We start from the raw sequence: 144,179 nt of genomic DNA on the forward strand, positions 1-144,179 counted from the left end.
CAACGGGGAAGCTGGGAGGTCGTAGTGGGGCACGCATACAGGAGTGTTCCAAATTTATTCGTTTTTAACTGCTGCACGATCACTGCTGGGAATCTTCTTCGTATTTTTCACTGCGGACAAAAAAAAATACGATCTCCTAACACCTTCCCTGTAAAAATCCGACATTTGGACCATTACAAATACTTAATGCTGATGATATGCGTAGGTAACCTTGCAAGTGTTCCAGCACCGCAAATTTGCTGCACGTCTCCCGAGTTCTCGTTCTTCAGAGGCTTTTTATGGTTCGAGAAAATCTTCACTAGCCCTGCTTCTTGCATAATCTTAGGACTATACCATTATCAAACAAGTTACTTGCGTTGGTAGTACTGATAAAACGAAGTTTGGAAGGGTTGCAACAGTCGTTCCAGAAGTTTATACTTTCCTAGAATTGCTACATACCTGACTACGAAGAACTCTATGTTAAAAAGATTGAGCGAGCGAGTGGTCACTGTGGAGGGCGAAATAATGAAGAAATAAAGCTTTATTAAATGATTTACCAGGCAGAATAGATGCCCCGGCTTGAAACAACTTTAAGAATTCCTTGCCAAATCTTACCATGTGGCGTTGGTAGTCAAAGGTTTTGGAGTGGAGTGCTATGCGCCCTTTCGGAACTGTGCTGCTTGTTTTGAAGATGTGCTCGTAGTTAAGGGCCCCTCGTCAAAAGTGCTTAATAGTTGTAGATGAGTGCATACGTATACGTTATAGAGATCGTGGCGGTGTTATAGGACAATTGTTTGCTGGGGCGAATGCTCTAATGGTTTATTGCCATTTGAGGGAGACCCGAGAACCATGCGATGGGTAAGCGGCTTGACACTTCTGTCACCATGCAGCCTGGCCTGAATACATCCTTAGTACAAAAATACCTCAAGGCAAGTAAGGTAGAAAGAAAGTTACTGCACATATTTATCGTGTGGACATTACGAAGTAGTCCCTAAACAGTACAGGAAGCTTGGAGCCATTGCCTCAATTCATTTTCTCTATAAAGCAATCACTGTTTTAACCAGCTTCCCGGGAGATCAAGCTACATTTTGTCGCCGTTCGCATCTTAGAATACTTTGCAAGGACCCAAGGCAGTATCTGCATACTCTTAGAAGCCGACTGAAGCGGAAGCACCTCAACCAGCAGCATTCTAGACAAATTCTTTCCCACACGCCCCACAGTAACACGGTTTCACCCCACACTATACAGTCCACGCAAAAACTCCGCGCGACAGATACGCCTCAACGCATGGTGTAAGATCACACGCTTACCCGCGAAGTCGCAGACGTTTTGCGCAATCACTACCATAGAATCGGTCCTTTGACTGGTAGGGCCCGGTAAAGCCAGTGTACCTTCGTTTTACTGGACAGAGAAGCAGCTGAAGGCCATGTTCTCTTGAACTAAGCAGGCGAAACCGGTGAATAACCAGCGCTAAAACATAAATCATCGCAACCTCATTGTCGCTTCTTTTAGAGCAATAAAGTTTCATTCTATTCTTTTTTTAAAGGACAAGGCAACGCTTCGTAGAACAACAGCCAAGTCTAATTCTTCTGTTTGAAATGCCATTGGGCGTTTGGTGTCCATGTAAAAATTGTCCACGTGTACATAACAGTAGCCACTTCGCACGTGCATTTATTCAACCTGTGCGGTAGCCTTCTCCACTAGTTTTTCTCCGTACTAAGTCTGTTTCCAATTTCGACGATGACCCAACTGCTTCTGAGAATTACATATTACTAAGCGTTCCAGTAAGTGCTGTACACACTGTCGTATGTCCTTAACTATGCTATTCCTCAACAGTAAGCAGATATCTACTTTACCAGTACGTATCTTCTGCAGGGTCACAGTGGTTTACTGCGAAAAGCAACTCCCAGTCATAACACGATTGAGTTTTAAAGCTTCGCTCATATTCGACGAGAGGTCTGGTACCTTCCAATAAAAGTAACCTTGTACTCTTCCGAAATGATAAAGTTGGCAGTGCTTAGTAATGTGGACGGAAAATCATACCTCCGATGTTCAAATTTTCAAATAACACAGGCGGCTATTACAATAAAATCATGGAGAATGATTTTTATGCCCAGAAAAGCATTAGTTTTTGTCCAAAAGCTCTCCGTCTCAGTGAAGAACAAGGTTCAGGGTGCATATATTTCAGAAAAAAGTCATTTATGAACAAAATCATGACCATGACACTGCACATGGAGGCTGGCATTTCATGCGGCAGAACAAATGCGCCAGCTGCTACAAGACCGGGCATGTTTTTCAGCCTAGTCTATGCATAGATAACAACCAAAGCTTACAGCTTGTGGAAGATTTGTGCAGTTTTAAGATGTAGCAGAGTTTGCAAACTTACACCTGTAATTTTGCAGAGGTTATGCTATGAAATTAATGCCCTCTGGCAAAGGAGATCCAAAAGCTGATCGTGAAGGAACGGGCTGCATGCACTGTCAGAAACGCACAATATTTATCGGACCTCTAAAGCCAAATTATTTGCTCCTTGGTTTTGCCATTTACCTTTACACACTTTGATGTTGTCCTAAAACCCGTTTTCAGCGCAGTAAATGAACAATTGCAGTCGTTGCTAGGGTTGACCAACGTCATCTGTGCTAAGTTTGACTTTTTTAAGTGCAGCACAAAGTGCCATTCTTGTTGCAAAGTATGTTGCCCCTTTCCCATTTAAACGCATGTACGTCATATATTCTCCCAATTACGGCACGAAGCACAGATCCTGCTAGGGACTACTTTTTCTCTGACTTCTGGCGATAAAAGCGTTCTTGTGTCAGCGTCCGTGGGTAGCGGCGGCTCCTTTGGTTATTTAGAGCCTCTTGCAGCTCTGGTACACGCTATCGTGTTCTTATGTATTTAACTTTTTTACTCTATTACCATGCTTCTCTTTTAAGCGTGCTTACACTTGGCCACCAGGGCGACGACACGGCGGCGACGCCATCTTCAGGGTTGGTAGACCGCGTTCCCTATGACGCTGACGGAGACACAAACACGTCGGCTGATCAAAATTCTACGCAGTGTGACTGGCTCGACAAGCAAAGACACCGGAAACCCCTGTTGGCCTGCCCGACAGCTGACGAGTCGTCGGGTATTGTTCTGGAAGGCAGAAGTGGACCCGGAAACGTTCGTGTCGTAATGAATGGGGCATTTTTTATTAATTTCTGCTGCATAAAAAACTTAGTAAGGTCCATTTACTATGCACACTAACCTCCTTACACCCTTCTTGGCCAAAAAGGGTGTAAGAATCTTTCCCATGGGGAACACCGTTAAGGGAATTTTGGCTAAAATTTGTTGTGAGGATGAAAAAAGCGTGTTCCTGTGAACACCGAAAAAAAGGGGTAAGGTTGCTAAACACCATAAAATAAGGAAGTAGGCAGCGTAGCTACGCGTGGTGTTGTACTTTGGCTGAATGCGCACCATGCCACACAGTCACATTTAGCACGCACAAGTCAACCACCTGAATGCATGGGGACAGCGACTACACACATCCTTGGAAATTCATCTGCTCTTCTTGGTGCTATTTACCACAGAGGAAATTCCTCCGATAGAGTCAGTAGGCTTGCCGCAAAAACGGGATATTTTAGCACTAATTTCTGAATTAAGCATTTTAAAGTAATCATAATCAAATGGCCACGTGAACTTGCCAAACGTTTGATTCGCGTGGTAGGTAATATGTTCAATAAGTCATACCATTTTATAAATACCAAATAGATATTCCCGCCATCTCAACACCCTTCAAGAATGGTGTTAAATATTTCAGCACAGTTTTGCCCAGAAGGGTGTAAATCTACAATTTAGGTTGCTCGAAACTAAAAAAAAGGTTGTAAAAAGGTCATAAAAGAGGTGTAAGAAAAGACTGCCAACCGGGAAAAGGGTGTAAGAGACCTTCAGCTTTAGTAGTCATTCAAACCCGTGTACATGGGTGAACACAACGTTTTCTAAAAGCGGTGCATGTTTTTTACCTAACGAAGTTTCAGACAATATAAATTTGCATAATTTAATAAAGGTGAAGCTGTTTGATGTTCAACTAGATTCTGCTGCATTACCAAAAAAGACCCAGAAAAGGAACTGCGCCCCCTTTAAAGGGTGAACCACCGCAGGTGGGATGTTACAACAGTGAAGGGGGTTTGCAGCCTGTTGGAGTGTCATCACAGAAGGCGCAAGCGTATGCGCACCTCTTACTATACCATTGCCGAGTTAATACTCTTTTTGGGACTCTGAAACGCACACAAAAACTTGCGCAGCTTGCAATGGTGGTGCAAGGCTGGATAAGCAACAATGCTGGGGTCGACATAGCTTTTTTTCCTTGAATCCGCTATGGGTGTGGGCACACACTGGAATTGACTTGTAAAATCCGGTTAAACTTGACTTCACCCCTCAGCGCTTACCCTAGCTTGGCAAGAACTTCGGAAAGCCTAGCAAACGTAGCAAAACTTAGCAACACTAGAAGAAACTAGGTCGGTCCCAGCTCCGCTGTTCTTTTTTGCAACTGAACACCTATTTCTCACCGTTTCAACACGCTACGGAAAGCCATCGCATTGCAGTCGGTCAACAGCCTCTTCTTACACACCTAGTCTTTTTAATTTTAAAAGTTCAAAGTGAAATTTCCCGGGCCAGAGCTAAACAAGCGGCACGAGGCGCACCGTAAACGGAAAGGAGCGATCATTGCTGAGGAACAATTTTTTTGCTTTTGAACATTTCTTCAGAGTAGCCTAGGGTATGAGTGGATGTATAGTTATTTACAGTGCCATTATCCATGCATGCAGTGCCTTAGTCAAGGAGGAGGTGAACACCATTTCCAGATACTTTCAACACTACAAGAAAAACCAATGGGGGTTGAAATTTTTTAAGAATATTTTTTTCACACAAAAAAGTGTAAAGCTAGGAAAAGCGTGTTGAGGATCAAATTAAAGGGTGTAAAGGGCTCCCAACACTCATTCCAACTTTTCTACACCCCGTTTGGCCAAAACAGCCTTAAAAAACTTCAGTGTGCATGCAACCCAACACTAGCGCTAATATCATCTTTTATTTGTCTTACGATGCTTCTGCCATGCACTATTGCGTCTTCGTTTTGACGAATCTGCAAACTGCATATGCGAGTGCGAATGACGAGCTTGTTGAAAATAACGGTGAGCTAAATCTAGAAGAACACTTACGGGAGGTTATTTATCTAGAATCGACTACACAGGTACTATTCGTGAATGGGGAGAGATATTGGCGGAATGCCTGACAAAGCCTCTGCCCCCCTACAGTCAGCGTAGACGGTAGTACAGAAAATCGTATGCGCAATCACACAACACCAGACACACGATTCATCGTGTCTAATATAGAACAATAAAACATTTAGCTTAACGTTGAATAGAACTTAAAAGGTACTTTTTCTATAAAACACAAATGATGCCATGCCATGCACAAATACAAAGAGTATATTCAAAGTATCTAACAAAAGGCACGTGGACATAGCATTTGAAATAAAATTAAACCACGCTGCATCATATGAAATTTTACATGTCACACAATGCGAAATTTGTGTAGATACATTAAGCCCATTGCAAGCAAAATAATTTCCACAGATTTATGCTGGAGAACACACAGCAGTTTTTTTTTCAATTATAAACTTTCTGCATGTACCTTTCAAACTTTCCAAAGACTGATTAAAATCAATGCATATGTCACCCTGATCAACATGCTAAGTTCCTGAAAGTGTGTCGTCTGGCTAAGGTTATTTCTTCGTGTTGCAGGCAGTCGGTGCTTAGGATATCTTATATTGTAGACCCAAGAGCCGTTGTCCGTTGGTTTGTTACAAATTCCAGCTTTTTGGGTCCACTGGAAAAAGTTTACAGTAATATATTCGGTCCGCTTTGAGCGTAATAAATTTATTGAAAAGAGCCCCTTTTCGGAGTTCGCGATTTGCCCTCGATACTTCTCGCACATGCGTAATACCTTTTCCTCAAAATGATTAGTCTGTAATAGTTTGAAGCTGCAGTAGTACCGCATACTAAAATTCCGTAACTCAGCGTGAAGTACAACTAAAAGCTTTGCTTTACCCGAGTCGGCAAAACACTATGTTTCATACATGCCGCCACTGGCTTTAGATAAACTGGTTTTCAGTTTAGTGACGTGTGTAATCTACGATAGGTGGTCGGTAAACTATACCCCTAAAAATGTTTGTTGTGTAACTTTTTCTAGTCCGTTACCATGTAATACAATTTTAGCATTAGTTGTATCTTGTTTACTTATTGGAAAAAAGAGTATATACTTAGTTTTATTTGTATTCAAGTGTAACCGATATTGATTCTACCATTGAGACAGTTTCAGCAGGATAGCATTCACAAATCCTTCCAGGTTTTTCTTTTTTTCCGCCGTAAAAAATATTGGTGTCGTCGGCGTACATAATTATTTTGGGGGGCCTCGTATTTCGGTTATGTCATTTATGTACGTAGGGAATAGTAATGGACACAAAATTGACCCCTGGGGTGCCCCGTGCTTAACAATGAACATTTTAGAAGTTAATGTTTTCCTAATTGAAACATGTTCATATCAGTTAGTGAGATACGTTTTAATTTTAATAGAGCTACTCTTGGTATATCGTATGATTCTAGCCTCTTTAGTAAGCTGCCATGCTGTACGGTATCAAACGCTTTTTTTTATTGTAGCAATATTCCAATGGTGTATAATTTGTTTTCAATGTTCTAAAAAATTTCTCCTTTTATATAAAAGTTATTTAAGGCCAGTTCTGCGGTTTTATTTTTTGGAAGCCCAATTGCTGCGATGGGATTACTTGATGTTTTCAAAAACTCTCAATTTTTTCGTTTACCACCCGCTGTACAATTTTCAAAATACTGGAAGAAAAGAACTAGGTCTATAAGTATTGATATCGCTTTCACCACCTCCTTTTTAAATTTGGGTAACACGAACTAGTTTTAATTTCTCAGAAAATTTTCGAGGTTATACTACCTTGTTTATCATATCAGAAAAAATGGGACTATCTGTGTCCGCTGGATGTTTAACAGGCAAAACCTTAATTTCATCGGAACAACCGCCTACATGGTCATAAAGTTTTTATTCTTTGTTCAATTTCATGCGGGGTTGTTGGAAAAAACATTATGAATTCGGATAGGTTTCCAACTCCTGTTAAACTGGAATATTGAAATTGATCCCTGCATATACATCAGCATTTTCAAAATGTTTGGTAACTTCACGTGGACGTTCTTCTCCCTAAATTTTTGTCATCTTTGTTAAGATTTTTTGTAGCATGTTCACTTTGCTCTCTTCCCATAAGAACGTTGTGTCCCGAACCTTCCGGGTGTCATCCTAAATATCTTGAAATTTATTTTTATAGTAAGTTATCTTAGCGTTTTTTGGTAGGAGTGTAATTTGTTTCTGTACTGTTTAAAATTATAAAGATATCGTCATCGTGACAACGTATAAAAGTGTGATAGAAGCGATTTTTTTATTTTATTTTGTACAGCTCGATGATTATCCATGGCTTTCTCAATTTTTTAAATTTTGGTTTTGCACTGCCCCGGAAGAATGGCTTCGTTGTAACAAAATACGAATTTGTCCAGGAATTTTTCATACGCCCTTACATGGCTGTATTCTTGAAATACTCACGCAAACTTTCATTGTCAATGAGGGAGCAAAAGTAACTAAATCTTTCATTGTCGATGTTGCGAAGAGCACCATTGTGTTCGCGGGTACTAACAATACCATTGGTAAGCGGCTTTAAACAGAATACTGGTAGATGGTCACTCAGATCTAAAAAAGTCTAGCCGAAACAAAGTTATCGTCTGGATTTGTTATACATACATCAAGAGATTTCTAAGTGGTACTGGTTATTCTAGTTTGTAGAAGTGGTACTGGTTGTTCTAGTTTGTAGTGATAATAAATTCTTACCGGCATATTGGTAAAGAAGTTCGCAGAACTCACACCTTTGAGGGCAGTCAGAGCCGGTGTCGATGTTAACGTCTCGAAGTATTATAACAGGAGAACTTGTGGATCAGCAATAGAGAGTACAGTAACCTAAATAACTGACGTGTTACCCGCAGGCGGCCTAAATAACACACCAAAAACGGTATTCAGTACTTTGTGGCAGCACGAGGCAGTGAAAGCGCCCAGCCACAGAAACACGTATATGTACACCACAACTCAGCAGCTGCCGGACAAGTTGCAGCTTTGCCTGTCCGAACGCTCGGAGTTCCTGGGAGCACTGACCACTCGCAACACGAGGGTCCCGCAGTGAGCATGGGAGTGGTGCTTTGTGGTCTTCGTTTTCGTCAATGCTGCTCCAGTAGTATAGCCGTGGATTAAGCAGAAGGATACTTTTGTAAGCTGTCTTGTGGGTTTTGTTGTTTTTTGCGACTGGGGCGGCTGGAGAGGGTTACCTACAATTGTACCGCGGATTTGTCTGGTTGTGCCGAAAGCGGCACCTCAGTTAAGGCTGGTTTGAGGCAATAAAATGAAATAGTGTCCAGTGTGTATCCAAATCCACGGTGAAATGCATGGTGAATGATACGGTAGGGTCCGTGGTAAGGCGCTGAAGCCTTTTCCGCACCACACCACGGCATACAAAAACATAGGGGGGCATCTCCAGATCGATGGGCACATGGCCATGTGCACGCTGCTGGAAGCACGGTGTGGGCTCACAAAACAATCGAAACAAACCTCGTAGTTTGATCACGTAGATGTTAGGATCAGGGTACGGTTTTGATTCGTAATCAGTAAAATTGTCTCCCGGGAGGCGTAGCAACGCACCAAAGACCATCTCAGCAAGCCTGTAGTGCAGATCTTACTTTAAAGTTGCCCAAAGACTCAGCAGAACCAACGCAAGGGACGGGGACCAATGGACAACGTCTGGCTGTGCCCTGAGTGCGGCCTTAATGGAGCGGTGAAAACCCTCAACAAAGCCGTTGGGAATGGGGTGGTACGCTGTTGTGAAGATGCGGGACGTGCCAAGAAGGGTCAATAGGTTGTTCAAGAGTGTCATCTCAAACTGGTGACCTCGACCGGTGGTGATATTTGATGGGACAACCATAGCGGGAAACTCACTCTGCAACGAATGCGTCGGCGATGGTTTCACGTCGGATGTCGGTAAAAGGAAACACCTCGGGCCAAGACGTGAAAGAATCGACGCAAGTTAGTAGGTCTGTGTTTCCTTTTGAAGGAGGACAGGGCTCCAAAATGTCTAAGTGTGCCTTGTCGAAGCGCTCTGTTGGTGCCGTAAACAAGCGAAAAGGGGCCTTGGTGTACAGTTAAAATTTGACTGCTGGCATACGAGACAGCAGCGCATTCATTCGCGTACGTCTTTGTTGATCCCCGCCCAAACAAAACGCTGTGTCAGCAAGTTTTGCGTGGCTTGTATTCCAGTGTGCAATACTATACGCAAGGCATCGAAAACAATCCGCTGGAAATTCGCCGGGACGAGTGGACAAGGGGTGATCTTGGAAACAACGCTAAGCACCGGGACAGCACCCGTTTGAATGGTTTCTTCACGAAGGTGCAGTGCTCCGGGTTTTCACGAAGCGCTCTAATGTCGGCGTCATATTTCTGCGGTTATGCGAGGGCGGTTAGGTCGACGTAAGCCGCGTTGTGAACAGTGGAGATTCAAGCGGCGACACGTGAGAGCAGATTAGCGGCAGCGTTGTCATGCCCTTGCCACTGCCGTATGTCGGTTGTGAATTCCGCGACGAAAGACAGATGCTGGGTATCAAAAGGTGAAACTTTAGTGGCGTTTGACCGGATGGCGAAGGTCAGATGTTTGTGGTCTCTCTGTATATAGAACTCTCAACCCTCTAAGAAGTGCCGGAAGTTACGTACAGTTATATACATCGCAAAGAGTTCTCTTCCGAAGGTACTATAGTGTGACTCCGCGGGTGACAACTTGCGAGAAAAGAAAGCAAGGGTTTACCAGGCTTTGTCCACAATCCGTTGCATGAAAGCTCCGACTGCAGCGGCAGATGGATTCGTCATTAGGCAAAGCGGAACTCTCGGCGTCAGATGGACGAGAAAGGTTGGCTTGGACCGCGTGGTCTCGACATTCTCGAACGCGGTTTGTGCTCCTGGAGACCAAGTCAGTGAACACGCTTTTGCTTTGTTTCTCTTGAGAGATGTCTGTTAGTGGCTGGAGGAGGGCGGCGTTGTTTCGAGTAAAACGGCGGTAAATATTTGTTGGCCAAGAAACTCGCCGAGCTTGCGTATTGGGGATGGCTGAGAAAAATCTTGGACGGCTTGTACTTTTGAAGGCAAGGAGCGAATGGCAGTCTTGTCTAAACGGTGGCCGATGATGTCCAGCTCGTGAGCACCGAACTCTCATTTGGCTGTATTGATGATAAGCCCGTATTCGGCAAGGCGACGGAAGAGTTGGTGAAGATGCTGAATGTGTGGTTCTGAGCCCCTACTGAACCCAAGCAAGTACCCCATGTAAGCGAAGGAAAAAGTCATTCCTCGGGTTACAGTGTTAATGAACAGTTGGAAAGTTTGTGCAGCCTTGCAAAGACCGAACGGCATGGTCGCGTACTCAAAAAGTCCGAATGTCTTCCTGATTGCCGTTGTCAGAATATCCGCAGGCTCCACAGGAACAAGATCGTAGGCCTTAACAAGGTCGATCGAAGAGAAAACCGTCGCCCCATGCAGTGGCGCTGAGAAGTCTGCGCTGTGCGGAAATGATTAACGATCGGGAACAGTGGCAAAAATGCAGCGGGGATCATGGCCGGCTCGCTAATTCTGTGGCAGCACGAGGCAATAAAAATGCCGAGCCACAGGAACACATATTTAGAACACAAGTCAGCAGCTGACGGGTCAGCGGCCGTTATGCCTGGCCGAACGCTCGGAGTTCCCGGAAGCACTGACTGCGCGCGCAGCGAGGCTGGTGCAGTGTGCCCCAGATTGGCGCTTCGCCGCAACTTCATTTAAACACTTTCAATATGTTCATCTATCCTATTCAATGGCTCAATAACCTGTTGGCAAACATTAGTGGTGATATAGACGGCTGTACCACCACCCCTTCTCTGCTGCCTTGTTTAGGCTTTGCACTTCTAACCTTCCAGATGATGTGCTACATCTTCTTTAGTTTACCGAGTTTAACTTATAGTTGTAATGCCAAATTTTATGAACAAAAATTGCAAAAAAGTTACAAAAGCACCTACTTTGCTTTTATTACTCCTAATTTGACATGCATTGTGGACAAAAGTGTTCAGTGTTGTACGCAAACAGTGCACACAGTCTTTCTACAGCAATTTATCAAAAAAGGAATCAATAGTTGCCACAATTTTCATCATAAAGCATAAAACAAAATTACGGTGAGCACTATTCTTGCAGTGAGAAATCGGCGTCGAAGAGTGTACAGATTTCCCATTGTTTTTGTGCTTTAAAAACAGCGCACTATGGTGATCAGCGATAGTGGTTGCGTGGGAGCATCGGTAACCTTACTGCGAAAGCGTCATTCAAGAAAGGCTCAGGTTACAAAGCAGGAATTCCTTAAACCAAAACGAAACACCTGATGCAAGATTCGAAGGGCCATAAGGCCCGTCGTGCGGAAGAGTGGACCTCTATCTAGTATACGGGATTATTGCCCCAATCACCGCCGTTCTGTTGTGGTGCAGTGGGCTAGAGCGCCCCCGATCCTCCATGAACATAGCGTTTTTATATCCCGCCATAGTGTCCTTTTTTTTTTCTGGGAGGTTTGTTAAGTGCCGTGGTTGGCGGGTCTTTTTTTGAATTCAAAACTTCTCTTTATTGAACTGTGAGACTACCATTTCCAATGTCAATACATCCTTTAGATGAAGGGCACAATTTGTTCAGTTTTGAACTGGTCCTTTGTATTTAGAAAAGTCGATTGTACTTCCGGTAGATGAGATACTGATGAATATATTTCGCATATTTGGTGGGTATGTATATCAGGTATTTCTCATAAAGGGTATCTGTACCCTAAACAGGAAACGAGATAGGCTTTGAGGGAAGAAGGGGAAATGAAGGGCCGCGATTGGTGCCAGATATTGCGATGGGTTGGAGTGAGCACCTGACAGAAACGAACCAGCGTTATAAATAAAAGAAGGCCTCTAAGCAATCAGGGAGGTAGCACGGGTGGAATAATTGCATGCCACAGAAGCACGGTCGAATTAAGGGCAGGTGCGGCAGCGTAATCCACGCTACTCTTCAGAGGTCGCTTGCTATACCGGTTGCGGTGCGCTTGTCTAATTGATCAACGTAGGGTGGCGTCGAAGAATTTGGGCAAGTGGAGGATGGGGCGACCGTATGCACGACGCACGTAAAAAAGGCTCTGCACCAAATCCTGCAATCCTTGGGCTGCTTTTTTGCTAAGGTTATAAGTGTTTAAAACAAATCACAATAACTGAATCGAAAACTACTATTCCGCATTGCGACAAACCCACCTTCTCTGTCGGCATGGAAGTGGTAAAGCTCTTACAAGACCATCGGCTCAGCTTAGTACAAGCCAACAAGGTGGGTTCGTTGTAGTACCATCGGCCTCATTTTTTGGAAACGCCCCTGAGGCGATGCGCAAACAATTCAGGCCTGTCAGTGTAAAAACAGAAAGCAAAAGCACGAGCCTTCGAATATTTGAGCTCGGGGTACCTATCAAACCTCGATAAGGAAGTTACGAAATGCCAGGAAAGTGTCATAGAAGTCATCTTGGCTGACAAGACTCAGAAACCAGATTGCCTCCTCCGGCCAAATATGACAGAAGAAGGGTGATCAAAAAAGCTGATAGAGAGCTTCCTTAAACGCGCACTTGGACTACCAGAATCTGTCGACCCATTTTCATTCAAGAGCTCTCTGAGAGTGGTTGAAGTCCAGTGGCGTTCGTGTCTGTGTTCTCCCCTTGTGTAGCGCCTTTACACTGGTTCGCACTTAAAAAACTACGAATAAATTGCCCCAGCTTTCTGCCTTAGTGGCTAATATTTCATCAGTACCGGATTACTAAATATACAACTCGTCCCTAGTTGTGTCCTACGACAGGTGTCCCTATTGGACAGACCTACCCCCTGTCGTTGGCACTGACGTGCCGCACCGTTGCGTGGCCGCGACTCGGTGGTGCCGTAGTCGACTCTCGTGGGGCTGCTGGCATCGCTGCGTGCGGATGTCTTGTGAACGGCATTTCCCCTGCGTGGTCAAAAAGTGATTCCTGGGTGGCTACCCCCGTGGCCGCTGGAGGTCCCGAGGATCCCCAACGTAGCCTTTCGGGGCCGTCACAGCAAACGTCAATGGAGCGTGGACCCTGACCATGAGCCGCTGACCGTTGCCGCTCGGGCCACGAATATGAAGGTTGGTGGTTCGCTAAGACGCCCTTGCTGATGCGAAGGCGTCCCGCTCTTCCGAGGCTTGGGGGGCATAGTGGATGGCCTGGCCGCGTCCCTCTGGTTTGTTCCTTGAAAGTCAAGTGCTCCTTTCGGCTCCTGGTTTCTTGCCTCTCATCTTCTGCTTGTGATTCACGCTACATCGTGGCCCATGCTGATTACCTCTGGTTACCGTTCCTTATTTGGTAACTATGCCGCTTGTCTTCTGTGTGGCTGCCTCGGATTGGCTCCCCGGCTCGCTACCATATTGGTCAAGATATCGTAGGGGCTCCGTCGCGGCATTCGCTGATTGGTTCATTCTTGGCGCGCACCTCAAGCCCCGTCTCTTTGCTCTCTTTTGGTGGGGGGTTTTGATGCAACCCCTCTCTGGAGGCTTTTGACACGACATCTATAATTCCAAAAACAAAGTTTTCATTAGCACCAGTATTTCCTGAACAGCAGAATATTTCAAAAAGCACTTAAATACTGCAGCGATCGAGTGATATGCCCCCGCAAAGCCACCTTGAGTATTTTGCTGATGATGGTATATGCGACACCACAACCCCGAACCCCCAAGACAAGCTGTAAACTACCATGGGGATGTGTTTAAAGGTGAAAAGTAAGAAACCACAAACGGTGGCCGTCGGAGTGCAGGTCAAGCTCAGGCGGATCGGCCCTGTCTGTTTACCAGGCTCCGTAACCTCTCTCGGTATCAGGGTAACCCGAGGGTAGAAAGTCCTCCATTCCCCGTATTCGTCAATGCTGTATGTGATATTTAAAGCCCCTCCAAACGTGAAACTTGCTTCACATTATGTATTTATGAACACAAAATACCCTTGCGGCATAGTCGGAAAACCTACAATGCAAAAACAACGCACAGTTGAAGTGCTTGTTGAGGTGAAGAACCAGCAACAGGCAACCACTCGTCATGGGCAGACGAAAATGATCAACCTAGAAAAGAGGGTCACACCCTACCGTCGCCTGAATAGCTCGCAGGGTGTGATTTCTCAGCCAGATCACCTTAGCTAAACAGATGAAAACCTTCTGGAAAGTGTAAAGGATCAGGACGCCACAGCCATGCGCCGCATTATGATGCGTAGAGATGATGAGATAAGCCTCGCGAAAAATATTATACTGCCCTTCAACCACTTCACGCTCCCAGAACATGTAAACGCAGGTTTCATTGAATGCTTCATTCGTCCTTACATTCCGAACCCGCGCCGATTCTATAATTGTCAGTGGTTCGGGCACAGTACAAGCTCTTGCCACGGCCAAACAACTGTGCCAAATGTGCCGCACAGGACCACCCCAATGACAATTGCAACTCTGCTACCTTCCCTTGTGCTAACTTCGGAGGCAGACTAGTGGCTTACTTCATCAATTTGGAGAAATTTCAACTAAAAAAAGAAGTTGTCAACGTAAAAATAAAAGAGAACATCTCCTTTCCAGTGGCGCCAACAAGGTTCGCCTCTTTCCCGCTGTGGAGGTACGGCGAAGCAGCTGACTGGCCGGAGGGGAGACGTCTGGTTTCCACGGAAAATCAGATGAGCGAGTCTGACTTGGCCCCGCCCCGCCCCCTCCCCCCCGTTGGGTTGCCTCATGCAGCCCAACCGGTTTCCACACCGCTTGCTGTGCCCACAACAGTTGTGGTGGCAACCGTTCCAAGCGGCACCGATGCCTCTCCTGCCCCTCCTTACCAAGCCTCCTGTAGACTGGAGGCCGCTGAAGACACGGACACGGGGGCCCCCGCATCGGCTCCCGCCTTCGCCGCACCACTTAGGCAAACCGGGGCGCTCCCGACGTCCGTGGTGGTGATGGCCCACACAAAGAGCACCCGTATAGGTGCCAAGTCTAGGGGGCCCAGTTTGTCGGAACCCCCAGGACATGTGACGACGAAATGACGCCGGGCCGTTCTTGCCTGCAACCCACCTTAAGGAGTGGCCTCCGACGTCTAAGCCAAGAGAAAGGCCCGAAAACCCCCTCCAAGAGTACAAACCCCGAAATACAAAGCATGAACACCCATTCGCACAGGCTGCAATAGCTCCTAAATATCCAAAATCGGAAGCGAATATATTATTCAATTGAACTGTAGGCGCATCATTAAATATCTTGGTAATGTTTATGAGATACTACATTCTAATCAGGCAAGTGTGACGTCCTTCAGGAAGCACATTGAAACTCCAGACACACACTTTTCTTGAAAAGCTAGATGGTATTTAAAAAGGAGAGGAATGGTGGTGGTAAGTCTTAAGTTGGTGTGACGATCAATGCCGGGAATTCCTTAGCCTGTCACACAATCCATCTGAACGCTCTCCTTGAGGCTATCGCAATTCGCACAAATAAATTTAAAAGGTTAATAACGGTATGATCCCTCTACATTCATCCTCATCATGGGATATCGAGCCCCGAGTTTGAGGCTCTGATAGACCAGTTACCAGAACCATTTACTTTATTATGAGAACTCAATGCTAACAACCACCTCTGCGGTTGTTCCCGCATGCATGTCCGAGAAAACCTTTTTTAAAATTTTCTAGCATCATCGGGAGCCTGCCTTTTTATTACAAAACAGCCTCCATACCATAATCTACGACACAACACCCCTTAATACCTTGACTTCGCACTCGGTTCTGCTGTTATTTTTATGTCACTCGAATGGGATATTGGCACACACCCATATGGTGGCGACCACTTCCCATTCACGTTAACATAATAGGTAAAAGCCAGAACAGTTCTTCTTCCTACAGCATGTTTAGCGAAACAGAAGCTAACTAGAGTAATTTCACAGATACATCTACACTACAGCAGACACCAATATCCTTCTTACGCGTAGACGAACCCGCCAAACTTCTCACGACGCACACCCTCTATGATGTCAGAGAGTCCCTTCCTTAGACTTCCACTGCCCCGCGCAACCCAAAGAGACCCTGGTGGAACGAGGACTGCTGTCGAATGCGAGAGGCCCAGAACAAGGCGTGGGGTGTTCTTCTCCGCTACCCCCCGTCCGAAAACCTATATCGTTGAAACGGGGAAAAGCACTTGGGAAACGCATGCTCCCTGAGAAAAAACGGGAGATTTGACGCGCCTTCCTAACATCCATAAACTCGTACATAGATACTCAAAAACAACGGACACATGCTAACACTTCAATGAGGACAACAACACAGCCGGCCCATAGATAATACACCAGAGGACACACTGGAAGACCAGGCTAACACCCTCACACAACACTTCCTACACGTGTCCAGTTCAGCACGCTACGCGAACACTTTACTGAAACATAAAGCCTCTTGAAAAAAGTCCCCACACGACAACAACAAACCACAGACTTCTTATAATTCCCTGTTTTCACTACATGAACGGAGGGCTGCTCTGAACAAGTGTCAACACTCAGCTCCAGGCCCATCCAACATTACATACACTATGATACAACACTTCCACGCAGACACACCTGAATGCTTCATCTATACTACAAAATATGGCTTTCGGTGCACCTTCCAACGTCCTGGAGGGGGGGGGGCATAGTGATGGCGTTTTTGAAAGAAGGGAAACATCCTATTCTCTCCGTCAGATATGGACCCATTGCCCTGACAAGCTGCCTGCGGGAGCTTCTCGGAAAGATGGTAAACCGTAGGCTCTTGTACTTTCTTCAGTACAATGGTCGTCTCGAGAGCTGCCAGGCAGGTTTCCGGGCAGAGCAATTCACAAATGATCAACTAGTTGCATTCAAATCATACAATAAAGATGCCTTCATACACTAACAGTACTGCGGGACCGTATGTTTTGATATCGAGAAGGCTTTAAATACGGCATGGCGTTATATCATCCTTGCGGGTCTAAAATCATTTGGTGTAACATGTGACATGCTCAACACTCTTTACCTGTCTGAGCGAATATTTCGTGTCAGAGTCCCTTCGGCACTTTCAAACGTTCACGAACAGGAGATTGGTGTCCCTCAAGGTGACGTTTTCAGCTGCACCTTGTTTGTAGTTAAAATGAACTCTCTCCGAAAGGAATTGCCGCCAACCATTTCCGGCTTGATGTATGTAAATGACGATCACATATCTTTCAAATCATACAGCACTTCTATATGTGAAAGTCACGTCCAGCTTACGGTTAACAAGCTTGTTCTTGGGGCAGACGAAAAAAGGGTTTAAAATTAATCCTTCTAAGATTACCTGCGTTGTATTTTTAAAAAGACGCTGAATGCATGCCCACCTTGAAATTAAGCTCCATGACGACTGAATTCCCGTAAAAAAGGAACAAAAGATTTTAGGTGCTGTCTTAAATAAAAAACTCGTTCAATGCACATATTAAACAACTAAATAGGCAACTCCTTTTGCGTGTTTTTACCAGTTCAGTGGGATCTCATTTGGACTGTGGGAGGTTTGTGTATGGGTCAGCCACGAAAACAGCACTTAAAATGCTCGACCCAGTGCTTGACGCGGACCTCAGCCTGTCTTGGGGCGCATTCCGCACTAGCCCTATTCGGAGTCTTTGCGCAGAGTGTGACGAATGGTGCTTATCACACCAGTGAACCTATGGTGACTTGTAATAAGCTTTTAAAAAAATCATCAATGAACAACCACCCTTTTAAACCTGTTTTTATTGATACATCCACATCCCAGATCTTTAGATATTGCCCTACCCTTTCTGGACCGTTCTCACTCAGAGTCAAAGAGCAGATGTCTCAATTGAGTGTCTCTTTTTAGATACCTACAAAACACCCTTTAGCACGCTTTTTCGCCATGACAAGTTCGCCCTGTGCTATGCGACTTGTCATTCGTAAAAAGTGAAAAAAAGTGAGTTCCAACCGCAATTTTGCACCACTCCTTGTTTTTACACGATAAAGTTCACTGTGCACAATTTTACAGCGATGTGTTAAATACATCCTCCACTGGGTCCTGTGTGACGTACGGTTCCAATTTTATTGCCAGTAGAACTATTAATGTAAACACCAGTATCTTTACGGTGGAGGCATATGTCATTTTTTTTGGTGCAAGTCATGTCATTGAACATAATTACCAGAGTCTGTAATTTTTTACTGACTCGTTGAGTACGACGCAAGCGTTGTCACCAACAAAGTCATCGAAATACTACGTCATCACTTTCGTCCTCAAAACCATTATCTCTGCATATGCCTCAAATCTTGAACAGACTGTTTGTTGGTTTTCTGGCCACTGTGGCATAGCCGGTAATGAGACCGGGGATCACATGGCTGCAGCTGATGTTCCTACAAGTACACTGCACAAACCAACTGTACCCTACACTGTCATCAAGAAATACATCAGAAAGCACTATATCAATACACGCCAAGGAGACTCGAATACCGAGAAAGATAACAGGTTCCACCTAATAAAACCACACTTGCCACGGTACACTACGGACACACAAAAAATTACGCCCGCCTCCCCTCACGGGAACCCTGGTGTAATGCGACGCTGAAGGGTGTTTCATTGTGCGTTTCCGTTGGGTGGATTACTCGAATTGCGTGAGCAATCGTCGAGTAATGCGAGAGAGAGAGAGAGAGAGAGCAAGCGTAGCGTGGACGACTGTCGACTGAGAAACCGGCCAGAGCGTGGCACTCCGGCAGCTGCACTCGGACGCTCAGCGGAATGCAGCGCGCCCGAAGGAGAGGAGACCGCGGAGAGAGAGGGCGCTGCACATGCGCTCAGCGCGCTTGCGCCGCGCGGGGCGTAGCGCGCAGTTGTTGGGAGAGAGTGTTCGCTATCGGTGCTATCGGAGAGAGCAGAGGAGGCGAGCGGAGGAGAGACGCAGCTGTGCGGACGCGGACGACTACGACGCAGCAAGGACAAGGCTGCCGGCAAGAGATGCTCCTCTCAATGTCGCATCTAAAAGTCGCCTTGGCCAGGTTACGCGTAGCCACACGCAAGCGACGCACTCACACCTTGTCACTAGGTCTGCAAGACCCGTGTGTAGCAGGTTGTGTGGAGGGCCTATTCGTAGTCCACATCCTAATCACTTTCAAGGCACTCAGCACAACACAGAAACATCCGAAAACTATACGAACAACATATTACGCTACACCATTCCTTGTTTTTTGGTTACGATGATATGGTTTATGGGAAACGCGTTTTCAAATATTTAATGTTACTTTTTTGAACCTCATTAGCTATTATGCATAAACAACTGGCCCTATACACGAGCCATCACCATAGCTTTTTATTTTACTGTTATTCTGGCTTGCACGTTTTAGTGACTACTTTTTTTGTTATCTACTTTTGTTGAGTGCTCTTTGCAAGCTGGCTTGCACCAATAAAGTCCAATCATCATCATTATCATCGCCGAATAAAGGGGGCGTTGGACTCCCAAGGCCTCCACAGCTATGCATTTGGAGATTTTTAATATTTCGAGTGCTGCAAATTTTGCGCCGCCTAAAACGAGCAATGTAAATTTACATACAACTGCACAAGTATGCATACACTTGCAGGTATTAAGTAGTTGGAAGAAAATCCTCTACTATGCAATGTAAAAAACTTTGGTTCATGAAAATGCTCAGACCTGCCATATATATGCGCGTTTTTTCTAGTCGAGTTATTCGAGTATGATACAATATTACAAGAAAAGCGGCGGCTGGAGCGAGAGTAAAATGTTCTGTTTTAGTCCTCTCAAATACATGCATATATTTTGAAAGTCAAGATGCCTATGATACTTTTGTGTCAATTACAGGATAAACCTGGACTCGACACCTGAAGGAAACGATCGGGAGACGGCAATTGATGGTTTGTATAAATATATCTGTCTCTGAAGGTTCTTGTCCAAACCTTAGTCGGCCGTTTTTGCTTATATTTGTTGTCCTGAAGCCCGAGCTATACCACACAAGTATGCGAATAATCTAAGGAAACGCAGGTCGGTTAACTACCCCGACATTCGAATGCCTCGATGTAAGGTGCATGAGCGTAAACATATATGGGTTGCATTGGTCCAATGTTAGTTTGTCACAGTTGCACGCTTGACTTTAACAGCTATAAAGTTCTAAAAAAGTCATCAGCACCGACGGGTGGCCTTCCCCGAGATTAGGATCGCCTTTTCGTAACAAGAATATTAGAATAAAATTTTGATTGGCCCAGAGTGGTTGCTCGGATAGAAATTTAAAGAGAAAAATAATATTGACTGCGGTAATATTTTTTGAATAACGAAACATTGTAATTGTTCATATTTACCAATGCGTTACACTGTTTGGGTCATTCACCGTCATAATACTCGTAGATATCTTTTTTACTCATGCAGGGACAGGAAGGGTTACAAATACAACAGTAGTGCATTTGAGAGATGTGGTTTAAACACAGATGCTCGCAAAGTGTTGTAGTGAGAGTGCTATACAAGGGCAGGGGAAATATTTTCCTCCTTGCTTTGACGTTGCTGTATTCGTGTTCTTTGTGTGAAGTCGTTTAGTGGAGAAGCAGCCTCCAGCATAAAAATGGCGGTGCATTTGAGCATTTACATGATCATGAGCTGTTACGTGCCAGCCCCTCCGTTGAACATTTTTTTCGCAATATTTGGTGTGCAGGAGTTCGGCCACCAAACGTTCTGCAATGTATTAACAGGAAATAAACCATTGTACCTCTCTGATACATTTAAGAAATATAATTTACGACGGCCATTGTGACCGTAGAGTTGCCGAAGTTAAGTTATGAATCAGCGGCACCTAATAACAGCCTTTTTTCTCCTGCCCTTTCCCGTCCCGCAGAAAAAGCCATAGAAGGGCTCTGCCAAATGATCGTGAAGAATCCTACAGTGTACCGCCGTTTCTGGGCCCTCTTCATTAAGCGACTTATCTGCGCGATGCGCAGTCGCAACTTTCTCTTCGTTGGCATTTTAATCCCACTGGCTCTGCAGCTGTACACAGCCACCAACACAAAAATGCCAACACTTAACCAATACAGCGGCGGTGACATTGTAAACAGCACTTTTCCCATCGAGGTACGACTGAACTCCCACTTCCCTCACTCAGTGGTCTTCATGCAAGACTCCAGTGGCAGAAACGCAAGCCAGGGCTTCCGCGTGCTCGTCGAGTCAGAAGGGTGCAGTGTCCACGTCGTGAAGGACCTTCAGAAGGCACTGGAAGAGACAGGCCTGGATGACTTCGGCTACTACATATGGACTTACCCAGTGGCCGCCTCCTTCGAAAAGAATTTGTAAGATTTCCGCTAGGAAGAGCGTGAGCCTCTCTCGAGCATCCATACAATACGCAACACCATTTTGAGCTCCTTTCGCAACATATTAATGACGTGCTTCATGTGACCGCGGCGCTTAATTTTGGGTTGCTTTTATAGCCACCCTTGTCAGCGTGCTTGTGTGATCTGTGGTGGATTATTGATTTTTGTCATTTCCTACGTGTCTACTTTAGGCATGCCCTGATTGGCTTAGGGAAACCATCACTGGAAATATTTGTATATGATTGATGATTGCTATTGGTTTCCCCTTTGTAGCGGGGTGAAGACGTGTCATTCTATCTAAAAAGACTAATATACCTGTGCTTTGTACCCTTGGTTTAATACTTGCGCTGCTTAGGGCAGGCACAAAAAGCTAATTACGCAAAAAATACTTTTCTTTCTTTTAGAGGTGGTAACTGCCGTAGGCAAAATTCTCCTCTTTGCTTTTCGTCTACCAGCATTCTAATGTTCTTTTCGTTGCCTCGATAGCCTTGAAGTTAACTTCCTCTCTCCTACGCTTAAATCCTAGGGCTTCTGGAAGCCGAATATTTCTCTTGAGTAAACTTGGCTAAATACCCTCCCATTCTAACTCATTGTGCTCCATTATTTCTGTTTCTTTTCCGCAGACAACACATACCCCATCATTTTGTGAATACTTCCCCATAAAACTGTTATTTCGAAAGCAACTTGCCCTATCCTCAAACAGCGAAGCACTTTCCTATACATTTTCAAAGAAATTTTTCTCTATGATGTTAAATTTCTGCACTCTTTACATCTCTAACGACGTTTTAGCTTCACTTTTTTCTCTCTGTTTATTGGTTGCAATCCGCCATGCGCCTTTTTTGCTTACATTGGCTGTTTCGGATTCTCCACAGTTCTTTTCGTGTTTCATCGTTAGCCTTCTACTCTTCCTTAACCACTGTGGGTACACGCTTTTCAAATGTAGGTACCCAAAAAAGCTTAGCTGCCTACCTTCTTTGATCCATTGCTCTCAGCCTCATCTCAAAAAATATTTTACTCTGTACTTCTAGAACTTCAAACGACGCCCAGCCCATTACTCCATGTACTACTTCGTTAGTTGTTTTTCCATGCACGCCTAAGGCCAAGAGCCTACCATTCTCTGGTTCACTACAAGGCCTGATTGAACGTCTGATTTTAAGCAGAATACAGCATTCAGAACTGTCATGGCCAGCAGCATTACCGCTTTCCACATTCCTCTAACTACGTCATGTTTGTTATACCCACAAAGAGCGCTATACTTTAATATAGCTTCGTTTCGCTTTCCCTTACACTGACGTTGCTCCTCGTCAAATCCGCTTCGTTTATCCACAATCCCAAATATTTATATTCCTTCACTCTGTGTAATTCGTCTTGCTGGATAGATACTGTGCAAGTGGTAGTGTCAATGAAAACCGTTATTTCTTATTTTCTGCGCTAAACGTTTAACCCGATGTCGGCGGCTTCCTGTCAGCTAGTATTTATTAGGCGTTCCGTATCGGTCTGGTTATCACCTAAAAGAACAAGGTCGCCCGCGCATAACACTCCCGGAATACGTTGTTGTACCACTTCGCCTTCCTGCATAAGGGTTAGGCTTAACCCTACTTTACTTTCTTCCAGTTTCTTTTCTAAACTTGTCCTGTAAAGCACAAACAGTGTTGGGCTCAAAGGGCATCCCTGTTTTAGTACCCGGTGGGTGTTGACTTGCTGGGCGCCTTTCTGTCCTTCCCATGTAAGTTTCACTCTATTGTCTTGATAGATTGCTATAAGGAACTTTATTAACTTGTAATCTAATCCCTGGAGCTTCAGCATTTTCCACAGACGTTCTCTGTTTCCGTCGTCATGTGCCCCCTTATTGTCCAAGAACTTAATCCAATTGTCTTTGTGCACTTTCGCAATTTTAATTTAATATTCCCTAAACGTCTCAGGAATCTCTTTTTGAATATGTGCCAACGCCTGTTCTGCTTCTAAATGTTCACCCTCCTCAGCGATCAAGAATTGCTGATGGATATCGTTTCTTCAGCTTGGTAATTTTACATCGTTCGAAAACCTATTGTGTGCACTTTTGTCATCCGTGCATCTGTCATCCATAGTTCACTTGTCTGTTTGATCTTTGCTTGCTCCTTTTTCTGCACTTCTAGTTCTTTTCGGTAGATATTGTCACGAAGTCAAAGACGACGCGAGTTGTCTTTAGGAAAAACAATTTTATTGGAGGCAACATGGCCTCCCCTAACAAATCAAAGAATACACAGGCGGCGAAGCAGCAGTCAACAAATTGACGTGTGCAGGCGAGCTCCGGCGATTCCAATGCAGCGGCGTCTGCTCTGCTGGCTTTTATCTTTCGGCACGAGTGTTTCTAGAACCATCGATTTACGTCCTGAACATTGTAGATCAAAGAAAAATTATCTAGGCTAGTGAAGTTATGGCGAAACGGTCTGCTTATCTTAATGAGATAGCCCGTGTGGCATAAAAATAAAGAATGAAAGATGCGCTTCGCTTGGGACACAGTGTGGCTGGGCAGTACACAAACAATAAATAAAGAACCCATACATGGTTCGCGGCATTAACCCCGGTAAGAGTGCATCGACCCGATGCCAAAATAATCCAGTCCGAACAAATAACAAAAAAAGTCCGCCATCTTGCATAGTAAGATTTCAAGTGAACCACATGGATGACTTCGGGTCGCATGCGTCGTCGTGATATTCTGGAATCACCATCTAGGATCACCTCGTAGGTAAGTTGACCGAAGAGTCGCAGAATGTGGTAGTGCCCGAAATACCGTCGAAGAAGCTCCGTAATGAGTCCGCGTCGTCGGATGTCAGTCCAAACCGAAACACGATCTCTTGGGTGATACTCGGCATCTTGGCGTCAAAGGTTGTAGCGCCCGGCATCCACCAGCTGCTGGTCCATCGAACCAACTCGAGCGAGCTGGCGGGGCTCCTCTGCACGCTGTAAGTTGCTTTGAACGTCGGGGTTGAGGGCGTCGTCTTCTACATGTGGAAGCATGGCGTCAACCCTCGTAGTCGGCCGTATTCCGCCGACAAGCTCGAACGGCATCATCTGTGTAGCTTCCTGGATAGCCGTATTGTACGAAAACGTAACATACGTGAGTACCTTGCCCCAAGTCTTATGTTAAACGTTGATGTACACTGACAGCATATCCGCGATCGTTTTGTTCAGACGCTTCGTTAGTCCATTCGTTTGGGGGTGGTACGCCGTCGTTCTTCGGTGATCCGTTTTGCTGTAGCGTAAAATTCCTTGCGTTAGCTCCGCAGTAAAGGCCGTTCCGCGGTCCGTGATTAGGACTACCTTGTCTCCGTGTCGCAGCACACCTTGGCTTATGAAGAACTTTGCGACGCCTTGTGCAGTCCCCCACAGAAGAGCGGCGGTCCCTGCTTAGCGCTTCATGAAGTCTGTCGCTACGACAATCCACTTGTTCTCGAATCGGAGTGTAGGGAACGGGGCCAGAAGGTCCATTCTAATCTGTTTGAAGGGCCTCGATGAAACGGCGATCGGGTGCAGAAGTATAGGGGGTCTCGTCGGTGGCCTTTTTTGTTGCTGGCAGTCATGGCAGCTGCGGACGTAGTGGGTGACGTCGGATGTAAGGCGGGGCGGTAGTACTTCGCCTTGATATTTTCAATTGTGCGGGCTGTGCTGAGATGTCCGGAAGATGGGTCGTCGTGGCACGCTTCCAAAATGTCGTCAGCATGGTCTGCGGGGATGAAAAGAAGATAATTCGCTCTCGTAACAGAGCAGAAATTCTTCTTCACTGAAACAGAGTTTTTTAGGCTGAATGCTGGTAGGTTGTGTTTAAAGGTCCTAGGAACGTGACGTTGCATCCGCCGAGGGAGTCGATTATGATGCGTAAGTCGGGGTCGGTACGCTGCTAGGCGGCTAGGTCGCTGTCCGTCACGACTCCGAAGAACGCGCTGTCTTCATTAGAGTCTTGTGGGGGTCGGTCGAGGGAACGCGGGACAGGCATTCGGCGTCGAAGTGTTTCCTACCGGATTTATAGACCATTGCAACATCGAACTCTTGAAGGCGCAAGCTCAGCAGCCCAGGACGGCCTGAGGGGTCCTTCAAATTGGCGAGCCAACAGAGTGCATGATGGTCTGTCAAAACCTCTAATGGTATAACATGCACGTAGGGGCGAAACTTTCAAACCGGCCATTAAAATATCGATGCACTCTTTTGCAGATGCTAAGTAGTTTTTCTCCTGCTTGGACAGACCACATCTGGCAAAGCCGATTACTTTTTCGCAACAGCTTTGTTTTTGGACGAGGACGGCACTAAAGCCTATATCGCTGGTATCCGTGTGCATTTCCGTTTCTGCGTCTTCGTTCGTCGAAGTCAGCAAGCACGGGCAGCTATGCAGCCGTTTTTGCAGCTCTCAGAATGCTTTTTCTTCGTCATTTTCCCAGCTTAAAGGGGTGCTATCTTTCATCAAGCGTGTGAGTGCCTCTACTGTGCTTGCGATGTTTGCGAAGAAGCGCTGGTAGTATGCGCACAGTCCGAGAATTTGACAATGGCTGAAGTTTTTTGCCGGGTCAGGTAGGACTGCCGTGGCATTGACAACGTGGCCTACAAACTTGAGCCCCTCGAACACGAAACGGCGCTTCTCAGGCTTGAGTGTTAACCTGGATGTTCGATTGGCCTCAAATACAGACTCCAACCTTGCTAGGTTTTGGCCAATATCCCGTCGAATACCACAATGTCGTCGAGTTATACGAAGCAGGTGTGCCAGTTCAGTCCAGCTAGCACAGTGTTCATGACTCTTTGAAACGTTGCTGGCTCCGTGCACAGCCCAAACGGCATCACCTTGAACTCGTATAGTTCGTCCGGCGTTATTAATGCGGTATTTTCTCGGTCTCTCTCGTTTACTTCAATTTGCCAGTAGCCGGTTTCGAAATCCGCCATGCGAAGTACTTCGCTAGGCAGAGGTAGTCGAGGGCTTCATCGATTCGTGGAATGGGGCACACGTCCGTTTTTCTTATTTTGCTCAGTCGCCGGTAGTGAACGCAAAATCTTAATGTGCTTTTTTTTCTTCACCGGTACGGCCAGAGCAGCACAGGGGCTTTTCGATAGCTGTAAAATATCGTCGCTGAGATTGTCGTCGACTTCAATCCAGATGGCTTCCCGCTCGTGGGAAGAGACGCGGTACGGTGACTGTCGGGTAGGTCTGGCTCCATATTCGGTTCTTATTCGGTGCTTCACTAGAGGGGTTCCGACTAGTTTTGTGTTCGTCGAAAAACACTCGCTGTAGCGACGCAGCAGAGCCAATAATTTTTTTCCGTTGTGCTTGCTGTACTGCCGGATTCACGTCGAAGAGCGGCGAAAGCTTGAAGAGGTCTTCAGGTGTGCGTTTAAACTCGGCGACCACGATCACGTCACAAGCTTTTTGCGTTTTTTTGAGGGACGCACTTGCCGCAACATCCTTTAAATGCTGCTACTCCTCGGTGAAATAATTGACCAAATCGTGCTTTTGGTGTTCTCTGAAGTGTGCAATGCCTCTTGCGACAGAGACACCGTTGTCGAGAAGCAACCTTTGATCACTCTCTATTATAGCGTCAACGTCAGGAGCAGCATCTTCACAATAGACCGCAATCATCAAGTTTCCACAGGGTGGCATGGTGACATTATCGCCGGCAGTCGTTACATCAGCACAACGTTCGGGGTTCGGTTACGGCATCATGGTGTTCTCGGCCGAAAAAGTTATTGATTTGGTCTACAGATCGATTGTTACACCGTTGTCCATCAAAAACTCAATTCCAGGAAATATTTCGCAGGAGCAGTTGGGCAAAATGATGAACGCAGCAGTGTACGTGGTGCCGTTTCTGGTAACGCGTGATGGGCACGTTGCACTGGGTGTTAGAAGATGGTCTCCTGTGGTGCGTATGTGCGGCCCGTCCATCTGGTGGTCACTTTCTTTAGCTTAGACGCGAATGATCTGTTCATGATTGAGTAGTCGGATCCAATTTCTATGAGGGGGAATTACATTAATGCCGATGATGGAAAACGGGACGTCGGACGCCTCCTTCCTCGAGTTCCGGTGGGTCGTGGCGTCGTAGCTCGGCTTGTTCGTCTTCACTGCTTACCACTATGCGTGTTCGTTATCGTTTTCTCAACGGCAGGCTTGGTCGTGTCGGGGACGCGTGTTCGGGAGTCACATCTGAGTTTTATCGGGTCGTCGGCTGAGGACAAGTCTTGAATCATGGTATTCGGCGAGCCGTTGCGTCGTTGGAGGGTTTTCATTTTTCCGCCGTTTTGCAGCTTCACTACAGAAGTTGGTGCTTTTAGTTTCCCCCGCGTGAGCTGGGGTACATTCCACGTGCGATCTCAGCATTGCTACGGCTGTTCAGCGAATCGTATTGGTATGGCGACGGCGAAATTTTGAAACGGGCTGGTTCGCGGCTGGTGTTGGACAGGTATTCTTCGATCTCCGATGGGCGCTGGCCGGGTCGGGGGCGTGGCGCGTCGACGGAGAACCCTCGCAAACCGAGCCTCTTGTAGGGGCAGTGACGGTAAATGTAGTCATGCTCTCCACAGTGGTAGCAGAGCGGATAATTGTCGGGCGTTCGCAACACGTCGGTCTTCCTTGGGGCGGGGGGTTGCACCGCTGGTGGTCTGGCCAGCGACAGGGTCCGGCGGTACGGATCCTCGTGACGACACGGCACAGGTGGGCGAGGGCGACGAAACGAAGTCGCGTAGGTCATGGCTTGCGGTTTGCGAGGTACTGCTGGCGTCGTCGAAGTCCCCAGAACTTGCTGCACTTCTCTATTGATGTCGGTAAGAGAAGCGACTTGTGGTTGCAGCGGCGTTGGGTGACGTTTCATCCCTCACCATTGCGCGGAGTCTGGCGTAGGCCTTCTGCCGGAATCCGCGTGCTGTCGACGTACTTCGCATTGGCGATGCCGACCAAGGTGCCGTCGTACTGCTTAGCACGCAATTCGAGAGACTTTTCAAATGTGCTTGCTTCGGTCACAAATTCGGCGACAAGTTTGGGCAATTGCGGACAAGTCCTGCAAACAGTTCTTCTTTCACATCGTGCGCTGGGGTGAGCGCACGGGTGAGCGCACGGTGTGAAAGGAAGCGTAACTCCTTTTCTTCCCCCATGCAAGGGTCAGCACGCCAGAAAAGTCTCATCTCTTCGACATACGCAACAATGCCTTCGTTATGGTGTAGTGTCCGCGTCTGCTGGAACACTTCGGGCCGCTCTTTTCACACAACCATGGTGAATATTGCTAAATATTGCGTTCTGAACTCGTTCCACGATTCTAGTGAGCTCTCATTGTTCTGGAACCTGATCCGTGCTGAATCTTCAATGTAGAAGAACACCTGCGTCAGTCTCTTCTCGTCGTCCCATCGGTTTAACAGCCTGACCCATTCGACTTGCTCCAGCCAGCCTTCGGGATCCTCCGAAGGTGACCCATGCAATAATGGGGGCTCCCTGGGTTTATTTATTTATTTATTTACTCTCAAGGCCCATGGGCATTACAGAGAGGAGTGGGGGGTCAAACACTCTACAGGCAATGCAGCAGGAGTTTGGTTACACATAAGAAACATATTTACATATTTGAAATATACACATCAACTAGTAATATAAACAATAACAGGAAAGGAAAAATCAGAAGGTTGATAAAACCTTCTCCACACTCGGGAACAATACAGCAGGATTTACACAAAACCGCGGAATTCACGGAAAAACAGTATGAGAAAGCAAGATAATTCAAATAATATGGCCACTAATAGCCACCTTGAAATTGACTGACTGGAACCAGTCAGAGCTGGTTTTAGGAATGAATGAGTTGAAATAATAGTTTGTCCGGCTGCTGGGTACGCCAACCTTGAACTGGTGGTCATTTCTTGTCGAATGATAAGTGGGAGGAAAAAGCATCGAATCTTTGAGCGTTAAATTGCCGTGATAAATTTTATGAAAAAGACAAAGTCGTGATATTTTCCTGCGAACAGACAAATCAACTAGGTTAAGGGTAGATTTCATGGAAGTGACGCTAGCCGTACGAAAATAGTTAGATAATATGAAGCGTGCGGAACGATTCTGGATAGCTTCGATATCATGAAGTAACGAGTTGATATGCGGGTCCCAGATCGACGACGCATACTCGAGCTTTGGCCGAACTAAAGCTTTATATAAAACGAGTTTTATATCTGTTGAAGCAAGAGCAAAATTTCGCCGTAAAAAACCGAGCATGCGGTTAGCGTCACTTGTGATATGTTCGATGTGTGTTTGCCAAGAAAGGTTATCCGAGATGTACACGCCAAGATATTTGTAACATGACACTTTGGTTAGGGGGTCGTGGTTGAGTATGTAAGTGCACGCTGTAGTATTACTTTTTTGACGGGTTACTCGCATTACTTTGCATTTATTTCTGTTCAGTTTCATTAACCATGTATCGCACCACGTAGAAATCTTATTTAGGTCAGATTGTAGCGCACTTTGGTCGGCGGAATCCAAAATTTCTCTGTAAATGACGCAGTCGTCCGCGAAAAGTCTAATAGTTGATGATAGTGTGTTGGCAAGTCATTAATATAAATTAAAAATAATAGGGGACCTAAGACAGAACCTTGCGGCACACCAGATGTAACAGAGCAGTGCGTGGAAAGACAGTCATAAGCAACTACGTATTGTGTGCGGTTAGTTAAAAAACACTCCAACCATTTAAGAATATTTATGTCTAGATTGATTGAGTTTAATTTAGAAAGTAGTAGTTTATGACAAACGGTATCGAATGCCTTTGCGAAGTCGATAAATACGCAGTCGATAACTGAAGAACGGTCAGCGGAAAAAAATAGGTCGTTAGCAAGCAAGGCTAAGCAACTGAGTTTCACAGGAGTAGTTTTTTCTGAAACCATGTTGGTACTTGCTGAAAAAGGAATTGTTTTCGAGAAAGTGGACTAAATGACTGTAGATAATGTGCTCAACAATTTTACATGGTACACTGATGAGCGATATGGGTCCGTAATTGATGGGATTGTGAGTGTTACCTGTTTTGGGCAAAGGAACCACCTTCCCAACCTTCCAATCCTGTGGTATTGCAGAAGTTTCCAGAGACTGTGAAAAAATCTTAGATAGATTTACAGCGGATAATATTTCGGCATTTTTTAGGAATTTGGGGTTAATACCATCATCTCCGGGGGAAAAAGGTTTCAGATTTCTTATCAATTTGGCAACACCCACCCAGTCTATGACTAATGGATCCATGTGTAAATAATTGTAGGCAGGGAAAGGGGGCGAACTGTATGGTACACAGGTTACAAACACCGACGAAAATACCGCACTTAAAGCTTCACAGCACATTTCACTTGGAATCACACAGTCGTCTTCAGACATCAGTTCAATTTTCTTTTCACTTTTTCCGTTGATGGTTAGCCAAAATCTGCGGGGATTAGTTCTAAGCATAGAGAGGAGGGTAACTTCAAAGAAAGAACGCTTAGCCACGGCAAGCGCGTGCGCATATTCACCGGCTGTCTCATTGTACGCAGCCCATCGGTCCGTTCACCTCCGAAAAAGGCGCTGCTTTTTATTGCGTAGTCGCTTTAGGGTCGGTGTGAACCAAGGGGATTGAACGGTATTCGTTATTCTACGCAGGGGCACATAGTGGTCTATTAACTCGGACACTTTGGTTTTGAACAGATGCCAATTTTCGTCGACAGAACGCTGATGAAAATTATGCAACAGTTCTTCGGTGAACAATTCCAGCTTCCTATTTATTGCAGCATAGTCTGCTCGTTTGTAATCTCTGAATGTTTTCGAGGTTTTCTGTCGTCTGGGATTCCTGTTGGGAATAGTGAAGTGGATTGCTGAATGGTCACTGAGACCAGGTATCACAGAAAGGGATGTAACAAGATCTGGGTGAGTTGTGAGGACCAAGTCTAGAATAGTTGAGCTTGTAGTAGTAACACGGGTCGGGTATTTAACCAGTTGTATTAGATTGAAATCTGAGCACACACTGACAAAAGATGCGCTTTCAGACGTACTGGTGCTCGCACTTGGTTGGGGCATACACCAAGAAATATCGGGCAGATTGAAGTCTCCCAAAACAAAGAAGATTGCAGCAGGAAATCTAATATGTATCTTATTTAAAACACCATGAAATATCTCGGAAAAGCCTGAAGAAGAACTGGAGGCCGATAGCAGGCACAAAGAATGAAGTCTTTGTGGTACATGCGAATGCACACACAAAGTAATTCTAGTTCAGAAGTGACATTAACTTTGAAAGAAACAAATTCATTTGATACCGCAATTAAGACACCTCCGCCTGATCGGCTACCGCGGTCGTACCGATAAGAACGTAGTTTTCTGCACCATGCAACATTTCCCTGCTATCAATTTTCGCGGACAACCAAGTTTCCGTTAGTATGATTATATCTGCCAGGCACGCATGAACAAGGGATAATAATTCGTCACGCTTGTTCATTGCGCTCCTTACATTGCAAAGGAGAAAGGAAATTTCCCGCTCAATAGCATCAGCTTGTGTGCGCACATCTAGCTACGTTGAAGACTGACCTTCGCTTTTGTTTGGGGAACACGATCCGGCTTCGCCCAGACTGTTATCATTACTTCGGCAGTTTTGAAAGCGTCCATCCTGAAGTTCAATTTCAACAACACGATCGGTAATACTGCAATACACATAGCTCTTTTTGTCGATTACAACTTTGTTGTACTTCAGAGAAAATGGCTGTCCGGTGGCCTTCGCGAATTCCAGCAATTTTTTACGTACGGTGCGCGTTGCCTTACAAAAGTCCTGAGTAACTGAAATGTTTGTGCCGCGTAGCTTAGACTTTTGTGAAAAAAATGGAGTCTTTTAAAAGAAGTTTTAAAAGAAGCAAATTGGACGATGATTGGCCTGCACTTATTTTCGACAAACGCTCCTAGTCTGTGTGCACGGCTAATCGCTTCCTCGGACAATTGCAGTTTAAACGAGCCAGAAAGAATTCCCCTAATTTTATTTTCTGCTTCAGCCCACGTCTCTTCCGCACAATCAGATATTCCACAGAATACCAAATTTTCTCGTCGTGCCCTGTCTTCAAAGTCATCCAGCCGTGATTGTAGTGTGGCACTTTCATTACGTACAGCTGACGTAATCATCGCGTCCAAATTCGCTTCATCATGTAGTGCGTCAAAGGAACTCACTTTTTCTTCCACAGCGGCAAGACGCATTGTTAAGTCAGATACGGTGGTGTCAAGAATTTGTCGGTTTTCTTTTACCTCATTGATAGATTCCAAGAGCTGGTCGTGCCGCTCCTCTAGGTGCTTAGTAAGACGGTTAATTGCAGACAAGACTTGACTAGTTTCGGCTGCAGGGTTTAATTTTGGGGGACCAGGGTTAAGTTCAACGTCACCTCCTAATACAAGAAGTTTAACAACATACACAATGTCATAAAACTCAGCCACCAAAACATGTGGGCACGGGAATAGCAGCAGGCAGATATTATCGGATCTTTTGGAATAAAGCGAGTCTACAGTACCAACCTGAACAAAAAAGCAGAAAGGATTTTTAGCGACCATCGTCGCTGCTGCCATTCCATGCCCACTGAATTGCGGCGAAGTCCGAAGGCGGCTTAAGTAGGCCATGCTGGCTGCGGTCGATGTCCCTCTGGCGGCTTGGGCAGCGTCCCCTTGCGGAAACACGTATGGTGGCAGGTCACATGGCGCAGAATAGGCCGTTGTTATCACCAGGACCGGGGGCTCTTCAGCAGCGCTTGGCTGCGCCGAAGCCTCGGCGCAGGCGTAGCGGCACGTGTGGAGAAGAACTGCAGACAACTGAACAAAAAAGCAGAAAGGATTTTTAGCGACCATCGTCGCTGCTGCCATTCCATGAAGAAGGAGGGCAGGATTGGTAGCGCTAGTCTTGGTGCCTACGGTAATCATGGTGGTGGTCACGACGTCTTCTTTCTTCAGTTTTTACGGAAGCAGTATAAACTTCGGCTGGAGACCTAGCTGTCGGCGGTTGACACGAGTGGGGCTGGATTGTAGGCTTGACGAGGGTTGAGGGTGCATGTACCCCACACCTTTACGAGATGTCACGAAGTCAGAGACGACGCTGTTGTCTTCAAGAAAAACAAGTTTCTTGGAGCGAACTTGTGCTTCCCTAACAACTCAAGGAATACACAGGTGGCGAAGCAGCAGTCAACACAGTAATGTGCGCAGGTGAGCTCCGGCGATTCGAATGCCGCGGCGTCTGCTCTGCAGGCTTTTATCTTCCGGCACGAGTTTTTCTTGGACAAATGTGTTACATCCACAACATTATAGATCAAAGAAGATTATTCTGGGCTAGGGACGTTATGGAGAAAGAGTCTGCTTTTCTAAACGAGATAGTGTGTGCAGCATAAAAACAAAGAATGGAATACGCACTTCGCTTGGGACACATCATGGCCCGGCAGTAAACAAACAAAAAATAAAAAACTCGTATATGGTTCGTGCCAAAATCCCATTTTTCCTTTACTACCTCCTATTCTGTACAAGTGCTTTTTGCCTCAATGTGTTCTCTCTAAGCCTTTTTCGCTGATCAATAGCCTCTTTTACTTACTTATTCCTCAAGCTTCTCAGCTGTCCCTTCCCTTTCCTACATTCCTACAGTTTGGTTGCTCGGATTAATTCATCTTATGCTTTATGAACGCAATCATTTCATCGTACTACCGTTCGTCTGGTTAATTATTGATTTCGTCTTCCATCTTATCAGCGATGATCTTTAACTGTTCAGTGTTCAAATTGCTTGCTCTGGTTATACTGGTTTCGGAATTTATCCGAGTTGCGCCCCAAAAGTGAAAGGTAACCCGCGTTTTGTCACTTCAAAATTTCTCTTCCGATTTCAACGATTCTTCTCTCGCGCATTCTTTCGTATACAGTTGTGGAGACTAGATTATAATGTGTGCTGGACTGCACGTTACCAGTTTTTCACGTCATTTTTCTGTAACACTTGTGTTCCATGTTTACTATAATGCAAGCCCGGTGTCCTGACATTGATATATCGCAAGAGAAACATTGTGATCTGTGTATTCATCCAAACCTTCTATGTGGGCATTGATATTTCCAACTAAGATTCTTTCACCCGAATCTTTGAACTTGTTTATACCTCTTCTCTAACAGTTTACAATTTCCTCATTTTCCACTTTATTACTACTTCCGGGCCAGAGAAACAAAACTTGTAACCGTGTATTTTCCCATCTATGGTGCCTCCAACCCATACCTGCGCTGTACAGCTTTCATGCACTCTCAGCCTGTCGGTCACTTGTTTAATGACCATACCAACACCTCCCCCTTTCTTTAATGCTGTGGTTCTGTTGCATCCTTCCCATACATAGTTGTCTATGACAGGTGGGGCTTCTAGGTTTTAGAGAAGAGTATCGGCTAAAGCGTACCCGTTTGTTTCTTCCCGTACAAGCTGGTTTAGAATTTCTACCCACTTTACAGGCTTTCTGCCTCCCGGAATAATTATGTAGCTGATGGAATATTTATTGCATTTGTTTATCCCTTTCCGCTTGCGGGGTCTACTTTTGCCTTTTACAAAATTGTTCTCTCTATTGTTTCCACTTAAATATCCTCTGTCTACGTTCGCAGCTACGTCTGTTTGGCTCTCCGGTTAAATCTTGGCATGGCTGCCTCCCATCTTTGAGCGTGCATGTGTCCCCCTCTTCCACGTTGTCTCCTTGTTTTCCTTCCTTAGCTGCGCGGTGCCCCCCAAAAAGCTACCACTCTGAAACATGGCGTGTAGTTTGTTTGTTGCACAACAAGGGCCTCGCAACTAGAACTACAAGTCTTCTTAGATGGTTTCGAAACAGACGTTCTGGAAATGGGCGCAGCTTAAACTTCTGCCATTATGCAGCTCAGATATCATCCTTAATGAGCAACACCGTTCCAGATACAAATAGCACTTTAGTAATGCACGCAAAATGTTACTTTGTTTTGGCAGCCTCCTAAACGCGTAGTTCTGGCATTTCTAATAAAAATCTAGCAGTTGAATCCTTGCGCTGCCACGTTTGACTGCTTTACTGCACACGGTCGTCCCTACAAGCTAGTCTAAAGGAATAGTAGCGCTAAACTGTAACCCAACGAGGCAGCGTGGCGCGTATGTGGAGATAGCTACTTATTACCTAATCGTTTTGTAGCTGTGCGGCGTAGCTTTCCTCAGCTAAAGTACTGCCAGTTTAGGTAGTTTTTGCAACTTCAAGGCGAACGGATACCCAATCATGCGTGCAAAACCCAGGAAGCGAAAATTGTTTTTGTCAATAAAACCTCTTCAAGAGGGATTAAAAGTAAAACTGAGTATTGTATAACTGATGGACTGAAAGGGTTCGCAGTGCTACCGACCGACTTTCCGAAATCATATGCACATACGTTATTCATAGGTGTAGTCTTAAGAGTCTTTAGGTTAGCGTGATTCCACAATGCAGATAAGGCAGCCTCTTGTGAAATACAAGAGAGGCTATCAGGAGACGTTGTAGGAGCGGCGCAGTAAAATTACTACAAGCGACAAAACAAAAAAAGGCCCCTCGCATCGCCAACAGAAGCCGCGGCGATGCTTTGGGTATTGAGGCCCGCAATGCTACCACCACTCATCCGCCACATAGACGAAAACTTGATTTAATAGTGCAACATTCGAAAGCACATTTCTTTTTCTTATTTGTTTTCAGAGATAAGAGTTTGCCCTTATTTTTGATAGTAGTTCCAATATTAGTTCCATACACGCCTATGATAGGTTGTGTTGCCTAATCCGGCGCCATGAATCCGTAGCGAAGTGAATGTTCGGGTAACTTAGGCTACTATCTCACTGCTCGTACAAGGGCCAGCAGTCGGAGAGACAGGGAGCGAAAACCCATAGCTCCCAAAAAAGCAACGAGGGCGAGCGCAAAGAGTTTAGTGACAGCAAGTCAGTTGAGGGATCCTTTGGGAATCTTTACAACGTTACGGTTTCACGACGGCAGAGATCCGCAATCAGGTAGCCGCATATAACTGTCAGTGGTGCCATATCAGCAGTGAGGCCGCACAGTAGAAGTACCCCTCAAGATGGTCAACACTTTCAATGCGTCCATTGCGGAGTGCTTCTGTTAAGTGTTCCAAAATCCCTATAACCGACAGCCATTCAGGCCGCTCATACGCCGCTGCTAAACCTGTAGTGGGAACACTGCGCCACGGCGCCATCTTTGGCGCTTTCGGCTAACTAAATCAACTCTTTGGAGACAGGCATGGGTGATGTGGAGGGGTGATTTCTGTGGGCACGTGTCCTACGAACACTTGCCTATTCGAAATACCCCTAAAGAGAAAAAACTACGATTGGTAAAGATAAAAGACGGAGGAGATAAAAAGTGCAGCCGAAAAGTGTACGTAGGGCCGGACACTAACGAAGACAAAGTAGGAATTGCGATGGCAGGATATGAGGCGAAAGAGCGGAGCCAGAATTTCAGATGTGGATGTGATTATAAAAGAAGAGGGAGGAGACGGACAGGGGTGGGATATAAAGAAAAACAATGGAGGGTAAAAGTTTTAGGGAGGTGCTGGAGTCGACAAAGATTAAGGTTTTGTAAATGTGAATGGGTGGTAACGAATGAAGGAAAATATTAGGCGGAAGCGGAAAGGCACTAGAGAAAAAAAATGTGCGGTTGTGAAGGTAACTGGAGGAGTTATCGGACAAATTGAGAGGGAGAGAGTTGGGAAATCATAATGGAAAGAAGCAGAGAGCATAGCGAATGGAAGGATAACAAGAACGAAAGTAAGTAGTAAAGTTTACAAGAAAATGGGAAGAGTAGTGGAGCAAAAACGAAGGGGCGAATAGTTAAGAAGAATCTTAGTGATTGAGTGGATAGCAGCGGCTTAGAGTGAAAAAGATAGGTATGAGGAGTACCAGAAAATGGGAGAACCACAAATGGGAACATATTTAGAACAGATATAGGTAGACGAGGGACGTGCTAGGTGGATAACAGTAATGGGGATTGGGAAGCTAGAATGAGGCTATCAGAAATGCGGTAATAAAGAGTGTGCGTGGCTAAGAACAAGTTGCGGCTTGAACAAGAAATACAAGGACAGAAGAAAAGTCAGTGGAAATAGCTGCCGAAGCAGACGCAGAGGGGTTGACGGGCAAAAAGGAGGAAGCGTTAAGTGCTCGTTAAGGAGGAAGTCTGCAACGTTATCAGGTTTAGGCGTTACTTGCAGCGGAAAGTAGGCATGCTTGCTGCCAATCACTGTCATTTTGTAGCTGAATCTTACCACCTAATTTAGTTGTGCTTGAACAAATGCCGTTTTTGGACGAGTGATTATCCGTAAATTTCTCCACACACAATTTGTAACCTCCTGGACATACAGCTTTAAAAAATATACAAGTACTAAGAAAAAAATATTTGAAATCAAAATCAAAATGAAATCAAAACCAAAATCGTATATAAACCTGTAATGGTAATTTTACATCACCTTACAACCAAATGCTGTTTTTAGCTAACTGATGGTCATTAATTGTGCTGGTGTGGTGCCTGAAAGCAAAGTCGTAGATTCCGTCAAAGCAGATGCCGTCAAACAAAGAATTGACGTAGTCTTGTAGTATCCACCGCGGAATAAAATTGATTTCTCCATTATTTTCCTCCACAACGTTTTTTCTGGAACTACGTGTCGCAGGACACGAGGACTCGCTAACCCTACGAGTGAAATGGCGGTCCCCATCACGTTCAACATGCTGCATACGGCTAAACTGCGGCAGCTGACGGGAAAACCGGAAGTGCGCATCTCTGCCACGCTTACGTACCTGAAGATCGAGAGCTATTACATTCAGGTGATTGAAGTATTGATTTCCCATATTGAAGTGGTACTTTACTGGGCCAGTCAGCCAGCTTTGAGTTACTCGCTGGCCTTTTCTGTCTACGCCACGTTCCCGGTCGCCGAGCGTCTCGGGCGTGCCCGTGATGTTCAGCTCATGACCGGCGTGTCGGGCTGGTTGTTCGTGTTGGCGAACCTTGTCTTCGACTACCTCTGCTACATGCTCATCATGGTGCCTTGGTGCCTAATTCACTACTGCTTCAGCGAGTACTCTCAAAACATGGCTGGTAAGTTTATGCATAGGACTCATTCTAACAAAAGTATACCTTGGTAAGTATTTTAGCATGCAGTGGGATATAGGTATTTACCTTTGGAGCTTACCGGCACTGGTGCCTTTCATCGATAGAAGCATTGTGATGATCTTCTAGTTCTGCGCTTCGAGGTCGTACGCGGCGAGAGATGGGCTGTAGGGAGCAAAAGTGTTGATTCGACGCGAGCAGCAGGCGAAGGGCAACACATCGTCACCAATGAAAGCCACCATTCTTAACTTTACAAATGTTTACCAGTATTTGTTGGCCGTACCTGCTCGTTTTCTCACCCAAGTAAACATGCGCGTAGTCATCAATCATGCAATAGTTCCGGGCGGGGCATAAGAAATTTTGCTCCGTGCTTTCCTCGTTTAGTATTTTCTATCGATTGTGCCGTCGCCCACGCGGCAACAATTATTGGAAGTTGGAAGAAGAAATTGGAAATAAAAATATTGGAAAAATACGAAGTAGAAATATTTGAAATATTCGACGGCGTTTGCCGTATTTATTTCACACGAGATTTAATAGGAATACTGTTAATATATAGCGTATTGAAAAAAATCAGAAGGATCGAATTTGTATGGTACAATACAGTATTGTAGGCTACGTGTGAGCACGTCTCGGCTTAGAAGGGCTCCCGGCACGTGATTGGAAACCGATGGGCCCCCGTACGAAATTCCAGCTGCACATGCCTTTCATAAGGATCTGGAACCAGCAAGAGATGTTGCTTTGAAAATACTTAGACCCCTACCTCAGGCAAACCACCCGAGTTGCGCTGATCAGTTTGTGATAGTGCTGGTTAGAGCCGGCCTTCTGGGGAAGTTGCATTGTAGGGATTTATTATTGCGCAATTTGCATGCTTCACCATTCTTCGGCAAAACCTAGAACCAAAAATCACGCCTAATGGAAAGGCAACCGCACGTCTCTTTGCCTTTGATAGGTCCTACATATTCTGCTGCATAGATGATCATCCCCATGTTTCAAAAGAGTTAAAGCTTGAGCTTGTTGGTACATAACCTCGGAATAAAGGGGCCGCACAACCGCAAGGACACAACGAGAAGACAAACAGTTGTAATTCTGCTTGTAATCTCGCTCCATTCGTCTGGGGCGCTTCCACGTCCTTCCGAAACCCCCATTATCTTTTCGACACAAACGAGCAGCCGTGGACTCTTCATTCTATCCATGAGCCGCTGCCATTCGTGATTTGATCCAAATCTTGCCGCCCGTGGGCAGAGGCAGCCAGTGTTTTGCTGCGCGTTGTTGTGCCGATGGTTGACCCGCGTCTTAGTTGCCTTAGGCGGGGGCGATACGTGGTCCTTTTGTTTTATCGTCTAAAAGATCATGGAGGAAGTGGGCAGAAAAATGAAGGAAAAATGAATGGAGGAAAGTAAAGAAGAGAGAAATAAATTGAAGTGGTTTCTTCTTTAATCAACGTTCAACTAAGAACTGGGTGCATAAAGGGTGGAGGTTCAGACCTGTTGGTGATGCCTAACCTGCAGTGAGCGCCTAAGAAAAAACAGGCAAGAAATTAAGATAAAACAGAAAGAGCGCCATTGTCAAAGAACACATAGTTCGTAAAGACCCTCCATTTTCACTTGTAAACGCTCCTAACTTCAGTACACCACGCATGCGTGCCCTCACAAATGCTCTGGAAACAATTCTTCTGTTATGGAAAGAAGTTGTGCTGGTAATAGGATTAGCTAGTCTAAGTGAGCTATTTTAATTTATCGCCAAAGTATTTTGTTTGAGACAAAATCGACGCACTTCTTAGCATTAGAGCGAATACTAGACACCTTAAGGTAAGTGCAAGTGAATATGTATTTGCGTCGGGAGGTACCCTTATTCGTGTTATGTCGAAAATTTTGAAAGCGTGAAGGCTATTTTTATCGTCATAGTCAATCCGTGGTGATTACACGTGCTATTTAATAGCTCACGATGACACTGGGGGTGGGAGATCATGAAATCTTGTCAGCCTTGTTCTTGGTATCATGAATGTTCAGTTACAGTATTGTACAATTGCCAGCATTCTATTAACTAATGTTGCATGCAGTGTCATTGCCAACAACTGCAGTTACGGCTACATGGACGATGTCCTAAATTAGAAACATTATTTTTGTTCATCTCTTGTTTATTGTTCCTTTAACTACCTCATGACGTCTGGGGGCTCCTTCAAATTTGGTCAATGTACTTAGGAGAGCACATGTCATTGTTCAATGGGCAGCTCGCATTGACGAAAAACTGCGGGCACTACCAATACCCAGAACGTATTTTTCCTTACCTGATTTTGTATGGGCACCACTACACTAGTTGCGGCAACAATGGGAAGCAGGACCGAATATCCCTGTATCAAAACATGGACGCCATATCTCATGAGTAACGGGGCTGCAGAAAAAAAAGGAACCAGGACTTCATTCATAATGGAGTTGCTGCCATAACCACGAAGGGGAAAATATAATTCAATAATTTAACGCCCGCAATTTCGCTCGGGGTGGTGTTTAGTAGGCGTCGCAGTTTATTGTATTGTAATGTTCAAATGTCTTTAGATAGATGAGCTCATTTAATTAGCAAACATTATGTGTATCTTAGGGCATTTTAATAGTGACGCATACTCTGCTCAGAGCACCCGAGGGAAAACGACCTGTCCCGTTTATCTTAAGGGCATATAATCACATGGATACAGAAGGCAGCGAAAAGCGCTTCGGTGTCCGTTTGAGTTTATGCGCTCAATATGAACGTTGTAGAATACGTACCAACTAGCCCAAACGCAAGACATTTCCTGCACTCGCTCGAATAAGAAATTTACCGCACCGCTACTAATATCACAACCAGGGTGTCGAACCGGAATTTTTTCGGGTTCGGTTCGGGTTCGGGTTCAAGCCTTTCGGGTTCGGTTCGGGTTCAGTTCCAGAGCACTATTCCGTTCCGGTTCGAACCGGTTCGAACCCGTTCGAACCGGTTCAAACGGGTTCAAACGGGTTCGAAGAAAAAAAAAAAGCAGGCGTGTCTTTTTCTGTTAATTTTTGTGCTCGTTTTTCGTTTCCTTATCAAATCGGCATAACAACAAATTCATAATGAAGGTTTCTTTGTCCAAATATTTTGTCTTCGCCAAACTAAAGCGACCCTGCAACACGTTTTTCAACTTTTGTCTAAATCTTGAGTGCTTGCAGAAAGTAGTCAACCAACGCATTATACTGTGGGGTCGCAATGTGCCTCAGCCAAAAATTACTGTTCTCTCCTCGTCAGATAACATAGAAACTTGCTCAAAATATTTTTTCTCTCTTTCCCGGTCTTCGCGTTATTCGACCGGTGAATGACGTCATTACAGTGGTGTAGCGGCTGTTTGCCGGCTTTCCTTAAGTTGCAGAATAGAACGCATTTGATAGCCATTTAAAAAAAACGCCACAAAAGCGAAGCAGAAATGGAAGGTGTATCCGCAGCGACGAGCGAATCACGCAATGTTGCTCTGTGCTGGCAATAGCGATAGTTTTCGCAGTGCTTCCAGATGCGAAGAAGATGGAAAGCGTTTTCGAAAGTGTTTATTTATTTATTTACTGCTTTTTGTTTGTTTATTTATTTACCTAGTTTTATTTATTTATTTATTTAGTTATTTACTGTTGGGTTTAACGCGCCGTCGCAACGCCGACGACAAGGCGCGCCATAGTGGAGGGCTCCGGATTAATTTTGACCACCTGGGGATCTTTACGTGCGACGAAATTTCGGACACACGGACGTTTTCGCTTTTCGCTTCCATCAGAAAAGCGAAATCTAAACCGCGTCTGTGTGCTCATCAGCGCTACGCCTTAGCCACTGAGCCACCGTGGCGAGTTATCTAAGGGTTTGAAGAGCTCCTTTAACTGTACCCGCAAAATGTTTTCTATGGTAATGTGACGAGTACGTGGCGCCGACTGCCAAGCGTGGCAGGTGGAATTTAGAAAAATTTCCTACTGCTCATCTTTTATCTGCTAACAGAGCTGTTAGAGAGAAAGAATGGCTCTAAAAACTCATTCGACGGCGGGTATAGGACGACATTGGATAGGGAACCACTGGAGATAGGAACTTGCTAATGGCCCTTCAGCGACTGGTGACAGCGATTGGGCTCTAGGAAAGATGATAGCCAAGTGAAGTCACAAGCAGCAGTAATGATCACTTGTAGAGAGAGCAGAGAGAAAATGAAGTTTATTAAGAGAGGTGTCCTCATTCGAGGGGGCCGAATAGACAGCCGTTTCCATCAAGAACAACTGATCTTCCAGGCCGCAGCTGGCCATGGCTGCCTCCCAATTCTCTTTAAAAACGTGAAGGTTGGATGGATCTACGGCACACTAGTCGCAGCCGCCTACTATGTGTATGAGGTTCCCAGGCTCTCCACAGAAGCAACGCAATGGAGAGAGTTGTGTCCCGTCAAAGAGGTGAAGTCTGGCGTTGTGTGGGAAGGTGTATGCCCACAGGGTGCGGAGTAATGTTTCCTGGTTAATCGGTAGCGATTTGTGCGGGGAGGAGTACGTTCTATGGAAGAGGCCAGAGTGCTGAGTAACTTCTTGGTATGTGACTGCAGGATGCATGCACTCGGGCCGGGCTTCATCAGCGCCGGCTAAGCGAGTCAAATCTCGAACCACGAGGTTGGTAATCTTGTTTGCCGTAGATGCCAGTATGAGCTGGCGCCCATACAATCGTGACTGGTCTCGTTGGTGGTCTCTGATTGATCATCGGAAGTGTTGTAACATGCAATCGACCGTTGGCAAAGTTGGGCCACGCCTGCTAAGGGTCTGTTATGAGAGTTTTGACGCCGCTTTGGCAAAGCGCACGTGCTATCGCCGCTTCCTCAGCTTAGAGGGGGCTGTGTTCGGCGGTTGAGATGCTACACCTGTGGGAGGCTGCAGAACGGTAACACAAAGAGAAGGTACTGAAGAATGCTATCGGGCGGCTCTTGCATCAAACCAGTTGATCGTCCCTCCCTTTTTTTCTTGCAGTTTAGTTTCTTTCCAACTGTCTCCCCTCATATATACACACGTTTTGAAAACTCTTTGATGAATATACAATATGCATTAGGCAATTAGTCATTAACTTTAGTCCGAGATGTCAATTTTAATATAGCAACAACATAATAGCGCAATACGGGCATAAAGAAAGACCTTTTATAGCATTTAGGCGGTCTTCACATAACTTTGCGGCTACTTTGTGCGTGACAAAATTTCCTGATTGGTCGAGAAGGAGAACGCTGCAAAATTTCCAAATGCCAAGGACCCCAAAGATATCATGTTTGGTCCGACCGTGGAATCCGCCTTCACTGACCCGCTAATTCTTTTAATCAAAATTAATCAACACACCAGTCCCAATAATTCACATTAGCTCATTCACTCACCTAACTAATTTCAACTTCAACTTCAACTTTATTGAGCATTTCGTACATAGAAATGCGAGGACAAACACAAAAAGCTAAAAAACTGCAGCTTGACGAGGTCTTTGTGCACGTTACGGTTGGCGTGGCAGAGCAGAAACAGGAGTTTAAAGCATACGCACAGGAAATAATCCTAAGAAAATAAATCCCGCCTTAACATGTCGATATTACATACAAGCATAAAAGAAAGCATTAAAACGCACTATAGCTCACAGTCTGTAAAAGATACTTATTAAATGATATACATACACGCATATAGGCACTCATAGGTACATAAGGTTACAAAACAAAACAGGGTACACAGGTACATAAAAAGAGAAGTATTGAATATGTACGGAACCTGTGTAGACACAAAAAAAGCAAAAGACAAAACTTGAAGAAAAAGTCATGTTATATACAGGTATGCATACACTCATCAAAATCTGCACTACAGAAGTATCCACATAAATAAATACACACAATATTGGCAAAAATCAGTGTACCATACTTTTTAGATGCTAAAGTTTTCAGGGAATGAAGAGAATGCCAATAAAACGCTTGAAAAATATTACAAGTAATTTTGGCTAAAGCAAGGTGCCACGAGAGACAACGCTTAATAGATTGTCAGTTAAAAATGTTCTATGTTCTATATAGACAATAATTCCATATATCCGTGTTCGATATATCCGTGTTCAACTGTATTGATCAGTATTGGCCCTGGAAGACTGCCTTGCGGAACTCCAGCTTTTACTTCTTGTGAAGAAGAGTTGTGTTCCTTTATTGCTACGACCTGTTGCCGGTTACTTAAATAAGATTGCAAAAGAGTAAAGCCCCCGGAATCCATAATGTTGTAATTTTTAAAGCAATGTTAAATGACTAATTCTATCAAATCCTTTGAAAAAGTCTATAAATATAACTAAAGTTACCTTCTTTTCTTCAAATCCCTGGATTATTAATTCTTTTTGCGTTAGTAAAGCTAATTCGTTGACATATGTTTACGAAAACCGAACTGTTTTGATGATATAATAGAGTGTTTGTCAAAGAAGGACACAAGGTGTATCGCGATTACTTTTTCTAGCCTTTTAAAATAACTGGAAGTACAGAAACTGGTCTATAATTGGAAAAATTGATTTTGTCCCCGGATTTAAACAGTAGCGTAACCCTAGCTTGCTGCATCTTTTTTGGAAAAACACCAGTAGTCTGTAATATGTCTGTAATATGTTAAAGTTAAAGTCCCCCCCAATAGTTATTTGTAAACCATAAGACGAAACAAAATTGAGAAGGGCTTCTAAAAATGCGAAACAATTTTCGATACAAGCGGCGATACAAGAAGGTCCAGTACAAACTTAATAGGCCGTATCTGAAGCCTATCGATGTCTATGGCCTTGCTATTTTTTAGTGACAAGAAAATCGACCATATTTCCTGAGGCGTTACCGGAGAAAAAAAGGCTCTGTGGGGGTTAGAATCCTTTAGGAAGCTCATAGCGCTTTCATTGTGGGAGCATTGCATACGATTCGTTAAATAGTGATTAAACTTCGTTGCCAGTTCTTGACCCTTGAGTGGTTTATTATCTACTGTCAATTCAAAGTCGTCGTTACGGGGGGTAAGTGGGTGCAAAAGTTTATTAAATTCCCGCCACATGACATCAAGCCGGGAGGAATCCTCAGAAAACACATGTTCGTAGTACATTTTTTTAGTATAGCGTAAGAATTTGTCACAAAGTTTCGGTACTTTTTAAAGGCTACAAAATCGTCCGTATTTTTTGCTTTTACGAACTTATGGTACAATAACTCTTTTTTACGGATCATCTTCAGACATTCGTCGGTAATCCATGGTTTCCTTATATTATTATTTTTCTTGACCATCTTAAGAGGAAAATACTTTTTATATGCATCTTTATATGATTCAAGAAAAGTATCGTAGGCATCATCTGCAGTGGTGCACAGAAGTAAAGGGTTCCACCAAATAGAGGGAATTTTCTGGCGAAAAGTAGTCAAAGTATTCTGATTAATATTGTGAAAAGCGAAAGATTCGGGGCATTACTTACATCTTAGTATTTCTGTGTGCATTGAGAACATATATATAGGTAAATGGTCACCTAAATGTACATCAATCACACCGGACATGGTACTGCAACTTGTATCACTGGTTATAAATACACCAATAAGACTTTGGGAAAGATGGCCCATACGAGTCGGTTCTTTGATCACGTTCATGCAGCCGAAATAACCGAAAAAGAGCTCTAGATCAGCGAATGTGCGCTTGTCTGTAATATGTTAAAGTTAAAGTCCCCACCAATAGTTATTTGTAAACCATAAGACGAAACAAAATTGAGAAGGGCTTCTAAAAATGCGAAACAATTTTCGAGTTTTCCATCAGGGGGGCGGTACACAACAACAAAAATAGCATTTTTACATTGCACCGTTAAAGCTTCATAATCTGTCTTAACTGTCGAAAATTCGTTCATTGTACCACAAGAAAGCTGTGTAGACACGAGCTGTAACACACCCCCACCTCGCGGTAGGACCTATTTAGAAAGAACGTGTTGAAGCCCGAAAGGCACAGAACTTCTGTGTCACTCGTATACCAGGTTTCCGTTATCATGACAACGTCGAACTTGAAACTTTCAAAGCTGCGTTTTCTTTTCTTGTAGTTTCACATTCTTCTTTCATTTCCTCGTAGCTTTTCTGCATTTCCCTTACTTCTTTTCGAAATTCACGCTTAAGATCAGCGATTTCGCGTCTTAGGTCAGCAATGTCATCTTTCATGACCAAAGCAATGCGGGATTATACACAAGGGCACACAATAGCAATGACACTGGGTGGTTGGCACCAGGGGCAACAGAAAAAGTCACTGAGTAAGCTAACAAAGATTACTGCAGAATATTCAAACCTGTGAAATAGGAAGGCGACTATCAGGCGACCGTTCTGTTCGCTGCCTCCGCTGCCAAGTGATGCTGAGGTGGAAGGAACGTTCTTTTAAAAGATCCACTTCGTGACGAAAGCCACACGTGGTCCAGGAAACAGGGGGTGCGGGGAGGCGATGTGGCGAGGGGGTGTGGCGAGTCTACCCGCTAACCCGCACTAATCGACTTCAATCCATTCACCTCTTACGTTTAAGGTTAAGCAGATTCGAGATAACATAAAAATGCTATCAAATATACTTTAAAAGTGGAAATTAGGATTCCCATTTTTTTAAATCTCATGTTCTCTTAGAGAAGTAACCAAAAGACACAACGGCACTGTATACAAGAAAAAGTTACGTTAATTTTGAGAACTGCGAGTGTTTGTGTCTCAGTGCTGTTTGTATATAACTGCCCATTCAAACTATAAGCGAAAGATATGGATGTATTGTTGATGGTGTCCCTGAAGGCCTTCACAAGCGGACAGGGATGCATGCGAATTAACAAGACATTAAAATCTTTACGCGATTTTAAACACCATGTAGAGAAACCATGAAGAATATTCCATGATATGTTGCCTTGTAATATGCGTTATAACTTAAGTTATTCTAAACGTAAAAGATAATTGGGAGAGATGGGCAGTGCCTAACGCCAACTGATAGTATACACGGACAACTTTACATTATATTCAGCGAAATAATTAGAAGAGAACATGATGGGCCTTGGGAACTGCAGACTACGCAAAATATTTTATAGTTCTGCCTGGGGAGTGGCAAAATATCTTCAGACGCAAGGTAGGGTACCAAACTGGAAAACTAGAAATCACATTTTTGAAGCCCGGAACCGGTTCGGAACGGTTCCTTCGATTCGTTCCGGTTCGGGTTCAGTTCCAAAATGGCGGAAAAAATACCGTTCCGGTTCAGTTTCGGTTCTGGGCAAAAATTCGGGTTCGGTTCCAGTTTTCGGTTCGGTTCCGGTTCCGGTTCGACACCCTGATCACAACAGTCTGCGCTGCTGGAATATATTTTCATCTGTCGTCGAATGCCTGAAATGTGGCGATATTTACTCTCTTAAATTAAATTATATGTCGGCAGGCCAAAAAAAAGCCTACGCGGCAAGGTAAACCATTCAACGATAGCCAGATTGAGGTCTAAGCAGGTTGCCTTTGGTAAAAAGGCATGGATTCTCTCGGCTGCTGGTCCCATATTTGCTGAGCAATGTTACGTAGTACAATAGGGATATTTCAGAGAGAGTATGGGTTGGAGGCGCGTATTTAGGGCTCTTCTTTCAAGGGTGGCAGCCCCCGGAATGCTGTAATATGATACACACACCTCTTGGTGTTTTCTTACGTGAAGCAAATTTTCTGAAAAATGTGGGACGCTTTGTACCAAAGAAGTTCCGCAAGTATTGCCTGTGCAGAATAGAGGAGAACCGGTCTTGACAAGGTGGCATAACTAGTTGGTAACACAAGCGGCGGGCGCGTTCTTCGATGAGTGCAGTGTCGCAGAACTACCTACATTGGATCATTTGCCGCAGGTGCAGCAACTTCGCCAACAGGACTGCTCCTGTCTGTGTACAAACGCTCGTGACGCCAATATATGTCAGGCAATAATGAAGAACCCTGGTCATTAACTGAACGATGGCGGTAGCAAGTGTAGTGGAATACGTAGCGAGTAATATAACAAAACAATGAAGTTCGGAACGTCAATACCCGAAAGGGCTACGTCAATACCAAAAGATGTGGACAAACACGCCAGCTACAGCGGGACCTGAGAGTCCTAATTCAACAGGAAAGTATTTTTTGGTTTCCCTCACACATGACTTGACACGCAATATAAGCACGACAGCAATAGTCAACTACAAATTACTCTTAACGGTAAGATGGGCGATGCACCGCTGTAATGCACGGAGGGGAAGTAAAAAGTGAGAAGTTTTCACAGCATGTTTATGCCGTAAAAGTTGTTTGAAGAACCTACAGTTCGTGCATTGTTTTGTTCAGGAGCCATGATTGTGACAGTTCTGGTGTTTGGACCGACCGTGATTATGTTCTGCTACCTGATAGCAGAACGAGCGCAAACACCCGGAGGAGCAATGGGAAGCGTGATATTTTGGTTCTTTGGCGGCGGTAAGTCACAGCTTTGCATTGATCTGCGAACACAATATCTACCATCAATTGGTGGGGCTTTATATAGTTCAAAGCTAAGCCCCATACAGTGGAATTTCTGGTTGAATGTTTCGCGTGATGTTCTACATCATGCTTGGTTGGTTGATGCGACATAATGTACCCATTTCGAACAAAAGCGCGGACCTTTGCTATAGGCATAGCGGGACCTGAATGCAGAGTACCTCCACACATCAAATGTCTATTTTTGAGTGAAATAAATTTACACTCAGGCTATATTGGGCGCCGCAGGACAACTTATGAAACAATTTAGAGCAGCGCCATGAAGGGCGTTGGGTCGAAATCTCTCACGGGTAGTTCAAGTATGTAATGTCTCCTAGAAGTGTCACGTGAGGTTCTCAATATTCGGCACTATGAAGCTTCAGGCATATTTGAGGCAAAATTTTGGTACGTAACGAAGAGTGCCCAAGTTCCTTTATTTTAAATACACGTTGGATTGGTTTACATGACAGCATAAGGAAAAATTGCGTTAACTATGTAGTTCAGCAGAGGCGACAACCGAGATGAAGCTGAATACATGTCACGTCGCGATGGTCCAATCGCGAAAAAAACCAAATGAACTTTACCCTGTAACAGCCGATTGCTCGGAGAGAGCGGCAAAGGGGGAACACAGAACTCAGTGTATCTGCTTTGGATTCGCCATGGCAGGAGCGAGAGGAAAGGGCAAGAGTGTGAGGTTTGGCAGAGGGATACAGGACATGGAGTTACTTGGAAGCGGGGTGAAGTGGACGTCTTTCTATGAAACCCTGAGATTTTTCTGTTCCAATATTTCAGTGTATTTCGGGGCAAAACGTGAACTAGAAACCTCGCCAATAGTTTTCAACTTCCTGCAAATTGCTATAGGATAACCTGGAAGGAAGCTTTGCGGGGTTACTTGTTTACGAGAATGCATTCACCTGCAAGGAGCATAGAAAATGCCAAGAGCTTGCATAAAATCTTGGCGTGAGCGTATCTGCAAGAGAAAGTAATAACATTCGGCTAAAACGTCTGTTGACAAAAGATATTTCTACCTCCACGAGCACGCGTGATGGTGTATGTCGGAGATAATTTGACCACTACACGCTTCAAGTTTCTTGTATTGTTTTTGTGAATGCAGTCCCAGATCTTTAGCCTTTGCGGGTTATCACGAGAAGGAAAGCGCTCCACGGCGCTTGTCAGAACGGCAATTTATCTGACAGAATAGAATCAAAGAAAACGCTGTGTCTGAAGGAATAAATTCAAGGACGGTGGGAAGAAGGGAAATAAATAATGAAGGAGGGAAAGCCCAGCTTTCCCTCCTTCATTAAGATACCAATGACATTCACTCAGATATTTAAATATTGAAATTCCGGATAACTGCGTCCTATTCACATTCGATGTTGCAAACTGTATACTAAGATCCCCCCTTGATGATGGCATCGCCTCTATATACCTTGCGTATGAGCAGTCTTCGTGTGACAAACCTATCAATTCTTCTGCTTTCCAAACTTTTCTTAAGCTTATTCTTGAACTTGACAATTTTTAGCTCGATGGTGTTCATTGAGTGTAAGTCAGCGGAACGTCAATGGGAGCTCGAATCGGACGTAACTACGCCAATATCTGCATGGCTCACCTCTAATCAAACTTTCTTGAAACCCAAAATTTAAAGCCACTGTACTATAAAAGGTATATTGACGACATATGCATGATCTCGAACACGGTGACGCGGAGCTCTTCACCTTCATTCAGGCATTTACCCTAGCCCATCCAAGTATTTTCCTTGCTTATTCCTATTCGGAACATAGTGTAAACTTTCAGAACGTCACCGTTACTACCTCGCAAGGTCGGCTTCAAAAAATAAACTGTATTGAAAACCGACAGACACGCGACAGTATTTGCACTTCCAAATTAGCCATGTCAGAGAGTGCTAGACTGCAATATCTTACTCCCAAGCCCACGGATTTCGGAGAATTTGCTCAAGCCAAGCCGACTTTGACTCAAACTGTCGAAAACTCAAGACCACCCTTTTGAATAAAAAATATCCGGAACAGGCTATCTACCACGCCAATGTGCGAGCTAAGGAATTAAACCATAACGAAATCTGTGAGAAAAAAGCCCCGAACGGCAACCCGCAAACAAACGTATTTTTAACCCACTCATACTCCGCTCCAAGAGTGTCAACACTACTAAAACAACATCAAAATATCCTAATGCAAAGTGACCGCTTAAAAAGCGTATTCCCCGAAACACCACGCATTGTCTACCGGCGTAATAAGAATTTAGGCGACTTTCTTTCTAACTCTCGTATCAACCGATTGGAAACTACTGGCAGCATGTCCTGTAATAAACCCCTATGTAAAGTACGCCCACACATGACCACTACACAGAATGCCCCCAAGACTGCTACGTAAATATAAAAGGTAACTTTAACTCTGACTCCGCTAATGTCGTATACCTTCTAGAGTGCACAGATTGTAGGCAACATATATCGGCCAAACTGAAACTCCCTTCCGAATACGGTTCAATAATCACCACTCTCATGCAAAAAGCTGCCCTCATATGCCCCTGTCAAGACATGTGAATAGTCCCGGGCATGCCTTTGAACATCTTAAAGCAATGATTTTAAAATCTGCCTTGAAAACCAACCACGACCGCGAGGTTCGGGAATCTTATCTCATTTAAATATTTGGGTCAGTGACGCTTGGGAATAATGAAAGTCACGGAAAACTAACCTGCATATTTCTGGAATAAAATTGGCAGCCTCATCATTTTTTAAACTATGTTCATATACCCTACCCTTGCCTTTCCCATCAGAAATAGCTGAAACTCTCCAAATACAGCAGCTTTATTACCGTAATCCGGCTCAGTAATGCCATTTGTCCTTTGTAAGGAGGTCGCGTTCCCACAACCACTTAGAAATGTTTAACCCTTTGTGATCTATAGACCCTACCTATTTCCTGTTCAGTTGCTAGCTTCTGTGCAATGCTCTTTTGTGCCCTGTATCTATTCTTCCATCCGCGGGGGGCCCACCCACCTTCGCTTCCGCCCCAACCAGTCTCCCCAGCCACTGAATATCTTACTGTATACTCTTCCCTTCCTTTTGAAACCGCGACTGTCCAGTTTTCTTCATTGTCTGAACTTGCAGCTCATGACGTGTACGTTGCCCCGTCATGGTGCAACATTAAACGCTGCTTTGTTAACACCACCACTTTCTCTATCTCGCTCTCTTTTTTTTTTCTTTTTTTGTGGTTCTTGTTGTGGTTGTTGTTGTTGTAACATAGGCGTAGCCCGACTGCACGCATGCATTCAGTTTCCGAAATATCTTCCGCTCCTTCTCACAATTTTCTGCACAGCTATATAAGAAATGTGTTCCAAATGTTTGTGACAGAAAAATCATGTCACTCTACACTGATGAAGGCAAGTCCCGTTGCCGCTACGTAAGTAAACCTTGTTGGTTATTGTTCTTGCTGTGTATCCGACTCTTTACTTATACTGTTTCAGCGCGCTTTGTCAGTTTTCTCTCTCTCTCTCTCTCTCAATATATATATATATATATATATATATATATATATATATATAGACTGAAAAGATAAAAACTCACACAGAGCGCGAAAAAAATAAGGTTAGTAGAGACAGAGACAAACGAGAAAAACTTAGAAAATAAAAATAACTTTACTGACGTTTCAGGGAGAGGACTCCCTTTCTTCAGAGTGTGAAGAAAGGGAGTCCTCTCCCTGAAACGTCAGTAAACTTATTTTTATTTTCTAAGTCTTTCTCGGTTGTCTCTGTCTCTACTAATCTTATATATATATATATATATATATATATATATATATATATATATATATATATATATATATATATATATATATATATATATATATATATATATATATATATATATATATATATTGCGCTGTGTTGGCTCGCAAATTTGAAGGACCCCTCTGGCCGTCTTGGGCGGTGGAGCTTGCGCCTGCAGGAGTTCGACGTTACAGTCGTTTATAAATCCGGCAGGAAACACTCCGACGCCGACTGCCTGTCCCGCGCCCCCGTCGACCCACCACCACAAGACTCTGATGAAGACAGCGCGTTCTTCGGGATCGTGACGGAGAGCGACCTAGCCGCCCAGCAGCGTGCCGACCCCGACTTACACGTCATAATCGAGTACCTCGAGGGATGCAACGTTGCCGTCCCTAGGACCTTCAAACGCAGCTTACCAGCATTCAGCCTGAGAAACTCCGTCCTTGTGAAGAAGAATTTCAGCCCCGGAACAAGAGCGAATTTCCTTCTCGTCATCCCCGCGGACCTTCGTGACGAAATTTTGGAAGCGTGCCACGACGACCCGTCTTCCGGACATCTGGGCACAGCCCGCACTATTGGAAAAATCAAGGCGAGGTACTACTGGCCCGGCCTTACCTCTGACGTCACCCACTACGTCCGGAGCTGCCGTGACTGCCAGCGACGAAAAACGCCGCCGACAAGACCCGCCGGACTTCTGCAACCGATCTCCGTCCCATCGAGACCATTTCAACAGATTGGAATGGACCTTTTAGGCCCGTTCCCTATGTCACGATCACAGAACAAGTGGATTGTCGTAGCGACAGACTACATGACGCGCTACGCAGAGACCGCCGCTCTTCCGAGGGGGACTGCACAAGAAGTGGCGAAGTTCTTTATAAGCCAAGTTGTGCTGCGACATGGAGCCCCGGAAGTCCTAATCACAGACCGTGGAACGGCATTTACTGCGGAGCTGATGCAAGGAGTATTACGCTACAGCAACACGGATCACCGAAGATCGACGGCGTACCACCCCCAAACGAACGGACTAACAGAACGTCTGAACAAGACAATCGCAGATATGCTGTCAATGTACGTTGACGTTGAACATAAGACTTGGGACGAAGTGCTCCCGTATGTCACGTTTGCGTACAACACGGCTATCCAGGAGACGACGCAGCTGACGCCATTCGAGCTTGTCTACGGTAGAAGGCCGACTACGATGCTCGACGCCATGCTTCCGCACGTAGAAGACGACGACCTCAACGCCGACGTCCATGGATATCTTCAACGTGCGGAGGAGGCCCGCCAGCTCGCTCGAGTTCGTATAACGGACCAGCAGCTGGTGGATGCGGGCCGCTACAACCTCCGACGCCGAGACGCCGAGTACCAACCAGGGGATCGTGTGTGGGTTTGGACTCCCATTCGATGACGCGGACTCAGTGAGAAGCCCCTGCGACGCTATTTCGGACCCTACCAGATTCTACGACGTGTTGGCCAACTTACCTACGAAGTGATCCCTGATGGTGACTCCGGCACATCACGACAACGCAGGCGGCCTGAAGTCGTCCACGTGGTTCGCCTAAAACCTTTCTACGGACGATGACGAACTCTTATTTTCATTTGTTCGGACTGTCGCTTATGTTAGCATCGGGTCGATGCACTCTTAGAGGGGGGGTAATGCCGCGAACCATACATTGGGTTTTGCTTATTTGTGTTTTGCTTTTACCGCCCGGCTGCGCCGGTCTGCGTTATCTCTGCGCCAAGGGAAGCGCGTGTTCCATTCTTTCTTTCTGTGCCGCATGCGTTATCTGTTGTGATGGGGAGAGCGTTCCGATCTAACGTGAACGGCCCAGAATGATCTTCTTGGATCTACTATGTTCTCGATGCGAATCGACGTTTCGAGAACCACGCGCGCCGAAAGATAAAATGCCTGCAGTGCGGACGTCGGGGCATTCGATTCTGCGACGCTCGCCGACGCACGTACGTCACTTTGTTGACCGCTGCCTCGCCGCCTCTGTATTCTTTTCAGTTGTTAGGGGAGCACGAGTTCGCTCGAATAAACTTGTTTCTTTTCCAAACAACTGCGTCGTCCTTGGCTTCGTGACAATATATATATATATATATATATATATATATATATATATATATATATATATATATATATATATATATATATATATATATATATATATATATATATAGCAGAGAAGGAATTCTTGGCTACTGTTTAAATATTCAAAAACTTGGGTGCGACCACTTGGAAAACACTAACAAATACTTTATTTCGACAGTTTCGACCAGTGGTCTGGTCTGCTTCAGGGAAAATTACAAGTGACTGAAAATGCTCTACGATACACACTTCACGAGAGAGGGGAATTTTGCCCTCTACCTCTCTTTCTTGCCAGAAAAGAAACCAAATAAATGAAAGCAAACATGTACAATAATCTCAGCGGCACATATACACGTCTCTCCCCAGGCGAGCGGCGATATAAAGCAAGGAGAGGGGAAAAGGAAAACAGGAGAAAAAAGGAGTATAAAGAAGGAGGCAATTAGAAATAGAGAAAGAGGGGAGAAAAGGAGAGGCAGAAGAAAGGGGGGTTCTCAGAAGCAGACACTGAGAGCAGTGTCGAACAGCGTCGAACAGCGGAAACTTGAAAGGTCGAACAGCGGAAACTTGAAAGGTAGAGTGAGGGACCGCTCAGCGGCTCAGAATGACGTGACGTGCCGCATTCCGCGTACTGTAAAAAGAGAGAGAAAGAAAAAAAAAAAACAAAAACGGAAGAAAAACCCCTAGGAGTGAATTATGTTTGAAGAACGTTGTTGCGAATGTAGATAGGCGCCACATGGCCCCCAGTAGCTCACGAATGCCAATACAGGGTCTAAACACACATAGCGAGAGGAGCGGAGGAAACATGAGTACAGAGGCTGCGGCGTCGGGCAAGGTCCGCGCACTCAACATGGTCCGAAGTCGTGTTGTAATCGATAGCCCGAGTCGGCGCGGCGCGCCACGGAGATTTATTGGTGCAGAAGCGCTAGCGGAGCGCCGAAACGTCGCCGGAGGAGTCATTCCCGTGCGGAAACGCACCCCCCTAGCCCCCCCCCCCCGTTTTCCCGAAGCTCGTAACCGTGTGGTCGCCAGGCGCGGGTTCTCTATTTTGTTAAAAATGGCAAAACGATAATGAGGAGAAAAGTAGGTCTGAACCGCAGATTTATTGCTAACAGCACTCGTTTGGCTCCCTCGCCGCACGCCCCCCGCCCCCTCCCCCCCAAAAATAATAATAATAATAATAAAAAAAAATGATCACGTATGGTCTCGTAGGCAGCCCAATCTCCCTGCGCTCTCGTTTATACCCTCAGTAAGCGTCCGAAATTTATGTATAAAGAACGATTCTCTCTGTTCCCGCTCGTAAGTGTTGCGGAAGCCGGACTGAATTAACACTACTTGTATTCTTTCGAAGGAGTGATCCGGGAGGCGGAGGTGCCTGGACAGTGGAAGACCGGGAAGTCCCTTTACATGCGACTTGCGATTGTTGCTGCGAGGTTGCTGCGAACGGTTGCCCGTTCGCAGCAACCTCGGATCAGACGAACGCGAAGCACTCAAGAGCCTCAGTGAGGATTCTGGCATCGTAATAAAACCGGCGGATAAGGGAGGGGCTGTAGTGATTCTGAACAAAAATGACTACCTAAAAGAGGGGCAGCGACAGCTAACTGATAAGACATTCTACCGCAAGCTTGCTGCCGACCCAACAATACAGTTTGAAGCCGAAATTATCGACGCACTCAAGTCATTGCTGGACGATGGGAAAATTACCCACGCAATGTATAAATTAATGGTACCTCATAATTCTAAGCCTGGCCGGTTCTACCTTCTTCCCAAAATACATAAAGAAAATAATCCTGGCCGCCCTATCGTGTCGAGCAATGGAACGGCAACAGAAAAAATATCCAGTTTTATCGACCACCTAATTAAGGATATCCCTCCAACGTTCCCCTCATACATAAAAGATACGGGTCACTTCCTCCGCGAGGTTTCGAACCTAGTTGTCCCACCTGGCAGTTTTCTCGTCACCATGGACGTTACGTCGCTCTATACAAACATTCCTCATACTGATGGCATACTGGCCGCGATTTCATCTTACGGTGACTCTAATTTTTGCTTAGATGTCAGCCCTAGCACATTAGAAACCCTCCTCCGCCTAGTCCTTGAATACAATCACTTTGAATTCGACAGTGAACACTACCTTCAAATTAACGGCACAGCCATGGGGCCTAAAATGGCACCAACATATGCCAATATCTTCATGGCGTCATTGGAAACGGAATTCATTGGAAAACGCTGCCCTAAACCCGTAATTTACAAGCGCTTTCTGGATGACATCTTCTTCATTTGGGACAACGATGAGGCGAGCCTCACGGAATTCATTTCAGATATCAACTCCCTGCATCCTTCAATAAAACTAACCCATCAGATCTCAACCAAAACCATTAATTTCTTAGATGTCACGCTGCTCCTGGACAGTGGGAACATTTCAACAACATTGTACAGGAAGCCCACTGACCGCCAACAGTATCTCCACTTCTTTAGCAGCCACCCTCGCCATTGTAAAACAGGCATACCGTATTCACAGGCACACAGGTACCGTAGAATATGCTCTGGGCAGGAGGATTTCGAGAAAAATGCACGTGAACTTAAGACCTCCCTGATTGGCCAAAAATACCCAGAAGGAATAGTTGACGATGCAATTGAGCGTGCTCGCAACTTAGAAAGAGAGGACATTCTAGCTGAAAGCCGAAAAGAAAACCACCCCGAGACTAATTTGGTTCTCACCTACTCTTCCAAAATTCCTAAAGTAAATGACATCTTGAGAAGAAATTTCAATATCATCAAACAGAGGGACCGGTTGTCGGTCATTTTCCAGCGGCCCCCTGGTGTTGTGTACCGACGAGGCAAAAATTTGAGGGACCTCTTAGTCAACGCTAAAACAGAGCCACCTGAGCGAGCTCAAGGCTGCCGACCATGCGGCAAGCCGCGCTGTAAAGTCTGCGCCCACATCGAGACGACTAATATTGCCCAAGCCAGCAGGTCAACCTTTAAATATGCTATCAAAGAAAATTTAAATTGCGACACCTCAAACGTAATCTATAAACTTCGTTGCCTCGTTGCCCGAAACGCCCTTCCGCACCAGATTTAACAATCACAAGTCGCATGTAAAGGGACTTCCCGGTCTTCCACTGTCCAGGCACCTCCGCCTCCCGGATCACTCCTTCGAAAGAATACAAGTAGTGTTAATTCAGTCCGGCTTCCGCAACACTTACGAGCGGGAACAGAGAGAATCGTTCTTTATACATAAATTTCGGACGCTTACTGAGGGTATAAACGAGAGCGCAGGGAGATTGGGCTGCCTACGAGACCATACGTGATCATTTTTTTTATTATTATTATTATTATTGGGGGGGAGGGGGCGGGGGCGTGCGGCGAGGGAGCCAAACGAGTGCTGTTAGCAATAAATCTGCGGTTCAGACCTACTTTTCTCCTCATTATCGTTTTGCCATTTTTAACAAAATAGAGAACCCGCGCCTGGCGACCACACGGTTACGAGCTTCGGGAAAACGGGGGGGGGGGGGGGGCTAGGGGGGTGCGTTTCCGCACGGGAATGACTCCTCCGGCGACGTTTCGGCGCTCCGCTAGCGCTTCTGCACCAATAAATCTCCGTGGCGCGCCGCGCCGACTCGGGCTATCGATTACAACACGACTTCGGACCATGTTGAGTGCGCGGACCTTGCCCGACGCCGCAGCCTCCGTACTCATGTTTCCTCCGCTCCTCTCGCTATGTGTGTTTAGACCCTGTATTGGCATTCGTGAGCTACTGGGGGCCATGTGGCGCCTATCTACATTCGCAACAACGTTCTTCAAACATAATTCACTCCTAGGGGTTTTTCTTCCGTTTTTTTTTTTTTTCTTTCTCTCTCTTTTTACAGTACGCGGAATGCGGCACGTCACGTCATTCTGAGCCGCTGAGCGGTCCCTCACTCTACCTTTCAAGTTTCCGCTGTTCGACCTTTCAAGTTTCCGCTGTTCGACGCTGTTCGACACTGCTCTCAGTGTCTGCTTCTGAGAACCCCCCTTTCTTCTGCCTCTCCTTTTCTCCCCTCTTTCTCTATTTCTAATTGCCTCCTTCTTTATACTCCTTTTTTCTCCTGTTTTCCTTTTCCCCTCTCCTTGCTTTGTATCGCCGCTCGCCTGGGGAGAGACGTGTATATGTGCCGCTCAGATTATTGTACATGTTTGCTTTCATTTATTTGGTTTCTTTTCTGGCAAGAAAGAGAGGTAGAGGGCAAAATTCCCCTCTCTCGTGAAGTGTGTATCGTAGAGCATTTTCAGTCACTTGTAATTTTCCCTGAAGCAGACCAGACCACTGGTCGAAACTGTCGAAATAAAGTATTTGTTAGTGTTTTCCAAGTGGTCGCACCCAAGTTTTTGTATATATATATATATATATATATATATATATATATATATATATATATATATATAGATATATATTGTAAAGGGAATTGCAGTCACAATGGTAGTTGATCGTGGGGGTTTATTTAAGGCGTAGCGTACGGCAACGGGCCGAGCATAGGTCCAGCCGGTATGAGCTCGTGAGCGTGGACGTCCGAGTTGGGCCTTCGTCGTCTTCATGATAATCCTCAGGCAATACCCGATTGGGCAAATGGCTCTTCGGCATCTAATATTGTTGTGCAGCGTGAACTTCTCGTTACAATTGCCCCCGGTGCAAAAGGAGCCATCCTGGCTACTCAAGGGCCCGACAAAATTAAGGGTCGTAGTATGGCTTTAACCGATCCACGTGAACAATTTCACGCCCTCGGCGGCGATGATCGGCGGGACGGTTGCAACATGCAAACCCGATACCAAGAATACCAGTCTTTAGCTGAAAGTGTCATTCGATATGGAATAACAATATATGGCGGCTGTACTACTACCACCAGGCAAACGAAAATAAATATGATTCTTTACAGAATATCCAAGAACATCGTGCTGGAACACGATTGCATGACATTAAAGCTACCGAGGTAATGAATGAATTACAGATGTTACATTTTCACCAAATATGCAGCTATATTATCCTGACTACTCGATATTATGACACTGAATATAAATCACCCGTGAAAAAGGACCGGTTACTAAGACAAACCGAGCGATACTACATTCCACGTGTTTTTACCAATTATGGAAAGAGAAAACGTGAATATTATGTGCCGTTTTTGTTTAATACTCTTCCTTTGGAACTAACTAACATATCCAGCCTAAAAAATGTAAAGAACACTATAAAGAAATGGTGCCTTCTTTCTTCATAACGTGCTAGGACACATTTCTTGTAGATGACAATGAATTTTGAATGTTATTGACGCGTGTGCAAAAATGCATTGTTGTATAGTGCCTTCGATATTACGCTTTATCTTTCCGTTGCTTGTCTTTTTGTAATTCTCGCTTTTTTTTCATTGTTTTTCTTTCTTGTCTTTTTTTTCTTTTCCAACCGTACCAGTCCAGTACGCGTTTATCTTCATGATACCGCTTGTCCTTTTTTGTCACGTTCTTTACCTCTTATTATACGTCAATGGCTGCTTGCTGTCGCCATCTTTTCTTTTCTACGCTTTTTTTTCTCTGTTCTCTTTCCACAAAAAGTATTTCTACTGCCCGTCTGGTGGGGTGCTGCTATTCTGCCTGCCTTCCCACAAGCACTGCGTGCTTAGGAAGGGAAGGAAACCCTTGTACCCCTATGATGTGCAAGAAACTATCTATCTATCTATCTATCTATCTATCTATCTATCTATCTATCTATCTATCTATCTATCTATCTATCTATCTATCTATCTATCTATCTATCTATCTATCTATCTATCTATCTATCTATCTATCTATCTATCTATCTATCTATCTATCTATCTATCTATCTATCTATCTATCTATCTATCTATCTATCTATCTATCTATCTATCTATCTATCTATCTATCTATCTATCTATCTATCTATCTATCTATCTATCTATCTATCTATCTATCTATCTATCTATCTATCTATCTATCTATCTATCTATCTATCTATCTATCTATCTATCTATCTATCTATCTATCTATCTATCTATCTATCTATCTATCTATCTATCTATCTATCTATCTATCTATCTATCTATCTATCTATCTATCTATCTATCTATCTATCTATCTATCTATCTATCTATCTATCTATCTATCTATCTATCTATCTATCTATCTATCTATCTATCTATCTATCTATCTATCTATCTATCTATCTATCTATCTATCTATCTATCTATCTATCTATCTATCTATCTATCTATCTATCTATCTATCTATCTATCTATCTATCTATCTATCTATCTATCTATCTATCTATCTATCTATCTATCTATCTATCTATCTATCTATCTATCTATCTATCTGTCTGTCTGTCTGTCTGTCTGTCTGTCTGTCTGTCTGTCTGTCTGTCTGTCTGTCTGTCTGTCTGTCTGTCTGTCTGTCTGTCTGTCTGTCTGTCTGTCTGTCTGTCTGTCTGTCTGTCTGTCTGTCTGTCTGTCTGTCTGTCTGTCTGTCTGTCTGTCTGTCTGTCTGTCTGTCTGTCTGTCTGTCTATCTATCTGTCTATCTATCTATCTATCTATCTATCTATCTATCTATCTATCTATCTATCTATCTGTCTGTCTATCTGTCTATCTATCTGTCTATCTATCTATCTATCTATCTATCTATCTATCTATCTATCTATCTATCTATCTATCTATCTATCTATCTATCTATCTATCTATCTATCTATCTATCTATCTATCTATCTATCTATCTATCTATCTATCTATCTATCTATCTATCTATCTATCTATCTATCTATCTATCTATCTATCTATCTATCTATCTATCTATCTATCTATCTATCTATCTATCTATCTATCTATCTATCTATCTATCTATCTATCTATCTATCTATCTATCTATCTATCTATCTATCTATCTATCTATCTATCTATCTATCTATCTATCTATCTATCTATCTATCTATCTATCTATCTATCTATCTATCTATCTATCTATCTATCTATCTATCTATCTATCTATCTATCTATCTATCTATCTATCTATCTATCTATCTATCTATCTATCTATCTATCTATCTATCTATCTATCTATCTATCTATCTATCTATCTATCTATCTATCTATCTATCTATCTATCTATCTATCTATCTATCTATCTATCTATCTATCTATCTATCTATCTATCTATCTATCTATCTATCTATCTATCTATCTATCTATCTATCTATCTATCTATCTATCTATCTATCTATCTATCTATCTATCTATCTATCTATCTATCTATCTATCTATCTATCTATCTATCTATCTATCTATCTATCTATCTATCTATCTATCTATCTATCTATCTATCTATCTATCTATCTATCTATCTATCTATCTATCTATCTATCTATCTATCTATCTATCTATCTATCTATCTATCTATCTATCTATCTATCTATCTATCTATCTATCTATCTATCTATCTATCTATCTATCTATCTATCTATCTATCTATCTATCTATCTATCTATCTATCTATCTATCTATCTATCTATCTATCTATCTATCTATCTATCTATCTATCTATCTATCTATCTATCTATCTATCTATCTATCTATCTATCTATCTATCTATCTATCTATCTATCTATCTATCTATCTATCTATCTATCTATCTATCTATCTATCTATCTATCTATCTATCTATCTATCTATCTATCTATCTATCTATCTATCTATCTATCTATCTATCTATCTATCTATCTATCTATCTATCTATCTATCTATCTATCTATCTATCTATCTATCTATCTATCTATCTATCTATCTATCTATCTATCTATCTATCTATCTATCTATCTATCTATCTATCTATCTATCTATCTATCTATCTATCTATCTATCTATCTATCTATCTATCTATCTATCTATCTATCTATCTATCTATCTATCTATCTATCTATCTATCTATCTATCTATCTATCTATCTATCTATCTATCTATCTATCTATCTATCTATCTATCTATCTATCTATCTATCTATCTATCTATCTATCTATCTATCTATCTATCTATCTATCTATCTGTAGTTTGTGCAACTGGTTCCACAAGGTAATTGACGAGCGAAGTCCGCTCAATTACTCTGTACGGGCCATCGTACTTGGTGGTCAGTTTTGGTTGAGAGACCGTGTGTTGAGCAGGGCACCCAAAGCCACACAAAGGAGCCGGGATCAAAACTGCCATCTTTGACGCATTCGTCGTGACGATGCTTCTGGCGCTGCTGATCTGTCGATGTAAACGAACGGGCGAGTCGACGGCATTCCTCGGCATGACGAGCAAGGTCTGAAATTGGCATGAATTTGGTTGCGCCGGGCTTGTAGGGGAGTATCGTGTCGAGTGTGCAGGACGGCTCTCGCCCATACAACAAGAAAAACGGTGAAAAGCCCGTGGTCGTCTGCGTTGCCGTATTGTAAGCAAATGTTACAAATGGGAGTGCAAGGTCCCACTTCGATTGCTTGGCAGACACGTACATGGAGAGCATATCACCAAGGGTGTGATTGGAGCGTTCCGTGATCCCGTTCGTTTGTGGATGATATGATGTGGTATTCCGATGAACGACGTGGCACTCAGAGAGCAGTGCTTCAATAACCTCAGACTAGAAAACCCGCCCTAGGTCACTGAGAAGCTCCTGAGGTGCCCCGTGTCGAAGAACAAAGCGGCGAAGCAGGAAAGACGCTACGTCGCGAGCCGTGGCGGCCGGAAGAGCATCTTTTTCGGCGTACCGAGTAAGGTGATCCACGGCGACAATGATCCATCCGTTTCCGGCTGCAGTAGATGGAAGTGGGCCATACAGGTCGATGTCCACACGTTCGAATGGCTTTGCTGGGCATGGTAGTGGCTGCAAAGGACCGGCAAGGCGGGGCGGCGGCGATTTTCGGCGTTGACACTCAGGGCAAGAGCGCACGTATTTGCGCACGAAGGTGTACATGCCACGTCAGTAGTATCGCAGGCGAAGACGCTCATAGGTCTTTAGAACGCCAGCATGACCACAACTTGGATCAGCGAGAAATGAGGTGTATATGTCGCTGCGCAAATGACGGGGTATGACCAGCAGCCACTTTAGGCCGTCAGAGCAGTAGTTGCGGCGGTAGAGTAGCTCGTCACGGAGGGCAAAGTGAGAAAACTGCCGGCGTATGGTCCGAGATCCCCCGGCAGGCGATATACCAGAGATCATCCCAATAAGAGAAGCAATCCACGGGTCCTTGCATTGCTCGGTTGACATGTTGCTGACTGCAGGAGGCGACAGACGTAAGTCACTGCCACTGGAGGCAAGGCAGGAAACTTCAGCAGACACTGGTGAGCGTGAAAAAGCATCAGCGTCAGAGTGCTTGCGACCTGAAGGGTAAATGACCCGGATGTCGTATTCATGCAGTCGAACAGCCCACCGACCAAGACGACCCAATAGATCCTTGAGGGAGGAGAGCCAACAGAGTGCATGATTATCGGTGACGACATCGAATGGGCGACCATACAAGTACGGGCGGAACTTGCCCAGTGCCCAAAATATCGCCAAGCACTCCTTCTCTGTTACAGAGTAGTTCGACTCGGCTTTCTTCAGCGTACTGCTCGCGTATGCTAGGACGTACTCGTCAAAACCGGGCTTTCGTTGGGCAAGCACGGCACCGAGGCCGATCCCACTAGCATCAGTGTGGACCTCGGTTGGGGCGGACGGGTCGAAGTGCCGCAGTATCGGCGGGGATGTGAGTAGGCGGGGTAGCGTCACAAATGCTTCGTCGCAGGAGGGTGACCACGCAGATATGTCACTGGCACCACCGAGGAGCTGAGTTAAAGGTGAAAAAAAGCAGGCGAAGTTGCGTACGAAGCGTCTAAAATACGAGCAAAGACCGATAAAGTTCCAAAGCGCCTTTATAGAGGTCGGCTTCGGGAATTTGGCTACGGCTCTCAGCTTCATATTATCTGGGAGGATCCTGTCCTTCGAAACGACTTGTCCCAGGACCGTCAGTTTGCGCACAGCAAAACGACACTTTTTCTGATTCAGCTGCAGCCCAGCTCTTGCAAGGCAGGTCAAAACTTGCCGCAGTCGGCCGAGGTGCATCTTGAAGTCCGAAGAGAAAACAACGACGTCGTCCAGATAGCAAAGACACGTCTTCCACTTTAGTCCGCTCTAAATACTGCCCATCATTCGCTCTAAGGTAGCAGGAGCGTTGCAAAGCACCCAACGGCAATACCTTAAATTCATAAAGACTGTCAGGGGTAACAAAGCAGTTTCCTCTCGATCTGCTTCCGCCATCAAAACTTGCCAGTACCCGGAACAAAGGTCTAGCGACGAGAAGTATTCTGCTTCCTGCAAACAGTCGAGGGCATCATCGATGTGGAGGAGGGAATACACGTCCTTGCGTGTTATGGTGTTCAAACGGCGGTAGTCGACGCAAAACCGAATGGACCCATCCTTCTTTTTCACAAGAACCACGGGTGACGCCCAGGGACTCCTGGAGGGACGAATAATGTCATGCTGAAGCATGTCATTCACGTGGTCTCCAATGGTGCGTCGCTCTGCCGGTGATACACGATACGGTCGTTGTCGAAGCGGGGCATGCGAGCCAGTATCGATGGCGTGACTCACAACGGACGTACGGCCAAGAGAACTTTGCCCACTATCTAAAGAAGAAAAAAACTGGCTCAGAAGTGCAGTAAGCTGTTCTCGTTGGGTGGCGTCCAAAGTTTCGTCGATTGAGCGGCAGAAAATCTCAGGACATGTTTCGTCCCGTGTGGATGGCGTAAGCGCTCAGATCGCCGACTTGGAGATGGGGCGCATCATCAAGAAGCTCCGTAACAAGACGGGGATCGACCGGCTCTACAAAGCCGAGTGTTTCGCCGTGTAAAAGGGCGCACGAAGTCGTCGACTGGTTCGTAATGATCATTGCACTCGCGCCATTGCGAATCGTCCAAAGGGCGAGGGGTAGCGGAACACATCTGCGGCGGAAGAAAATATCGGACGGCGTAAAAAGCACCATGGCCTCAGGAATAGATGCGCAGCAAAGAGGAACAAGAACGGAAGAACGGGGTTGGACGACAGTGTCTTCGGCGATGACAACCTTGGCGTTGGGAGCACAGAAAGAATCTTCCAAGAGAGGCAAAAACTCGACTTCGGCAGGTGCCCACCGTATCACGGCATGATGGCGCGACAAAAAGTCCCAACCCAGGATTACATCATGAGAGCAAGACGGCAACACGACAAATTCAACGGTGTAGAGAATATTCTGAATAACGACACGGGCCGTGCATGCTTCTATGGGCATAATCGGTTGTGCACTGACGGTGCCCAAGGATATTCCGTGAAGTGGCGTCAGAACCTTTCGAATTGAGCGGCATAGGTCGGCGTGAACGACCGAAACAGCAGCTCCAGTGTCGAATAGGGCAGTAGTGGGGATACCTTCAACAAACACATCAAAAACATTTTCGGGCGGAACGTGAGGACTTTTACCTTTCGAGGGCGACGCAGCTCTTGCCTCGGAAACTGCGGCTATTAGTTTTTCTCCCCAGCGCTGGCAGAGCGGCGCCGCATAGGCGACAGCGCGCGACGACGTGGAGAAGGAGATCGGCGGTTGGTGGACGTAGTAGAGTGGTCAGGCGGCAGCGACGTCATCGGCAGATCAGAGGCGACTGGATACATTGGCTGCGGAACAATATACGGCTGGGCGTAAGTGGTGTCGTAGTACGGAGCCTGTTGGAAGGTGTTCGAAGGCGGCGTACGACGGCGGCAGTAGCGAACTACATGTCCAGCGATTCCGCATACAAAGCTGTAGGACAATTGGCCTGCGAACGACACGTGCGCGTGGGAGGACGACTAACCACAGCCGTTTGAAGACGGCTCGCCGGCACGACAATCGGAATCAGAGTGGTCTGCAACGAACGCATTGGCACACCAGGCTGGGCTGGTGGAACAGGCGGGTGCATCACTCGAGGGTTGACCGAAGGAGCAGGCCGCAGAGGTGACCTTCGGCGTACGTCATGGGGCCGGCGACCGGCTCCTGGTAGTGGGCAGTTGGTAGTGCCTCAGCGACCTCTTTTTTTATCACGTGCCTCAGTGCAGGAGCTAGAGAGGACTACAGTTCCGTGGTGTACGGCAGGAGGGACACCTGGCGAGCCACCTCTTCCCGAATAAAATCCTTTATCCGGGTGAATAGCGTAGGGTCGTTTGTGTGTGTCGCATCCAAACTCGACAGGGGCTCGGCTTGAGCGCAAGCTTGCCGAGTTAGGGCCCGATGCTTTCGTAGCTCGTCGAAGCTCTGACACAAACGTACGACGTCGGCTATCATTTGGGGATCCTTGGACAGCACCATCTAGAACGCGCCATCGTCCACTCCTTTAAGGACGTGCCTGACCTTGTCTGTTTCCGTAATCGACGGGTTGACCCGCTTGCACAAGTCAACTTCGTCCTCCATGTAGCTGGTGAATGTTTCCTCAGCTTGTTAGCCGCGTACACGCAACTGCTGCTCGGCATGGAGCTTGCGTACAGCTGGGCGGCCGAATGCTGCCACAAAGCGGGCCCGGAAGCCAGACCACGTAGTAATGTCTGATTCATTGTTCGCGTACCACCTACGGGCGAGCTTATCAAGGGCGTAAAACACGTTATGCAGCTTAGTCGGATTATTCCATTTGTTGTAGGCACTCACACGCTCATAGGACGACAGCCAGTCTTCGACATCAGTGTCGTCCTCGCCAGTAAATATGGTTGGGTCCCGCTGTCGCACCGCGCAAGACCAGATCACGAGTGCGCCCGACGGCGCATGGTGCTAGCTGGTCTCTCGGTGCTTCATCTCGGGCAGTGTCCAATCGCAAAGCTCCAGTGTGGAACCGAGACCCTTGACGTCGACCACTTGTAAAGGGGAATAGCAGTCACAATGGTAGTTGATCGTGGGGGTTAATTTAAGGCGTAGCGTAAGGCAACGGGCCGAGCGTAGGTCCAGCCGGTATGAGCTCGTGAGCGTGAACGTCCGAGTCGGGCTTTCGTCATCTTCATGATAATCCTGAGGGCATACCCGATTGGGCAAATGGCGCTTCGGCATCTAACATTGTTGTGCAGCGTTAGCTCTTCTCGTTACAATATATATATATATATATATATATATATATATATATATATATATATATATATATATATATATATATATATATATATATATATATATATATATATATATATATATATATATATATATATATATATATATATATATTTATATATTGCCACAGTCAAGTCATTAGAAGGCAACTCTGAGGCACTCAAGAAGCGCAGGGCGGTGCCGTCAATCCCTCGTTCGCGCGAGATTGGGTGTGCACGGGAACACCCCGGCTAAAGGAGGAAGAGGACTTTTTCTCTCTCGCGCGGGCTTCCCTCAGCAAGCAGAGACGCCATTAGTCTGCTCTAGGGTTTTCGGTCTCTTTCTTATTAAACTATACCCCTTACTGTTGACCAGTTGCTACGTTTACGCTACATTTTTGGTGGAGGAGCCGGGTACCAGCCGCGAATCTCGCATGCACAGCGAGGACACCGCCTCTGAAGACCGGGCGCGTGAAACAGAGCTGACGCCCGTTCATCAACGCACCAGTCGTCGGATTCGAGGTGCACCGCCTGAGTACGGACCTCTGCCCGCGACATCCAGGGCAGCAGCGGCGACATCCAAGGCAGCAGCGGTGACATCCAGGGCAGCAGCGGCACACCCTACGGCCCCAACAATGGCAAGCGACAACCTTACGCCATGTCAGTGCGTGTTCCAACAGCCGCGAAAGGCTCCAAGTTTTCATGGAGATGCCTTCGAAGACACGGAGGATTGGCTTGAGCTGTATGAGCGGGTCGCGAGATTTAATGGATGGGATCAAGCGCGGAAGCTGCATGACGTGCACTTCACCTTGGAAGACGGTGCGAGGACGTGGTGCGAAAACCACGAAGCAGATTTTACAAGCTGGGATGAATTCCGGCGCAGATTTCTGAAGACCTTTGCCCGGGGTGACCGCAAAGAAAAGGCTGAAGCCGCTTTGCGCTCCAAAAACCAGGGCCCCAATGAAAGCGTTTCGATGTACTACGAGGAGATGTCCCGTCTTTTCCGACGTGCAGACCCGAGCATGGCTGAGGATAAAAAGCTTCGTCACCTTATGCGAGGTGTGAAACAGGAGCTTTTCGCTGGGCTTGTGCGCAATCCCCCACGTACCGTGACTGAGTTTCTTGCGGAAGCGACGACGATGGAAAGGACGCTAGAACAGCGTGCCAGACAATACGACCGCCACCCTGCTTGCGCGTCGGTGGACGTGTTTGCTTCGGCCTCGGGGACCAGTCGTGACACGTTGCGGGAGCTCATCCGCTCAGTGATTAGGGAGGAACTTCACCTCCTACAACTGCCTCAGGCCTCACCGACGTACGCTTCTCTGACCCAACTCGTGAAAGAGGAGGTTAAACAAGCGGTTCAACCACCGGTGAACCTCGACATGCCGCCGCCCTCGCGCATCTCGGAGAGCGCGATGACATACTCCACGGTTCTGCAAGAAGCCCCTATATATATATATATATATATATATATATTTATATATATATATATATATATATATATATATATATATATATATATATATATATATATATATATAAAATAATAATAATTTAGCCAATCAGAATATGAAATGAGGGGTCTTTGAATAAGACAGAAATAAATGTTGGCAGGCAAGAAAACCTCGGAAAGCAAAGGGGAGGATGTGTTGGGCATTGAAACATATGAAAAATTTGGAAAGAAAGTGGAGAAAAAATGCCCGCAATGTGGGATCCGAACCCATGGTGAGGGCCTCTGTTCTGGAAGTCTTTTTGCCACAGGGAGCTTAAGTGGGTTCAGCACTGGTCGACCACTCTCGACATGTCGTAGACACTCGTGCACCCCCTTCACCCCGAAGAGTCCGAGTGACGCTGGCTACCACCACCAAGCACAGGAAACGAAAATTACCTAATATAAATCCCCTAGAAAGTGGAGGGAAAAATCGCCCCACCGGTAGCGCAGTGGTTATTGCACCAGACCAGTTTTCTGGAAGTCGTGGGTTCGGATCCCACCTGGCGGGCATTTTTTCTGAACTTTCTTTCTTTCCAAATTCTTCATATGTTTCAATCACCCACCACATCCTCCATTTTCCTTTCCGAGGTTTTCTTGACTGCTTTCCGAGGTTTTCTTGACTTGATTCAATGAGCCCCTCATTTCCTATTCTCATTCGCTACATGCATAGCAAGGGCCTCTGTTCTGCAGTCTTGGTGCCATAGGGAGCTTAAGAGCGTTCAACGCTGGTCGACCACTCTTGACATGTCGTAGACACTCGTGTCACGGCCCGGCTGGTTAAAAAGAAGGTCCCCTTCACCCCGTGTAGTCTGAGTGGCGCTTGCTACTAGCCCCAAGCGCAGGAAACAACAATATATTACCATAAATAACCCAAAAGTGGAGGGCAAAATTGCCCTGCCGGCAGCGTATTGGTTATCGCACCAGACCGCTATTCTGGAGGTCGTGGGCTCGGATCCCACCTCGCGGGCATTTTTCTCCACTTTCTTTCCAAATCTTCATATGTTTCAATGACCCACCACATCCTCCCCTTTGCATTTTTCCACCACTTTCTTCCTGACTCAAAAATTCTTCATCTATTTTTATGACCTACCACATTCCCCCCTTTGCTTTCCGTGGTTTTCTATACTGCCAACCCTTATTCTGGCTTAATCCACCGAGCCCCTCATTTCCTTTTTTTATTCGCCGCATGCATAGCGGGGGCCTCTGTTCTTGCGCTCTTGGTGCCAAAGGTACCTTAAAAGGGTTAAACGCTGGTCGACCACTCTCGACATGTCGCAGACCCTTGAGTCACAACCAGGGGTAAAAAGAAGGTCCCCTTCAACCCGAGTAGCCCGAGTGGCGCTGGCTACCACACCCAAGTACAGGAAACGAAAATACCTGAACATAAATACTCCAGAAAGTGGAGGGTAAAATCTCCCTGCCGGTAGCGTAGTGGTTATCGCACCAGACCGGTATTCTGGAGGTCGTGGGTTCGGATCTCCCCTGGCGGGCAATTTTCTCCACTTTTTTTCTTTCCCAATTCTTCATATGTTTCACTGACCCACCACATCCTTCCCTTTGCTTTCCGAGGTTTTCTTGACTGCCAACCTTTATTTCTGTCTAATTCAACGAGCCCCTCATTTCCTATTTTTAATTCGCTATATGCCTAGCGAGGGCCTCTGTTCTGGCAGTCTTGGTGCGAAAGGCAGCTTAAGAACGCTGGTCGACCACTCTCGACATGTCATAGACACTCGAGTAACGGCCCGGATGTTGAAAAGAAGGTCCCAGTCACCCCGAGTAGTACGAGTGGCGCTGGCTACCACTCTCAAGTGCAGGAAAGAAAAATACCTTAACAGAAATAGCCGACAAAGTGGTGGGGAAACAGCCCTGCCGGTAGCGTAGTGGTTATAGCACCAGACCGGTATTCTGGAGGTCGTGGGCTCAGATCCCACCAGGCGGGTAGTTTTCACCACTTTCATACGGACTCAAAAATTTTTCATCTATCTATATGACCTACCACATTCCCCCCTTTGCTTTCCGGGGTTTTCTTGGATGCCAACGCTTATTCTGTCTTAATCCACCGAGCACCTCAATTCTTATTTCTAATTCGCAACATGCATAGCGAAGGCCTCTGTTCTGGAAGTCTAGGTGCCAAAGGTAGCTTAAGAGAGTTCAATGCTGGTCGACCACTCTCGACATGTCGTAGACACTCTATTCACGTCCCGGATGTTAAAAAGAAGGTCCCCTTCACCCCGAGTAGTCCGAGTGGCGCTGGCTACCTCGCCCAAGTGCAGGAAACAAAAATACCACAACAGAAATTGCCGACAAAGTGGTGGCGAAACAGCACCGGCCGTAGGGTAGTGGTTATCGCACCAGGCTTGTATTCTGGAGGTCGTGGGTCTGGAGGTCTCACCCACCGGGCATTTTTTCACCTCTTTCTTTCTGACTGAAAAAATTCTTCATCTATTTCTATGACCTACCACATTCCCCCATTTGCTTCTTGAGGTTTTCTTGACTGCCAACCCTTATTCTGTCTTAACCCACGGAGACCCTCATATCCCAATTCTAATTCGCTACATGCATAGCGAGGGCCTCTGTTCTGGAAGTCTTTGTGCCAAAGGTAGCTTAACAGAGCGCTGGCTACCACCCCCAAGTGCAGAAATAAAATACCTTAACATAAATAGCCTAGAAAGTGGTGGGGAAACAGCCCCGCCGGTAGCGTTTTGTTTATCGCGCCACACCGGTATTCTGGAGGTTTGGGTCGAGATCCCACCAGGCGGGCATTTTTTCACCAGTTTCTTTTGACTCAAAAAACGCTTTATCTATTTCTATGACCTACCACATTCCCCTCTTTGCTTTCCGGGGTTTTCTTGACTGCCATCCCTTATTCTGTCTTAACCCACCGAGCCCCTCATTTCCTATTTTTAATTCGCTACATGCAGAGCGAGGGCCTCTCTTCTGGGCCTCCCGTATTCCCGTATTCGTAGTATACAATTTACGCAAGTATCGTCCCTCTACCAGAGATTCCAACAGCCAGGATTATCATTGCTCGTGCACAGGTGCCAAGAAAAAGAAGGAATCCAGGGTGACTTCATTACAACAATGGCCGAGGAGAAAAATGGCTTCGATTGAGTCAAAGGGCGAATAACGCGATAGCGCTACACAGGCGATAAGGCAGGCCGTTTTTTGACCACCTGGTGATCTTTACTGTGCGACCGAATCTCAAATACACGGGCGTTTTTGCATTTTGCCTCCATCAGAAAAGCGGCCGCCGCGGCGAGGAATATACCGAATAGTTTCACTGGCGTACATAAAAAGTGCTGGTCGTAATGTTGAAGCCCAACAACCAGAATAAAGAAAGTACGAAAGGCAAGCAGGAGCTGATTCATTCACCACGGGCGTCTTTCTCTTTCCGTGTCTGAATTGCAGGCACGAAGGCCGCTGTCACTACACGGTGCACGAAGGGGGTACGGTAATAACCGGTCGAGAAATCGCCGCTTCTTTCCCGATTCTGCAGCATGGTCCAGAGCTATCATTACGAGGGAAAGTGTCAAACGGGTATCGGCCCTGGTCGGTGCAGTTTGTCTGTGAAATATCAAGAAGACCCAAAGTGTTGCTTTTATGGCCTTTGCTTTAACTTGTGATCAGTGGGTACAAAAGTGTTGAACCTGAAGCAAGCGTTTACCCCTGTATTTAAAAAGTGCTATCTGCCATTCTGATGTCAAAGCACGTTTCGTTTTTATGCAGGGCTAATAATCATGGTCGCCTTTGCTGGGGAGAATACGGTAGTGAATATGCTCTGCTACCTTGTGCCACCATACGGTCTGCTCCGGTGCTTCATCACGATCACCAATTGGGAAAGCTATGCCGATATATGTGCCGGCAGCTTAAGTAAGCGCTTTGGGCTGACACTGCCCTTTATATGAATCAAACAGGCGTGATTGTAGCCAGTATTATTTTATTTAGACTATAGAAAGAGCCTTGCCGCGATTGTCATTTTGGCCTTACATGCGTTTTTGTTTTGCATAAAGAACTGCCACAAGCACGAAATTTAGCATTCAACTCGATTTATGTTCTTTACTACAAATTTAGAATGAAACAAGAGTAATTGGTGTAGGTTTCTGTGAATTATAAAATAATGGCGGCGCGCCGTCACCAGCGGATTTACTGTCGGCTGCTTTCCTGTGTGTACAGTCGCTACTTGGGAGATGCGCTTCAAGTAATGTGCAAATAATTCGATCCGAAAAAGTGACTGTCGTCACTGTTTGTAGCCATGGGAGCGGAGGACGTAGACTCCATCCAAAGAGCCCTATAAGGGGCACTGCAATGCCTACAGTGTCCACTGAACTATTCGTTTTCCAAATGTCTGTTGTCAACCATCGTCTTTTGTTTAGGACCATGAAGCGTGGATGAAGGCAAAATACAACGCTGCCTTTGGGTGAGGACTAGTCCTAGATACCCCTCTCAGCTTCGTTCCAGCTACGGAAGACAATGTCTAAACCAGAACAAGAAAAGAAATAATAAAAATGGCTAAACTGTGAACTTCGTGGCATATTGTGCGCAGGGGTGGCGTTATATCAGCCAGCCTTGGAAGCTTCGGTGTGTTAATTGCACGTTTGCCTTCAAGTGATACGATCAAGCAGACCTGGAGGCCCCGCTACAATCACCCAGTCATGCTTCCGGGGGTGGGCGACGGGGCTAGGTCGGCTGCCGGCCACCGCAAAATCAACTCCACCAGACGATGGCTCCCGTTCTCTGACTTATGGCTTGGTCATAAAACTTCCCGAAAAAAATTACCTTCAATTTACGGATGGCAGGGCGCTCGTACTGGTCCAATTTGCTTGATCGTATAAATAACTGGTTCAAGGTTTCATGGTTCCGGGTTTATTCAATAAATGTTTGGTTTACAAAATGCGTTATTGATGTTAGAACAGAAGGAGGTCCCGAAGTAAAAACTGTCAGGGGGACCTGCTGGCTCAAAATTCACACAACACAAAGTTAATATAATGGCAAAACGGAATGCACACGAAGTAATAAAAACCATTAGCATGTCAGGGTCAGGCGAAGAAAATCAATTCTTTTAAATAGCATTTGATATTTTTGCGAAAGTTTGAGGCACAAAGATTAGGAAGTATACAATACTACACGAATTAACAAGGAATACAATTAAAATTTATATTCAGGTTGCGAACATCAAGAAATCTGGATCACGTGATAGTACCATAACTCATAAATATCTAAGCAATCATCAGTATAAAAAACGCCAAAAATATGAAGTTCAATTCGGAAAGAAGTATACAACCAAAAGAAAAAAGGTACACAGAAAAAACACTTTTAAGAATCACCTAAGTACATTTCGAGTAGGTATGTTTTCAGACACTTGGAAAATGTATGTTAAGAAGGCGATGACTTAATTGATACCGGCAAAGAATTCCAGAGTGCTATGGCTGAAAAATGGGCAGTTTGCTTACCGTAGTTGGTGTTAGCTTTCGGCCGTAATAAGTTATGCTGTTCAGAGAACCGGGTAATATTTGTATTAGTAAGGGAAGATGTGGCGAAAGCACCAGCAGACACTGTTTTGGCGGGCACGGCAAATTAGGAGACCTAATGTCAGCTGCAAAGAACACGTCAGACGTAGGACCTTCAGGCTATCATAAATGCCTGTAGCCGAGGCCCTGAAGTGGCTGAAAGTTAATGCACGAACTGCTTGATTTTGGAGACGTTGTAGACACGACAAATGGGTGAAGTATGTATTGCCCCATGACGACAAACAGTAAGTGAGATGACTATGAATAAATGCATGATACAGTGACCGAAAAATATGTGGCTGGAAGTATTGCCGTGTTCTAATTAATACACGTATCCCGAATGCTAATTTCTCTGTAACTGATTTAATGCGTGCATGAAATTGTAACTGCGAGTCAAGCACAACACCAAGAAATGACGCAGTGCAGGATGCAGGAATAGCCAGATAGCTAAGTTTTATTTGCGGGGTGGTGAAAAGCCGTTTGTTATGGGTGTGGAAAATCATAAAATTAGTTTTGGTAGGATTCATACGCAGACAGTTGTTTTCGCACCTTGAGATGATGTTTTGTAAATCCGAGTTCAGTTTTAATATTAGATTGTTTAGGTCTTTATCGTGCGCAAATATCGTGGTATCGTGTGCGTAAAGAATACAGTGCGAAGTTTTGAGGTAAGTCGGGAGGTCATTAATGTAAATTAGGAATAGAAGCGGTCCTGGAATAGATCCCTGGGGAACGCCTTGATTAATATTAATGGGGCAGGAAAACGTGTCAGAAATTTTGACAACTTGTGTTCTATCAGTGAAATAACTGAGAAGTAGTGCTAAAGCTGGCCCCCGTATTCCAATTGATTTAAGTTTCGCAAAAAGTAATAAGTCGTTTACTGTATCAAACGCCTTCGTGAAATCTATGAAAACTGCCCCACACCAAGAGCCGTTATCAATAAACTTTTTAATTGCATCGGTGAATTCTTTTAGGGCAAGTTCTGTTGAGTAATTTGGGCAGAAGCGAATTGTTGTGGTGTTAGAATTTAAATTTATTGAGGTGGTTTATTAGGCGGATTAGAATAAGTTTTTCAATTAGCTTGCTAAAAAACGGCAGAATATTTATTGGATGGTGATTACCCATTAGGGTAGAATCCCCCTTCTTAAAAACAGGGACAACTTTCCCTTTTTTAAGCTGTTCGGGAAAAACACCACTTTTGAATATATTGTGAACAATAATTGCCAGAACGCCGGATAACTGATGAGCAACCAATTTGATTTTCGAAGCTGTTATATTATCTAATCCGGGGCTTGTATTTTTTAAACTGGTTATAACCATAAAAACTTCTTCCGGTGGGGTCAGGCTTAGAAAGAAAGAATGAACGCGCTAGGAGTCATAGTTACAATTAGGTTGTGGTTGTTGGTCACTGCTGGAAAAGAATCTGTTAAACGCATTGGCAATGTCGAATGGGTTAGTTAAAAGATTATTGCCGTCAGTAATTTTCGATAAAGAGGATGTCGTTTCAGACACATGCAAAAACTGCTTATTAGTTGCCAATTTTTGTGGGTTTTCGTGCCGTTTTTGAGTATCTCATTTTGGTAATAATTTCGCTTAGCCTGATTAATTAAAGTGGGGAGAGTACGCGAATAACGTTTAAATCGGGCGCTAAGAGCAAGGTTATAAGGTTTAGCTTTAACGTTTTTATGAAGGTTATCTTTTTTCCGTATGCTGCGCACTAGGCCGTGTTATCTACGGGTTTCTGGGGGAAGAATGCAATCGAAAATTGGAAGTTACGGTCGTGCACATGTCAATACATTCGATTATTTCTGCGCAGAACAAATTAAAAGCGTTTTCAGCATCAGTATTTTGCAATACATTATTCCAATGGGTACTTGATATAACTTATATGAATTTATTTTTATCGAACGCACGCCTTATAACTGTATTCGGCTTTTCTTTGTGAGCGCTTTCTACCAAAAGAAAGACCTAGTAATGACCAGTGATGTGATGGTGAACGACACCCGCTTGTTGGGACGAAAGGATGTTTGATAAAACATGATCAATGATAGTGCCCGTGCCATGTGGGTTACAACGGGTGGGCGTGTTTATCAGCGAGTCCATTCCATGACCAAGTATGCAACCTGTGTAGTCTGAACAACTTCCGTCATTTATATTCCTAATGTCAATGTTTATATCTCCTATTATTACAATATTTTTATTTTCAGCATTCAAGGGAGTAATGATACGGTCAAGTTTGCTGCAGAAGTCAGCGTAAGACGAGGAAGGCGATCGATAAATGGAGGCAACCATAGTGTTTTTACTTGAGGGAAGGAAGCATGTGCCAAGCTCAAGCCAGACAGACTCGCACTTTGGGGTAGAAATGGAAATTTCAGTACGGCGGAAATAAGATATCGTGTAACAAATAAATATTGCAGCACAACCATGGCGGTCCGCAGGGCGGAGGTGGTACTCAGCGCGGTATCCCGGTAAATTAAATAAGTTGCCATCAGAAGACGAGAGCCACGTTTCGGACAGGCAAATTAGGAAAAATCTATGATTTACAAGTGTTAGGAATTTCACCAGGTCGTCATAATGCTTAGACAAGCTACGGATGTTGAAGTGAACAACCGACTTGTGCGATGAACCAGACTGACTAAGAAGGTGTTTAAAGTCATCCAATATTCCATAAGGCGTTTACTAGATGAACCATGAATTGATTAAGCGAAGATGGCAAGGTCACCGGCCCCGGAGATTCTGTACACGCGGCTGTCTGGGCCCTTCCTCGCCTTTATTCTGCAGTTGACTACCCACCGAAATTGCCATTTTTTTCTTTTTTCATAGCCAGAGCTTGTGCGAAAAGGCGCTTGTTCTCCGGAGTCAAATGATCATTGACCCCGCACGGGGCACCTTGAGCAATCTTGGTGACGGTACTGGCGATACCGCGGACCCCGAGCCCCCAAACATAAGCTGGATCCAACCGTGGCGAGGTGTTTAAAGGTGAAGGGTAGAAGCTGTAAACGGTGGCCGTCGGAGCCCAGGTCAAGCTCCGGCGGATGGGCTCCCTGTCTGTTTACCAGGCAGGGAGCTCCGGGACCTCTCAGGCTATCAGGGTAAGGTTTGAGAAGAAAGAACCCCCGTCCCCTGCTTCTATACTATGATGTATGGCATTCTCTAAACCCCCCCCCCAAACGTGATCGGTCCCTGAAAAGGGGCCGCACCGAAGTATCTTTTCCTTCTTTGCCTTCTATCTCGCTCCCAAAGCAAGATAACTACCCTCGTTTTTTGATCATGGAATCTGTGGACAAATCGAAGCCGGTTTCTTCTCAATCGGTATTTCTTGTTTCTAAATACCTTGAAGGTATCATCGGCAAAACATATGACGCCAAAAAACTCAGAACTGGTGAAGTGCTAGTTGAGGTTAAAACCAATCAGCAATCCACAATCCTCCTGAAACAAACCCGCATGGCAGATCTGGAGATCAGGGTCACACCCCACCGCAGCCTCAACAGTTGTCAAGGTGTGATCTCTGAGGCAGATCTCCTAACCGAGACAGAGACTGATCTGCTCGAAGGCCTAAAAGAACAAGGCGTGACAGCAGTAAGGCGCATCGTCATCAGGAGAGAGAACAAAGAAATACCCACCAAACATCTGATTCTGACTTTCGACCGCTGCACACTGCCCGAGCATATCAACGCAGGTTTCATCCGTTGTTCTGTCCGGCCATACATCCCGAACCCGCGGCGCTGTTTCAAGTGCCAGAGGTTCGGGCATGGTACCAACTCCTGTCGTGGCAGAACAACATGTGCCAAATGTGGCCAGCATGATCATCTATCTGACAACTGCACTGCAACCAACCTTACCTGCCCGAATTGCCAGGGTCCACATGCAGCATACTCTCGCGCCTGTGAAAAGTTTCAACAAGAGAAAAAAATCATTAACATAAAGGTAACAGAAAACATCACTTTCCCCGAGGCGCGAAAGAGGTTCGCCTCTTTTCCCCTGGGGAGGTACGCCGACGCAGCTCGCCGGGGGGCGGAGCGGCGTCTGGTTTCGGCGGGGACCCAGTACCGCGAGTCGGACTTGGTCCCGCCCCCGCCCCCCCCCCTGGGTTGCCTCTGGCGGCCCAAACCGCCACCGCACTGCCTGCTAAGTCAGCAGCGGCTGTGGTGGCATCCACGTCCGTTGGGGATGCTGTTGCACCCTCTGTTTCCTCCTCTCCACCGGCCCAAAGCACACGCAAGGGCACGGAGATGGAGACGGAGGCAGTCGCAGCGACCCCCTCCCCCGCCTCACTGCCTGTGCCACCTGTGGTGCTCCCCACGCCTTCGGCACTGGCAGCGCAGGCAAAGAACACCCGAAAGGGTACCACGTCAAGGGGGCCCAGTCCGCTGGCCACCCCCTTGCCATCAGATGACGACATGGACGTCGAGCCCTTCCGGCTTTCATCGCAGCGGAAGGAACGGGCTACGACGTCCAGGTCAGTAGAGAAGGTCAGAAAACCCCTTCCAAGAGTGCAAGCCCCGAAAGACCCTACATAAATAATCACACTCCAGTAGCTCTAACACATAATAATGGGAAGAGAAAACATTGTTCAATGGAACTGCAGAGGCCTTCTGAATAATCTTGACGACGTGCATGAGATTCTGCATGCCAATCAGCCAAGTTTAATGTGTGTCCAGGAAACACATCTTAATTCCAAACACACAAATTTCTTGAATAGTTACCTGGTATACAGGAAAGACAGGGATGGCTGCACACACTCTTCTGGCGGTGTGGCCATAATTGTCCGCAAATCCTTAGCATGCCACCCTGTCACCTTGAACACTGTCCTTGAGGCTGTAGCAATTCGAACAATAATATTTAATAGGTTGATAACGGTATGCTCCATATACATTCCTCCTGATGTCTCACTCTCGAGCTCTGACTTCGAGGCGCTGGTTGACCAACTGCCCGAACCATACATCCTTACAGGCGACCTTAATGCTCACAACTCTCTTTGGGGCTCTTCCAGAACGGATGCCCGAGGTCGCCTGATAGAGAAATTCCTTACATCTTCTGGAGCATGCCTTTTCAACAATAAACAGCCTACATACCATAACATAGGACATAACACATACTCATGTCTTGACTTGGCTATTGGTTCTGCAATTCTCTTTCCATGTCTTGAATGGGGCGTGGGCACAGACCCATATGGTAGTGACCATTTCCCCACTTCATTAACGCATATAGGTACAGGCCCGAGCAGTCCATCTTCCCATAAAAGGTTTAATGAAGCAAGAGCTAACTGGAATACATTTACAGAGACATCCAAACTACACCACACATCCATAGGACACCTACACGTTGAAGAAGCTACCCAACTGCTCACGGCGCACATCCTCGACGCCGCCGAAAGGTCCATTCCCCACACCTCTGGTGCCCCGCGCAACCAGCGGAGGCCGTGGTGGAATGAGAACTGTAGGCGGGCGCGAGAGGCCCAGAACAAGGCGTGGGGTATCCTTCGTCGGTACCCCACGTCGAGTAACCTCCTCTTGTTCAAGCGGGCCAAGGCGTTTGGAAAACGTGTGCGCCGTGAGGCAAAACGCGATAGTTGGCGTACATTCATAACATCAATTAACTCCTACACAGACACACGGAAAGTATGGACGAGAATACGTAAACTCAAAGGACAACAAACACACAGCCTGCCTCTGGTCAGCACAACAGGGGACACACTCGTAGACCAGGCTGACACACTCGCACAACACTTCCAACACGTGTCCAGTTCAGCACACTACACAAACACTTTCATGAAACACAAACAAACGGCCGAAAAGAAGCCTATACTAGATAACAATAGGTCAACATCTTCTTATAACTCAGAGTTTTCACTGTATGAGCTGAGGGCTGCTCTGAGCACGTGTAAACCCTCAGCTCCAGGCCCAGACAACATCACATATACAATGATACAATACCTGCACGCAGACACTCTTCTAACACTCTTACACCTATATAACAAGATATGGCTTTCGGGGCACATTCCAAACTCTTGGAAGGAGGCTATAGTTGTAGCTTTCCTGAAGGAGGGAAAGGAGCCGTCGTCTCCCTCAAGTTACCGTCCTATTGCCCTGACGAGCTGCCTGTGCAAGCTTCTCGAGAAGATGATCAATCGCAGGCTCGTGTACTTCCTCGAGTACAATGGTCTTCTCGAGAGCTGCCAGGCAGGCTTCAGGGCGGGGCGATCCACGAACGATCAACTCGTATCTCTTGAATCGTATATAAAGGATGCCTTCGTTCATAAACAGTATTGTGTAACTGTGTTTTTCGACCTCGAGAAGGCCTACGACACCGCTTGGCGGTACGGGATCCTCAGTGACCTAAAGTCATTCGGTGTCTCGGGTAACATGTTAAACACTCTTGTCAGTTACCTGTCAGAAAGAACGTTTCGAGTGAGAGTCGGTGGTGCACTCTCAAGGGTTCATGTGCAAGAAAATGGCGTGCCACAAGGTGGTGTGTTAAGCTGCACTCTCTTCATAGTAAAAATGAACTCTCTTGGTAAGGCACTGCCACCCACAATCTCTTATTCCATGTATGTAGATGACGTCCAGATATCCTATAAATCATGTAATATGTCAATCTGCGAACGTCAAGTCCAGCTTGGTGTAAAGAAACTTGCAGGCTGGGCAGACAAGAATGGTTTTAAATTGAATCCTGCAAAAAGCTCCTGCGTTGTGTACTCCAGGAAGCGCGGGGTCCATCCGGACCCAGACATTACTCTTAATGGCGTGTCGCTTCCTGTGAATAAGGAGCACAAGTTCTTAGGTGTGGTGTTTGATCACAAACTCTCATTCATTCCCCACATCAAGGAACTTAAAAATAAATGTCTCAAAACAATGAATATACTTAAGGTTCTCTCCCACCAATCCTATGGTTCCGACAAAGAACTCTTGCTTCGCTTGTATACTGCTTTGGTTGGGTCTCGTTTAGACTATGGCAGTGTGGTGTATGGGTCGGCGACTAAGACAGCCTTGCGAATTCTTGACCCAGTGCTACACTTGGGCCTTCGTCTTTCGGCGGGTGCTTTCCGCACTAGCCCTGCTGAGAGTCTGTATGCCGAGTGTAATAAGTGGAGCCTTGAGAACCAACGGACGTACATGGACTTACTTTATGCTTTTAAAATTTCATCGCTGAATAATCATCCTTTTTATCCTGTCTTTAACGATACATCCAAATCTCTGCTCTTTGTAAATCGCCCATCCGTTCCTCTGCCCTTTTCACTTCGAGTGAAAGAGCGAGCCTCGGATCTGAGCGCTTCGTTTTTAGACGTGTACAGGTCATCCTCTTTAAACATTTTACCGCCTTGGCAAGTTCGCCCTGTGTCCTGTGACCTTTCTTTTATGAAACTTGACAAAAATCGGGTACCGCGAGCTGCAATACTTCAGCACTTTCTTTCTTTGCAGTTCAAATACCCACGTGCTGAATTCTACAGTGACGCTTCTAAAACCTCCACTATGGTGTCGTGCGCTGCTCATGGTCCGGATTTCAGTGCATCCAGAACCATGAGCGTGCACACAACAATTTTTTCAGCAGAAGCGTACGGAATTTTACTGATTGTACGACATATCCTTGAAAATCAAATTCCCAATTCTATCATCTACACAGATTCCTTGAGTGTTGTTCGCGCACTGTCATCGCATACACCCCCCAAAAACCACATAGTTAATCTTGTATTTCAATCTATCATGTCTGTGTATGCGCAGAAGCATCAGCTGCTCCTCTGCTGGGTCCCAGGACACGCTGGGATCGCTGGAAACGAGTTGGCAGACGAGAGTGCAGCCGCTGCTGCACTCAGGAACACTGTAGACATAACAACCGTACCATATACAGACCTCAAGCCACACATAAGACAACACTTGCGTAGAACATGGCAAACACACTGGGACGAACAGACAGACAACAAACTACATGTAATAAAGCCACACTTGGGACGGTACACATCTGACTCACACAACAGACACACGGAAGTCGCCTTGGGTAGGCTGCGGATAGGGCACACCCATGCGACGCACTCGTATCTGCTGACGGGATCTTCTAGACCCCACTGCAGCAGGTGCAGAGAGGCCCTATCCGTAGTGCACATACTAATCACATGCAAGGCACTTCACACAACACGACACAAACACTTCCGAGAACTCTACAGACAACATATTCCCCTACATCCATCGTTCTTCCTAGGTGACGAAGCCATTGTTTCCGTGAAACGTGTGTTTGAGTATTTGTCCGACGTCAAGTTTTTAAACCTCATTTCCTATCACGCATCATGAAATCTGGCCCTATACACCAGCCATGCTCATTGTCGTGTTGTGATTTTACTTTTGTTTTTGCTGATTTTACTTAGTGTTTAAGGTTTCACCCCTATCATCGACTATTGTTTTGGCGCTCTTTGCCCCAGTTGGCCTTGCGCCATAAACATCCAACGATCATCATCATCAAATGATCATTGATGAAAACTGGTTCATCGGTGCGTGAAGTGCCCTGTGCTCTGAAGCCAAGGGAACTTGTCGTGACGCGTGCCTTTTTTGCCTTTGTGGCAAAATGGCCTTTCTTTGTACGCGAGCAAAAACGCGCAATGATGTTTTGTCCATGTTTCGCAGGGACGCGGTGTACGACGTCAATGTCCGTGCTCTCAACAGGACAACCTATCTTCTCGCTAATGTCTTTCAGAATGGCGCAGCAGTCCTCACCTTGCGTTTGCGGAACACCCTTTATTTCAACGTTGTTAAGTCGGGAGTATTGTTCTAGCTCTGCTACACGTTTAGTTAGTTGTTGGTTTGACCTAGCAAGTTCTTTGTTCTCTTTCGCGAGACCCTCCTGCTGAATTTTCATCGCCTCGTACAGTTCGTTGAACATAGACTATTGCGCAACTCCACAACCTCTTTGCGCAGAACATCTACCTCTTTCGCTAGCTCGGAGCTAGTAACCATTGCGAGAACACAAAATGAATTCTCAGGGCAGCAGTGGTTGCGGCAAATAGAAGTAAAAGTGCAGTGGGACAAAAAACAAACCTGCGTACGCAAAATAGCTGCTTAGCTGTTGTTTCGCCGCCGCAACCGAAGCTGCCAAGTGCCGAGATGTTCACGAGGCCGGTGTTTATGCTCCCAGCATCATCCGGGACAGCGGTTGCTTGGTGGCGCTGAGGGCAGCTGAGCAGTCGATGACGTCAGTTGCAGTCAGCCGCGCTTGCGCTGTGTATAGGCCCTGGTCGCCTTGTTCACGACAGGCGGCTCCGCACGTGCTGTCGTCCTTCGATGGCTATCTGTCTTCGTGCGTTGCTTGATCTGCGTACGCAAAAGAGCTGCTTAGCTGTTGTTTCGCCGCCGCAACCCAAGCTGCCAAGTCACACTTGCAGCACACCAGCTGCAAACCTGCATTCTTTATGCAGGTGCAGGGCTACTGTGCACGGCTACTGTGCAAGGCTACTTTATTCACGGCTACTGTGCAAATCCCTATAGAACTCCTCGGCCACTGTGACTAATTTATCCCTATTTGTGATGACACTTGCAGCAACTTGCAGCAAACCAGCACACTTGCAATAATTGATCGCAAGTGTGCTGGTTTAATGTAAATCGCTTTACCATTGTTTTGTGCTTTGCGCGGTGAAGATATCGCAGCATTCCTAATGACTGACACGAATTCACACTTAACCCTTTGGCGTCCAACCCTCTACTCGCTTCTATTGGGCACCCCAGGACACATTTCTCTATGTCTGGGATGCTTTTTAAATTGGGCAGTACGTTTACAACCCCTGTGAAATATATCAAATCGCAATTCCGAAGCCGTGGCCACAATTATAGAGGAGGAAACCTCACGCCACAAAACGCAGAAAATAAGGTGGTTACGCTATGTGAGCCAAAACTGTTATTTAGGCGACCTGTACTTTACTCCGTTTTTATTTCTCCTCGTTGGATGCCTTGCGCCTGCATTCCATATAACCTAAGAATGCATTAGCTGTTGCGATATGAACATTATTACTATTGTTGTAGTGTTAATCTCCCTAAGTGATACCTGTGGAGAATGTTCTTTTGGATTGCCGCACACAGGTATTTGGTTTTACGACAGGACGGATAAAAATACCAAAAGAGTTGTGTGGGTCGCTCCTGGTGTGAGCGGACGCCTCCTACACGCGACACCAGAGGAAAAAAATCTGCTTTCTTCTGTAAGCATCTGTGGTGAATGTGGCACAATCCAATCTTCGTTCAACAAATTAGAATCGATGGAATCAGCTGGCCCCTGGGGGTAGTATGACCACGTGCATTCCAAGGCGAGTGTTGGTGTGAACGTTCGTCATTTGAATCATGTTTCGTCATTAGGTTTGAGTTTTCTGCCTGTTGGGTAAAAGGAAAAGGGATCCTCTTGTAACCGTCTTATTTCCCTCTTCCGCGCCATCTTATAGGGGGTGTGTTCGAATGCGACGACGGCTCGGTCTACGCCTTTTCTCGACGCGGAATTGGCATCCCTCTTCTGGAAGTTGCTCTCGAAAACGTGCTTCTGTACGTCTTTCTAAGCGTCTTTCTTTGCGGCTACTACGCACCTAAGCCAGACTACTTTCCGGGATCACCAGAGCAGGTAGGGGACGAGGACGTCGAAGAGGAGAGGAAGTTGGTCACCCGGCTTCTGAGCAGCAAGCATTTGGGGGACTACGCGCTGGTCGCTTGGAGGCTGGAAAAGCGTTTCGGTTACATGTACGCTGTCAGAGGCCTCTACCTGGCGCTGAGACGCAGCGAGTGCTTCGGCCTGCTGGGCATCAATGGGGCGGGCAAGACAACCACCTTCGAGATGCTGGCCGCCTTGTCGCACGTGACGTTCGGGGAGGCCTACACGGAGTGCGCAAAGCTCAGCGGAAGAAAGACGAAGGCAAGGAACACCGAGCTTATTGTCCGATACCCAGACTCGTGAGCGTTGGCGAACAGTTTGCCCCTTCGCTGATGCGAGTGGAGGAGACCATTCGTTGCTTTAAAATTAAAAAAAATTTCAGTTGCTGTATTCACAATCGCAGTATCGGGAGCTCATACGAGCAGGCGACCCCCACCCTTCTAAAGGTGCCCTATCATAGTAGCGCTACAGGATTAAACCAACTAGAACAAATATATAAATACACTCTTAGAGGTATCGCTCAGTACATACTGTTTGCATGCTACCAAGCACACTCGCTCGCAGACGCAAGCACACCCACCCACGCAATCAAGTATGCACGCACGCGCGCACGCGTGCGTGCATCGTGTTATCGTGTCGGAGGGGGAGGATTTGTAGTAATTAAAGGGAAGTTCTCATAACTGGCCTATACTTTTTCAGGAACACCATATATTTTCCCCGAGGAACGATGTTTTGTCATTATATTTTACTATGTAATTGTAACCAGCGTATAGTGTATCTGTAGGGGGGCTAGTCCTCGGTCGAAAGCCGATAACGACTGCCCGTGGCATAGAAGAACTCCTTGTAAATGTTCCCAAATAGTTTTGCCCGAGAATTGTATTCATCGATCCCGTCAGGGCAAATACAGCCTAATAGGCTGTGCTTTCTGGAGTGAACAATGCTAGATACATTATATTTGCGATGTGTTTGCAGCATGGGCAAAGCTGGCATACAATTAGTTCTCTCTCGCCCAGAATTCGTTCTCCTGAAAGGATAAACTGTAGTGTTATGATACGGCAAATAAAACGGTACTTCCCGATTGCCAAGCCAGATTTTGCGCCCGCATACGTAAGCCATACGCAGTCGAACGCGAGCGGCAGCCAACAATTACATAGTGACGTTGAGCGCAGGCCTACAGGTGGAAAGGCGCTCCTGTTGCCGATGTCTGCCAAAAAGCGCCACCATGGAAACACAACGATCGCGGAGAAATAGCGGTGACCTGAGGACGGCGGATAATTCTCGTCAATCTTCCATCTAGGTGGAACAGAAATATGAATAATACATTGCACTGGATGTCTTATGCAAGAACAATTCTTTAGCGGGAATGTTCCTCTTCCTGAACAGAATCCATGTGTATCCATGGTGAACGTAATTAATGTGTTAGTTTGGGCAAGTTCGTCCTCCATTGAAATATTGCTTGCAGCGCGAACAATTAGAGGAACGAAAGAGAGCGCTTCTTTGTGTAGGCACTCTCCTTCATCCTTCGTTTCACTGTTCGCGCTGCATGCATTAATTCCCAATAAAACATTGCCCATTCGCAAAATGTCTATATTTTGAGTACTTCAACTTCAGTGTTCTTTTTTTGCAGTGGCAGTCACAGATCGGCTACTGCTTGCAGTCGGGTGGGCTGCTAGGCAATCTGACCGGTTACGAGTACCTGTATTTGATTGGTCGACTACGAGGGATCCCTGAGAGGGACCTGAAAGGCATGGTGGACAGCGTTCTCTCGATTGCTGATCTCATGTCATACGCCGATAAGCGGAGTGCAGTGTACAGGTGGGCACCGCACACGGGTGTTCTAATTGTTTGGTTGACACAAGTGCTCTTGATGAACCATCCTGTTCTTCATAACTGAAGCCATAGTGATTTGCTTTTTTCTCACTCCGTACACTGGAAGGCACGATTTCAGATTAGTTACTAGGAGAGAGAATACCTAAAGGGAGCCGCCATTGAGCTCAAATATTCGACAAACAAGATTACGGCGTGATTCCCACCTTTCTGGTGATAAAACTAACCAAGGGGAGTTAGCGATGCGGAAATTTTGCGTTAGGATGGCCCTAACGCCATCTCTGACTGCTATCTAGCTACCGCACTACCAGAACCCATACAGCTCCATCAGTTTTTCTCTTAATCCGACATACAGAGTGTGAAGAAGCAGTATCCGATGTGGACCTGCCCGGGACAGGGTCCAGTGAGCCTGCTTGAGCTTCGTGTAACCGGTTTTTATTCTGCCGCCCTCCAGAGTACAATGCATAGAGACATAAATATTGAACTGACATCTTCTGAAATTACTACACAAATCTTATCAGTTCGTGTATCTGTGAACGGGTTCATTATAACGATCGCAGGGATAACACTGAATTTGAAAATGTTTTTCATACCCTCGCAAGCCACTAATAAAGCTTTGGATTATGTAAGGCCCTAGTTTTCGTACCCCCATGTGCGTCACAACATACTTTTGCTGCTGTAATAAAGTCCTGACCTTCGGGTCACAGGATATTGCGGTCCCAGCAAGCTGTTCTATTTTTTTTCGAGATGTTCGTGATAGCGAACTACCTATTCGTTGTTCCCATTATGTGGACACCGCGAGAGTGCCGGAAAGTCCGTCCGAGCACGTCCTTTAGTTTTAAATTGATGCAGTCGTAGTGTTTTTCCGAGATGCCAGCCTGTTAAAACTGAGGCTGCTGGTTACAGGTGGGTTTCCTGGAAAAAAAATGATGGGCCATATATTTTATTAACAGTTACGAAATATCTCTCACTACACGTAATTACTGAGTCGAGTTGCATTGCAGTCATAAACTAAAATTCTTCGGTTGGGTACTCGCTCTGCAGAGTTGCAGTGTGATATGAAGGGGTCATTCAGGCTGTTTAAGTATACTGTTTCCCTATTGAGGACAGGGTCAAGGTTAGGATCCCTTTGCCCCCTCCCAAAATAAATTCCCTAGGCCCTCTCTGGTAGATTTTCTCCGCTCAGCAAATTTTGTGACATTAGGTTTCGCTCTTACGGATAAGGGCAAAACCAAAATGCAAGTCTTGACAAAAACCTATTTGACTTTGTCCTCGCTTTGTCCTCACATTCTCCTACCTTTTTAACTACTGTCGGATAAAGTCGCAACACTAGGCCAAATTATGACTGAATTCGCCACGATCGGCGTTCGTCATTCTGCTCAAAACGTAATGTGCCGTGGTGCTCACTACTAGCGTTTAAAAGCGGGGGTGTTTAAGCTTGAACCTTGTCCGGTGGCGTACGCAAAAAATGGTAATAGGAAACTTCTGGACATGCGGTGCCCTGCAGGACCTTTGGGTAGCTACGTAAGAGGAGCCAAGCGCGGCCTAGCGATGGCGACACTGCGCGTCGATTTTTTACCCAGGACCACAAATACATAAATACTAAGTTTCACTCTTGTAGACAGTGCCAGGATTGCTATGCATCATTCTAATCCAAAAGTAATGTGCCTTTGTCCTTGCCTTTTGCTTTTTAACTACAATGAACAAGTATCGTGATATCAGGTCTCGCATTTACCGACAGGGCGAGGACTGGAGCGCATCGGTTCGCTCCAACAGTTTTGTGCCCCGGACCTTGCTTTTACTTGGTAGCCCAGGACGACACATATCTTCATAAGTTGTTTCTCACACACTGGGCCGTGATCGACATGCATCATTCTGCTTGGTATCTTGGTCCTTGCTGTACTTTTTTCCCAAGACGGTACATACAGCAATAATATGTTTCACTGTATGAACTTGGTGATGATGATCATGCATCCATCTGCTTCAAAGTAATATAACTTTGCCATCGCGTGCGGCTATTTACCTACTGCGAAAAAATGTCATTATAATATAATTTGTTTCAGAAGCTACGGGCAGCACTGTGGAGGCTACATCATCGTCAGCAGTACTCGCAATGATGGCGCATAAATCACCGTGAAGGCAGCGACAAAAGGCCCTGGGGTCTTGCTGTTGCCCCTGCCGTGATGAGAAACGGAAATGTTCTTTCAAGGCCCCTTCATTTTAAGTTGAGCGTGCACAGTGGGAGATCGGTTGACAACAATGTAGACTCTATAGTGTGGCATATACCTTCTGGAATGAAATTTAGGTGTCCCTCTTATGGAGAGGGTCAGAATTGGCATGCACCTGTCCGCTCCAAAAGTATTGTATCTTGGTCGTTGCCTGTTTGTTTTTACCTGATATGGCAGATACAGTGATACTTAGTTTCACTCTGATGAAAGCGTCATGATTGGCGTGCATCATTCTGCCCCAAACGTAATGTGTCTTTGTCCTCGATTGCTGCTGTTTAACCACAGAGTTCAAATATCAGGACTCAATTGATCACTCGAACGGATAGTGCCAGGATTGGTATGCATCGGTCTGCTCAAAAAGTAATGTATCTTGGTCCTTGCCTGTATATTTTTAACCAAGACGACACATGCAGTTATACTAAGTTTCCCTCTCATGGACATGGTCAAGACTGGCCAGCATCATTCTGCTCCAAACGGAATGACGAGGCGTCCTCGCTTGCTGATTTGTAACCACAGTCCACAAATATCGGGACTCGAGGAGTCACCCTTACGGACATGGCGAGGATTGGAATGCATCCGTCCGCTCGGAAAATATTGAGCCTTGGCCCTTGCTTAGGGCTTTTTACCTAAGACAACACGTATATTGATACTAGTCTTCATTCTCTCAAGCAGGACCATGACTGTCATAAATAATTCTGCTCCCAAAGTAATCTTGCTTTGTCGTAGCTTGTTGCTTTTTAACCATGGTCAACAAATATTGTGCCACAAGGTTTCGCACATACAGACAGGGCAAGAATTGGTACGCATCTAAACACTACAAAACTAATTTGCTTTGCTTTTTGCTTGTACCTGCTTATTCAAGGCTACACGTATATTCATACAACGTTTCACTCTCATGGACGAGGCCATCATCGGAATCCATGGGTCCGCTCTAAACGTAACGCGCCGTGGTCCTTGTTGGACCAGAATTTGCGTCCATCGGTAAAATAATATGATTCTTCCTCGCGTGCGGCTGTTCAACCGCCGCCGACAAATATCGTGACACTGCATTTCGCTCTTACACACAAGGCCAGTATTGGCATCAATCACTTCGCTCCAAAAGTAATGAGCGTATGTCTTTGCTTATAGCTTCTAAACCACACTACACATATAGCGACAATATGTTTCACTCTTTCCCACAGGATCACGATATATTTACATCGGCCTGCGCCTTAAGAGACATCTTTTCGCCCTTGCTTGGAGCTTTTAGTCACTGTCCGCATTTATTGTGATATCAGTGCGAAAAAAATTTATCTTTATTCGCTATGCCGAACGGTTACCCCAAACGTTTGGCTTGCGACTCGTTTATTCACAGCGGTGGCAACCAGCGAAAGTTGGCCATCAGTGCGGCGCTCCTGGGTCTTCCCCCGATTGTGTTTCTTGACGAGCCGTACGCCGGCGTAGACGTGGTATCACGCACCAAGATCTTCCATGCCATCGGGCTCGTAAAGCGAATAACACGCACCGCCTTCTTGCTCAGTTCGCACAAGTAAGTGGGTCCCGAACGGGTGTTGTGATCCTCTGACGCTGAAATTCTTCTAATCGGAGGCAGACGTTAAAGCGGTCAGTCGGCCGAAGTTAGACCGTGCACGTCAAGGATGGTCCAAGATCGTAATATTTGGTTGTCGTGAATCAATAATGAGGGGGGCTGAACTGCACCTTTGCAAAAATGTCTGGTTCTTTCGATTTTAAAGTGAAGCAGTATACCTTTAGCAGCAAAGGAAATTTTCGTGTCCGCATTAGAAAAAACTACCAGGTTAAATAAAACAACTTGCTGGCAGCACCAGGAATTGAGCCTGGACTAGGATAGACTAACGGAGCGACAGCCCGTCGTCTTACTGGCTAAACTATGCCCCACGAGGAGACGGGGAGACAGACGCTGCCTCAACGAACACAGCTGTGGGTGTACCACCCGCGCTCATTTAGAGCCCTCGTGCAAGGTTAAAACGACATAATGTATGATAACGGCGTTCATATGGTTTGAATCCTCTGATCCAAACTAGGTAACTTCGGGGAAGAACTGCAAGGCATGATTGCCGCAATCCACAAGCAGGGCAGAAATGTGGGTCGGAGAATTCTTATGCAGTGAACTAAAAGAAGGCTCAACAGTCTCGGGAGAGCAGCGGTGTGAGATAGGTAGTGAAGCAGTAGAAGTGGTGGTAAGCAAATATATATACTTGGGCCAGGTATTGACCCCTGATCCCAACCATGAGGCGGGTATATTAAGAAAGCTGAAAATGGAGTGCAGTGTACTCGGAGGCGTTCTCATATAATCAGTGGCAGCCTATCATTTCCGCTAAATAAGAAGGTGCATGAGAAGTGAGTCTTAGCGGTAGTCACCTACGAGGCAGAAACTTGGAGGGTCACTAAAAGGGTTCAATTTGAGTTGAGGCTGAATCAGCGAGCTATTGAACAGAATATGATTGGTTAACTTAAGAGACCAGAAGGGAGTGGAGTGGGTCAGGAAGAAAACTCGTGTTAAGGCCACATTAGTAGAGATTAAGAATAAGAAATGCGTCTGGGCTGGGCAAGTATTGCGGACCCCGTCAGGCGGTTTTCGCCTTTAGCCCTGGTCTCCTGTTATACATGTACACTATTAAAGAAAGAATAAAAAAAAGAAAAGAAAAAAAAAGAAATCGTTGGTCATTAAGGGCAACAAAGTGGACCCCTAGAGAAGGCAAGGGTAGGAAGGGGTGGCAGAAAGTTAGATGGGCAGATGAGATCAAGACGTTTGCGGAAAAAATTGGTCACACTTAGCACATGACCGGGATAATTGGAGTCCTACGGGAGAGGTCTTTGCCCCCAGAGGGCGTAGACTGGATGATGATGATGATAGTTTAGATTAGCTGTGAACAAAATAGCGCCTGTGGAGTGGAGGGCGCAGAGGGCGCCCTTTGGCGGCGACGCCTTGAAGGAGACTGGAGCGAGGCAGTTAGAGAGATGGCGAAATAGACGCGCGTGCCGCCCTTCTCCTACCTTTTGCCAGATGCTCATCTATGTTTTCATTTTCCCGTCGCTGCTGCGTTCAGCCTGCAACCCGCGAAACACAGGTAACGATTGCCAAAGTGTCTGGTTTTACTCATTGTAAAGCCACTTGTTTGAATTGAAGTGGCGTCGCATGGGTAATGGTTGTGGGTGTAGTTTACAGCTTTTTATTGCCAACACCTTTACACCGGGTGTAGGAACGAATTTTTTTATTATTCGTATTCTCTGTGCAATACTGCAGGCCGCCGAACGTTTACGCAAGAGAGATTTATTCACACAACACTGTGGCACACCAGTTGTAAACAAGAAAATAATAAATAAAGGAAGAACGTGAAAGCGAGTCATCACAAATAAGGCCACCTTGAAAGAGCAAACAGTTCTTGCCCAAATAACCTAAAGTACACCCTGGACAGATAAGAAGTTTTCCAACTACTTATTGTCGTGTTTTTAAGGAAATCTGCTCTACCGGAATGTCAAAAAGTCTGAGAAAAAATTTCTTGTTCATTCGTGCAGAGGTACCATGTGGGAGTTCTAGTCATCGCTAGCGGGAAACTCATTCGAGCGGAGCAGTTTCTCAGCGCAGTCGATGCATATTACCGGCAAAACAAATGCGGACGAAAAAATAGGCCGACCAGTCGATCACTAGGAGAATGGCATCAAGTGTGAGATAAAATTGTTTTGTTGATCCGTGCCGAGGTACACTGGGGGGGGGTTGTAGCGATAGTGATCGTCCTGTCTCTTTCTTTGTTGGTTGGTGTATTTTTCGCAGGCAATGTGTATTCAAGTCAACACCAAATTGTAGAAATTTCAGGCCAGCTCATATCACGTGAACATTCGAGATTTATTTTGACAGCAACGCTGTCTATCGGTAGGCTTCTTTATAACTTACGTGACCTTCATTATGTCTTCGGAAGCAAAGATGCCTGTTATCTCAAAGGCTCAGCATTAAAGTGGTAGAGCAGGAAAGACCATATTATCAGTACTGAAACCCGGGTGGCGAATGTCATTGCATGGCCTACGGCTTGCCATTTCTAAGAGCTCTCTCTATATAATCGTGGATGGAGTATTTCTGCTTTTTTTTCGATATCTGCATAGCGAGAACTAGTGCGGTGCATCATAGAACTGTAGGCCTCTTTTTTTAACAATATTTTTTAGTGAATAAATGCTCGCTGATTCTTCATGGCTATCATGGTTCCACTTAAAGCTGGGCGTTGCTATCTTACGTGGTTATACGCAGCCTTGACGAGTGCGAGATCTCGTGCGACCGGCTGACCATCATGGTTCAGGGCCAGATGATATGCCTTGGGACAGTGCAGCACCTGCGTGAAAAGTTCGGAAAGGGCTACAGGCTGCACGTCATGCTCAAGCACGGAGCTGCTTTCGATGCAGCAGAAGAGGCCAAGCGTTTTGTGGAGGCTGTACCAAGTCACTTTCCTGGAATCACGCTAGCGGACCAGCACGAGGTACGTAGATGCAGTCAATGAAGCATGGTTTCAAAGCAGTAGGCGGCCCGCTAGGTCCGTATAAAACAGTTTAGTGGGAAAAACACCAGCCAAAACGCAATTAAAAACTGGGGGACTGAGCGCGCGTTTTCCGCACCAAGAACCGGTTTCGCTTCAGTAACACTCCCGGACCGGCGGTTGCCGTGACTATACAACTTGCAAGATATTTAGGAGAGCCGCAAAACTACCGAAAACAGCAACAAGGCAGGACGAGAACATTCAATAGCGCGGGAAGCATAAAGCATTGCGAGAAGTCGGGAAGAGTAGTAGCACCTGTTGAGGGCATTGCGCACTGATTTTGGTACGTTCCGCCAGATGACACGGTGCATCGCCTGACGAATTAGCATCATTCGACGGAAACACCACGCCTCGTAGCGATGTTATTGCCGCAAAACCGGCCCTGCGGCGGTCTGCGTATCTGCAACGCACAGATTGTGGCTTTTTGGAATGCGGTTTGAGCTAGTGATATATTTTAGATTTCTTAGATATCTATACATTTAGATTATATAACTTTAAATGTAGGTATCTTAGATATCTTTAAATATCGGTAAACATCTACTTTTGCGGTAGTATGGCCCAATTTTCTGCAACAATGTTATGGTACTAAAAGCACAAAAATGCATTATTCTAAGAGATGTTCCCCCCAAAAACTCATTAGGCCGAGAAAACCTTACGCTGAATCGCATCTACGAGATTCCACAGGGAAGTAAGGGCTGAATCATGCAAAGTGCTGTCACCTGTATAATATTACAGCCCGTGCAGAAACGAAAACGGTTCACGCTATTGCGTAGCTTTATGCTTCAGCTGTGTATCTCGTTCTCCTCTTGGTTCAGCTGATAATTCTGTATAGTGCGGACCTGGCCTTTCTTTTCCGTACCCCTTCCTGGCATTACTCGGCATAAGAAAAATTTTCTCTTTTTCTTTTTATATTGCTGGTTTAATCCCAAACTTTAGCGCATGCACGTCAAAGGGTCGGATTCCACATGTAGCAAAGTACTTTCCGAAGCCACAATGATTTTCGACCGGCATTATATTGCGCCTCTCCCTGCCATTTATTTCCTCAGTCATAAGAAATTAAACAGTTTTCTGGATTGGCCGTAATTGTTTTGGAGCAAATCTTATCTTGAGCCATTTCCTAGTTACACTTGCACAAAACGGGTGGGACGTGTATTTATGTATATTTATGTATGTATGCTGACATGTATACTTATGAGCATATCTAAGCTTTCTTCCCACTTAAACTATTCCCTTCAAGTTTTCTTAGAAATATACCGGAAGTCATTTGCGGATAATACGTGTGGGACGTGTATTTATGTATATTTATGTATGTATGCTGACATTTACACTTATGAGCATATCTAAGCTTTCTTCCCACTTACACTATTCCCTTCAAGTTTTCTTAGAAATATACAGGACGTCATTTGCGGATAATGTGGTATCATTCGCTGTGGACCGCCGTGTACGGCTTTGTTTGGCTGAGCGCGATGACACAGCTTTCATTCGTGCCTCGACGGCTGTATTTTTAATCAAAGCTAAAATTACAAACTACGGTGCCGAGAGAATGTGGTGATGAAACGGCTCCAGCTGGTAAGAGAGTAATTCCTACCCCTCTAGGAATTAGTACCCCTCGTACCCCTCTAGCTAGTGTACAATCGGAGCCAACCACCCAATCTATGTGCAGATGGGCATAGACTGCCATTTTTTCAAATGGTTTACCTCAGCTTGGCTGTGCTTCCGACACGGTGGCTTTGGTCTATTTCAAAAGCTTGCTGCCTTTTCTCTAAGCGTTTTGCAGTCAAGGTTGAGGATACAAGCTATCTTCGCATTTTACATTTCTCAGGCAGAAAGGAGGTAGTATCCGATCGTTTTTGTGTGAGTAGAAGAGCGCTTTGAACGAGGTTTGGGCTCCTTTGCAGCATATCTTGTGACGTCCCTTCCGCAAGTGATCGCATTTGTCCCCGTGTCATCACATAAAAGTGCAATCCAGAGTTTACATCTGAAGCGCTACACTAATGTGCAAAGCAAATTCTTCTGGAAAAATAAAGAGGATGTCAAACCTGTTCGCTTTATTTTGTGTGTTTACGTGCAATACAAGGATGGTAGCAGAATAATCTTATCCGTTAAGATTACCCCTTGATACTACACTTATCTCGTTGTAGAGACACTTAGCGAATAGGGTAGCTTTTTATTATCACGTTCCTCTTTATAGAGGGACGCGACAATTCAGAAAGGGTTGATTTGGAGGTGTTTGAAAAGGTGACAATTCTGACGCTTTATTTCCATTCTATCTGAGAAAGGAGCGTAGATAGATGGACGATTTAGAAAAAGTTGGGACATGGGTGTATCGCAAATAAAAGGTTTGAAAGAATAGTGGCTTATGGACGAAATGGTCAAAGCATAAAGATTCGTGTATCTTCGCTAGTGATCTAGGGGCCATTTTTTGCACTCGACGTGTAGGCTTTGTACGGGGTCAGTGCGGAAAGGACCCGGAGCGAGGCAAAGCCCCAAGTGCAACACTGAGTCTAGCATTTTCGGCGCTGTTTTTGATGATAAACCACACACCCATAGTCCAAGCGGGACTCCACCAAGCGTGTGAAAACACGTAAGAGGAGTTGCTTTTCCGCACCGTAGCAGTGGTGTGAAATGACCTTAAGAAAGTATATTGCTTTGAGGTATTTAAGTTTTATTTCTTTTATGTGAGAGGTAAATGTTAGTTTTTCATCTAACACAACACCTGAAAACTTGCGTTTCTTTTTTACAGGAATTGTGTCGCCATGGAGCTTAATGGCAGGGTCTGCTTCATTCAGCGTCTACTTAAAAATACAAGGCAAATACTTTGAGAAGGATTAAGTTTAAATCCATTTTCGTCTGCCCAGCGAGAAAGTTTGTTAACTTAAGCTGGACCTGACGTTCAGATATAGACATGTTGTATATTTTAAAAGTTATTTGAACGTCATTTACAAACATCAAGCAGAAGATGGTTCGCGGCAATGGCTTTCGGAGAGAGTTCATCCTAACTAGAAACAAAGTGCAGCTAAATACGCCACGTGGTGGCATGCCATTCTCTTGCACATGAAAGTTTGAAACTTACAAACCGACTCTGACACGAAATGTTCGTTCAGAAAGGTAACTGGAAAGAGTGCTCAGCCTGCTACCAGTTACACCAAAGGATTTTAGGTCTGCAAGAATGCCTTAACGCCATCCCGTATCATAAGCTTTCTCAATATAAAAAAGACGTTCATGCATACTGTTTGTGTACAAAGGCATGTTTAGTGTATGATTCCAATGCAACTAGTTCATCATTTTTGGGTCTTCCTGCCCGGAAGCCTGCCTGGCGCCTTTCGATAAAACCATTGTACTCAAGAACGTAGACGAGCCTACGGTTTATCATCTTCTCGTAAAGCTTACACATGCAGGTTGTCAGGGCAATTGGTTTCTATCTGCAGGGAGAAGAAGGGTCTGCCCCTTTCAATAAAAACCACTACTTTGGCCTTTTTCGAAGCCGTTGGAAGGTGCCCCGGAATCAAAATGTGCTTGTATTGGTTTAGGAGTGCCTGAAGAGTGGCTGGGTGTAGGTTTTGTATCATTGTTTATGTATTCTTGTCTGGTCCTGCAGCTGAAGGCTTACAAGTGGCAAGAGCAACTTTCAGCTTATGAGTTGGGAATTCTGAGTCGTAAGCAGCTTTTGATTTATTCTTGTTATGTGAGGGCTTCATTTCTGCAACTGGACGCGTGTTGGAAGTCTTGTGCGAGTGTGTTAGCCTGGTCTACGACGTGTTCCCTGTAGTACTTACATGGTGCCGGCTCTGCCTTTGTTGTCCTTTGAGTTTTCGTATTCATGTCCAGGCTTTCTGTGTCTGTGTATGAGTTGATGGAAGCAGAGCGCGCCAACTCTCCCTTTTCGTCTCACAACGCACCCACTCACCAAAATCCTTTGCCAGTTTAAAATAAATGAGATTATACAACGTGGGGTACCGACGGAGGATACTCCACACCTTGTTTTGGGCCTCTCGCGCTCTCCCAAATTCCTCATTGCCCCACGGCCTGCTTTGGTTCCGCGCGGCACCGTAGGCGTGGGGAATGGACTTTTCGGCGGTATCGAAGATGTGCAGCGTGATGACTTGGACTGCTTCCTCCACGTGTAAGTGTTTTATGAATGTGTAGTGTAATTTTAATGTTACTGTGATTGTACTCCAGTTTGCTTTTGATTTATGAAACCTGTTGTGGAAAGAACTGCTCAGGACTTTAACTATATGCGTTGAGAGTGGGGAAGTGGTCACTACCATATAGGTCAGTACCCACACCTCACTCAAGACATGGAATGAGAGCTGCAGAACAATAGCCAAGTCAACATGTGAGTATGTATTGTCTTCTAAGTTATGGCATATAGGCTGTTTTTTTGTTAGAAAGGCATGAGTACGTAAGAAATTTCTCTATCAGGCGACCTCGGGCATACATTCGGGAGGATACCCAAAGAGACGTGCGGGTTAAGGTCGCTTATGAGGGTGTATGGTTCCGGTAGCTGGTCAACCAAAGCCTGGAAACCAAAGAACAGAAGTGCGAAATCAGGAGAGATGTAAATGAAGCATAGCATTATCAACCTATTGAATATTATAGTACGGATTGCTACAGCCTCAAGAACAGCGTTAAAGAGAGAGGGTGGCATGCTGATGATTTCCGGGAGAAAATAACCACACCACCAGAATGGTGTGTGCAGCTAACCGTGTCCTTTCCAAATAACATATACCTATTTATAAAATTTGTTGTTTAGAATTGAGGTGTGTTTCTTGGAGACACATGACACTTGTCTGATTAGCATGGAGCATCTCATACACATCGTCAAGATTTTAAGAAGGCCTCTGTTGGGCCTTGTGCCTTGTTACAGCCTCCCGGTTCTGGTATGTGTCATGCGGCAGCACGGAAACGAAATAGCGTCTTACCAGAAGAGGGCGACGTCGACGAAGCTCCCGCTCGGCTGGGGCTGTTGATTGCTCCTGAACACTCCACTTTGACGCTTACCTCTTGTAAATAGCTTTCTGAATAGAATGTCTTCACTTTACATCTCGGTGGCAGGTGCTGGGTGTCCCTCGACGCAGCACGGAGCTTCGCAGTGGACGCTAGATCCATCGTCCAACAATGGCAACCGGCGGAGATTCCACGTCAGCTTCGCCACTCGTTGTTGTGTCCCTACCGCGCAACCCTGGAACGTTCTCCGGAAAAGATGACGTTGATGTGGCGCACTGGGTCGACGAGTATAAGCAGAACAGCGCTTATAATAGGTGGAACCCTGCCATTTTATAGCACAGTTTTCTACCTGTACACCCAAGGGCTCTTCCGCGACCGTTCGTGTCTACACAAAACTGCCGTGAACAAATAAAACATTTTTCTGGCACCGCCAAGAATCCAACCTGGAAGTAATCAAGTAACAAAGCCTGAGCCCGTCGTTCGGTCATTTAGCTACGAGTCCACGCGGAAACGGAGAAGAGAAGTGGTGCACTCACCCAGCATATCGACGGGGTTAACCCCAGCAATCTCGCTGAATGCCACGCGATTGCTTTTAACGGAAGCTCACATCAACCGACCGCGTCTCACTTCTAGTACACCAATGTGCTAAAGCCTGTGGCTTCCAGTGTTCACGTAAAAAATCTCGGCTCCTTGTCCGCCCTCACGCGAAACGACATGTCAAGGAACACATTCAAATACTCATTAATGGCCAGGCCCCCCCTCCAAGCCCAAGCATCAAGATCTTGGACCTACTACTTAAGGCCAACACGACGAGTGACGTATTCTTGCAGCTCCTCAAATACAGCATTAATGAAAACATACATACGATCAGGTCATTTGCCAAGAAGAGGTGAGACCTCACGTAATCCGATACCTTTCGATTAGTTAAAGCTTTTGTCCTTTCGAGAGTAACTAACGTAAACTCCCTGTGTTCTTCTCGGCATGGAGGACATGAGGATGGCTTGTACAATGATTAGAAAGGTGGTTGACCAAGCCATTTTTCTTTTAATGGGTGCGTCCACAGAGAGTCTCCTTAGCATGAAGCTCCACAACAGGTTTGAAGAGCTAATAGAGGGCCATCTTTATGTCTGGAAGCTCCAAATGAGCAGAACTGCGGCGGGTCGCCGTATTCTTCAGCAGAATGGCTTGGCAGCATAGAATGTCACTCCGTTTGATGTACTCTGGACCTTTTGGCGACAAGAACTAAAGATGCTCCCTTTGGTTAGAAATATGAATAGCTCACACGACGAGGGTCGCCGACAAGGACAATTCAAGCGCTCAACACCACCCTCGGTGGGGATCATGCCTTTATCTACACAGACACCTCCCAACATCGACCGCAGCAGTGCGCTATAATCATGGCTACCTCCAGAACCAACCTTTTTTCAAGACCGGAGACTAAACGGCAGCAGAAGAGGCAGCCATAGCCTTGGCTCTTGCTCAACCAGGGGTTTGTAAGGTAAAACCGAACCCCAAGACGCCTACCGGAATTGCCATTCGGGTTTGGTGTCCCGACCTGCACTACGTGGGCTAAAAAACCACTCCCGAAATGATTCCATTCACCTCATCTGGACAGTGGCTCACGCTTCCATGAACGGCAACGAACACGCCCACCAAGCCTGCACTTTTATTCCCCGTGCTATGAAGCTGCACAATGACAGTCACCCGCTTGTCTGTTCAGGGACATAACCCAGCAATATCGGCTTCTCAGACAGACCCTACCTTCGCCTTACCCTGACCTTTCCATAGAACAACAAACTACCCTACGGATCATACAGTCCGGCTGCTTCCCCCACCCGACGCGTCTGCACCAATGCACCCGAAACGCTACGACGCTGAATGCAAATTTTGCTCAGAAGTAGGAACACTTTGCCACATAATGGGGGTGTGCGAATTTAGTTCTGAGCACCCTCCTCTTTCCCGTAAACTACCGAACAAGAGCAATGGGAGATGCTGCTGTCCAGCCCCTCTCTGGCTATCCATCTTCAGCTGGTTGACAGAGCACAGGCGGCGCGGACTGATTACAGGCTACTGTGAAGAAGGAACCACTCCTCTGGATGGGCCGCACTCTGGGGTGCTCAGAAATCTGAATAGTAGTAGTTGCTCCTTCTTCTAGTCTAGCTCCTGCTCCTTGTTAGAAAGACCAGACGGGACTAGCCCAACCTAACCAAACTCAAAATAGTCCCGTCCCGATAGTCCCGTCTGGTGACGGGAAGCGCTAGTCTCGTCTGGTCTTTCTGGGTCTTTGTCGAATTTTTGCGCTCCAATTTCCACTTGAAAACATGAACCAACTAGCCCAACAAGTTCTATTAAACACCTCGTCCTTGGTCTTTGCGCCCGATTTCGTCGCCCCCGTCCGCGATGGCAGAATTGGAGAATTGAGATCGTCTAACGCAGGTTTGAGCTTTAGTTTACAAAAGAACAGTTTTCACTCGTGTGCTATACCAATACAACTCAACCAACCACTGGTCATGTATCATGCAATACTTTAACTTTACCAAGAATATCTCTTTGAAGTAAGACAGTGTGTGCTTATGTGTATTTCACCTCTGTGTGGTTGCACTATTTGTAGAGTGAAGTGAGTTAATTTAGGTGACTTCGCATTGGTAATATTTGTGGGTGCCGTTTACAGCTTTGCTTTTTAACCACATTCATAGGGTGGATTGGCGATATTTTTTTCCAACTTCTTTGTAATGAAACCGGTGGGCATGGCGCCGAAGACACAAGGCAGCCACGGCGACAGATAAGAAATCCTACCAAAGGAAGGTAAGTAGAAAACAAAATTGAGAGATAGCGCTAAGGAAAAGGCGCTTAAGAGGAAGAAAGAAGAGATCGCTCGTGAAATTTCCCTACCAGCCCGAAGCCCGCTTCGTGGGACGAAAACACTGCGGCAGTCGACCTGAATTCCCGTGAGCAACGCCGACTCCACTGCGAATTATCAGGTACAGCCTGCGCGAATAGGATATCGACGAAGTCCTTTCTGTCTACACGTCACGCGCGGATGAAGCACCGTCGCTGTCGCCGGTTGCTGCTCTTCCGCCGCAGTTTTGCGACCTGACCTGAGTCGCCACTGCCGTAAACTCTGTAGTCTGGACACTACTGCCAGAACTGTGAGGCTGTTGTGTGTTTCTCTTCTGTGATTTCGGTGTCGTATAAACCATTTGACGCCCACCGCCTTGCTCCGTCTCATTTGGGAGATCCCATGACTTCCTGACGGTCCAAAGATAATGCCGATACCATCACTGTCTTTTTCCATCTGAATGGTGCTGCAAAATCGTGGTTCCAGACAGCACAAAACTTGCAAAGCTGGGATTCTTGTAAAGAGATGATGCGTAAACTATCAGGGAATCCCATTTGCCACAAACAACCACCTCAAACAGAGCTACCATTTCGGGCTCAGTCACCTAGTCACTCGTCTGTGGCCTATATACAGAAAGTGTTATCTCTGTGCCAAAAGGTGGATGTCAGTATGCTGGAGTCTGATAAGGTAGGCCTCGTGGTAAAAGGAATTACGGATGTCGCTTTTCATCTCCTTATGTGCAAGGCGTGGTGCACTGTGCACGACAGTATCAAAGAATATCTCTGGATGGTTCGAGCAAGCGAAGGGACGCCGCATCACAATGAATTTTTCGGGCTTCCACATATCGCTCCCACTTACTCATCGGAAGAACTTTGTCTGCCCGCTTGTCAACACGTGGGGCCCGACTTTAGTGCAGCACCAACCGCCGGCCTCATGAAACTCATACGCTGCTAACTGGAAGCTATGGCTCCGACTACAATCTCTTTGCCAGAGGCTGACACCCATGTCTGAGTAAACCACTCCTTCAATCCATGCTGCCGTACGAGACGAATGCGAGAAGTTTTGTCTTCAGCCTGTTTCCACAATGAGTCATACAAGCCTTAGCTGCCCGCAACTTGTCGCCGGAATTGCCAGAGCGACTGCCGCCCTCCGATGAATCAAAGGCGAAGCCAAGACGAACGGAAGACACCCGACGACAAGCCCATATTGCTTTCGTTGTCGCCAGGTTGTGCACATCTTGCGGTACTGTCAGATGCGTTCGTCTTCCCCCACCGCCGGCATAGGTTGGCCGAATTTTTCTACGCAGACGAAACCCCAATCGTATTGTGTGTCCTTCTGCCAACGTTTCTTGCCTAGACGAGGAAACCAACTATTACGCCCCTCGCTCCCAGCCGCCGCAGTTTGACACCGATGCGTCTTCGATGTTTCATCAGGCCACCCACGCCAGCACAACGCCGTACGACCTGCTCCCCACAATCTCGCCGCCCGTCCTCGCCTGCTACTCTTCGACGCTCGCTTCCGGAAAACAATGCAGCTCCCGGAGGTGAGGCTGCATTGCCGCCAATTAACAACGATCGCCTCCTGACGTTCTCCACCCGGCAGAATTTATTGGACATTGACGTCGACGATCTACATATTAGCGCCCTGATCGACATGGGCGAGCACAACTCCACAAGAAATTCGAGGTTTCGTTGTCGTCGGTTAAATGTGCTTACCCCGGCTCGATTACCTTTTGACACCCAATGCTGTGCGAATTTGTAAATCTCGTGTCACTATCACTGGCCGTCAAACTGTCGTATACTTCACTGTGCTTGAAAAGTGCTCACATGACATTATCCTGGGGAATGATTTTCTGGCGGAGCATTCTGCCATTATTGACTTTATTGCCCATGGGAGTCCTCCGGTTGTAGGTGCCTGATTCTATAGTTGATGACAGAAAGCTTAAGAATAGTTTTCACTCCGCTGTGCGTGTTTCTTTGCCCCGCATGCTGCCACTAATGTACCCTTAGTGTCGTGTTCTCCCATTCCTGATGGTTACTATGTCGTTTCTCCTATTGTTTACGTACTCTTCACGTGCAGTGTGATGCTTGCTCATACAGTCGTCACAGTTCTTCAGGGTGGCCTTAAACTGCCCTTTGTTAATTTTTGTTTTTTGCCTCAAGTTGAACCACGGGGCCTGTCCCTTGTTACACTGTGTCCCGTGGTTGAGTGTGGTCTTTCCACATATGCTGTCAACAAAAAATCAAGCAAATGGAATATAGAATTATCCTTCCTTACTATAAATGCAAACCTCCCGATGATAATAGCCTCGAATTCGCCCTCAGCCCAAGCTAATGACCGCCACTTGTTGCTGGCGTCCTTCGAAGACATAATTGGCATGGCTGATCGTCCCGCAGGCAGGTCTTTCACAGCCAGGCATCGCATCAACACTAGGGATGACACACGCGTCTGTGGACGGCCCTACCACGTGACTCTGGCTGAACTTCGCGCCATCCAAGAAGTCGACGAAATATTTCGCAACACCACATAGAGCCTTCTTCTAGTCTTTGGCCTTCACAAGTCATTCTAGTAAAACAAAGATGATACATGGCGATTAGGGGAAGACTTTGGACCCATAAACAAAGTAACAAACAGGACGTGTATGCTCTTCCTCGGATTGATGACGCTCTAGACTGCCTACCTGGTGCACAATATTTCTCATCAATGGACCTACGAAGCGGTTTTTCACAAATCGACACTGACGACCTCTACCGCACAAAACTGCCTTAATTACACCCGATCGCCTGTACCAATTTAAAGGTTATGCCATTTGGTTTGTACATTGCGTCAACCACGTTTGAGAGCATGATGGACTCTTTGCTCATTGTCTTAAATGTCATATTTTGTTGTGCTACTTGGGCGACGTGAAAGTCTTTTCCCCAACGTTTGAAAGCCATCTTGAACGTATTTTGTCCACACTTTCTGTTTTTGGTCGCGCCGGACTATAGCTGACATCCCAAAAATGCCGTTTTGGACATCACCAAATCACCATCCTAGGACACCTTGTTGACGCTGCCGGAGTCCACCCTATCCTGTGAAACTTCGTGCCGTCAAGAATTTCCACAGCCTCGATTACGAAAGATGTCCGTAGTCTTGCCTGCCTATTTTCACACCTTCGCCGCTTCGGCCCAAATTTCGCAACCATCGCCCGCTCACCGACTGACCTCCTTAAAAAAAACATCACGTTTTGGTGGCCTTCCGAAGAAAGCAAAGGCTTTTTACAACCCTTAGCTTCAGACTTCCCATATGATCTTCGGCCACTTAGTTTCAGCAGACCCAACTGAAGTTCGCACGGATGCAATTGAATACGGCATAGGAGCAGTGCTGTCGCAACGACAAGGTGGCCTTGACCGAGTCATCGCTTTTGCAAGTCGTCTTGTGTACCCAGCAGAACACAACTATTAAACTACAGAACTCGACTGCCTTGCGCTCGTATGGTTTGTAAAAAAATTCAGCCCCTACCTATATGTTAGACCGTTCACACTACCTACATATCATCATAGCTGTGTTGGCTCTCGTAACTAAATAATTCACTTTTCCGCCTTAGACGTTCGGCTTTGAGCTTGCAAGAGAACACCTTCACCTTAACCTATAAGTCTTCCCGTCTACATCACGACGCGGGCTCCTTCTCTCGTCATCCAGTCTGAGCTCCTGATCCCTCCAGTGACCATACCTGTGCTTGTGTCCTAGTCATATTCCAGTTGGTTAACATCGGTGATGAACAGCCCCGAAACGCTTCAGTGCGGGGGAATATGGATGATCTTGTCTGTCCTACTCCCGATCCTGCTCTAAACAAATACCTGCTTCACTACAGAGTATTTTATGTCACAACATTCGCTGTTACGCAGGTGCTTTGCTACTTTTGGTGTGTGACCCCACCGTCGCTCTGTGCTTCAGCTGCTGCACGGCGTGCCCTACCGCGGGACACCAGCGGCTAATGCGCACGTAGCACCGCGTGCGAAGGCGCTCCTATTGGTCAGGCCTTTACAGATAGGCGCGGCGATAATGAAACGCATGTGAACTTTGTCAACGACGAAAATGGATGCCTCAGGCCCCCGTTAGACTATTCGAGCCCTCCACGTGCCCAGAGAACCATTTTGTGGCCTTGGTATGGGACTACTAGGCCATCTTCTCTCATCGACATCAGAAAACAAATGGGTTGCCGTAGCGACTGATTACGCTATGCGATATGCAATAACGCGGCACTTTCCACTACTTGTGCTACTCACGTAGCCGATGTTTTCCTCCACGATTTTCTATTGCACCCTGGTGCTCCCCGACAGCTCTTCACAGACCGCGAATGGTACTTCAAGTCGAAACATAGCTGGCATTTTTTGTTTATGTTTCACGATGCACAAACTTACGACAGCACTTCATCCACAGACAAATGTTCTCACGGAGCGCTTCAATCGCACGCTGACCGATATGCTTGCTCTGTTTGTGTCAGACAACCCCTGTTATTGGGATCTCGCTATACCATAGGTCACATTCGTGTCCAATTCCTCACGTCATGAGACTGCGTGATTCTCACGATTTTAGCTTTTGTGCGATCGCGAGCCAAAATTACCACTCGGCACGTTGTTACCTCCGCTTGCCGCCTAACCCGTGGAGTATGCCTCGGGTTATTTCGCCCCTGCTCGCTTGGCTTTTCACGTAGCCCATAGCGGTCCCGCGGCGTGTCAGGTATCCCAAAATCACCGCTTTAATCAGATACACAACAGCGTCCCCTACCCTCCTGGATCTCTTGTGTTGCTCTGGAATCCTTCACGCTACGTCGGTTTCTCCCAATGACTTTTGTCTTGCAAATCCGTCCCTTACCATGTCGTTAGCCAAATTACAGATGTCATCTATGAAACTACGCCTGTCAACGCCCGCTGGCCTCGTCAATGCGCGCCCGCACACCCACTTCCGATGTCGGGCACGTTTCTCGCCTGACACCATACATGAAATCATTCCCTCACGCTACTTCTTATATTTGGGACGGCGTTTTTTTCACAACGGTGTAACGTAAAGAGGTGTTGCTCTGCCTGCGATGGGGTGGGGCACCCTACCGGTTTGAGTAGGTGCAATGCGGCTGCTCCAAATGAAAGTAGCGTCTGGGCAAAGGAGAAAGGGGTCGATGACGCTCCGTCTCGGCTGGGCTTGTACCTGCTCCTGGGCACCCTTCATTGTCATTTACCTTTGCAACGTTTTAAATAGCTTTGTGAATAGAATATCTTCCTTATATCAACTTAAAATTGCATTAAAAAACAAAAATTGGCAATTTTCCTCTAGAAAGAGTTGGCAAAGAAATAGGAGAGATAACGCCGTTAAGACGAGTGCAAAATCATAGTTCTTATTGTCAATGCGCTAGATCGTTGCCGTTTCAGGGATGAAGATGGGCCGGATTCATTTGCCCAATGGGAGTTTGCTTTTGGGTGGACTGCTTGGACTGACCAGTCGCTGTCGATCAGGGGAAATGGCATTGTGCTGAGCCTAAGGACGATGGTTCGGTTCCCAGCCGCAGCAGCCACTCTTCTCCTAGAGGCGAAAAGCGTAAACGCCAGTGTGTTTGAGTTTTCAGCGGACGTTATATATCTCCACGTGCTCAAAATTAATCCGGAGCCCTCCACTAAGGCGCGCATCGTCGCCTGTGTAGCGACAGCTGGTTTAACCCCCCAATCACTCTCTGCTCTTACTGTTTGGTGGGGGTCCTCAGAAGTTTTTGTTGCTTTTTGAAGCCGGCTTATTATAAAATAATAACGCAATTAGGAAATCGGCAAAAATCTGTCACCAGATGTCGACGACAAAGTGAACGGCAGAGGAATTGAAAGAAACAAACTTGAGACACCGGACAAAAACATTCAGTTCGTCTGCCTCGTTACGATGTGGTGGCTCTGGTTACAAGTAATTTTTTACTCGCATAGTTACAATTTTTGTATTGCATTAAAAAGCCGCCGCTTACAATCAGCGGCTAATGTCCTTATCCCCTCCGGGGGTACAAATAGCTTTAATAAAGTGAAGAAGATACGAACAGCCTTTTTGTGAAGCGTTTAGAAATTCATGGAATGGCAATGATGAGATTGCTTTCTTCGTGGGTGCCTTCAGGGGTGACCAAAAAAGGTATCCTGTGGCAGAATTCCAGAAGAGCTGCTGAAGGTCAAAGAAGACCCACCTTCCCTTCGTGTAAAGCTCAACTGTTCTTGAAGCCCGTTGCATATCATAATGCCTTTTCCGTCGAAACTCGATTCCATGCTTGAAAGTCAATACAAACAATCATCTGCAATAAGGAACGCATTTGGGCTGGTTGGTTCATAATTACGAGTGAAAAAACAGCGCTAAAAAGACAGGACAAGAAAGGACACAGGAAAACGGCACTGACTAACAACCAAATGTGTTTTATTTCTTCAGTCAGCATATATACTTCACCATTATCACAAAGCAATCACAAACAAATTGATTGGAATACTCAGACTGTGCAGAGGCTAAGAGGTGATCAATCAGACATGAATTTTATCTCTTTTGGAAGGAGGGAAATTGAGGGGAGGCTAACACATGCCTTGCCACTGTTGTGGATGTGATACCCTTCTGAAATCAGACGCGCGCATTCATCATGGTATTTTGACAAGAATGTGGTATCTTCAAAAATTGGGTGGCACTTGCATTTCTTACAATTCTTACAATGAATGGATAACTGACTATCAGCAGCTTGTTTTTTAACCTTATTCGAATCTTCCCGCCAACGGTCATTCGCGCACCGCCCCGCCCCGTTTGACCGATATAATAATTCCCGCAAGAAAGAGGAATTTTGTAAACAACACCTTGGCGACATTCAACAAACTTCTGCTTATATTTCTTATTACATCCTCTTGTTTTCTTCCTGCCCTCTCGATTCACTTTCTGGCACAGACTACCGAGCTTATTTTGGGCAGAAAACAATAGCTTAACGCCTGCCCTGCCGACAACCTTCTTGAGATGGTGCGCCACCTTTTGCACATATGGGATGACGGCTATTTTTTGCTGCGAGTTTGTCTCCGATTGTATGGCAACAGAGCGTTTTTTCTTAAGGCCTGCTAAGAGGCTTTCAGCAATGTTAGCCAAAAGCGTTGCTGGAAAACCTGCAAGCTTCAGGCGTGCTACTTGCTACAGAAAACTTTCATCAACTTGGTGGTAACAAGACCTACTTAGCGCCGCCTTCATGAACGCTGTGGCAATGCCGCGTTTTACAATCTTCGAGTGGGCAGACGAAAAAGGAAGAAGGCTCTTTTGAGACCTTGGCGCATAACGCCAACTGACATGGCTATCTGAGAACGCGAGCTCCAAGTCTAAGAAGCGACTGAGCACCCTTCAGATAACAAACTACGCTTCGTAGACTTGGAGCTCGCGTTCTCAGATAGCCACGTCTGTTGGCGTTATGCGCCAAGGTCTCAAAAGAGCCTTCCTCCTTTTTCGTCTGCCCACTCGAAGATTGTAAAACGCGGCATTGCAACAGTGTGATGAAGGCGGCGCTAAGTAGGTCTTGTGACCACCAAGTTGATGAAAGTTTTCTGTCGCAATTAGCACGCCTGAAGCTTGCAGGTTTTCTAGCAACGCTTTTGGCTAACATTGCTGAAAGCCTCTTAGCAGGCCTTAAGAAAAAACGCTCAGTTGCCATACAATCGGAGACAAAGTCGCAGCAAAAAATAGCTGTCATCCCATATGTGCACAAGGTGGCGCACAATCTCAAGAAGGTTGTCGGCAGGGCAGGCGTTAAGCTATTGTTTTCTGCCCAAAATAGGCTCGGTAGTATGTGCCAGAACGTGAATCGAGAGGGGAGGAGGAAAACAAGAGGATGTACTAAGAACCGTAAGCAGAAGTTTGTTGAATGTCGCCAGGGTGTTGTTTACAAAATTCCTCTTTCTTGCGGGAATTATTATATCGGTCAAACGGGGTGGTGCGTGAATACCCGCTTGCGGGAACATTCGAATAAGGGTAAAACACAAGCTGCTGATAGTCAGTTATCCATTCATTGTAAGAACGGTAAGAAATGCATGTGCCACCTAATTTTTGAAGATACCACATTCTTGTCAAAATACCATGATGAATGCGCGCGTCTGATTTCAGAAGCTTATCACATCCACAACAGTGGCAAGGCATGTGTTAGCCTCCCCTCGATTTCCCTCCTTCCAAAAGAGATAAAATTCATGTCTGATTGATCGGCTCTTAGCCTCTGCGCAGGCTAAGTATTCCAATCAATTTGTTGGTCATTGCTTTGTGATAATGGTGAAGTATATATGCTGACTGAAGAAATAAAGCACATTTGGTTGTTATTCAGCGCCGTGGTCCTGTGTCCTTTCTTGTCCTGTCTTTTTAGCGCTGTTTTTTTGCTCGTAAACAATCATCGTCATGATATATTCATCACAATCAGCCTACTCAAGGCCACTGTAGAAGAACAGCCTTTCCCACTGACCCCCAACCACTTCTGTCCTGCATTTATTGTGACCAAAGTTAACCCCCGAAGTGTCATATTTTATCCTTCCATCGTGTTCCTGGCTTTCCCATATTCTAGACCCATCTCTGGGTATCCACTCCATTATACTAATTGTCCACCCGCTGTCGGTTCGTGTCACTTCATGACTAGCGCAAGGCAATTTCTGTTCGTGTATTTGCAATATGAAATATTCTACTCTACTTTGTTCTGTGATCAACAAGACATATTTCCTGTCCCTGTGTGTTATTCCTAACAATATTCGTTCCACGCCCGTGACGCCTACCTAGTTTGCTTTCTAGTTGTTCAGTAAGGCGCCAAGATTAGTCTCTGTATGTCACCACCGGCAGTGTTCACTGGTTGTATATTTTTCCTTTGTGTGACAGAGGTAGGTTACTTTACATTATGTGGGCGTGCTTGTCGAGTGCTCGCCCACCCATACCTACTCCGTGCCGGATTTCTTCATCGTGGTTGAGGCCAGCACTAACAATCTGCCCGAGGTAGCTGTATTCTTTCACTTCTAGTGTTTCGTTTTCTAAGCTGATTATGACGTATTTGGCATGCTTCTTCCTCTATATTTTAGCTTTACTCATGTTTATTTTTAGCATCAAGGCCGTACTTTCTGATTGTAGTTCAAGCATTGTTAACTTGCGTTCTGCAGTCTCACAAACAAGACTATGGTGTCCGCAAACCTTAAATGCCTCAATTATTTCCAATTTATCCTAATCCAATGTTTTCCTAGTCAAGATTTCTATATACCTCTCCAGAGAAGCTGCGAATAGTTTTAGAGAGATGGTATCTACCTGTCTTACTCCCTTTTGGTTTGGGAATCTATCGCTTTGCTTGTGGACGGTTATACTATTCATGTGCGCCTTATATATGTCTTCTTGAAGTATTATGTAAGTTTTCTCTATTCCCTGACCTTTGGTACTTTTAAACGGCTGCAGTTAATACGGAACCAAATGCTTTCACAAAATCTATACATGCCATGTAAAGGCCTTTAGTGTACTCTGTGGCTTTCTTACCACATGATTAACGGCATGGATGGGATTTATGGTTGAGACTCCTTTCCAAAACCCAGTCTACTCACTGGGTTAATGGGAATCGAGGCTGCACCCTAAGCGGCTAATTATAGCTTTGGTAAACATCTTGTAACCAAATGAGAGTAGGCTAGTGGGGGATTTCTTGAAGTCCTTGGAAACTCATTTACTATGAACCAGAACAATGTTGGAGTTTTTCCTTGCTATGGGCCTTTTTTGAGTCTTCAAGCATTCCAACAATAGTACAGTAGGCTTTTTCAGTATAATATCTCCTCCTTTTTTTCTAAATACACGCGGTTATGGAAAAGTCAACTGCAGGGTTTGTTATTCTCATGTCTTTGAAGCACTTACAACTTCCTCTTTTGTTACTCGGGGGGCATCAGAAGCTAACCTTGTACTCTGCGTAGTTTCCCCTGGTCTAACGTCGCGGGCATACAAGCTGGTGTACAATAGTTCCACTATCTTTATTATCTGGTCCAAGTGGTGCATAATGTTACCCTTCTCATCTCTGAGTCCGTATATTTTGATTTTTTCCTATGGCTAGCTTTCAAGCCTGACCTTTCTTTCGATTTGCTTTCAGGCCTTTCCTATTGGCACCGTTTTCTTGATTAATGCATTGTTATATGCACGAAAGTCACTTTTTTTTCTACCCGCTGTGGTGGCTCAGTGACTAAAGTGTTGCACTGCTGAACACGAGAATGCGGTTTCGAATCGCGGTGGCGGCGGCTGCGTCTCTGATGGAGGCGAAAAGCAACAACGTCCGGGTGTTCGATATTACTGCGGATGTAAGCATCCCCAGGTGGTCAAATTTAATCCGGAGCCCTTCACTACGGCGCGCATCATCGCCTGCTTTGCATGAGCGCGTTAAACCATACAATCAATTACTCAATCGTTTTACTTCTGTTAACCAGTTTCGACTGCTAGGCCAACTCAATCTGATCCGCTATAAATGACACCTTCATGGTCTTATGTTTCTCGATCAGGTTTAAAATGAACTAATTTAATTGGAGTTTTAAAGAATGTCGCATCAAATTGAGTGTTTGAATTTCAGATAGGCCAAATGCAAGCCTATTTTAACATTATTCAAATTGTACCAATATGTAAATAGTTGTGGCTATAAACTACCTATTCCATTAGATATAAAACATCTTATAATAGATTTGACAGCGTTTCATTTAGTTCCGCTAAAGAATTTCCACTTTCTTTCTCATATTCGCTTGAGGTGTAATTGGCTAATTTCTAAAAAAGACGCCTGATATGTTAAGTCAATAACACATATACAAGCCGCCGGGAATGGTGGTACGTTATTTAGGCTAGTCTTACAACCTTAACATAAGCTACATTGTTAACATCAAGGCTTAATTTCTGCGAAATTTCGAGGTTCCGCTGGTGCAGTGGCTTCATGATCACGCTCCAAGGTCTCCAATGCCCGCTAAATCACTTTTAACTGGTAGGCTAGTGGCATTCTTTTCGTGCGTAGTTGTTCGCAACTACGGTGGGGATAAAGTGGCTCGTGTTTTCAGAAAAGACATTGTCAGCGAAGTGGGCGCCTCTTTCTTGCTTTTTTTCGTTTCCTTCTTCGTTCCTTCTGCATGGCTTCTGTTGTAAAATAGCAACCCGCCCAGACCTACATTTTCTTCTGCGAATTAGGTGAAGCACCTAATAACAAAAAAGTATCTTCATTTGAAATAATTACCAGTCGTTTAACATCTTTATGAAAGAATGAGAAAGCAACGCCTTCACCCCAATAGTATGCGCAAATACGCGGCAGTACCACGAATTAATACTGAAAATAATTACAAGTCGAGCGTACGTGGTTGTGAAATAAATAAATTATTTGTAACGTTATACTCGTCCCGAATATGACCAAATTTTAAAATACCTTGTTTGTTTTCTATGTGTTCATATTATTTATAGGTTCTTGTTAGTGATCGTTTATTTGTTCGCCACATAACGCCATTTTTTTGTAACGTGCAGCACTTGCGTAATCATGGAGAAGAGGTCACGACGAGTGAGAATATACTTTTTGTGCTTATCTCACGACGCGAACTTTCTTTTTTTTTTCAGAATGTGTTCAGCTATTACCTGGTGGAGCGCATCAAGTGGAGTGAGCTTTTTAGAAAGGTGCACGACCTCGAGAAAGACTTCTCGCTTGAATACGCTATTGTTGGTGACAACACGCTGGAACAGATCTTCATAGCTTTCGCCAAAGCCGGAGCAGCCGAGCGGAAATGTTTGTAGGACATTCGGGCTCTGCCGAAGTTGCTGTTCATCCTTGCTTGTCACCGTATGGTTCTTTGTTTGGTTCCCTTTCCCTTGGCAAGGCTGAACACTGGGACAGATAATTACTGCATTAGAGCGTCTTCGCAGCGATAATAAAAGTGAACACTCCTAAAAAAGCTTCGTCTGGTTTCTTGGAGATAACGACAGCAATATCTTTATTGATGGAGTGACAGCCAGTAATGCTAGACGTCGACCAAAAGCATTTGGGATGTCGCAGTGCTTTAGGACAGCTGAACAGCACCTACGGACTTGGTCCGCTTGGTTGGAGTGGAGCAATCCGGTCTCCCATTGCTCCCTACTACGTGTAATGCGTACCCAATTTGTTCCGTTCGGTACGTAGTACCAGAAAATGGTATCTGTCATGGTGTTCTGTAGCGTAGGGGATATTATTGTTACGTATATTGAGATCAGCAAGCTCTAGTAACATACGCAGCCTTCCCTGTGCGGCCCTTTTCTAGGTGAACATAAGGCTGAATATGCATATATTTCGGTTTCTTTATCGCATGTTTTTTCCTAGTGGTGCTGTGTGCTGTAGGTATGGAACATTTTCTATAACACGAAAAGCTTTTTTCTGTAGTAAATAAATTCTGTGTAGGTTGGATGAAGTGGTTTTAGCCTACACTAGTGCGCAGTACGCCATGGTGGCTCAGTGGGTAAGGCGTTGCGCTGCTCAGAACGAGGTCGCCGGTTCGATTCCCGGTCACGGCGGCCGCTTTTGTGATGGAGGCGAGAAGCAAAAACGCCCGTGTGTGCGAAATTTAGGGCACGTTTAAGGTCCCCAGAGGGTCAAAATTATTCCGGAGCCCTCCGCTACGGCTGGCGTCATCGCCGGGGTTTCGTCGGTGTGTTAAACCGTACAATCACTCAATCAGTCAATCAGTAAGAAAGTTGCGAGTAAAAAGGCGAGTGGTACAGGAGCTTTTTAATCCTACGTTGTGGCAAGGGCCTATTGCGGATTAAAATGCAGATTATTTTGCTCACCTTATTTACAAATTTCTAACGCGGTCATTCCACGACATGTGCTTTGTAAAGGTAACGCCCAGTGTTTTTATGAATTTTTTTACTGAAATACTGTTTCTAATTCTGATTGTAGGGCTTAACGCGCCGAGGCAACGGAGTCGAGGAGGCGCGCCTTAGTAGAGGGCTGCGGATTACGTTTGAACACCTACGAATCTTTAACGTACCCGAAATCTCGTACATAGGGGCGTTTACGATTTTTGCCTTAAATTCTGCAATACTGAAGGGGCCTAGATTAGTTGCGTCTCTATAGGACACCCAGGTATTTTGGGTCCCATGCAATACGCATTTTGTTTTTGCTTCCTTCAGTGTTAAGTTGTTTTTCTGCGCCATTCTTTCAGCTGGTAGCAGAAATAACTGGGTGTTCGTGTTATTGCTTTTATATCTTTTCTACTAGTGAACATTGCGCAGTCATCTGCGTAAATAACAAATTTGCAAGTTTTATGTTACTTGACAATAATACTCTTACAAAAAAAGTATCTGTCCAAGAATACTGCCTCGAGGGACAACTAAATAAATAGTTCTCAACGCTGATTTGCATATATTTATTTCTACATACTGGTAATGTTTCGAAACAAAAGATTTAATTAGGTTCTGAGCTGACCAACGAGAACCGTGGTTTTTTCATTTTCCACATACAGGTAAATGATCCACACAATCAAATGCTTTACTGAAGTCAAGATACACTCCTTGTGTCAGTTTATTTTCAAAATTTTGCAATAATATTTCATTTTGCGCCAGTATTGCGCTTCGTGTGGGGAGGCCTTTTCTCAAGGTGAATTGAGAATCGTCTATGAGTTTATGCAGACCTAACAACTTCCATTGCGAACAATAATGAGCTTTTCTGACATTTCTGGAAAACAGGCAAAATTGAGGCCATACTACAGCTGCAAACCATCTTTTTATCTCCAGCTTTGTGGATAATTACGACCTCCGAAGTCCTCATTTTGTAAGGAAAGACCCCTGTTAAAAGTGCCGCGTTAAAAACATCCGCCAGTGTGGGGGCAATAAATTGCAACACATGCTAATTTCGTCTGACTTCCAAGTCATCAGCATCGCAACAATGGCTGTTTTTAAACTTGTAAAACAACGTTACTATTTCATACGGGTGGGTTGGGCAGAAAAATAAGCTTTCGCTTCAAATTGGAATGTCTACCGCAGCTTCAGGAGTGTGTACGCCTTGTTCTATTTCGATGAAAAAGTCATTAAAACGATCTGCAAGTTCTTTACCGCCTCTGTCTTCATTGTCAATAACAAGGCTATTATTCGGAGCATTGCCTATGTTGGGGTTAAAAATGTAGTTCAGTTTTTTTCATACCACTTCAGAATTCTGCAAGCAAGTGCTATAAAAAACCCCGGTTGTAGTATTATATTTTATCTTGTTTTAAAGTTTTAATAACTTGTTACAGAACTCCATAAACCTTTTCAATTTGCTCTGGTTACGTGATTGAATAAAACATAGATAATGTCTTAATATCTCATTGATCAATGGGATGTGTTCCCTCGTTACTCAGGGCTTCAGAGACTTGGCGTGTTGGCAGGGTTTTCTCGGGAAAGAAGCAAAATAGTGGTTTTTTAAATATTTCGAGGAATTTTCGATATGTCGCACTTGCATCAGTTAGTGTCGTTACGGCCTGCCAGTCGACCTGCATAAGCGTGTCACGGAATGTTTGCAGAGTGGACGACAATTTTTGGCGGTAAGCGTTCTTAGTTTTTTTGACTTCGAGAGGTTTATTCCGCTCTACCATTAGAAAGATAGGCATGTGGTCACTGATGTCGGCGCATATTCTGCCTCACATGATTTCATCTGAAGGTGCATTTGTAATAAAAAAAATCAAGTACAGATGACATCATGGAAGTAACACGCGTGGGAGGACCTATGGCGTTGTGAAATTTATTGCTTCGCAAAACGACAAGAAAGTCAAGAGAAGCAGTGGTTTCGTTTGTCACATTGATGTGCAGGTCCCCCCCAATCGCTAACGCATACCGATTTTCTGCAACAAAAAAAAGCAGACTGTCAATGTAGCTTAAAAATGCTCAGAAGCTTCCGTTTGGGGGTCTGTATAGGACCGTAAATATAGTTTTTTTGTTCGTGACTGATGGCACCTCATAGTCGTTGGTCATTGCACTGTGACCTTAAATAAGTTCAGCGCCTGAGACGCGCTTCGAATGTCCGCGTCTGAAGCCCTTATGCCTGAGAGGTCCTAGTGGTAATGGCTGTAGCACGGGAGTACAACGTGATCAGGATCTTCAGGTTATCACGCCTCCGTAAAAATTAATATATCGAATGAGAGGCCGCAAGATTCTAATAACGAAAACGCTTCATCTCGCTAAGGGGAGATCGACCTGTCATTCAAGCGAAACAACTGCTGCCACTTTTCAGCATGCTTTGCTGAGACTACATTCGGCAAATTTTTCAGGAGAAGGCAAACCACCATATCTTCCCAAGACAAGAGGCACGGACAGGGTCATTTTATGCGTGCTCACTTCGAATTTCACTGATTAATTTGCCGAGGTCGCTTTCGTGTTTAATTGATACACAGCAAATGCCCGTTTTAGTCACTCATTTTAATGACGAGTACCAACAATGAAACAAGGGCGCTGGAATCACCTTCCTAAACAAGAAACAAATCAAGTGACTTGATCGCGCTCGCCGCCTTCAGACGTGCTCCCGAGGCTGCCTTCAAGCTTCCACATCCCTTCGATGTAAACACGGCGCTACCGCGAAAAAACGGAACAAAGCATTGGCTTTGCTGCGTCGCTAAAGCGAGTGCTGTTCACCGAACTCAAAACTATGTCAGACACCTCTAGCGAAGCACCAATTAATAACCCAAACTGGAGCCCAACTTACCCGATAGTCACCAAACCGCGTCTCTTCCCACAAGCAGGCCGCCATCTGGACACAAGTCGAAGACGTTATCAGCGATGGCGTTATACAGCCATCGAAAAAACCAGGGCTGCGCCTGTGCTACTCCTAACAAAAAAAGATTGCAAATTGCGGTTCTGCGTTTACGACCCGTGACAACAAAATCACCAAAAAGTACGTGTACCCTGTGCCACGAATCTAGGACGCCCTCGACCACCTCTGCACGCGAAGTACTTCTCATCGATTGATCTGAAGACCGCCAACTGGCAAATTGAAGTGGACGATAGAGACCGAGAGAAGACTGCATTCATAACACTCGACGGCTATACGAGTTCAAGGTGATGCCATTTGGGCTGTGCACAGCTCCAGCAATGTTTCAAAGAGCCATGGACACGGCGCTAGCTGACCTCAAGTTGCACACCATCCTCGTATACCTCCTCGACGTTATGCTATTTGCCCGGACTTTCGACGAACAGCTTTTAAAGTTGGAGTCTGTACTCGAGGCCATTCGTAAGCCGGGTTAACGCTGAAATCAGAGAAGTGCCGATTCGCGTACGAGGACCTAAAGTTTTTTGGCCGCGTCGTCAACGCCACGGGAGTCCTGCCTGACAGTGCGTAAAGATCAGCCATGGAGAAGTTCACAAGAGGAAGGACAAGAAGGGCTTGCGCCGAGTTCTCAGGCTGTGCGCGTACTACCGGCACTTCATCGCAAACTTCGCCCGCATTGCAGACCCATTCCCTAGTTTAACGAAAGATAGCACCGCTTTCAGCTGGAAAAACGCCCAAGAGGAAGCATTCTGCAGCTGCATCAACAGCAAACCCCGACCGTGCACGCTCATTTCGAAGAAAACGCCGAAACGGACATGCACACGGACGCCAATGATATAGGCTTGGGTGCCGTCCTCGTCCAAAACCACAGAGGTTGCGAAAAAATATTCCCCTATGCCAATTAGGTATCTCAAATAAAGAGGAAAACTACGTAGCCTCTGAGAAAGAGTGCCTGGCTATTATATGGACTTTTTCAAAATGTTGGTCTTACGTGTAAGGTAGACCGTTCAATGTTGTGACCGACTACCATGCGCTGTGGTAGCTAGCCAATTTGAAGGACCCATATGGTCGTCTTGGACCCATATGGTCGTCTTGGGCCATATGGTCGTCTTGGGCCTACAAGAATTCGACGTAACAATCGTCTATAAATCTGCAGGCAATACTCTGACGCCGACTGCCTGTCTCGCGCCCCCATCGACCCACCACCACAAGACTCCGATCAAGACAGCACGTTCGTCGGAGTCATGACGGATAACGACCTCGCCTCCCAAGAGCGTCCCTATCCCAAATTACGCATTGTGATGTACAACCTCCCAGGACGCAATGTCGCCGTTCCTATGGCCTTCAAACGGAACTTACCAGCTTTCTACCTCATATTCTGCGTCCTTGGAAAGAAAAATTTTAACCCCGGAACGAGGACGAATTATGTTCTTGCAAACCCAGCAAACGACCGTGACGATAGTTTGGAGGCGTGCCACGATTACCCGTCTTCGGGACATCTCGGCATAGCACGCACCATAAAAAATGAAGGCGAAGTACCACTGGCCCCTCCTTGGAACCGATGTATTGATGTCTCCCACAATGTTCTGAGCTGTCAAGACTACCAGCGACAAAAACGCCCCCGAAGAAACCCGCCGGACTTCTTCAACCGATCACTGCTCCATCGAAGCCCTTTCCAAAAATTGGAATGAACCTTCTTGGCCCGTTCCCAACTTTACAATCCGAAAAGAAGTGGATTGTTGTAGCGATAGACTACAGGACGCGCTACGCAGAGACCGCACCTCTTCTAAGGGGGCCTGCTCAAGAAGTCATGAAGTTCTTCATAAACCATGATGGGCTAGGGCATGGAGCCCCTGAAGTTCTATATACCGACGGCGGAACGGCCTTTTCTGCGGAGCCTATGCAAAGAATCTTACGCTACAGGAACACGAATCATCGACGAAAGATGGTGTTCCTCCCCCAAACGAACACACTAACGGAACGTCGGAACAAGACAATCGCAGATATGCTGTCAATGTGTATCAACGTTGAAGACAAGACTTACGAAGAGCTCCCGTATGTCACGTTTGCGTACACGACAGCTATCCAGGAAACGGCACAGATGACACCGTTCCAGCTGTCTATGGTAGACGGCCGATTACAATGATTGACGCCGTGCTTCCGCATGTAGAAGACGACGACCTAACGCCGAAGTCCTAGGATACCTTCACCGGGTGCAGGAGGCCGACCAGCTCGCACTAGTTAGTAGAACGGACCAGCAGCTGGTGAATGCCCCCGCTACAACATTCGATACCAAGACGCCGCCTACCACTCCAGGGATCGTGTGTGGGGTTGGACTCCCATCCGACGACGTGGACTCAGTGAGAAACTTTTGCGACGGTATTTCGTACCCTACCGGGTTCTGCAATAGGTTCGCCAACCTACCTACGAAATGATCCCTGGTTGCACAATGATGCACGCAACCTGTACTCATCCACGTGGTTCGCCTAAAACCTTACCTCGCCGTATGACGAAATATAATTTCTGTTTGTTCGAAGTGTCATTTTATTTTAGCATCAAGTCCTTGCACTGCCAGACGAGAGAATTGCACGAGCCATGTATTGCGTTTGTGTATTTATGTTTCGTTCCTGCCGTCCCGCCGCGCCAGAGTTTGTTACCTGTGTTCCCATTCAAAATTGACAAAGGGAAAATTTCTGTAGTATCTCATTTTTTGTATTTTTGCTTGTCGTAGAGTCGTCTTGTCGTACAGTCTTCTTTTCCTGTCGTAATTTTGACATTTGTCGTGTGCTCCATTCCTGTAGTAATTTTGTTGTTTTATCTTGTGTCGTGGTCCTGTCGTGGTCCTTTAGTAGGTCATAGTCCTGTAGTAATCCTGTACTATGTCGTAATCCTGTAGTATGACGCAGTATGCCGCAGTTCTGATGCTCTACTGTGAGAATCATGCCTGTGTTGTCGCAGTCGTGATGCTGTGTTAGGTATTCCTGGCGTCTTGCAGTCCTGACCTGTTGCACACATGCATTGTATTCGGACTATCCACGGTGACGTAATGTGTTAAGACAGCTCAAGTATGTGATGAGCCCATGCACAGACAAACTGAAATAAAACAAAACTTTTGTTTTATTCTCCTTCATGCACACGCAGCTCCAGGTTGGAAGAAACAAGCACAAGTTCCATTATAATAGGCTTGCCGAAGGCCAGAAGGGCACCGTCACTAACTAGAAGCATTATGGATCATCCGTGCCACTCTAAAGCTGCAAAGTTGTCTGAAACTGCAAATGCTTATTGTAAATATAGTAAATTCTTAGTAAAAACCCACCAATAGCTAGCAGCTGCCAATAAGTAATTTTAGCTGCAGAAAGCCACAGAAGGACCCAAAAACCTATCAATGCAGACCTCGGGAAGCCAAAAAATGACATTAAAAATTGCATCAAATAACAAAAGTGTCCCCATTTCTCTTAATGACTGTTTAGGATTAAAATGGTAGAGACACTGGCTCTGGCGTTCTCATCAACCAAATTAGCAAACAAGCCCATGTGCCTTTTTATTAGGTGCAGATCAGCGCACTTCTTGGTGAGATATCTAGCCAGAAGCATGTGGCGCTGGTGGACTTCGGTTGGCTCGCGGACCTTCACCTGGAGGTAATGCCAGAAGAAATCTGCATCGAGAGAACAAAAAAAAACAAAATTTGATGGAAGACATTGATAAGCAACACAAAAAAGACTGAAAATTATACTGCTAATATTATAAAACTAATCACGCCTCCGCATGCTCACTACTATCTATATGCTGATAAACTGCTTTTCACATTATCGCGCATGTTTAAAATCGTTCAATTTACACGATACTTTGCAAGCCACTTTTTGTAGCGTTCCTGGTATTTATGAAACAAGTAAAGCTATTTGGGCGTAGCAAACAAAATGCCTTTTAAAATCACTTTTGTTTTCATTTCGCAACAAAAACGTGATTTTTACTTGCGTTTCATCACGTAGGTGCAGAAAAGGAGCGTGGTCAATGAGCGTCACTGCTACTAAACAACAATGCATGCCAACCGTAACTTCTCCGCATCAGCCTTGGGTTTTGTTATTAGGCCATGAAGGCTGAATGAGAAGATAACTTTAGATGTTCAGGTTTGCACTCAGACCATAATATTCCCTGAACTCGGCTGAAAATACCAGGCACTGCCGTTTGCAAAGTTATTTCACTGTTTTAGGCAGTCTTATTGCGTTTGCGCAATAAGACGTCATTGTGTCGTAGTTCTACTTACCACCGGACCATTCAAACAGTTAACAACAGTTTTGGTTTTGTTTCTGCATCGCGAAATTCGTATTTGGTGCTACTACATAGTTACTCAACTTCAAACCTTTCTGCCATGGCGCATTGAGCGTCCGCTACGGATCCTCAAAAAAACCATGCCACTTATCATTTCACCACACCCTAACCCGGTTTCTGCAATTAGAACTTCTGATGCAAGTCAGATGATAACACCCAGTCACGAGATAACAGTTCCGACGAGGAGAGTGCTTCAAACGTGCTTTACACACCGCCAGCTCTTCGCCTGCCAGTTCCGTTTCAATACGAGGGTATCTCCAGAGGTGTATTACTGCTCCTTAGTTGAAATGTCTATTCGGACGGAGTCTCTAATACGTTTTGTACTCTTTCATTTCAAAAATGTTAGGTGTGCTGCAATGCAACGAGGGTCGTACCGCTGAACTTTTTTATCGCGCAACAGCTACTTCGCCAAAGTTTGCAGGGCACGATTTTAGCGCATTGCACCCCATTCTTGCGAGAAAGACTACAATAGCGAGTTAGAAAACGATAATAAGCCGCAAGTTCATATTTTTAGAGATAACTGACAGTGAACGTCAACAAGCATCAAACACGGAGTTTCGTTTTCAACTCCATGCATGTTTTTCCGCATAGCGTGCTTGTTCCTTAATACTTTGCTGGCTGTAAATGCAGTCAACCTAAGACAAGATGATTTTTCCGTTACGCGGGGAAAAAATTCCTGTACGTGATAATGTGAAATTGCCATATTTCTTCAAGGGAACTACACAAAATTGAACATTATGAGACACAGGCTGGGCTTCACCGCAAAGCAAGGGCACTACGCGTGCTAACATATTTTTTTTATCTCTGCAAACTTTTCCACGAAAGCGAACATTTTTTTCTAGCTCGTGATTTTGAAATGTTTCCTACAAAATGTATATCCAAAATCTTTTCTACTGTCACCGGATTGTTGCACTCAACTTCTTTTTTTATCATCTTCTTTGACAACTTGACAAAAGTTTGATTTTGATATTTTTTGCAACTATGATGTGTGATAATATTTAAAAGCTGGTGTTAATAAAAAGCCATAAAATATTCTGTAGTTTGTGTTCCTCTATTACTGCCTAACCAATTATTTTGAAGAAAAGAAATGTTTTCTTGGACCCCTAAATTCGGTCAATTTTCCAGCGGTAACGGCAGCTAAATTAATACAGAGCGTGACATCATACTGCTAAAACTTCCTTTCGAAAGTATAAGCCAGCTCATAAAATTAACTAAATTTCCGGAACGATAACAGGACAGCAAATTAAAAACAATTTAGAAAGAAAAAAATGCCTATACTCCCTGATGCAAAATTTGCGCGCAGCGCAAACTGCAGTCATCTGCGTCGAGGCGCATAGTTGCTGTGTCTATGTAGACAATCAAACTATGAATGCAGACAATCAAAAATACATCTATTTCAGTAAATGATCATTTTGTATTCAAAGGACCTTGCAACACTCTTTGAACAGTGCCAGTAAACCTGCGCGATGTTCAGATCACACTGCTAGGAAAACCTGAGCCAAATATTACCCATCCTTATGAAGTGGTGAGCGCGCAAGAAAAAAACAAGCCCTCTTCTTCCATTTTGCTCAATATGCACTCCAGGGATGGCTTAAACGAAGTCATTTAGGCAATGGTTGTCCAATTGCCTGTCGCTGGTGACATCGCGACTTATTTCTCACATTTCCTGTGAGGATTCGCCCTCGTCAGAATTGTGTAGCTTCCTCTGCTGCTCCTTAACCTGCACCTAGAGTTTAGTATTTTATTTGTGTTTTGAATGCGCACGGAGTTTGAGTTACAAACTCAAAACTCCCCTTTCAACGAGACCACGTGACGAGAATAGTTTATTGCTTCAAAAACGCCCTATTAGATTAAGCGCGCTTGCAAGAAGGTAGCCATGAGCGCTTTTTTGTGGCCCTAAAACAGAAATTGACCCAATCGCGTTGCGGAGAAAAGGAGAAGCCGCCCCTGCCTATGATATGTCGAAGGCCACCAAAGAGAACACCGCAAGCCGCCCCCCTCCAAGAGAGAACACACACCTTTCGTCGCACTGTCCGCGCTTGAGTTGAGATGAAACAGCTATGCATGGTTTATGATAGTGAGTAGTTTCGGTTACAATAAACGGCTTTTCATAATTATTGAGGAAGATTTCTCGGACAATAGACGTTACCCCAAACTACATTCCGTGTAGTCGAAGGTAAGTGCTTCAGGGACTGTTTAAAACAGTAGACACACTGGCCTAGGTCTGCAGCTACCAAATTCCTAAACAAGCCCTTGTACCTTCTTATTGGTGCAGATTCACCCACCCTCGTGCTAGATATCTCGCTAGCAGCATGTCCCATAATTTGCAGCCCTTTATCTTCAGGAAGTGCCAGAAGGGATCTGCATCGATAGAACAGAGCAATACATGTGAGACAAGACAATGAAAAACAAAGTAAAAATACGGGAAATTAGACTGCCAATACCCCGTCCTTAACCTCTGCCGTTTCATAGAACTAAACACAATGGCTCCACATAGATAATCCGTGAAGCCGGGCGCAGTCGACGAAGTGCACGAAGCAAACTTTGTCCGTAATTTGCCAGCGAGCATACTTACTAATCGTTTCACTGAATTAAACTTGGACGGACTCGAGCTTTATTCTAGGGAACAAACATGGGGCTCTCTGTATCCCTTACTATCTGTGTAGCACACAGCCCAATTTGCTCGACCAGTGAAGACACCAGACCGGTCGCATTTGGCTGTTTGACGTCCATGTGTAAGACTCTACATGTAAGAGGGCGTGAAACCTATAGTTGTGCATGCACGACCCACACTCCTTCATCCGGTCCCCGCATGTGCACGCGAAAACCAGCAACCGCTTATGTGTGTGTACTTAGCAAGGAAGACAAAAGCAAAGGGCACCCAGAAAACGGCTTCACTGGAAAGAAACCAGGGGGGCGGAGGGGTTGAGACACAGGCTGCTTAGCAGTAAAAAGAATGCTCCCCATGCTGAAAAAGTGGTTCTTTTCACATTTATATTACTGCAGAGCATAACATTACACTGATAAAACTTCCATAGAAAAGTATACGCCAGCTTGTAAAACTTTTAGCTAAAGGGGCCATGCAGACAACACAAGTTTGGTTCATTCGAAAGATTGCCACTATAAAATCATAGTGACACCACTTTTAATTTGCACTTCACCAAAATAAGCTCTATAATACGAAAAAAAGAAATGGCCATGCAACCCACCAGCTCATATCTCGCAACAGAACATAGATGCCCTGTGTGCCCTGCTCTGCGATTGGCTGAGGCCGGCAAAAGCAAACACAAATTAGGTACGGATTGTAAGCTTTCCAAATTATGTATTTGCACATAAATGTAATGCATATTCATTTTACAGCAGCACGAATGGTGCGAGCAACAATGAAAGTTACAAAATACGTATAAGCATAGAAATACAGATGAGCACTGCTCTTGGGACTGGGAACACTATGCTTTTTGTGCCTGTACAGCAGTCCGCCGCTTTGGAATTGTCTTACGTGACCCTGTTTGTCGAGCATACCCACTGTTTCACAAAACGATTACTTTCTACACTAGCAAAAACAAGCCAGGTGCAACTATGGTCAAAAATAAAGCAACAGCGGACAACGGTACGTGGATGAGTATGGTAGTACCATCTGGGAGGACTGACAGTAATCAAGGCAGCAGCGGCGAATGACGCAGTGGAAGTTCATTTGAATACGCGCACTGAGTACTTTATTGCTGACGTCCAGAAAACACATTATTTGGCGCGAGAATCAAAATTTTATTTCAAATTGATTGACTTCTCAGTGAATACGGCATCACTGCCACCAGAAATATTCTGGGTGCACTACAAAAAAATTGCGCCAATCCACCCCATGAATGTGGTTGGAAAGCAAAGCTGTAAACGGCACCCTTAACGATTACTCATGCGACGTCACTTACATTTACTCGCATCGCTCTTCGAATAGTTAAAGCAGAGAGCAGTGAAATGCACTTAACAACACCATTTATTACAACAAAGACATATTCTTGGTAAGGTTAAATCAATGCATGATGCATGAACGGTGTTTGGTTGAGTTGTATTGGTGTAGCACAAGTGTGGAAACTTTTTTTATAAAATTGAAGCTCCAACCTGGCGTTAGACGAACTGACTTCGTCTCTGCGCCTCGCACGGAGGCGACGAGATTTGCGGCAGAGAAGGAGGAGGAGAGGAACAAATACTTCTGTTCAGATTTCTGAACGGTCCAGAGTGCAGCCCTGAGGAGTGATTCCTTCTTCACTGGAGCCCACATGCAGTCCGCGCGGCTGGTGTTCTGTCCACCCGCAGAAGCTTGGTAGGGAGAGAGGACCTCCACAGCAGCATGTCCCAATGATCTTGTTGGTAGTTGATGGAGAGGAGGGTGCTCAGGGCTAAGGTTGCACACTCCGATTACGGGGCGGAGTTTTCCTACTTCTGAGCAAAATTTACATTGAGCGTCGAAGTGATTCGGATGCATTAGGTGAAGACGCGTAGGCTGTGGGAAGGAGACGGGTTTGTATGAGCCGTAGGGTAGTTTGTTGTTCTCTGGAAAGGTCAGGTTAAGGCGAAGGTACGGTCTGTCTCAGAAGGCGATAATGGCGGGTTATATTTCTGAACGTGACAGGCGGGTGACTGTCCTCGTGCAGCTCCATAGCACGGGAGGTAAACGCGCAGGCTTGTGGGTGGGCGTATTTTTTTCCCTCCATTGAAGCGTTAGAGTTTGTCCAGATGAGCTGGATGGAACCGTTTGGGGAGTGGTTTTTTAGCACGCGCAGTGCAGGTCAGGACACCCATCCCGATCGATAATTCCAGTAGGCGGGCTGGGAATCTGTGACTACCCTCCAAACATCTGGTTGAGTGAGAGCCAAGGTGATGGCTGCCTCTTCTGCTGCCGCCATTTCTTGGGTCCTAGGCGAGGTACAAGCAAGGAGGTTGGTTCTGGAGGTAGCCACGATGATAGCGTATTTCTTCCCTCAATATTTGGAGGCGTCTCTGTAAATAAATGCATGTCCCTCACCGAGGGTGGTGTTTAGCGCTTGAGCCCGGGATTTTCGGTAACCGTGGTCATGTGAGGGGTTCATATTTCTACGCAAATGGAGCATCTTTAGTTTTAGTCGCCAAGAGTCTGGGAGTACGTCAAGCGGAGTGACATTCTGGGCTGCCCAGCCAATCTGATGAAGCATGCGGTTACCCACCGCAGTTCTGAGTCGGACCTTCTGGTTAGAAAGATGGCCTTTTATAATCTCTTCCACCGTGTTGTGGAGCCCCATGCTAAGCAGCCTCTGTGTGGACGCACTCATGAGAAGGCCAATGGCCTGATCGACCGGCTTTCTGATCATTATATAAAGTATCTCTATGTCTTCCTTGTCGAGAAGACCGGGGGCTGACGTAAGTGACTCTGGAGAGGACAAAATCTTCAATTAATCGAAAGGTACCGGATTCCTTCAGGCCTAGCTTCTTGGTGGCAACTTGCCTAATCATGTGTATGATTTCATTAATGCTGATTCATTGATTAATTGTGGGGTTTAACGCGCCGACGCAACGCAGGCGATGAGGCGCGCCGTAGTGGAGGGCTCCGGATCAATTTTGACCATGTGGGGATCTTTATCGTGCGCCGAAATCTCGTACACACGGGCGTTTTTGCTTTTCGCCTCCATCAGAAAAGCGGCCGCCGCGGCCGGGAATCGAGCCCGCGACCTTGTGCTCAGCAGCGCAACGCCTTATCCACTGAGCCACCGCGGCGGGTGGTTTGATTAATGCTGTTTTTGAGGTGCTTCAAGGAGTCGTCACTCTTGGTGTTAGCCTCGAGATGTAGGCCCGGATCTTGATGCGGTGGCTTGGAGTGATGGCCTGGCCATCAAGGAGTATTTGAATGTATTCCTTGATTTGGCGTGAGGGCGAACGACAAGGAGCTGTGATGTTTACGTGAATACTGGAGGCCACAGGCTCTAACACATTGGCGTACTAAAAGTGAGATGCCATGCATTGGTGTGAGCTTCCTTTAAATTTTGTAACTCTTAGCACATGAGCAAGGTGCGCACAGGGCCGCTAGACGGGCGTAAGTGGTCGCTTGACGCTTTCACGTGGCATTCAGCGAGAACGCAGGGGGTAAACCCGTCGGTGTGCTTTGTGAGTACACCACCTGTCTTCCCCGTCGGCGTGTGGGCTCGTAGCTAAATCGGTAAGACAACGGGCTCTCGCTTTGTTAGTCTATTAGTTCCAGGTTCGATCACCCGGCGGTGACAGTAACTTCTTTTATTTGTTCGGTTGAATTTTCTGGTGACACCAACGGTCGCGAAAGAACCCTTGGGGGGTAGAGGTAAAAAGCTTTGCTTTAAAACATGGTCATTCAATGCCGTGTCCCAGCCGTAAAATCGACCATTAGGGATTTGCTCCGTAAAAATTATGGGTCATCCTCGCATGGCCCAGAATACTCCTTAATAGTGCCAAAAAAATTTTGTACTTTTTCTAGCGGCCCTTTTACATCCATATTTTAAAGCAAACTTACGTCTGTGAAAAAATTCAAGAAAAAGTATCTTCCCTTACAGTGGCCACCATTTTTTGTGAACGTCATGTTGAGGCCCTGGGCTGCTCGAGGCCGCATTTTTAAAATATGTTTCAGTTTCTTTGCTGTGAAAACGCCATTCAGAAAATACACGACGTCGACCAATTTCAAACATTCTTAGCAAATGCGAGCACATCCTCTCAGCCAAACAAGCATTTGTACCTGTATCTCAGTATTGTAGCAAATTGGTAAAGCCATATTTACACTGAAAAAAAAGTGAAATGTGCGAGAAAACCGAGAAAACCTTTGTCAAACTTGGAAAAATCTCCTTTCTGGCCTATATTCACATTGCGATTGTGCATTGTTGTGCTCGTAGTAAAAATATCAACCACGAGCCATTCACTAGTACAAATGATCGCAGTTTATTTCAGAAAGCTTAATAAGAAAAGTTTTTGTTTTAGCAGCAAAAAAAAGTTCAATTTGTACAGCGACACTACTTCACCCCGTCGTTCCACAGAGTGCCTTGTCTGCACGGTATGCACCTGACTGCATTAAAGAGGCGCCAGCCAGCGGGTTTCAGCTACAAGAATTCTCTTTTCCGCAATAGTATTTGTAGTGTCAGTACAGGCAAAATTTTTGACAGGACGCCACCGGGCCCAGCAGCAAGTTTCCGCTTTAAAAAAAGGCATCCCCCTCGCGAGGGGCACGATCAAATGCACAGCATTTCCGAGGGGGTGCGCCGGCAAGTCGTATCTCTTGATCGCGGGACCCGTGTCGCCATCTTTTGGAAGCGCGGGACAACTTGTGGCGCTTTCGAAACAAACGAGAAATGAGTGAAGGATATAAGGCGCGTTCGGTGCATTGAAATCTGTGTCGGTTTCGTGGCTCGGTCGGTTGTGCGCCGGGCACCTTGCGTTCCGCCCGCGGCGTCATGGGTTCGAAACCGGGCGCCGGAAACTGTTAATTCTTCCTGGCGGCGGACTACGACAAGGCGCGCCTGCGGACTACGACAGGGCGCGCATGCGGACTACGACAAGGCGCGCATGCGGACTACGACAGCGCACGCCAACGCCGCGTGACATTGTGAGTTACTAAAATGCTATGCATTTAAAAGTAATACTTCGTATGTTAGTGGGAAGAGTACAACATGGAGCTAGGGGGGGTGCGACCATTCCATGACCACGGGTAACTCAATGGCTGTTTGTACATGGACGTGCGTTCAAAAAAGCAGGGTATAGTAGACATGGTATCTTTTAAGTATGCCGAAAATTACGAAATAAACAGCAATGGAGTCATTGAGGTGAACGGATTTATTTGTATGCGTTAGCGCGAATTGCATATCCTGATGCTTGAAATGCACATCTCATGTCCAGTTGACTCATGGAATGGGCGCACCACCGCTAGCCCAACGTTGTACTTTTCCCACAAACATACTAATTATTCCTTTTTCCTGTACTGGCGCTACAAATACCATTGTGGTGAAGGGTATTCTTGTAGCGCAAACCCACTGGCTGGCGCCTCTTTCATGCAGGCAGGTGCATGCAGTGCAGAGAAGACGCTCTGTGGAACAAAGGGGTAAAGTAGTGTCGCTGCACAAATTGAATTTTTTTTTCTATCTCTCCTAAACTAAAAAAATGTTCTGATTAAACTTTCTGAACTAAAGTGCGATCATTTGTACTAGTGAGTGGTTTGTATGTGATATTTTTACTATGAGCCCAACAATGCGCAATTTCAAGGTAAATATGGGTCATAAGGGAGATTTTCTTAAGTTTGACAAACGTTTTCTCGCACATTTCACGTTTTTTCAGGGTTAATAGAGTTCTTACTAATTTTCCACGAAGTTGAGATACAGGTACAAATGCTTCGTGCTCGTATTTGATAAAAATATTTTAAAATGGACGACATCGTGTAGTTTCTGAATGCGTAATCACAGCAAAGAAAAGGAAATATATTTTAAAAATTCGGACTAAGCAGCTCAGTGCCTCAACATAATTTTCACAATAAATGGGGGCCATTTTAAGATAAGTTACGGTTTCATGAAATTTTTCACAGACGTGAGTTTGCTATAAAGCCTGGAGGTAAAAGGGCCGCTAGAAAAAGAACATCATTTTTTTTGACAAACACACTTTCAGGAAGCATTGTGGGCCATGTCAGGATGACCCACAATTTTTACTGAGCAAATCCGTGATGGGGCATTTTACGGCTGAGACATCTGGCATCGAATGACCCAACACGAACTCTTTCAAATAAAACAAACTGTTATTTTGTCTGCATGGCCTTTTTAAGCAACGAAACCAGTTCAGCAAACCAAAAATGTGTTACACTGCCCAGCCACAGCTGATGTTTTATAATGCCCAAACTGACAAATGCACTGGACAGTACTTATTGCGCTGAAAGTTGAAAGCTCGTCACTTCAACATTTTCTCTTCATAAATTTGTTACACACTACCTAGCTTGGTCAGAGCAAGATTGTGTCACAGTGGTTACCTTTGAGAGAAGCCCCTAGTAGAATTATTCATTGTTATTTATGAGAATACTCGATGCATAAACATTTTTTTCGGTGGCTACTTCGGTTCTTAAAGGTCACAGGCCTGTCTCAACGATTGTAGAGACGCTGTGCATCATTGTTCAGTTGTTATTTGGTTAATTTACCGTTTCAGTTGAGGTTTTATTAGCGCCTATTGTTTTGTTTTTGTAGTTATCATTAATTTTTCTTTTGTTGCTGCTCAAGCTCTATTCCTGTCTTTTCAATACTCTTTGTTTCTCTTTAAATCCCTCCTTGCCCACTTCCCATGTGTTGCGTAGCCAACCGGACTGTAACCTGGTTAACATCCCTGCCTTTCGTGAACTGTATTATCCTTCCTTCCTTTTTTCCTACGCGCGTGAAAGCCACTAGCGTACGGTACGCCAGGAGAGCTTTCGAACCAGAAGTGGAGGGAGCAGACAATGTACCCATAATGCTTTGCAGTTTTACAGGTCACCTATTAGCTTTCAACGCAGCCCTTTTCTTAATTTCGTTCCAAATTTTGACTGCTGTCGCACATAACACAGGCTGCCATGATTGTTCAGACCTAACCCAAAAATCAAAATGTGAATCATCACCCCAGAAACTGTCGCCTTGCACTGTGTGTGACAAAGAATGCTGTGGACCTCAAAAGAGAAAGATGTGTATGTTGGACTGAGCCTTAAATGTCCTGGCGCTTTAGCCTTTCTGAGAACTCAGCAGAACTTGGCTAAGATTGGCTGACCAGGCAAAAAGCACCGTTAAGAGAAATCCATGGTCTTGCTGTATTCTCCCGTGCATACATAACCTGCACCAATAGTTGACAAATGTAAATATTGAGGGCGTCTGGTACCGCTTGTTGCGGACAGGCTAGGATTGCTAGTCCGCCGTGCCCGAGCTGCACCCTCTAGTAAGATTGTTGTGATCTGCAGTTTATTTGCCATTGCCTTAAAGGGTTACTGTAACAGTCAGGCCACGTTCGTTCGCTATAACTGAGCATTCATTATAACCACAGCCACTGCAAGCGACCTCAACTGTATTCTAACATCCGAGAACAAGTGTAACCAGCAAAAGTAGCTTCCATGGTTATAGGATCTAGACTTAAAATAACTCTACAAAGGCATCTGCCAACATTCGGGGACTAACAGTAAGAAAGCGTTAAACACCAACTTTCTTCACAGCCAACGCCGTAGAGGGCTCGTGCTGGTGGTGCCGCCAGGCTCGTGCTGGCGCTGCTGGTGTCGAGTGCTGGTGGTTCTGCAGGGCCCGTGCTGGCAGGGATCTTCAGGCCATGTCTACTTTTTTCACTCCCTGTAGACGTGCCTGAGTCACACGAAAAAGTGTTGCACTCTCAAAACAATTGGCAGCACAGGCAATCAGTTTTAGTAAATTGCTCCGGTTTTAAAGGAACTTAAATGCTGGTCAATACCATTCTCATCCCGCACAAAATTGCGAACAAGTCATTCTACATATGTGCCGATTGTCCTTTTATGAGACTAACAAGTAACTTTTAGGGTTCGGCCTGTATGAAAAATATGGAGCGATAAGTTGTGTTGCCCACTCATAGTCCCCATGTTAGCAAGTCTGCTACAAAACCTAAGGCAGCATTGCCGTGTTCCTGCACTTTCACTAGAATTGCAGTTTTACGAATTTTTCACTACGCCTTGTCTTCCAAACAATCTCATTGTCAAAATCCTTTACAGAGAGTAAAGCACTTTCATTGGGCAGTAATGTATGCAGTGCCTGCAAAAAGGCAATGGCTAGCAAGTGCGTAAACCAATAGCTCAAAATCCTCACATATAAGCCACGAGACAAGGTCATGCTGCAGGCAGTTTTGTTTTCACCCACCCAAAGAAAGGACCCTGTTCAATCAGGGTGTAGGCTCCTTAGATGGTAACGCCACATGTTTGAGGAAGTGCAACCTTCCTTGCAACAGTTGACAATATAGCCAACTAAGCATGATAGCCACTGCAGTATCTCGTACGTTGCTTAGCTAATAATAGTGATAAGAAGCCATGCACACAGATGGAGCATTGTTTACGCACGGGTAAAAAGAACTTGTCGGCCACTCCATGTTGAGTGATCGCTGCCCCCGCATCTCGGCCTCCTATTGCACTCCCCGCTTCCTTAAAACTGCTACAGGGTGTTGGTACCTTGCGGCAGCTCGAAGAATGATGTCGACCTCCACTGATCTTTTCTCTGCCTTTGCAGTTCTTTTGTCTGCCTGGAATGAGAGGTCAAGCGATAACATGTCATGCTTGTTCCGAGCCTCTTCCACCAACATTACTCGCCTATTTAGAGCAACAAGCACACTTCAGTGTCATTTTCCACGTGTTTGATAGTTAATTAGGGCAACTTTCACAGAAATATAGACTTCCGTAATAAACATACCTGAAAGCGGTGGCTATTCTAGCGACTTGGTATTAGGTACGTTATGTTTGATAAGAGCATTTACGAATAACATTACTGTAGTGGCTACCAGCAAGACCGCCTACACAGAAAAAGATTCCCCCGCATTTCCCCGAGGGGGAGAATGTTAAAGTACGAATGCACGAGTTGATTGCGCGGTCCGGTAATGTAAATGAGCAGTCGAGAGAGATCACACACACACAAGTGTACAGAAAGAAAGATACATTTATTGTTGGATTGTATCAGGAGGCGGACTCTTAGCCTTCAACCCAGCGTCCGGGCTAATTGCGACTCATGCGGCATATTCTCCCCTGGTGAGCCTGGGGAAACATTACTGCGTTGTTGTTGCCCTAGCAACGCCACCGCCATGTTGGCCTTGAAGGCGTTATAATTGCCATGGCAACAATGCGAGGGCGCGCAGCTTGCGTGGGGGAGAGGTAATGCTCTCCCCTCTCATGCCGGTTGAATTCCTACCCCCCTCCCCGTGTCCCCCCCTTCCCACCCGGCAACCGCCGCCGCCACCCCGCTGCCTCCAACGGGCAAACCTCGCTCCGACGGCACGAAGCCACGCCGCTTGAGCAGTAACAAGGCCAGCTCGAATATCACTTCAACACTTTATTCGCGTTACGTGCGCGAACGCAACGTGCGGCGAGAAACACCGATGACCAATACAACACAGACAAGGTTGTCTGTCTTCAAGCACAGCACACGCACGACACAAGTCCTATCGTTCAGCTCATCTTCACGTACGGCATACGAACGACGTTCTCACCTTTTGCCAACAGCACTCAAAGAGTCTTCGCGTTACGATTCACCCTGGTGTTCTTGGCGTCCCTTTTGCAGCCCCGTAATGTCCGAGGGAGCACATCGAGCACATACGAGAAATCGCCCAGTTCATGAGACGCGCGCCGGCCTCGCTGCCCGCTGTGCGCAAGCAGCAACTGCGGTGACCGTTATCGCGCATGCGCGCCCCCAGTCGCGCCGGAGAGAAGCGGAATGAAAAAAAATAGGAGGAGGAGTGTTTCCCCAGCGCCACTGCCTGTAGGCGCGCAATAATAGAACCGAAACTAGAAAAAGTAGCATTGGCCTGATTGTATTTCACTAGTTGTTGGGGGTACCGTTGCCTGCGAACGATCCGCCATCATCAGTATCGAGACTGACGAACGAGCGACCCGCCCTCGACCGTGGCACGAGCTCGACTGATCCTCCCGCGCCACGCGGCCGCTACGCAAGCGCCCCCACGCGTCGGAAATCCGAAGCGCACGCGAAGCGAGCGAGCGCTCTCCCGCCCGAAGTGGAGAGAAGGCGCCCACGCTCGCAGTGAAACTGCGATGAGAGAGGAGGAGGAGAGTAGCTCACGCCGCTACGGCGAGGAGAGAGGAGGGGAGAGTGGAGAGGAGGAGCGCACCGCCGCCGAGGCCGCCGCGCCGGCCGCGCCTGCCCGCGCGCCGGCCCGCCGCTCCCCGCCGCAGCGCCGGCGCCGTTGCTAGGCACGCGCTCATCTCCGTTGCTAGGGGAGAGGAGGTGCCCGATAGCACCTGCCGCGCCGGAGCGGCGGACGGACGGCGGCGGACGAACTAGGCTCGACTAAGAAGTGCATTCGCACTTAAAACCTCGATTTCGAAGCACGTACAGTCCGCAAAAGTCTTGTCTATATCACGCGAGCGGCATGCTCTGGAATGCGCGTGAGACACTTAGTGATAACGCCTCGTTTGAGACCAGTAGAATGTGAGCACGCGCGACCCTCATCAGCGCGATGGCTCTTTCCCTTGTCGCTGTGCCCATAGCCTTGACTTCCGTACCTTCTTTCGTAGTGAGAAGCGCTGCCTGCACTGCCGAGCCGGAAAACAATAGCGGCAATGAGTGCTTGGTAGTACAGCGTTGGCTGCGCTTAACTACGTGCAAAGCTTTTTAAGTGCGAAGCACTTCTTAGTCGGGCCTACTCCTGCTTCCACCGCCGTCCTCCGTCCGCAGCCTAGCTGCCGTTGCTAGGCACGGCAGCTAGCTCCGCTAGCACGGAGCTAGCTGCCGTGCCTAGCAACGGCGCCGGATTTCCGACGCGTGAGGGCGTTCGCATAGCGTCTCCGCTCCCCCCTCGCCTACTCTCCTAAAGCCCCTTTACTACTCTCCAGCTGGCAACACCCTCTCTCGGCGCGCCAGCCAGGCCACTACACTATATAAAAAAAAACAGCATCCGTCGCCAGGTTTCAATCCGAGGACTTTGCGGCCGCAGCGCGACGCTCTACCGACTAAGCCACGGACGCAGTTTTTTTTTTTTGAAACAATAACTTTATTTACACATAAATATACACGTTATGCCGAGTGTATCAGGAGCAGCTCTGACAGCGAATGTGTCCGTTACATGTTTGAGTGGTAAGATGACAACAAACGTAAATCCAGGAGAAGAAAAAAAACACAAAGGCAAAGAGAAACCAAGCAAAAAAGAAGGACAAAGAGAGCAGCAACACAGACTATACAAAAAACAAGGGCTTAAGGAATTGTGAGCGTCCTATTAGCTGGCGCTAATCTCTCTTGTACCTCTAAAGAGGGGCTGGTCAACGTAGATGCGCTGTCTCAATAAACGGTCCAATCACATTTTTTTATTTTATTAATGCCTTAGACGTGTCCCTTCCTCCGTCTTTCCTCATTTGTTTTGTAGCGCTTCAGCGCATGGCTGCCTCGGGCGAGCTTCCTTCGCAGTTCCAGGTCACAGTCAGATGTGCCCAATGCACTAACCGTCCATTGGACCTCCCGCAGAAAGTGTCGCCATGCGGGTTGTGGGCGGAGGGCGCACTCCACTGCATCTACCCTCGCTTTCCAGAGGAAGTGGCGTCCAATGGCTAGGACACAATCACGGAAAGCGGGGTGCTCTGTGCCCACGCACAGGAACTTGAGGCCCGTCCAAGTGACGTTCGACGATGTTCTGAAGCACGATTGTATTTCGTGCCAGAAATACATCGCTGTGTTGCAGTCAAGGAAAGCGTGTTCTGCGGTTTCAGGTTTGCCACACAGGAGGCACCCGGCGCCCCAGGGAAGGAAGAAGCCCCGCTCCTGCTGACGCGCCATGACTGGCAACACTGCCGCGTGGAAACGGAAAAAAAAAATCTTTTGTGCCGACTGGGATGGGCGATTGCCTGACTCGCTTGAGCACATCGCCTCCACCCTGAGGGACCGGAGGCTGACGGTACAGAGGGGGCGGCAAAGTCTGCGCTACTAAGTCCCAGCATAACTTTCTTGGGTTCACAGTGAGCAGGTATTCCCAAGAAAAATACGTCTGCAGTGATGCCACCGCGTTCGCTATCTCCCCGTAGAACCCGGTGATGCGAGAGCCGTGATCGACAGACGCTGACGTGGCAAGCCACGGCCGCAAGTGAAAGGAGCCTAGGCATTGGATGGCCCCTTGAAGGAACGGGTCAAACTGGTCGCGGAAGAAAATGAAGCGCTGGACGACGAGCTTGAGTTCTGCGTTTATCAGTCCTATGCCTCCCCCCTCCACGCTCCAGAAGAGATTCGTTCTGCGCATGGGCTCGTATTCTGACCGCCAAACGAACACCGCCCACGACCGGTGTAACCTCTGTATCGAGCCGGCATCGATGGTGGTGATGCGCGCTGCGTACAGAATCGCGGGGTATGCTACCATGTTGCACAACAGGGACCTTGCGTAAATGGATATGTTACGGTTCCTCCAGGGGTGAAGCTTCCATTCGGCCGCGTCAACTTTTGCTTTCCACCGAGGCGCCACCGCCTGGCGCACTCCTATCTTTACCCCTAGATATGTCTCAACGCGGTCCGACCACCGCATGTTGAAGCGCTTGCGCGGCTTTCTTTCCCAGCACCCCAACCAGGCTCCCTCGGATTTTTCAAGGTTCAGCTCAGCACCGGAGAAACCGCAGAATTGATGTGCCAGTCGGAGTACTTCTCCGGCTTGGGTAGCTGTTGTGCAGATAAGGGCAACGTCGTCGGCATATGCCAACACTCGGAGTTCCCGTCCGCCCATAACGAGTCCTTCGATTTTGGTGGACGCAGCAACCATGCGACACAGCGGCTCCAGGTAAAGAGCAAAAAGTAGTGGAGGCATTGGACAGCATTGGCGGACAGAGTTTTGTACCATGATGGGGTTTCCTACTTGCCCATTAACGATTATGCTCGTCGTGATTTGGGTGTAGCATATCTGGATCCACTCCATCATGGCATCTCCAACTCCGCAGTGCCTGAGGAGTGTGAACAGGAAAGGCCGTTGTACCCTGTCGAATGCCTTCCTGAGGTCAAGCTGTAGCACAGCCAGTGGTGCCAACCCTAGCTCTCCCGCCTCACAAGCGGTCCTCATCCAGTGAAGGTTGGAATTTATTGTTCGCCCTTTAAAACCGCAAGTCGGGTGTGGGCCCACCACCGGACTAAGGGCCGTTTCGAGTCGATGAGCCAGTATCCGAGCCAGGATTTTGTAGTCCGACGACAAAAGGGAAATCGGGCGGAAATCGGATGTGCTTGGAATTGGATCGGATTGTGGTGTTTTCGGCAGGAGGACCAGGTGGCTATTTCGCATGGAAGGAGGAAGTAGCTTTTTGTGCATTGTGTCCTCGAAAACTGAAGTGAGTACCGGACTTAAAATTTTTGAAAAGCCTGATAAAATTCTGAGACAATCCCGTCTGGACCTGGGGACTTGTTTTTGGGTAGCTGTTTAATTACGGATTCTACCTCCGCTGCAGTTATTGGAGAGGTAATTAATTCTCTCAAATCATCCGATACCTTTGGGAGCTCGCAAAGAACGTCCTCGGGGATGGGGTCCAATCCGATCTGCAAATTAAACAAGCTGGAGTAAAAGTCCTCAAAGGCGCTTGCCACTTCACGCGGTCCACGTGAGAGCTGCCCTTGGTGTTGAACCTCGGTGATGTTTTTCCGGGAGCATTCTCTCTCTCGAGCTTGCGGAAGATTTTCGAGGGCTGTGCCTCCTGCTCAACTCTCTGCTCCCTGCTGCGGACCAAGGCACCCCAGTAGCGATGTTCCAGTTCATTGAAAAGCTCTTTTTTAGTTACGCGGATATCCTCGCGAAATTCCCCAGGCCTCTCTTCATCTGCCTCCATGAGGTCTCGGAGCGTTGACATGAGGCGGTTTTGGGTAGCTCTACAACGCGCGGCCTCTCGCCTGCCTATGGTGGTTGCAACTTCTTGACTTTAGTTTTGAAAGATTCCCACTCGCTAGACCCTATCGTGCGAGATCCCAAGCATTTTATTTCTTCCCGCACGCGTTCTACGAATTCTGGGTTTTGCATGATCGATGCGTTCATTATCCATCGGGGATTTAGTTTGCCATGCTTTTAGTTTACATCGTACCTAATTTCACATGTCACTAAGCCGTGGTCAGACAGTGGGACGGGAGTCACAGCGTAATCTTGTACTCGTAAGAGTAAGTCTCCTGAGGCATAAAACCGGTCCAGCCGGGCCTGAGACGCACCACTCCATCTGGTGTATCGTGGGGTGGCCCACCTCCGTCCCGAGGCCGCGTCGGTCAGGTCACAGTCGCGAACTACTGACTTTAAATTTCGCGACGAGGCATTGGTGCTGCTGCGCCCACCCGCTCTGTCACTTTTTTCCATCACACAATTAAAGTCGCCGCCGAATATTACGGTGCATGGAACATTCAAAAGAGGGCGCGTGGCGGTGAAGAGCTCACTTCGTGATGGTGGGTCATTGGGAGCGTACATGCACAGGAAACGGGTGAGTTCCCCTCCCACAAATGCGTCCACTAGGCTGAATCGGCCATCTTTGCCCAATTCGCAGTCGACGATTTTGACCGAATCATTTTTCCTAACGAGAATGGCTGCGCCGCCTGCTCGGGTCTCGGTCAGGGTGTGAAAGCACCAGAACTGACTGCCGAACAGGCGTACAAAATTTTTTGCATCATCTGGGTTTCCGATTTTTGTTTCCTGAAGAAAGGCTACATCAATTTTTTCCTGATTCAGAAGTTCTAATAGCCAAAGTCTCCGTTTTGCGACGACAAGGCTGACTACGTTAAGCGTGGCTAGTTTTAAAAAGGTTTGGGGGAGGCTCATTGTGGGAAAGGCGCTCACCTCGACTTCTTTTATCTCGGTCCCTCGGGGTTCCTTGACCCGCTTTCTCCCTGGCCGGAGTTGATTCCAGCCCTGCCGCGTGCCTTTCGGCGCATCACAATTGGGCTTTCAGGTTCTTTGCTGTCTTCCGGGGGGTCCACGGCGCCGGGACCCTCCGGTGGAGGGGGCGTTGGTTGGATTGTATCCACGCACGCCAAGGGGTCCTCCGGCGGTGGCTGCTATTCCTTTCCCTCTCGCTCCTCTCCCGTGGCCTCCTTGACCTCATCGGGGTTGCTGCATTCCTCTGCTGAGGGGACTTCGGAGGCCGGCGGGGGACATGTAGAGGGGGGCGGGCTGGGCCTATCGGTTGGCGTTGCATTGGAAACTGCTGCTTCTTGATCTGCGCTGCTCATCATGGCCGCCGTGTCGTCCGCGTCCATATATTCCTCCAGCTGAGGCCGTGCGGACGCTCGCTGCTTGACTCTGGCGGCGTACGAGACCGTGCAGTTTGCGTGGTCGTGGCCGAAGGAGCGACACGAACGGCACCACGGCGTCCTGCAGCTCCTACGATAGTGTCCGGTGTGGTAGCATCGAAGGCACAGTGCTGGCCTACCAGCTACCTCTATCAGTATGGGGCACCCCTGCACGGTCGCCTGGTGCGGTATGTCCTCCAGCGACGTGGGGCTGGACGGGATGATGTGATACACCCTACTCGTACCGGTCATGTGCGCGAGCCTGGGTTTTCTCCAGCCATCACGTTCAACTCGTTGCACACGGCCGAAGCGCTCCAGCTGCCGCACGATCAGTTCGTCAGGCACCCTTGGTGGAAGCCAATGCACCTTAACGGCGACTTCACGTTGGTTCGGGTTGATGACCAGACATCGCCTTCCCTTCACCACAATCTCGGTCCGTGCTGCCAAGGCTTCCATCTCGTTCTCTGCTCTGAAGGTAACCATCCATACGTGGTTGTACTGGAAGGGGCCGAGACACTCGATCGCCCTCAAGTCCGTGATGTTCTCGAGGGCTGACATCACTGTTAGTAACGCGCCTTATATCTTTAACGCATACAAACGCGCGAGTGCGCGCGTAAGAGACTCGGAGCCCGTCGTCTTGGTCGGGGACTTTAACGTGGACGTGCGAAAGGGCGGCGAGTGGTTGGTGGACTACATGCTCGACAATCACTCCATGACGTGCCTACCGTTGGAGTCTCCGACCACCGTCAACAGCGGGTATATAGACCTGGCCTTTGCTAGGAACTGTAATGTAAGGGCTGTCCTGCAACAACCCTTAACGGTCCACTTTAGCGACCACAAGGCGGTCGTAATGACCGTCGCATACAACGACAACACAAAGTCGTTTCACTTTACTTTGCGTGTGTGTGTGTGCGTGATTACATTCCCTCTCGAACATCTCTCGAACATACACGTTAATTCACCAAGATTTCCGCAGAGGGACAAACGAGGCGTGTTAAGCCGAACGTGATCACGAGGGGGTGCTAATGTAACTGACGGGCAAAATGCCACCAAACTTCAACAAACTCCCCCTCATAGCATCACCCCGTGCTTCGCACTTCCTCATACTGCCCTTCGGGGAAATCCGGGGGAATTTTTTTGCGGCGCCCTACACAATTTAGACAGGAGTGTTTTCTGTATGCGGGACAACGAACGACAACTCCCGCAGACGCATCGCTGCGGGTGCTTTATAAGAGAGTTTTAGCTGACCGTTTTCGACGGTCCGCTCCCGTATCGGCGGCACGGTCAGTGCAACCGGAGCCAATGCCGTTCGCGGCCAAGCGCGCCACGCATGCGCAATGGCGCTCCCGCTTGCTATCGGAGCGGAGCGGACCGTGAAAAACGGTCAGCTAAAACTCTCCATAGTGACTAGATATCGGTCCATGATCGAATGCACAGTGCATTAGGTATTTTGGCGTGAGCCCGTCAGCAGTGACATGAAAAGCCGAGCCCAGAAACCTGATAGTGGCGCTCACGCGACTAATGCAGCTATTGGCGGAATGATAACGCAATCAAGAGCTGTGCGCCAAGGCTAATGCAGACGAAAAAAGTTGCAGAATGCGCGATGAGGCGGGTAATCTCCGCTTTTGTTTCCCGGCCCGGAAGCGCAAGCACTCAGCTCTGATTACGGTCAAAGAAGGCGGAGAAGCCAAAACGACGGGCACAGCGAGGAGGAACACAGCCATCGCGCTGATACGGGCCTCGCATGCACACAATCTACCTATCTCAAACCAGGCGTTATCACTACGTGTCTCCAGCGCACTCCGTGGCACGCAGCTCGCGTTTTAAAGCCTTTTGCCGACTGTGGCTTGGCGACTACTCGACGCCGACACGAACAATGCAGAGGAATTCCTAACATGACTAACTGGTACCCAGCACAGTCCAGAATAGAGCGTGTTACGTTGAAATATGTGCAATGTGGTAATACGAGCCATTTTCTTCGGCGTCGGCGCCATATACGGTGAAGTGGATCTCCGCGCCTTCTGATGGCTGCGCCGGCACGCCGACAGTCATTCCTTACTTTCCCAGGGTAGTGGCAAGTATAAAATTGCTAAAGAGCGCTCAGAAAATATTATGCACAATTTAAAGGCAAGAATACTTACCGGCCATGTGAACGATGGTGGCCTCGAATAATCTCCCCGCGTCTCGCTGTCGCCGGGCCAAAACCTCTTCCCACGCCACGCTCGTAATCGTCGACATCCACCAGAAAAACGTTGTGCTCGTCCGTAGGCCCAACGACTTCTCTTCTACATTGCCAAACATACTGAACGAAAACGTTACACGGTTACGCTTTGTAACACGGTCACACTGCTTGTATACGACAACGATCAACCAGCGCAAGAAAAGAAACACTGCGGAATAATTGTTGCAACAGTGAGGGCTGCGGCTACGGCTGGCTACGGCTTTAGTCGGCCTATATAGGCGGCGTTGGTTGATGCCAGAGAATGAAGCCTATGAAGCGAAGTAAGTTACATCAAAACTCAATAATTTTGATTGTAAAAATGAACATAATTTACCAACAAGTTAGAAACCTCTAATAAAAATTAGCACTGTATTAACCAGTGACAGCAGCTTCCAACTTAAGCACCGTTCTTTGATGTCGTGTAATCTGACATCATTTTCTATTAGCGGTGAGCGCGACTCTTTTATGTCGTGTTATGTGACATCATTGTCTATTGGCGGTGAGCGCGCCTCCGTGGCGTCGCCTTAGGGATTCTCGTATTTGTCGTCTGCTTCAGTCGGGCTTGCTCTCCCTGCTGTTTCTCTGCGATGCTTGTGCGCACCACATTTTGCGTGTGCGTAACTTTTTGTAATAAGAATTGACTTAAAATCGCCGACACTAACTGAAGGGTTAATTTAACGTATAGTTTTCGATACCGCAACGGAAGAAACATGGAAGGCGTCGCCCCACTCTTTGCAAAGACGGTTTTGTGCGCAGCGCGAGGAGTCGTTGATAGGCGTAGGCTTCCGTTGCAACCAATATTTCGAACAAAGTGAACAGCTAGCTGCTATTAGCTATTACTCTGGACAACGTTGTCTGAGGTGCGATCGTGGTGGCGCAGCAAAAGCCTTCTCTCTGTATTTGGATGCGAATAAACAACTCACGCTGAAAATATGCACCTTGTGGCACTCAGCCAAAAGGAAAGCCAATTTGTGAAGAAGGGAATGTATGCCATACAGCCTGAAGAAAATATCCACACGATCTTTGTGAGCTCCAGAACAACACCAAACCTACTAATAAGACGTTCGTGATGGTGCGGAAAAATAATGCGTTGGGTACAGAAAAGAAAACATTCATCTGATAAAAGTCAACGAAAGAAATAGAAGACAGCCGCTTTATTTGTTGTTGTGCGATGTGCAAATAGGGGCCCGCTGCTTGGTGCGTAGCCTTACAGTCTGTTGAGTATCCATTAGAGCATCTCAAAAATACTGTAGGGAAACGCACGCATTTTGAATACTTATTGAGGTGATTTGAGCGTTGATCCTCCCGAATATGCTAGAAAGGACGAGTTACACACGATCTTCTGGCCGATACTCCGAAGAAAGTTGTTCCTCTCTCCGTGTGTTGCAAACTTGTAAGGGATACAGTTTGAAATTATTCAGGCGTGTGAGAAGCAGGCAAAACTTACTGAATTACTAAAAATACGCTTTTCAATGCACTAAAGCATAAAGGCGGGGGATTTCTAGCGCAGGAACTGCTGCCTTCCACAAGATGAGTGCAGCAGACGACGGCGGCGCGAGTCCCTAAGCCGACGTCCGAGCCAGGGGGCGCAACTCAAACATCTCACTGCTAATACCCTAAACGGCTTCTGAAGAATCAGTTGTAACTCTTTGCGCCTTTTCGAATGAATATAACCGGCATTTTATTGAAGCAATGGTATCAGCAATACTGCTACACGTACGTTTGTTGAACTTGTATGGCCCACCACATTAGGAGTGGCAGAAAACAGAAGTAATAAGTACCGCACCAACCCCTCTTAGATTCCCCCGCGCGCGTTTTGCTCCGGCCGTCCAAATCGCCACGCGCCCCAGCCAAATCTTGTAAGTGTGCTGGTTACCCCACGCCCTGCCAGGCAGCAGTGCGCACCTATGCATCGATTGCATCGTTCAGCCCAATGGGCCGCTGTTTAGCGGCATTTCGCGGCATATCAACTGTGCAGTT

At 46.1% G+C, this 144,179-nt stretch overlaps 1 protein-coding gene and 1 pseudogene across 1 annotated transcript; one reads left to right on the forward strand and one right to left on the reverse strand.

The window, feature by feature from the left end:
• Nucleotides 1-32,388: 32,388 nt before the first annotated feature.
• On the reverse strand, nt 32,389-33,305 carry LOC144164036 (uncharacterized; annotated as a pseudogene).
• Nucleotides 33,306-38,136: 4,831 nt separating this feature from the next.
• Nucleotides 38,137-113,853, forward strand: LOC144163771 (phospholipid-transporting ATPase ABCA3-like). Its single transcript, XM_077694496.1, has 7 exons — nt 38,137-38,259; nt 38,398-38,530; nt 85,387-85,847; nt 87,214-87,401; nt 90,996-91,169; nt 93,903-94,128; nt 113,564-113,853. Exons 1-7 carry the CDS (start codon nt 38,137-38,139, stop codon nt 113,735-113,737), a joined length of 1,479 nt encoding a protein of 492 aa, XP_077550622.1. The 3' UTR covers nt 113,738-113,853.
• The last annotated feature ends 30,326 nt before the right edge of the window (nt 113,854-144,179 follow it).

Source organism: Haemaphysalis longicornis, unplaced genomic scaffold (genome assembly GCF_048455015.1).
Source record: "Haemaphysalis longicornis isolate Haplotype H1 unplaced genomic scaffold, Haemaphysalis longicornis Haplotype H1 scaffold_13, whole genome shotgun sequence".
Taxonomy (NCBI): domain Eukaryota; kingdom Metazoa; phylum Arthropoda; class Arachnida; order Ixodida; family Ixodidae; genus Haemaphysalis; species Haemaphysalis longicornis.

Coding starts and splice junctions, on each gene's coding strand:
- LOC144163771 (XM_077694496.1), top strand. CDS start 38,137: ATGGCGGTCCCCATCACGTTCAACATGCTGCATACGGCTAAACTGCGG. Junction 87,402..90,995: donor AAGCGGAGTGCAGTGTACAG/GTGGGCACCGCA, acceptor GTTTATTCACAG/CGGTGGCAACCAGCGAAAGT. Junction 91,170..93,902: donor TTCTTGCTCAGTTCGCACAA/GTAAGTGGGTCC, acceptor GGTTATACGCAG/CCTTGACGAGTGCGAGATCT.